Source organism: Oncorhynchus mykiss, chromosome 13, assembly GCF_057628025.1.
Source record: "Oncorhynchus mykiss isolate SJ-2025 chromosome 13, ASM5762802v1, whole genome shotgun sequence".
Lineage (NCBI taxonomy): Eukaryota > Metazoa > Chordata > Actinopteri > Salmoniformes > Salmonidae > Oncorhynchus > Oncorhynchus mykiss.
In genome coordinates this window covers 45748636-45881370 of record NC_143034.1, presented here as the reverse complement: position 1 = coordinate 45881370, position 132735 = coordinate 45748636, and the positions used below count along the sequence as shown (strand labels likewise).

Below are 132735 nucleotides of genomic sequence, written 5' to 3'. Positions count from 1 at the left end.
ACTGGGGGTGAAAGCCGGAAGAGAGACTGACGGAAGCCCCAATCAAACGGCAAAACTCCCTCCAAAATTGAGACGTGAATTGCGGACCTCTGTCCGAAACGACGTCTGACGGAAGGCCATGAATTCTGAAAACATTCTCGATGATGATTTGTGCCGTCTCTTTAGCAGAAGGAAGCTTAGCAAGGGGAATAAAATGAGCCGCCTTAGAGAACCTGTCGACAACCGTAAGAATAACAGTCTTCCCCGCTGACGAAGGCAGTCCGGTGACAAAATCTAAGGCGATGTGAGACCACGGTCGAGAGGGAATGGGAAGCGGCCTGAGACGGCCGGGAGGAGGGGAGTTACCGGACTTAGTCTGCGCGCAGACCGAACAAGCAGCCACGAAACGACGCGTGTCATGCTCCCGGGTGGGCCACCAAAAACGCTGGCGAATGGAAGCAAGCGTACCCCGAACGCCAGGGTGGCCGGCTAACTTGGCAGAGTGAGCCCACTGAAGAACGGCCAGACGAGTAGGAACGGGAACGAAAAGAAGGTTCCTAGGACAAGCGCGCGGCGACGGAGTGTGAGTGAGTGCTTGCTTTACCTGCCTCTCAATTCCCCAGACAGTCAACCCGACAACACGCCCCTCAGGGAGAATCCCCTCGGGGTCAGTGGAGGCTACTGAAGAACTGAAGAGACGAGATAAAGCATCAGGCTTGGTGTTCTTAGAGCCCGGACGATAAGAAATCACGAACTCGAAACGAGCGAAAAACAGCGCCCAGCGCGCCTGACGCGCATTAAGTCGTTTGGCAGAACGGATGTACTCAAGGTTCCTATGGTCGGTCCAAACGACAAAAGGAACGGTCGCCCCCTCCAACCACTGTCGCCATTCGCCTAGGGCTAAGCGGATGGCGAGCAGTTCGCGGTTTCCCACATCATAGTTACGTTCCGACGGCGACAGGCGATGAGAAAAATACGCGCAAGGGTGGACCTTGTCGTCAGAGAGGAAGCGCTGAGAAAGAATGGCTCCCACGCCCACCTCTGACGCGTCAACCTCGACAACGAACTGTCTAGAGACGTCAGGTGTAACAAGGATAGGTGCGGATGTAAAACGATTCTTGAGGAGATCAAAAGCTCCCTGGGCGGAAACGGACCACTTAAAGCACGTCTTGACAGAAGTAAGGGCTGTGAGAGGAGCTGCCACCTGACCGAAATTACGGATGAAACGACGATAGAAGTTCGCGAAGCCGAGAAAGCGCTGCAGCTCGACGCGTGACTTAGGGACGGGCCAATCAATGACAGCTTGGACCTTAGCGGGATCCATCTTAATGCCTTCAGCGGAAATAACAGAACCGAGAAATGTGACGGAGGAGGCATGAAAAGTGCACTTCTCAGCCTTCACAAAAAGACAATTCTCTAAAAGGCGCTGGAGGACACGTCGAACGTGCTGAACATGAATCTGGAGTGACGGTGAAAAAATCAGGATATCGTCAAGGTAAACGAAAACAAAGATGTTCAGCATGTCTCTCAGGACATCATTGACTAATGCCTGAAAGACAGCTGGAGCGTTAGCGAGGCCGAAAGGAAGAACCCGGTATTCAAAGTGCCCTAACGGAGTGTTAAACGCCGTCTTCCACTCGTCCCCCTCCCTGATGCGCACGAGATGGTAAGCGTTACGAAGGTCCAACTTAGTGAAAAACCTGGCTCCCTGCAGGATCTCGAAGGCTGAAGACATAAGAGGAAGCGGATAACGATTCTTCACTGTTATGTCATTCAGCCCTCGATAATCTATGCAGGGGCGCAGGGACCCGTCCTTCTTCTTAACAAAAAAAAACCCCGCTCCGGCGGGAGAGGAGGAGGGGACTATGGTACCGGCGGCAAGAGCTACAGACAAATAATCTTCGAGAGCCTTACGTTCGGGAGCCGACAGAGAGTATAGTCTACCCCGGGGGGGAGTGGTTCCCGGAAGGAGATCAATACTACAATCATACGACCGGTGTGGAGGAAGAGAGGTGGCCCTGGACCGACTGAACACCGTGCGCAGATCGTGATATTCCTCCGGCACCCCTGTCAAATCACCAGGCTCCTCCTGTGAAGAAGAGATAGAGGAAACAGGAGGGATAGCAGACATTAAACATTTCACATGACAAGAGACGTTCCAGGAGAGGATAGAATTACTAGACCAATTAATAGAAGGATTATGACAAACTAGCCAGGGATGGCCCAAAACAACAGGTGTAAAAGGTGAACGAAAAATTAAAAAATAAATGGTTTCGCTATGATTACCAGAAACAGTGAGGGTTAAAGGTAGCGTCTCACGCTGAATCCTGGGGAGAGGACTACCATCCAGGGCGAACAAGGCCGTGGACTCCCTTAACTGTCTGAGAGGAATGTCATGTTCCCGAGCCCAGGTCTCGTCCATAAAACAGCCCTCCGCCCCAGAGTCTATTAAGGCACTGCAGGAAGCTGACGAACCGGTCCAGCGTAGATGGACCGACAAGGTAGTGCAGGATCTTGAAGGAGAGACAGGAGTAGTAGCGCTCACCAGTAGCCCTCCGCTTACTGATGAGCTCTGGCTTTTACTGGACATGAAGTGACAAAATGACCAGCAGAACCGCAATAGAGACAGAGGCGGTTGGTGATTCTCCGTTCCCTCTCCTTAGTCGAGATGCGGATACCTCCCAGCTGCATAGGCTCAGCACCCGAGCCGGCAGAGGAAGATGGTAGTGATGCGGAGAGGGGGGCAACGGAGAACGCGAGCTCCTTTCCACGAGCTCGGTGACGAAGATCAACCCGTCGCTCAATGCGAATAGCGAGTTCAATCAAGGAATCCACGCTGGAAGGAACCTCCCGGGAGAGAATCTCATCCTTTACCTCTGCGCGGAGACCCTCCAGAAAACGAGCGAGCAAAGCCGGCTCGTTCCAGCCACTGGAGGCAGCAAGAGTGCGAAACTCAATAGAGTAGTCTGTTATGGATCGATTACCTTGACATAGGGAAGACAGGACCCTGGAAGCCTCCTCCCCAAAAACAGATCGATCAAAAACCCGTATCATCTCCTCCTTAAAGTCCTGATACTGGTTAGTACACTCAGCCCTTGCCTCCCAGATTGCCGTGCCCCACTCACGAGCCCGTCCAGTAAGGAGAGATATGACGTAGGCGACACGAGCAGTGCTCCTGGAGTAAGTGTTGGGCTGGAGAGAAAACACAATATCACACTGGGTGAGGAACGAGCGGCATTCAGTGGGCTCCCCAGAGTAACACGGCGGGTTATTGATTCTGGGCTCCGGAGATTCGAAAGCCCTGGAAGTGGCCGGTGGATCGAGGCGGAGATGGTGAACCTGTTCTGTGAGGTTGGAGACTTGGGTGGCCAGGGTCTCAACGGCATGTCGAGCAGCAGACAATTCCTGCTCGTGTCTGCCTAGCATCGCTCCCTGGATCTCGACGGCTGAGTGGAGAGGATCCGAAGTCGCTGGGTCCATTCTTGGTCGGATTCTTCTGTTAGGTGCGTGAATGAGGACCCAAAAGCGAATTAACGTAAACAGAGCTTCTTTAATAACAAAACAAACGTAGGCTCAGATGGACCGGCAGATTCCGACAGGACAGGACAAGGTTGCAGCAAACATGACGATAGTCTGGTTCAGGCATGAATAACACAAACAAGAATCCGACAAAGACAGAAACAAAAACAGAGAGAGATATAGAGGACTAATCAGAGGGAAAAAGGGAACAGGTGGGAAAAGGGGTGACGAGGTAGTTAGGAGGAGACAAGGAACAGCTGGGGGAAAGAGGGGGAGAAAAGGTAACCTAATAACGACCAGCAGAGGGAGACAGGGTGAAGGGAAAGGACAGAAACAAGACACAACATGACAATACATGACACATTCAGTCACCAGAGCATTAGTGAGGTCAGGCACTGATGTTAGGTGATTAGGGCAGGCTCGCAGTCGGCGCTCCAATTCATCCCAAAGAGGTTCGGTGGAGTTGAGGTCAGAGCTCTGTGCAGGCCAGTTAAGTTCTTCCACGCTGATCTCAACAAACCATTTCTGTATAGACCTCGCTTTATGCACGGAGACATTGTCATGCTGAAACAGGAAAGGGCCTTCCCCAAACTGTTGCCACAAAGTTGGAAGCACAGAATAGTCTAGAATGTTATTGTATGCTGTAGCGTTAAGATTTCCCTTCACTGGAACTAAGGGGCCTAGCCCGAACCATTGGAAAACATCCCCAGACAATTATTCCTTCTCCACCAAACTTTAAAGTTGGCACTCTGCATTGGGGAAGATAGCATTCTCCTGGCGTCTGCCAAACCCATATTAGTCCGTCGGACTGCCAGTTGGGGAAGCGTGATTCATCTCATCCGGAGTTCGCGTTTCCACTGCTCCAGAGTCCAATGGTGGCGAGCTTTACACCACTCCAGCTGACGCTTGGCGTTGCGCATGGTTATCTTAGGCTTGTGTGCGGCTGATCGGCCATGGAAACCCATTTCATGAAGATCCCGATGAACAGTTATTGTGCTGAAGTTGCTTCCAGAGGCAATTTGGAACTCGGTAGTGAGTGTTGCAACCGAGGGACAGACAATTCAACCCTCAGTGGTCCTGTTCTGTGAGCTTGTGTGGCCTACTACTTCAAAACTGAGCTGTTGTTGCTTCTAGACGTTTCCACTTCACAACAACAGCACTTACAGTTGACAGGGGAAGCTCTAGCAGGGCAGAAATTTGAAGAACTGACTTGTTGGAAAGATGGCATCCTATGACGGTGCCACTTTGAAAGTCACTGAGCTCTTCAGTAAAGGTGTCACGTTCTGACCTTAGTTCTTTTATTATGTCTTTGTTTGATTATGGTCAGGGCGTGAGTTGGGTGGGTTGTCTATGTTAGTTTTACTATGATTTGCTATTTCTGTGTTTGGCCTGGTATGGTTCTCAATCAGAGGCAGCTGTCAATCGTTGTCCCTGATTGAGCACCATATTTAGGGAGCCTGTTTTCTATTGTGTTTCGTGGGTGATTGTTTTCTGTTGTGTGTCTGCACCAGCCAGAACTGTTTTTGGTCGTTTCTCTGTGCTATTTTTGTTATTTCCGTATTCATTCTAATAAATATGGACACATAACACGCTGCACCTTGGTCCACTCCTTCTTCTACCAACAACGGCCATTACATAAGGCCATTCTACTGCCAGTTTTTGTCTATGGAGATTGCATGGCTGTCTGCTCAATTTTTATACAGCTGTCAACAACGGGTGTGGCTGAAATAGCCGAATCCACTCATTTGAAGGGGTGCCCACATACTTTTTTTATATACTGTATAGTGTATCTCTCAGATATAGAACAGACACCAGAACAAACTTCCTTTTGATATTTTTGGGGGACTGTTGTTCAATGTAGTGAATCTGTTATCAAATGTGTTTGTATTGGTTAATAGCAGTAAGGCCATTTAAAAAAACAAATGTAAAACATTTTTTTTTTGGGGGGGGGGGTACTTCAAGGGGTCTTAAAATTCCAAATCAAAGAGCAAAAGGATCCTTGGTATGACCTTCTGTAAAACAATTCCATATAGCTTAGTAGAACCCGCTCCCCCGGCTTAGACAGGGCATTGATTCAGACGGGTTAAAAGGTTTTAGAAATAAATCAAAACACAACAATGTTGAAGTAAAGACCCCTGCCAACTAATACCAACACATATTTCGTTTTGGATACACATTTTCCAATTTTTCTCCCTCATCACAAGTAACGGAAGACCTATCATTTAGTAATAGTGTTTTTACTGATATCAATTTTGCTTATGAATTATTAAGTGATTAAAACTAGAAATTGCATTACCAAATCAGTAACGGAATTTTAAAAAAAATCCGTTATGGAATTTCTGCAGTTGAATTGGCTACAATGGGAAATCATAGTAGTCACAAACCACAATTGGGTTCACAAGTTTGGACAGCACAGTACAGCATAGTAGGGAACAGTAGAGTAGAGAACAGTAGAGTATAGTTCAGTACAGTTCCCAACTATCACAATTCCGTTACTGCGGAATTGCCCAGTTGTATTGAGTTGAATGGCTCTGTGTTGCACACTCAATTCCATTTCACCCCGAGAGAGAGAGAGGGAGAGAGAGAGGGAGGGAGGGAGAGCGATATGGAGACGGAGAGTGGAAGAGAGGAAGATAGAGAGAGAGAGATGGGGCACTGTTTTTTTGTCTCTAATCACTCACTGTAATGAACGAGAGATAAGGAGAGAGGAAATGTACTACACTGTGTAAGCACAAGATAATAACAATAATAACAATGACACAACACTCCTGAAGTCCCAGAGAGATGGACACTTTGAGTGTGTTGTGTGTCCGTGTACACGTGTTTGCAGTTCTGTCTCCGTATGTGTGAGTGTGTATTGGAGAAAGTCGTGTCAGTTAATAACCTTCTCCTCCCTTTTAGCGTTCTACTCTCACTCCTCTCATTCCTTCTCTTGTCCTCTGGCGTTTGATCTGCTCTCCCTCCTCCTCTGTTCCATTTTCACGGCCCCCTTTCTTTGGTGATGAAACGCTTCTTCTCGTGAATGCGGAGCCCTGTGATCAAGTCTGTGTCCTCCAGTCCTCCACAAACGTGCGTGCGTGCGCGCACACACACACACACACACACACACACACACACACACACACACACACTCTCTCTCTCTCTCTCTCTCTCTGATGGAACAATGTGGAGGCTGAGAGAACAGGAGACAAGGGGAATGTACAAAAAGGTGAAAAGAGAGTGTAGAAGACAAACAACATGCCACACTACACCAGATGATGTGCCATCCGTCAATTTGTCCAGGCTCTCCAGCATCTAGGACAGAACAGACACAAGCACACAAACAAGCTATTCGTCTGTCCAGCCATCCGCTGCTTTCAAGTCAGTGCCAAAAGGTTGTCAGACAGTGATGGTAATAACTGCATGAGGCATTTTGAATAGCGATTCCAGACATTTCTTTCAGGGGCTACAAACAATCTGTCTGTGTGGGGGCTGGCCAGCACTGACACCACCGTGCAATGTATCAGACACAACCAGATTCATAAAGCCCGATAATTGCCACTCGCTGTCTGTTGTAGTACCTTTAGAGTCAGGAGATGAGCCATTATTAATGAATCATTTCATATTCAGTGCCCTCTCCTCTCCTTCCCTCACCTCTCACACCCTCCTCTCCTCTTGCTCCCCCTTCCCCTCCCCCTCTTCTCATCACCTAATGTGTCGGGGTGAATATAGATGAAGGCTTAACGGAGAACTCCTTTCAATAACTCCGATCATATGTCCCATCAAGAGAAGGACCATATTAACTATGAACAAGAGAGTGAGTCAGTTGTTCCCAGTCAGCAGGGATGAATCACAGGACGAGAGGGGGAAGGGAAGAGAGAGAGAGAGGAGTGAGGGTTGATATGAGTGAGAGTGTGTGTGAGTGTCTGTTTGTACGAGACCAGGGGCGCAACTTTCACTGGGGAATGCGGGGGACACATTCCAAAATTGCTTTTGCCCCCCCCCCCCCCCCCCCAGTTTTATAATTGGAATGTGATACAAAACAAGTCAATTGTGTGGTTTAGGACCGTGCGGACGCCGCCTCCAAGCGGTCAGATAGGCTGTTTGGAGTGTTTATCCGACTGGACAGAAAACTATATATATGCCCCCCCCACTTCTAAAACCAAAGTTGCGCCCCTGTACGAGACCTTGTGGGAGGGATTGAATGACATCAGTGTCAGAGACAGGCAGACAGAGAGAGACGGAAAACAGAGGAGAGAGGTGGAATTGTTTAACTGCAAGTTTCTGTCCAGTTGTCCCCCACAGCAGAGTAGCAAAGTTCATCAGTTGGAGGAGGACACAGAGGGCCTTGACTCATAACAGATGGGCAGCAGGCGTCACAGTGAAGTGTTTAGAGAAGCTGGTGAGCCAACGATGATGAATTACTACCGTAGTGGTGGCTCTTCTGGGTCAGGGCAGAAACTTACACTGAGTGTATTAAAGGAAAACTATATTTTGGTATTCGTTTCATTAGTCCATTGTTGACATAGTCCCAAAATGTTTTGCTTGTCCGCAGTCAAGTTTTCAAAATATGCAACTTTCAAAATACAGAAATCAACCCCATATGATGCATTTTGGGGATGATTTCTGTATTTATAAAAAATATTGTATTTTAACCCCTTTTTCTCCGCAATTTCGTGATATCCAATTGTGTTCCCATTAGAATCTTGTCTCATCGCTGCAACTCCTCAACAAGCTCGGGAGAGGCGAAGATCAAGTCATGCGTTCTCCAAAACATGACCAAACCAAGCTTCATAACACCCGCTGGCTTAACCCAAAAGCACCAATGTGTCGGGTGGAGACAATGTTCAACTGACGACCAAAGTCAGCCTGCAGTCGCCCAGCCCGCCATAAGGAGTCGCTAGAGCGTGATGAGCCAAGTAAAGCCCTCCCCTAACCCGGACAACTGTGCACCGCCCTATGAGACTCCCGGTCACAGCCAGTTGTGACACAGCCTGGGATCGAACCCAGGTCTGTAGTGACACCTTAGACCACTGTGCCACCCGGGCTGCCGAGTTCTGTATTTTGAAAGTTACATATCTTGAAAACTTCATTGCTGACAAGCCAAACAGTTTGGACTAATGAAACAAATGCCAAAATATCCGTTTTGGGTGGAATTTTCCTTTAAGAACAACTGCTCTTTCCATGACATACACTGACCAGGTGAATCCAGGTGAAAGCTATGGTCTCTCCCTCCCCTCCCGGAGGACTTGTAACCTGGGACCACGCCTCAGGACTACCTGGCCTGATGACTCCTTGCTGTCCCCAGTCCACCTGGTCGTGTTGCTCCAGTTTCAACTATTCTGCCTGCGGCTATGGAACCCTGACCTGTTCACTGGACGTGCTAACTTGTCCCGGAGCCGCGCTCTTTCCGACTCTCTCTCTCTAACGCACCTGCTTTCTCAAACTCTTGAGTGCTCTGCTATGAAAAGCCAACTGACATTTACTCCTCGGGTGCTGACCTGTTGCACCCTCTACAGCCACTGTGATTATTATTATTTGACCCTGCTGGTCATCTATGAACGTTTGAACATCTTGGCCATGTACTGTTATAAATCTCCACCCGGCACAGCCAGAAGAAGACTGGCCACCCCTCAGAGCCTGGTTCTTCTCTAGGTTTCTTCCTAGGTTCCTGCCTTTCTAGGGAGTTTTTCCTAGCCACTGCATTGCTTGCTGTTTGGGGTTTTAGGCTGGGTTACTGTATAGCACTTTGTGACATCTACTGATGTAAAAAAGGGCTTTATAAATACATTTGATTGATTATTAATGTCACTTGTTAAATCCACTTCAATCAGTGTAGATGAATGGGAGGAGACAGGTTAAAGAAGGATTTTTAAGCTTGAGACATGGATTGTGTATGTGTGTCAGAGGGTGAATGGGCAAGACAAAAGATTTAAGTGCCTTTGAAGGGGGTATGGTAGTCAGTTTCTCACGCTCAATAGTTTCCTGTGTGTATCAAGAACGGTCCACCACCCAAAGGACATCCAGCCAACTTGACACAACTGTGGGAAGCATTGGAGTCAACATGGGCCAGTATCCCTCTGGAAGGCTTTCCACACCTTGTAGAGTCCATGCCCCGACAAATTGAGACTGTTCTGAGGCAACAAAAAAAAACTAAATTCTTAATGTTTTGTACATTCAGTGTATGTTTTCACCTTAGGTGTAGTAAACTATCTTGGCCTTAAGATCAGGCTTTGCACAGGGCAGCGAACTTTCTTCAGAAAGCCTTCCAATGTAGCCTTCTATCTACCTCAGTAGGGTTCCCAGGCTAGCTTTGCCCTATCACGCTCACAGAAATCCGAAGATCAATTGGTACAGCGGACAGCCTGTTTATTCCCCTCAGGAGACGTGTCCTGCATACATGTTATTCATTCATTTTGGTTTGTAAGTTATGATCAAACATGAACCCATCAGGACTCCCAAAAACCAGGGGATGTTTGACAGTCAGTGACATAACATAGAGTTTGTGATACATTTATTTTCACTCGTTCACTTTATTTGGATTGTCTGGAATCTCATACTACCAACAAACTATCTGTTGATGAGCAACTGCTTGCTAAGGTTACGGTTAGAATGAAGGTTAGGATAAGGTTGAAGGTTAGGGTTAGTTGAAATGTTACTGATAGTCTGTAGAGCATCTACAGATGGACAATCCAATTAAAGTGTTACCTTTCACTCTGATATGGAGCTTCCTCTGGCACCTTTCTCCCTCAATCTCTTTCCACCCCCCCACTCTCTTCCTCTATCTATCTCTTTACCTCCGCTTCTCTCTCTCTCTGGCTTGTCAGAGCTCTTCCTTTCAGCAGCCTGGTTGTAAACTAGGAAACGACATCACAACCCCTTACGATTTGTGTTCCTTGCATAAGCATCAAAATATTTAGTCCCTATATTTGCGTTTGTGACTGACTGTGTGTGGGTGGGTGCCATCAAGTACTGTTTCACTCAGCATGCCTCCCTCCATGCTCTGCTGCTTATACACCAATTAGACAGATGATGGTTACTACAGGCAGACAAGAGGACACCAAAATACCCCTGCGGCTGAAACACACCTCTGCCAGCAAATGTGCCCACACCACACATTCACACACACACCCTCTCTCTCTAATGTAACAGTGTGGAGGCTGAGAGAATAGGAGAAAACACACACACTCATACTAAGGCACACACACTAGAGAAAGGCCAGATTGCAATGCATGAAATGTTGTACTTGTAATGCATTTGAGGTTCAAAAAGGTTTCTGAAGTTAAGTCCTTTCCACCCCCCAGAAAAAAATGTCAGACTTGATTTTCCCTTGTGAAAAATGTATCAAAACATTTAACAACGTCCATTTATTATAATCCACATAATAAATCACATTTCCTGTTGCTGCGGGATTATTTTCCTGCTGTAGCGAACTGTCTCAAATTAAGGTCCGACGTCTGTAGAGCGGAAGTGAGTGAGAACGACTGAGTGAGAGCGAAGAGAGAGCAAAGAGGACATGGTGCTGGTATCACAGAGTAACGTGGCTAGACGAGGGAGAATGAGAGCAGAGGCAGTTACTCACACAACACCAGAGTTTCATTCAAGGTTAAAGAGTTTTTTATTTTTTATTATTGAGGCATGTGTTCTTCCAGTGATATTAACTAAGGCTATATCCCGCACACACACACACACACACTAAAACATACACTTACTGTGCAGAGCCTTGTTTCCCAGAGCCTTCATCTTGACAGATCAGATACTTAGAACTTTCTAGACGATGTGTCTTTAGTAGCCGAGGTGTTTTCCCAGAGCCTTCGTTAGTAACGTGGCTCTTAAAAACTTTTTGCAGACCACTCGTGCCCAAAGTGCCCTTCTGCGTCACGTCACAATTGTGCAGTGATGGGCCCACTCTGTGATTTAGTGCATTATTATTGGGGAAGCATAATAAACCGCATCAATAGCTTATTTGCAGCCATACTGTAGGTGGTAATATCTCATAGGAAGTGATCCATCGTCAGGATTGTGGGATAATTCTAATTATAATGTTAAGGTAAGATTTGAATGGAGAAAGCTGATTTGAGAGTGATGCTTTTCTTTTGATCCAATCAGTATTGACACATGGTCTAATGACGCGAGCGGTATGCCTCTCTACATGCTTGTTTGGGAAACACTCTTAAAAGGTGACTGCACTTCCTAATTTGGCCTTGTTCTGGATTTGGTTCATTAGCAAATGCTAGCGGCCATGACTGAATTCAAACTTGAGTTGGTTTTGGGGTGTGGTTTAATGTGGGTGTCTTGTGTGTTTGCAGGTGGGAATAGTTAGCCAAATTATTTAGCCAATCAGCTTCAGCTAATCGGGGAAAAGACGGTTTGACTTTGGACAGCCTATCTCTGGGGATAGTTAGGGATATCAATAAATTACACAAATGTAAATGGGACAATATTTTAATGTTGCATATTCTTTTTTTGTCTCAGTATCTCTTTCATGCAGTCAAATTACCTAGTGGCCTCATGAGTGAGTGGAATGTTATTCATATTTTTCATAATTTCACAAATCAACATTATTTTGAAAAAACTTCTGAAAATCTTGTTTCTATGTCAAAAAGTTTTGTTACATTTCAGTATTCTGTGATGTATATAACGTGTAATATTGGGATGCAAACTCAAAATGGAATACATTTAAACTCTATATCTGACAAGGTAAAGGCGTCTTCTTATTTTTAAGCCCATGACCATGTGTGTGAGGTGTATACTTTGTTTCTAAGCAGATTTGTTTAAGACTACCAAGAAACACTCTGTGTGACCCAGATTTAGCCCACTGCAGTAAAAGGTTAAATGCTTCCAATATTTGTATATTAATTGTTACAATTGGTTTGAGTTTTTTAAGTCATTGAATTTTGGAGCTATTAAAGTTTTAAAATGTTGTCCCAAAATTCTGTAATTTACTGACGGTCCCTAACTTGCCCCATAGGGATATTGACTGTCAAACCAAATTGACCATGGGCATTATGATCGGGTCGCGTGCAGCGTCGCTTTGAATAGATGATTACTTGTGTGCTGCTATCTATGGGCCGGATATAAAAATAAAACACGAAAAACTGTTCCTGTACCCTTCATTCCGTGACATACCATTTATGACCAAAATTTCAGAGGCAGTAGCTCTTTAAAAAGTTGCTCAAATCGTCGTAATGCTTAAGTTACATCGCAACTGGGAAACGAGGCCAGGGCCTGTACACAGAAATGCTACACGAAGAGCGAATCAAACAGGGTCCACAAAGGGTGACAGACTCTTAAGTCTACATGAACACACCGATAATGTACATTTTATGTGAAAATTCGGTAGAGAATAAGCTAACAAACAATTAATCCAGTTATACACCCAGTGACTATACTGAGGTCTTGTTAGCTCCTGGTCTGGGACTGTGAGGACCAGAGAAGTCCTTGCTACACATAGGAACACATGGACCCAATGGAAGGAAAATACAATATTCATCACAGTCTGTGAAACTTCATCCATCCACACACACGGAGGATATAGACCCAAAGATGATCATATTATCATGCACAATGTGATGAACAAAACATGAAATAATGGGTGCGTTCGTAAGTTCGCTCTGCCCATCTACACTGATTTCAGAGCACTCTCGTCTGAGTGTGCCAGAGCATAACTGATGAATTTACGAACACGCAACACCCGTTGAATATGGCCGGCGTCAGTAAACGTCGGCAAAGAAAGCGTAATTAAATTGTTGCCGGCAGAACAGTTACAGTCCCCAACACTCTGGATAACATGAAAACAGCCTAACCAGCTCTGCTAGGGCGAGTAAACTGGTCAGAGTGAGGTGTTCTCTCATTCGTGTCTATAAGTAGCTAGCAAGTTAGCCAGTTAGCTTGGGTGCTTGACTGTCGTTGTGGGGTCTGAACGCTTGCATCAAACCTCCTCGGCCGGAGCGTCCAGCGTGAGCTCTGAACGCTCCGAGAGCGTTTACCAACGGACAATCTGACAACAATCTGAATTTACGAACGCCCAGAGCGCACTCTGGCACTCCAGATCGAATTTACGAACGCACCCATTATGTTCATCATCGTACTTATTTTACACTTCCGATGACTTACTGTATATACTGCATTCATATACTACAGGAAGAGGGAGGGGACATGTTATTGGCCGTTAATGCCAACAGTGTGACCGCTACGTGCTGCAACTCAGCAAGTAGATAGATATCTGTCTAAATCAATAAATTATCAGTATATTATGGAAACGTTGAAATCCAACCCATTATCCTATCATTAAACATGCTTACATTACATGTACAATACAACAGTCCAGCCACCCTTCCCACTAGCAGCAAAAATGCCCAATAGTGTCAGAGACAGAGGGAAAGCGAGTGGGGAATGGAGAGAGAGAGAGATGGACTGACATTTGATCAATGTTGAATTGGTCATCCATAGACAAAGAAACCTGCATACAGACACATTGATTCATGATGGTTCAACACCTGGGTCAACCCCTTTTGTCTACATCCCTCCCTGTCCCTCCATATCCCTCGCTCCCTGTCCCTCCATATCCCTCGCTCCCTGTCCCTCAGACCAGCGGGACCATGTCCGGTTGTCACACTTACAAGGTCTGTTCATGTGGTTTTCCAGCCGACTGGCTCTTGGCTGTTGTTTGTTTACCAGCGGTGGACCAAACAGACAAGCCAAAAGACACGAAAACACTTCCCAAGTCTTCCACGGCTCCTCAGTGCCCGTCTGCTAAATTGGCCAGAAAATTGAAACAAATTTAGAGCAGTTAAAAAAAATGTGTTGTTGCTCCATTTGTTTCTTCTTCTTTTTTTAAACAATGTCTCTATTCATAGATGTTTTCTACAGTCTAGGCTATTCAAACACTACTGAGGGAGAGAACAAAAAACACTGAAGTATTTATGTAAGTATTCACCGCCCCAATCTAATGTCGTCTCTTGTATTTTTCATAAATAGGACATAGAAAAACACATTCTCTGAAGTGTGCGACTGATTGACCTGTACAATAGAATGACGTGGCTTACATCCATGACCTTCTGGAACCTGCCAAGTGCGAGGTCAAATGTCAGTGAGTCAGCCAGTGAGTCAGGATCTGAGAGAGTGTGTGTCGAAATAGACCTAGTTTGTCCTGTCCTCTGCTGGCTGTCTGGTCGGTCTGAGCAGGGTGTACTCTGCCCAGTGTCACCCACCCACCTGCCCGTCCATCCGTCCTTGCAGAGCAGTTAAGTTCTGTGCCAGTCTAAATTAAGCTGAAGTCAAATCCCAGCCAAGGGACCAATGTGATAGCTGAGAAAGATGGAAGAGGGAAGGAGAGATAGAGAGAGACCGAGAGCGACAGAGAGAGAGAGAGAGAGATAGAGACCGAGAGCGACAGAGAGAGAGAGAAGGTGGACCAAAGGAACGGGGGAGAGAAAACGCGAGCACCGAAACCTACAACCATCGGCAGTATCTTGAACATCTCACTGACACCGACATTGAAACAAGTGCATCCTTCAGCATGCAATTATCTCCTTCACGGTCACCTCTTAAATGAATTACTGTGATCATAGTGGGCGTCCATCTGTGATGCTGCCATCAGGAGTGTGACACTTGTTCTAGTTCATCAGAGAAAGAACAAATGTTTTCTTCCATGCAGTGACCAGGAACATTACCCCCACACACAACACAAGTACATCCTCCTGATTAAGGCAACGTATACTAATACTAGGTTCTGTTTGCTCGTGGCAGAACTCGGTTAGGTGTGCGCGCACGACTGTGCTCTCATACTCCCTTAAAGGACCTTCATTTGAAAACACTACAGTTGACCAATGACAGACGAAAGGGCGTAGACATTGGCTACTGAACTTCAACTTGCCCCAATAAAAGATGTTGTGTGAGCGAACAGACAAAAAAAAAACCTGCCAAACACCAAAACGAACAAAAACGGCACACATTTGAGTCATTATATATGCGCGAAACGGAGCGCGCCATGTTTCGACTGTATAGTGTGCGACGGCCTTAATCCTGCATTCTTCAGCCTCGTGATATCCAGCCATAGAGGACAGTGAAAAAGAACTGGTCAAATCACACACAGAGAGACCAGACTCATCAGACAGAAGATAGTCTCAAAGTTCCTTCCATCCTGAGGGAAGTTACTGGAGTCCACAGCAGCCAGTCCTTCAGTCCTAAAACTCATACCCCTGTGGTGTGGACTACAGACCAACCCAGTTCACTCATAGACTAAGGTACATTACAGCAGGAAAACATGGGGTACTGGGGTCTTAGATAGTCCTCCACAACACCTAGGCCAACTCTTTCAAGTCTGGGTTGTCAGCTACATTGGGGTGGAGGAGACAAGGTCAGCAAGGATAAAGCTGAGGCATCCTCCACATCACCTGGAATTCACAAGCTGAACTATCACGGCTCCCCACTCAGTTTAGTAGGGTGGTGGGCCTCACGATGGTGGTGTTGGAGGACCCCCGGACTGGCTGGTCCTCCTCAGGGGTGTGTGGGGAGGTTACAGGGTGCTGGTAAGAGAGAGAGAGAGAAGGGGGGCTGGTGTTGAGACAGAGGTTAGATCTCCTCAATGGATTTAGCAGGGACCAGTCCTCTTTTCTTCCCACTGCTCAGCTTCAGAAAACCATCACTGTCCTCACTCTTCCCCACACAGATCTGACAGAGGGGGAGAGAGAGGGAGAGACAGAGATAGAGATAGACAGAGAGAGACAGACAGATAGAGAGAGAGAGGGAGAGAGAGAGAGGGGGGGGGAGAGAGAGAGAGAGAGAGAGAGAGGGAGAGAAAGAGAGAGAGAGAAAGAGAGACAAGGGTGTTTAGGAAGGTTCAAATAGAAAGGCAGTGGGAGCAGACAAGAAATAGATAGTTTTGGCACAACTACAGGGCAACTACAGGGCAAAGGAAGAAAGACGAGACAAAATGAGTGTCTCACCTGATCCTCCTTCACTGGCATGTGGCCCATCCCTCGGCTGGCAGGGACAGGCTGGGTGACCCTCCACACCCTCTCCCCTGGGCGCACCCTCTGAACGAAGTTAGCAGGGAAGAAGCCCACCTTGTCTCCACTCTTACCCTGCCACACAGATGACACGTAGAGTAGATGTGACATATATTCAAATAAATACTCATTACCGAGTCAATAAAAAGCTCTTTCAGGTCGCACCGCTAGTTTAATTCATTATGTTTCTCTCTTAAGGTGATTTTCTGAGGAAATGATGTTTCTATTTCAGACTGCCTGGATGTTTAGGAGAGGCAAACAATATGGCAGGTGATATAGTTCATACTCACACGCCTAACTAACGCACTCACGCACACACACACACACACACACACACACACACACACACATTTACAGTGGTGTAGATTATTCATTGCCCACCTTCCACCACTCTTCATTAGAATCATCAGTGACCAGCACCCGATCACCAGGCCTGAGAGAGAGAAAGAAAGAGAGAGGAGGATAAGGGAAGGGGGGGGGGGGGGGAAGCAGGGAGGGAGAGAGTACATGAAAAGCCAGCATTGAAAAAAAGTGAAGAGAACCATACAGGGAGAGTGTGTCCATGATTTCAAACAAACGTGACCAGAGTATAGGGACTGTAGACTGAGTGAGTACTGTACTCTGTGGTGTATCTTTGCACACAGCATGCTACCCTCCCATGACTCAGAGGTGGCAGCTGGTATCCTAGAGGTTAAGCGCGTCGGCCCATAAACCCGAAAGGTCGTTGGTTCGATTCCCCGCACCGACTAGGTGAAAAATCTGTTGTTGTGCCCTTGATCAAGGCACTTAACCCTAATTGCCGTGGATAAGATGCGTCTGCTAAATGAATAAAATGTAGGTAAGGAACAGGTGACTTTGATTCCTACACAGAATAATGACGTTGAGAAGAGCAACATATCATTGGATGTTTAACTGACGTAATAGCACCAATCAGTGGCAAGCACGGTGTCTGACAAACGGTGACTCTGTCTTTCTCCCGCTCTATGTTTCTCTCACTCACAGACGCACGCACCCACGTATGTATGCACGCAATTTACACATACACAATAACTCACAACTCAGAGACCCCCCCCCCCCCCAAAAAAGGAAACACACGCACACATGCATGTACAGCATAGATCTGGCACAACGACCGTATAAGCGTGTAACAGACAGTTATGGATGAAGGCTGACATGAAAATAAAACAAGCGCTGACAGAAAAAACATTATTACGGTGATTTCTTTTTTTATTATTACGGTGACCGCGGTCATTTGGCTGGCCAATTACCATCACCCAAAATTCCATGACGTCACAGCCCACAAGCACACAGCACTTAAAAACACGAATCAGACTCATGTACACAGACTATCTAGTATCCACTGTCCTATATACAGAGCTAGTGTACTGTACTGTCCTATATACACAGAGCTACTGTACCGTCCCCATTACACAAATTCTCTCTATGGAGTCCCTTGGGTGTCTGCTCTGCTCTCCCTGCTGCCCTATTTGATCGTCCTGGCCTGTCACACACACACACACACACACACACACACACACACACACACACACCCGTGAGACACCAGGTGGCTGTGAACCATCCCCATGGCGATGCACCTCTTTATTACCTGCACCCACAGCTCTCTTCTCTCCCTAACACACATCCTGACCTTTATACTCTTCTATCTTTCCTTCCTCCTCCTCTCACTCCCTTCTACCCTGTCTCTGTTCTGCTGGCATTGTTTGCTTCTCTTTTGTCTCTCCCTTCCCCCCCAGCCCCCTTGTTTTCTCCTCTCCCTCTGTGTCTGTTTCAAGCTGTTCTCTCCATCTAGTCCCTCCATATTTCTCCTCATCCATTCATCTCTAATTCATTTTCAGTCTTTAAGCCCCTCCCTAAAGCTGACTGTGTGCATTTTCTGGGCGGTAATTGTCGTTGTGTTTGATATTTAGCAGGCTGCACCTCCTTTTTTTCTCCCCAATTTCGTGGTATCCAATTGGTAGTTACAGTCTTGTCTCATCACTGCAACTCCCACACGGACTCGGGAGAGGCGAAGGTCGAGAGTCATGCGTCCTCCGAAACGCAACCCAACCTAGCCGCACTGCTTCTTGACACAACGCACATCCAATCTGGAAGCCAGCCACACCAATGTGTCGGAGGAAACACCGCGCACACCTGGCAACCTGGTCAGCACCCACTGCGCCCGGCCCGACACAGCAGTCGCTAGTGCGCGGTGAGACAAGGATATCCCCCTGCCGGCCCTGGGCCAATTGTGCGCCGCCCCATGGGCCTCCCGGTCGCGGCCGGCTGCGACAGAGCCTGGGCTCGAACCCAGAATCTCTCTCTGGTGGCACAGCTAGCACTGCGGTGCAGTGCCTTAGACTACTGCGCCACCCGGGAGGCCCCATGCTGCACCTCCTTAAGGGTTCCGTTTGAATCTCGAAGAAATGACAGCTGGGACGGACACACATAGAGGCACACAACAAACCCACACAAACAGACCCCATTCCACCACTCACTCTAGTCCGAGGTCGTTGTGCTCCTGAGGCAGGAACTTGAAGAGCGCTACATACGTGTGGATGGAGTGAACCTCAATACGCCTGGGAACCTGGATGGACACAGACAGGGAGAAGGAATACAGATGGAAAAACGTTTTAGTTAAATATAGTGTCTCTGAACATAAGGTCAGCTAGCAGCAAGAGGACTGTGTGTGTGTGTGTGTGTGTGTGTACCTTCACGCTGGTTTCCTCTACAGGCTCCTGGAGCTGCTCGCTGCCCCCACCCTCAGGTTCAGCCTTCTCGTTTTCACACGGAGGCAGATCTGACAGACAAGGAGATGGGTCACTCAGCCTGAACGATCAAGTCAGACAGCAAGCAAGGATGTACATACTCAAGATACACACACATAAATACATTAGGGCACACACACGCAAACAGACACACACACTCGTGTTCTTACCCCCTGTCTCCTGTGGCATCTCCTCCTCCATGCTGTACTGCCTCTGCTCCCCCTCCTCTCCTCCTTCACCCTGAGAAACAGAGAAAATAAATGGAAAAAGAGGGATTCAAGACAACAAATCAAATCATAGAGGAAGTGAGAGACAGAGGGAGAGAGGACAAACTCGGGACACATCGAGACACTAAATGTGTTTCTGTAGTTTTCTATGTCAAGACTTTTCCCGCCAACCAGTAATCCCAGAAATTCTCCCTTACTTCAACTAGCATTCTTACCTACAATATATCTCTATGACTCAGAGCCTGATAATCTGCTCTCAGTCAACTTACCTGCTAAAATAAGGGTTCATTTGTATTATTATTTAAAACAGCCTTCCTGTTGTACAGAAACACAACAGGACAAGAGAAATAGGCTCACATGAAGGTGAAGGAACATGTGAAGATTGAATACAGGGTCACATGAAGGTGAAGGAACATGTGAAGATTGAATACAGGGTCACATGAAGGTGAAAGAACATGTGAAGATTGAATACAGGGTCACATGAAGGTGAAGGAACATGTGAAGATTGAATACAGGGTCACACGAAGGTGAAGGAACATGTGAAGATTGAATACAGGGTCACATGAAGGTGAAAGAACATGTGAAGATTGAATACAGGGTCACATGAAGGTGAAAGAACATGTGAAGATTGAATACAGGGTCACATGAAGGTGAAAGAACATGTGAAGATTGAATACAGGCTCACATGAGGTGAAAGAACATGTGAAGATTGAATACAGGGTCACATGAAGGTGAAAGAACATGTGAAGATTGAATACAGGGTCACATGAAGGTGAAAGAACATGTGAAGATTGAATACAGGGTCACACAAAGGTGAAAGAACATGTGAAAATTGAATACAGGGTCACATGAAGGTGAAAGAACATGTGAAGATTGAATACAGGGTCACATGAAGGTGAAGGAACATGTGAAGATTGAATACAGGGTCACACGAAGGGGAAGGAACATGTGAAGATTGAATACAGGGTCACATGAAGGTGAAGGAACATATGAAAATTTAATATAGGGTCACATGAAGGTGAAGGAACATGTGAAGATTGAATACAGGGTCACACGAAGGTGAAGGAACATGTGAAGATTGAATACAGGGTCACACGAAGGGGAAGGAACATGTGAAGATTGAATACAGGGTCACATGAAGGTGAAGGAACATGTGAAGATTGAATACAGGGTCACACGAAGGGGAAGGAACATGTGAAGATTGAATACAGGGTCACACGAAGGTGAAGACACCATCTATAGAGTCACTAATTAACAGACTGCGTGTCCCCATGGTACAGGTGGTGAGGTCATACCTGGCTGTGCGTGGGTGACTCGGACACGCTCCCAAAACTGGAGCGGCTCATCTGTGCCAGGGACGTCCCATAGCGCAGGGCTGCGTAAATAGGGTCCACCCCACGCCCCCGGCCTGCCCCTGAAAACACACAGATATTTAAACCTTTACAGGGACACACGCACAGACACGCACACGTGCAAGAAGACAGAAACACATGCGCGCACACACACACACACACAACCTTGTAGAAGCAGCATCACAGATTGGGATCATGTATAACTGCCATCATAACTGACGTTAAGGGAGGCCCAGCCCAGAGCTCTAAATATAGGTGTAATGACAGTCCCAGACAGACAGTGACCTGCTGAAGATCTGACAGAGGGCACCAGTGAAGTCCAAGGCTCTTTACAAGTTTGCACATTGTATTTTCAGGAAGTACATTGTCGTTTCAGAGTTCTGTGAGATGAAAGTCAAGCATTAGTGGTTGAAGCTGTGTTTTCAGAGTTTCAGTCAGAATGAGAATCAGACTGGTTCTCTATTCCAGGTAGACTGGCAGACTGGTTCTCTATTCCATCAATTTAAACCTAGATTTAACCAAACTTAACTAAACCTAGATTTAACTAAAACTGAACCAGTCATTTCCACGCTCGACAGTCACTGTAATGGCAGCCAGATGGACTGTCCTGTATTACCTGATGTGTGTGATGACAGGTGATAATCCTAGCCTGCCCTGGCTCAGACCCAATGTGAGTCCCAAACAGCACCCCATTCCCTTTATAGTGCACTATTTTCGACAAGACCAAAAAGATAGGGTCCCATTTTGGAACACAAGCCCAGAGGTCAAAGCGACAGACCTGGGGTTATGGTGGTGGGAGGGAGGGGGCAGGTTAACGGAACACTGATGGATGGAAGGAGGAAGGAACCAGGGAAGAAGGAAAGGACAGCAGGTGGAATGAGAGCTGACCCTTATTCACAAGGATCTATTCTATAGGGTGAAGGACATGAATCACGGCCACTTCCTCGCAGGGCTAGGATAGGACACACACAAGCAGATGGACACGTGGAGAATACACACGTCTTCATGCACGACACCCCACACATGGCTACAGATACACACACACACACACACACACACACACACACACACACACACACACACACACACACACACACACACACACACACACACACACTCTTTACTGAGCATGTTCACCTTGGGTGGGCTGCACCTCCTTGACGACAGCCAGTTGTTCGTTGACCAGCATGGGAGAGCTGAAGTTCCGCTTGAACACCCCGACCCCAGACTAACACACACAGAGGAGGGGGAATAATATGGATTTTCTGTTTACATGCATTCATTTTTATAGCCTGTGGTAGTGGGTATTTATTCAGAAAATGTATAGAATTACATTACAGTAATTGAAGTAGAGAGAGAGGACGAGATAGGGCGGACTTGGCAGCAACAGTCTGACCAACAGTTGCCAAAAGTCAATACATGAGTATCTTGCGAGAAGTAAGATTGCTAACCTCACTGTGTTTTCTCTGGCTTAATTGTAAATCAATTAAACCTACTGCCGGGGTCTCGACGCGCGCGCGCACACTCACACACACATAATGAAACACTCACACAAGCACATAGCCTACCTACACTTTCACAACTGCACACGGAACACAACAAACAATTTCACACTGAATTAGGCATGGGACCGTTTCAATGGAGATATTGATTTCCATGTGCGCTGACATTGAGATGAGCTATCAGCACTGTTATAATACAGAGGCAGAGTAACAGGGATGAATGGTTTTCCTTTGTTCCTTCCAGAGATATTCTGGCTCATCGTAGATAATCCTATCCCTCCCTCCCTCCCTCCCTCCCCCCCTCTCTATCTCCCTCCTTCCGTCTATCACTCCCTCCCTTATTCCCTCCCTCTCTCTCTCTCCCCCTCCCTCCCTCTCTCTCTCCCTCCCCCCCCTCCCCCCCCCCCCCCCCCCCCCCCCCTCAACTTCTCAGTACAGTATTTTATCTACATCCAACAGCTCCTGAGTTTCTCAGGGAATCTCAAACAGCGTTGTTCAGGGACCTGACTTCCCCTGCCTACCAATGGCATCTATCTGGCGTCCTTGAAGGGATCCAGAGAGATCATGTGTGGTTTGAAACAGATAGGGAATATTTAGACAGAGTTCAGACAGGGGAGCCTCTGCCTTCTACCACAGGGACCACTCTGACCACTGATTAACGGACCGGTTTCAACAGCATCAGCAGTATCTATGCACGCACAGCTGTACACAAATGTATACACACACCCACAAACACTGCTGCATACTCACTGCCAATTCCATATGTGTGCCCATATGGTTAGCACTTTTTCACTGCATACATGGACAGGATGTTGAGAAGCACTTATTCAGCCTTGGGGCCAGTACTGCGGGGTGTGTGTGTGTGTGTGTGTGTGTGTGTGTGTGTGTGTGTGTGTGTGTGTGTGTCCAGATCTGTAGACCAGGGCAGGGGACATACCTTTCCATTGCAGGGCTGCTGGGACAATTCTGAGGTGCACCACAGGTGAGCACCCATCTTACAGGTTCTACACCGAAGACCCTGTTTAGAGTTACCTACAGACAGACAGAGAGACAGAGAGAGAGAGAGAGAGAGAAGAGGGGTTAAGAGAGAGGAGAGAGGGAGGGGGGTGTGAGAAGAGGGGTTAAGAGAGAGGAGAGATGGGGAGAGAGACAGACAGAGAGAGAGACAGAGAGAGAGGGGAGAGAGGGGGGAGAGAGGGGGAGAGAGGAGGGGTTAAGAGAGAGAGGAGAGAGGGTAGGGGGTGAGAGAGAGAGAGCAAAAAGAGAGACGGGGGGTTAAGGAAGAAAGGGAGAGAGAGACAGAATGTAGTAATAAATAAGGCATGTGATCAGAGCAGGTTCCAGTTTGATGTAAATCTCATCTTGGTCATCCAGAGAGGGTTGATCAAGCTTCTATTCTACTGCACTGCCTGCTGAGCTAAGCATCATCAACGGTCCCTCTCAAAACATGGAGAGACTGAGGCATTTGGGTTCAATTTGGTTTTTAGTCACACAATTCTCATCAAGCAGTGTCTTAGGAACAAGCCTAGTAAGTGGAGAAACGTTCTTTGTCCTTTTTCTTGACATAATTAGTTTTGTTTTTCTTTGATACGTTGGAGAGTGACAAGATAATCCCTATGTCATTCAGCTGCATTGTTTTGACTCATAATTTCCAATTCAAGGTTTACTTACTCACCGTGCCAAAAATATTGTTTAGAAGGATTTAGTCTAGAGCCCTATGATTACCAATCCATGACAAAGACGTGGAAACACAAACAAAAAATACATGAACTGAATCTTCTATTTGCTCAAGCTCAGTTCTGTTACAAACTGAGAGAGGGAGGAGAGACTGGGAGAGAGAAAGGAGAGACTGGGAGAGAGAGGAGAGACTGGGAGAGAGAGGAGGGAGGAGAGACTTGGAGGGAGAGAGGAGAAACTGGGAGAGAGAGAGGAGAGAATGGGAGAGAGAGAGGAGAGACTGGGAGAGAGAGAGGAGAGACTGGGAGAGAGAGAGGAGAGACAGAGAGAGAGAGGAGAGACTGGGAGAGAGAGGAGAGACTGGGAGAGAGAGAGGAGAGACTGGGAGAGAGAGGAGAGACTGAGAGAGAGAGGAGAGACTGGGTGAGAGAGAGGAGAGACTGGGAGAGAGAGGAGAGCCTGGGAGAGAGAGAGGAGAGACTGTGAGAGACTGGGAGAGAGAGGAGAGACTGGGAGAGAGAGAGGAGAGACTGGGAGAGAGAGATGAGAGACTTGGAGAGAGAGAGGAGAGAGGAGAGACTGGGAGAGACTGGGAGAGAGAGGAGAGACTGGGAGAGAGAGGAGAGAGGAGAGAGGAGAGACTGGGTGAGAGAGAGGAGAGACTGGGAGAGAGAGAGGAGAGACTGGGAGAGAGAGAGGAGAGACTGGGAGAGAGAGAGGAGAGACTGGGAGAGAGAGGAGAGACTGGGAGAGAGAGGAGAGAGGAGAGACTTGGAGGGAGAGAGGAGAGACTGGGAGAGAGAGAGGAGAGACTGGGAGAGAGAGAGGATAGACTGGGAGAGAGAGGAGAGAGGAGAGACTTGGAGGGAGAGAGGAGAGACTGGGAGAGAGAGAGGAGAGACTTGGAGAGAGAGGAGAGACTGGGAGAGAGAGAGGATAGACTGGGAGAGAGAGGAGAGACTGGGAGAGAGAGGAGAGAGGAGAGACTTGGAGGGAGAGAGGAGAGACTGGGAGAGAGGGGAGAGAGGAGAGACTGGGAGAGAGAGAGGATAGACTGGGAGAGAGAGAGGAGAGACTGGGAGAGAGAGGAGAGACTGGGAGAGAGAGGAGAGAGGAGAGACTTGGAGGGAGAGAGGAGAGACTGGGAGAGAGAGGAGAGAGGAGAGACTTGGAGGGAGAGAGGAGAGACTGGGAGAGAGAGAGGAGAGACTGGGAGAGAGAGGAGAGACTAGGAGAGAGAGAGGAGAGACTGGGAGAGGGAGGAGAGACTGGGAGAGAGAGGAGAGACTGGAAGAGAGAGGAGAGACTGGGAGAGAGAGGAGAGACTGGGAGAGAGAGGAGAGACGGGAAGAGAGAGGAGAGACGGGAAGAGAGAGGAGAGACGGGAAGAGAGAGGAGAGACGGGAAGAGAGAGGAGAGACGGGAAGAGAGGGGAGAGACGGGAAGAGAGAGGAGAGACGGGAAGAGAGGAGAGACGGGAAGAGAGAGGAGAGACGGGAAGAGAGAGGAGAGACGGGGAGAGAGAGGAGAGACGGGAAGAGAGAGGAGAGATGGGAAGAGAGAGGAGAGACGGTAAGAGAGAGGTGAGACGGGAAGAGAGAGGTGAGACGGGAAGAGAGAGGAGAGACGGGAAGAGAGAGGAGAGACGGGAAGAGAGAGGAGAGACGGGAAGAGAGAGGAGAGACGGGAAGAGAGAGGAGAGATGGGGAGAAAGAGAGGACAGAGAGATTGGGAGAGAGAGAGAAGAGACTGGGAAAGAGAGAGAGAGAGAGAGAGAGAGAGAGAGAGAGAGAAGAGACTGGGAGCGATGAGGCGGGCTACAGGACAGCTGGTGCAGTGAAGGAAAAAAAACGACGATGTAAGCAAAACACAAGCAAAAACAAAGAGTAAGACTTCTTCTGCAATCAATCATGGCGACAGGAAGTAGATTTAGCAAAGAGGAAAAGAGTATGAGAATGTTTAGGGACCTGTACACACGCAGCAGCATATCAAACCAAGGGCACGTGAACATGCTAACTAGACTTGCCCTCAGCTTCTCAATCCAATCAAACCGTATGCTTTATGTCCGAAAACCAAGAATACAACCACGAGAGGAGTCTAATATCCTTTCTGTGGTACCTCTGCTATTCTCCTGCATCAACTCCAATTATAGTCCAACTAATGTTTGCCTCACTGTTATCAATATTAAATTGTTATTGCTACTGAATAGGAATTAAATGATGTGAGCCATTTCAACTAACTATTCCAGTCATTAGCTACCTTGTCAAGTGCTGCCTTTGAAGTCTGTTCACTTAATAGTCAAGTGGATTCTAGTATAATGGATAGTGGCTGTGACCTAATAAAGTAAGGACAATGACCAGCTAGAAATACAAGATCAAGTATCCAGGAGAAATGGCTGAATGAAGCCATTAGTCCTACATAGACACTGAGGCCTGAGCAGGCTGGTAGTGTCGAGAGGCCTGGGAGTAAAGTAGGCACCTTACCCACGATCAGGTGCTTGCAGAGCTGGCAGTGGGTGGGCTTGCGGAACACGTGCTCCTGGAAGCAGTGGGTAACCTGCGTCAGGTGGGGTGGGGGCGGGGCCTTGGAAGACAGCGAGGGGGAGGAGCTTAGAGACGGGGAGTGGGAGCAGAGGGAGGGGTTGGGGCTGAGTGACGGAGAGAGGGAGGGTGAGCGTTCACTGGCGAGGGGAGAGCCAGGGGGCGGGGAGGGGGGTGGCGGGTCGGTGATGAAGTCAGGGGGGAGACGGGCGTCACTGTAGGACCTCTGGAAGAAGTTCTCCACGCTCTTACTGCGCATCAGGGTCTTAAAGGAGAGGGAGCGCTTCAGACGCTGGAGCTGCAGGGAGGGAGAGAGGAGAGCCTCAGGAGAACATTCACAACAGGTATCAACACGTCAGGGACTTAACGGGTACAATAACAGGTTGTTCGTACCAGTTGTTCCCCCGAGACGATGAACAAGCAATTTTCCATTGCCAAGTCGTTTCCGTAGTAGTTCCATAAACACGCGATGCTGACTTACCATTTCATGAAAAAACCGACAGCACAAAAAGACGTTAGCACTCATATGGAAAATAATCATTTGGGAAATCCCATTTAGTTGGGTTTCATTTAAGGTTGCTAGCCGTAACCCACTGGGCATGGACGTCAATTCAAAGTCATTTTGTTGAAATGCCTTGGTAACAACGTTGACTCAACCAGTGTGTGCCCAGTGGGAAATCTTTACAACCAGTGTGTGCCCAGTGGGAAGGCTTTACAACCAGTGTGTTCCCAGTGGGAAGGCTTTACAACCAGTGTGTTCCCAGTGGGAAATATTTACAACCAGTGTGTTCCCAGTGGGAAGGCTTTAAAACCAGTGTGTTCCCAGTGGGAAGGCTTTACAACCAGTGTGTTCCCAGTGGGGAATCTTTACAACCAGTGTGTACCCAGTGGGAAATCTTTACAACCAGTGTGTTCCCAGTGGGAAATCTTTACAACCAGTGTGTTCCCAGTGGGAAGGCTTTACAACCAGTGTGTTCCCAGTGGGGAATCTTTACAACCAGTGTGTACCCAGTGGGAAATCTTTACAACCAGTGTGTTCCCAGTGGGAAATCTTTACAACCAGTGTGTTCCCAGTGGGAAATATTTACAACCAGTGTGTACCCAGTGGGAAATCTTTACAACCAGTGTGTTCCCAGTGGGAAATCTTTACAACCAGTGTGTTCCCAGTGGGAAATCTTTACAACCAGTGTGTTCCCAGTGGGAAATCTTTACAACCAGTGTGTACCCAGTGGGAAATCTTTACAACCAGTGTGTACCCAGTGGGAAATCTTTACAACCAGTGTGTTCCCAGTGGGAAATCTTTACAACCAGTGTGTACCCAGTGGGAAGGCTTTACAACCAGTGTGTTCCCAGTGGGAAGGCTTTACAACCAGTGTGTACCCTGTGGGAAATCTTTACAACCAGTGTGTACCCAGTGGGAAGGCTTTACAACCAGTGTGTACCCTGTGGGAAATCTTTACAACCAGTGTGTTCCCAGTGGGAAGGCTTTACAACGAGTGTGTTCCCAGTGGGAAATCTTTACAACCAGTGAGTACCCAGTGGGAAGGCTTTACAACCAGTGTGTACCCAGTGGGAAGGCTTTACAACCAGTGTGTACCCTGTGGGAAATCTTTACAACCAGTGTGTTCCCAGTGGGAAATCTTTACAACCAGTGTGTACCCAGTGGGAAGGCTTTACAACCAGTGTGTACCCAGTGGGAAATCTTTACAACCAGTGTGTTCCCAGTGGGAAATCTTTACAACCAGTGTGTTCCCAGTGGGAAATCTTTACAACCAGTGTGTTCCCAGTGGGAAATCTTTACAACCAGTGTGTACCCAGTGGGAAATCTTTACAACCAGTGTGTACCCAGTGGGAAATCTTTACAACCAGTGTGTACCCAGTGGGAAATCTTTACAACCAGTGTGTACCCAGTGGGAAATCTTTACAACCAGTGTGTACCCAGTGGGAAATCTTTACAACCAGTGTGTTCCCAGTGGGAAATCTTTACAACCAGTGTGTTCCCAGTGGGAAATATTTACAACCAGTGTGTTCCCAGTGGGAAATCTTTACAACCAGTGTGTTCCCAGTGGGAAATATTTACAACCAGTGTGTTCCCAGTGGGAAATCTTTACAACCAGTGTGTACCCAGTGGGAAATCTTTACAACCAGTGTGTTCCCAGTGGGAAATCTTTACAACCAGTGTGTAGCCAGTGGGGAATCTTTACAACCAGTGTGTACCCAGTGGGAAATCTTTACAACCAGTGTGTACCCAGTGGGAAATCTTTACAACCAGTGTGTTTCCAGTGGGAAATCTTTACAACCAGTGTGTACCCAGTGGGAAATCTTTACAACCAGTGTGTTCCCAGTGGGAAATCTTTACAACCAGTGTGTACCCAGTGGGAAATCTTTACAACCAGTGTGTACCCAGTGGGAAATCTTTACAACCAGTGTGTACCCAGTGGGGAATCTTTACAACCAGTGTGTACCCAGTGGGAAATCTTTACAACCAGTGTGTACCCAGTGGGAAATCTTTACAACCAGTGTGTACCCAGTGGGAAATCTTTACAACCAGTGTGTACCCAGTGGGAAATCTTTACAACCAGTGTGTACCCAGTGGGAAGGCTTTACAACCAGTGTGTTCCCAGTGGGAAATCTTTACAACCAGTGTGTTCCCAGTGGGAAATCTTTACGTGGAGGTTTGGATGTGTGTAAATAACATTTCCCTGGTTCAGAGGGAGAAAGGCTGATGAAAAGGACCGAGACAGATTACCCAGCAGCCTTATCAGCAGCCAATCTCCTGGCTCCTTATCTGATTCAGTACCTTTATCAAATCAAATCAAACTTTATTTGTCACATGCGCCGAATACAACAAGTGTAGACTTTAAGGTGAAATGCTTACTTACAAGCCCTTAACCAACAGTGCAGTTCAAGAAGAGTTAAGAAAATATTTACCAAGTTGACTAAAATAACACAATAAGAAAAACAATAACGAGGCTATATACAGGGGGCCCCGGTGCCGAGTCAGTGTGCGGGGGTACAGGTTAGTTGAGGGCCTATTGACGATGTCATCACACCAGCCTACCTCTGGTCCATTGTCAGTGCGAGTGCTGGGCTTAAATGGTAAATGTACACACATATCACACACACCTACTGTATACATGCAATGCACACACACACACACACACACACACACACACACGATTATACACACAGCATCCTTGTACATGACGTGACTATAATTCACTCCTTATCAGCTCTATTGACCAAGCTGTTCCTGCATGACTGATTAATGAACACATGTCAAAGCCATCACTCCTGTATCCTGTCTCTCTGTCTCTCCAACTTGCATTGATTACCTAAATAAATACATGTCCCTCAACTGACTGATGTTCTCCCCAGGCGCAGGTTGACGTTTATTGTTATGAATCTTTCCCTGGTGGCAGAACTGAATATTTTCTGCTAGATGGGCCAGCTGCAAAGTCAAAATGGTCTATTATCTTAAAAATGTATGAAAACAAAAATGTGTTTTTTAAAACTTTTAATTTAAGGTTAGGGTAAGGCATTAAGATTAGCGGTGTGGTTAAGTTGAGGGTTAGGTTCAAAACCAGATTTTATGACTTTGGCTGTGCTAGCTAGTGACCACCGCAGAGCTGCTTCTGGGGCAAGATTGATGACAATAAAATGCCAACCTGCTCCTCAGGCCAGAGATATTGATGATCATACATCATGTGGAGTTCGGTGTTATGGATGGTGCTGTGGTGAAGTGTCTGTCACAGAGACACCATAGAGGAGAGGAGCTAGCAGAGAGAGGAGGGCGTTGTCCTCTCCTCTGTCGGAAACTAAAAGAACGGACCAGGCTAGGCAGACACACCGTGGATCCACCACAGACACAGCTCCCTGCACATACGCACACACACACACACCGACACCGGCGCACACACACACACGTACACACTCTCTCTCTCTCTCTGTCCGTCTGTCTGCTGCTAGCGGAGGCTTACGCCTCTGTTTCTCAGGGAATAGGAGATGAAGACAGTTTGTCCAAGAGAGCGTGTGAGTCAGAAAGACTGATAGCTGTCCCTGTGTACGTGTTGATGAGCATAGAAGTGTTGTGTGCGTGCATGCGGGTGCCTGTTTGTGTCGAGTGTGCGTTTCTCCCCGTGTCAAATCATTTGATTACAGCTGCTCATCTGAGCCTATGACGATTGGGAATTGAAGCGGAGAGGCGGTTTGGTTTGACACACCTGTCAGCGCGGCGCTCCCTACGCAGCGACCATGAGGTGTGGTGCAGCGCGTCAGAGGCGTTTGTCCAGAGCATGTTAAGTCAGAGGAAAGAAGCCTGGGCGTCATAGTAACCGAATCTAGATTCTATTTCTATGGTCGGTTGTAGCCTGCCGCCTGCGCCGTGCTAGAACACACGTCTCAATTAGAGCGTATCTAATCAAGCCTCTGTGCTGATCTTCCCAAATAGCACTCGATTCCCTTTCTAGTGCATATGGGCCGTGGTCAAAAGCAGCTCACTACAGATAGAATAGGGTGCCATTTGGGACTCGCCCAGAGAAAAACCCTCGTCAAACTCTATTTTAGTTGAGACGTTATCATCTGGAGTAACGCCAACATTAACCCTCAGTACTGCCAGTTGGCTTCATGCATAGTAATCCACAAGGCTCCAGTTTTTAATGACTGTTTGTTGTCATTTACATGTGTATTATGTCCTTTGCATTCAATACCTTAGGTGACCTAGCAACTGTACAATCCAACCCTGGCATACGTATGTGTGAACGTCGCTTAACTGCCATATTCAATGCCTATCCCCTGCAATTTCGTGATAATACTGCCAGAAAGTCTAGGATCGTTTCCCTAACACCAGCCTCTCCACGTCCTGTGTAGTCACATGGGTCCTGCGTCAGAGGAAGGGCTGAGAAGAGAAGGGCTGCCTCAGAGGAAAAGCTTTCTCTATCTCGCTATCTTTTCATTTCTCTCTCTTTCTCTCTCTCTCTGTCTCTCCCATCCCTCCCTCTCCCTTTTTCTAACTGTTTTCCCCCTCTCTCTCCCTGCCATATATCATGGGCATCCAACCCACCACCTCAAGAAGAATCACTCTCCAATGTCTAACTGTTCAACTCCCAGTTCAAAGCTGTGCTGAGCACCAAACACTGTTGCAGCCCTGGGAGAGACAAAGGGTTGTTTATGGACAGCTCTCAAAATGAAAAACAAGGGAACAAACAGAACACACGCACACACACAAAAAAAAACATACCTTGGGTTTTCTCTGTCTGGAGATGCAAGAGAAACGATTGGCAGACGATACAGTATAAATTACCTGCTGGGAAACTTCCCCTAAGTCTAAATGAATAACGTCGGAAGAGACACCGTCCGCACGCCACCCACACACACACGCGCAAGCATTCATGCACACACACACACATTTTCTCTTTCTTCTTGCTGCGGTTGACTTGTTAATGGGATGCAAGCAGCATGGGGGGAGGGGGCATTGGGGAATGTTGTGCTGTCTGTCTTTTAGAACATTATTCCAGTGAAGCAAAGGTCTCTGTGAGAACTTTGATCCAAAGCTGCAGTGACTGATGCTTTGTGGTCTTTGAGTTGTTGTTGAATTTATCCCCCTCCAATATTTCTCCTCTCCTCAGAACCAGCCCTTCCTTACCTCTCTGACTCATGGGTGTGTTACGTAAAGATATGACACTCACTCACTCTTCCCCATTACCCTGGCTGGCGCATAAGGGCAAAGAAGATATGACACAAAAAGGTAAATATATGACACAGCTACTCCATTATTGGTTTTCTGTGTACCCAGTTATCTATTTTAACTTGTTTTACCTGTCTGATATTGGTTGCTAAGGAACTATTGTATCGGAAAGGCAAATTTCAGGGCAAGCAAACAATCAAGTATAATCTTATTTTACCATCACCCAGCAATCCTCTCCCTGACCGGACCAGATTATTGTTCAGACTGCAGGTTGACTGCAGCAGGTTGACTGCAGCAGGTTGACTGCAGCAGGTTGACTGCAGCAGGTTGACTGCAGCAGGTTGCAGCAGGTTGACTGCAGCAGGTTGCAGCAGGTTGACTGCAGCAGGTTGCAGCAGGTTGACTGCAGCAGGTTGACTGCAGCAGGTTGACTGCAGAAGGTTGACTGCAGCAGGTTGACTGCAGCAGGTTGACTGCAGCAGGTTGACTGCAGCAGGTTGACTGAAGCAGGTTGACTGCAGCAGGTTGACTGCAGAAAGTTGACTGCAGCAGGTTGACTGCAGCAGGTTGACTGCAGCAGGTTGACTGCAGCAGGTTGACTGCAGCAGGTTGACTGCAGCAGGTTGACTGCAGAAGGTGGACTGCAGCAGGTTGACTGCAGAAGGTTGACTGCAGCAGGTTGACTGCAGCAGGTTGACTGCAGCAGGTTGACTGCAGAAGGTTGACTGCAGCAGGTTGACTGCAGCAGGTTGACTGCAGCAGGTTGACTGCAGCAGGTTGACTGCAGCAGGTTGACTGCAGCAGGTTGACTAGCTGGCCCTGGGGACACACAGGTGTCTTCATATTCTTCACTCCCCCCACCACTCTCTGTAGACATCGTCTGACCCAATATCTCCACTACTGCCTCCACACTGGGTTACTTCCATAGCTATTGGTTTAGAGTGCACACATTATGTCAATTCAATAGAAACATCAACCAGGTTTAAGTGCTACACTAGGTGATCATTCTGCTGCAGTGATCCTGCTAGAAGCACCACAGCAGAGTGGCTCCATCCCTCACCGCTAGATCAGGTCAGGACACTGGTAGAGTTAGATAGATTAGATAGAGAGTAGGTAGGTAGGTAGGTAGGTAGGTAGGTAGGTAGGTAGGTAGGTAGGTAGGTAGGTAGGTAATTAGGTCAAGAGATAGATAGATAGATAGATAGATAGATAGATAGATAGATAGATAGATAGATAGACAGATAGAGACAAGTCTCTACCAAAATAAAGGAAACACCAACATAAATCGTGTTATTAGGGTGTTGGTCCACCACGAGCCAGAACAGCTTCAATGCACATTGGCATGGATTCTACAAGTGTCTGGAACTCTATTGGAGGGATAACAACACAATTCTTCAAAGAGAAATTCCATCAGTTGATGTTTTGTTGATGGATACTCTGTCTCAGGCGCCGCTCCAGAATCTCCCATAAGTGTTCAATTGGGTTGAGATGTGGTGTCTGAGGCGGCCATGGCATATGGTTTACATCGTTTTCATGCTCATTAAACCATTCAGTGACCACAATAAACCATTCAGTGACGCTAAGCATGATGGGATGTTAATTGCTTAATTAACTCAGGGACCACACCTGTGTGGAATCACCTACTTTTAAGACACCTTGTCTCCTTCATTTACTGAAGTGTTTCCATTATTTTGGCAGTTACTTGTAGATGATAGATAGATAGATAGATAGACAGATGATAGGACTGTTCTTTACGGCTCGGTTCAGTCAGTGTTATATTGAGTACTCTACTCTATCCTGCCCGAGGGAGAGGGAATTGGAGAGAAAATGTGAACAGAGGACTCATTTAAAATGCTGACAAGAGACCTCCCATTATTCTAATGAGGATACAAATATCTGCAGAGTCTGTGTGGATGTAAGAAGTGCTGGGGATGCAGATGCTGTGTTGGTGCTGCTGATGATGTTGCTAGAAACAAGAGGTGGCCAGAGAGGAATAGAGGAATTGTGGGGAAAGACACAAATGATCACACTATGCAACAGTGTTTACTAAGGTCCAATTAAATGCAAGGGAATCCTATTGTGAGAGGATTCAAGTAGCCAATCAGGTACTAAGGGTAATATAAACACTTTTCTTCTTTATTATATAAGCAAGACAAACAGAAGAGACATGAAACTGTTGAATGTCTGTAGATTTCACTGCTAGACTAGAGCTGCTCATTATGCATGGCAACGGCAGAGTCCCACTTTGAATGAGAGATGCACGAGCAGTCTCTCTCTAGCTCTCTCTGCACGCACACACTCGTACACACACGCAGACACACAAGTACACACATGAACCCAACTGATCCAACAATGGGCACACTCACAAACACTCTCTCTCTCTCTCTCTACCCCCCCCCCCCCCCTCTCTCTCTGTATTTATTCCAGACTTACTGTGCTAGGCTGTGTGAAACCAAGCTCTATATAAAAGGATAGCTGCTTGCTCTACCTGGCTGGCACCTACACCCCCGTCCCTCTCCTCTCTTCACCCCCTCAGATCAGCAGTACCCGCTCTCCCCCCCCCCCCCATCACCCGCCCTTTGCACTCTCTTGGTCACTGTCCACATGCTAGACCCCGAGACACGGCCTGTCAATCACAGAGTGGGAGGGAGAGGGAGACAAAGAGAGAGAGAAGGGGGAGAGACAGAGAGAGAGAAAAGGGGGAGAGACAGAGAGAAGGGGGGAGAGAGAGAGAGAGAGAGAGAGAGAAGGGGGGAGAGAGTGAGAAGGGGGGAGAGAGAGAGAAGGGGGGAGAGAGAGAGAGACAGAGAGAGAGAAGGGGGAGAGACAGAGAGAGAGAGAGAGAGAGAGAGAGAGAGAAGGGGGTAGAGAGAGAGAAGGGGGAGAGAGAGAGAAGGGGGGAGAGAGAGAGAAAGAGAGAGAGACCCAATTGCCAAAGCACATGCTACCTGCGGCAAATCTGGAGCTCTTCCAGTGAACACATAATATGTGGATGTTTCCTTATCCTCACATTGCTCCCTCCCTGCAGCGCGCCACAGTCCTACAGCAGTACATCCCTGTCAGTGACAGGCAAGGTGTCAGGCAAGGTGTCGCATCAATAAACAACCAGGCAGTGAAGGTGTTACACCAATTAAAGTCCCCCTCCGCCATCATTCTGTGGTCTCTGTCTCTCTGACCCCAAAGCAAAATCCCCAAACCTAACTGAGGAAGAGCATATTGAATGTGAAAGTTTGGTGTTGTGGCCTGTCTTACTGAAGGAGTCATTGCCGATCACATACAGTCTCCCGGAAGTCTCCTGTATCCTGTAGGCTTGAACCTAGGAAGAAACCTAGAGAAGAACCAGGCTCTGAGGGGTGGCCAGTCCTCTTCTGGCTGTGCCGGGTAGAGATTAGAAACCTAGAGAGGAACCAGGCTCTGAGGGGTGGCCAGTCCTCTTCTGGCTGTGCCGGGTGGATATTAGAAACCTAGAGAGGAACCAGGCTCTGAGGGGTGGCCAGTCCTCTTCTGGCTGTGCCAGGTGGATATTAGAAACCTAGAGAAGAACCAGGCTCTGAGGGGTGGTCAGTCCTCTTCTGGCTGTGCCGGGCAGAGATTAGAAACCTAGAGAGGAACCAGGCTCTGAGGGGTGGCCAGTCCTCTTCTGGCTGTGCCGGGCGGAGATTAGAAACCTAGAGAGGAACCAGGCTCTGAGGGGTGGCCAGTCCTCTTCTGGCTGTGCCGGGTGGAGATTAGAAACCTAGAGAGGAACCAGGCTCTGAGGGGTGGCCAGTCCTCTTCTGGCTGTGCCGGGTGGAGATTAGAAACCTCGAGAGGAACCAGGCTCTGAGGGGTGGCCAGTCCTCTTCTGGCTGAGCTGGGTGGAGATTAGAAGAGTGCATGTCCATTAAGGCCAGATTGTTCTTCAAGATATTGCTAGTGATGACAGTCTGCAGCTACTAGAAGGGTGCTATTTTCCTGGCTGCTGTCCACTCCCCCAGAATCTAATCTGCTCCTCAACACACACAGACAGACACACACACACATGCACACAGACCTCAGCCCGTCTGGACAAGGCACGCCACTGTGAGCCAGCCCAGCGGCGACACTCTAGAGTCCTCCTCTCCTTCTCCCTCTTTGGCCCTCTGCCTTTCTCTCAATTTCTGACATCCTTCATCTAAGTTTGGACTAGTGAGAACACGCTGCAGGCAGCTTCAGGGAGCATCTGTTATCTGGTGGGAGTCATTCTTCTCTATCTCCCTATCATCAGAATGGCCTTGTGCTTGTCTGATATCTGGTCACGTCAAATAACTCAGGAGGCCTTCTTTTTTTGGAGTGGCTCTGATTATGTGTGTGAAAGAGAAATAGACGGATAGAAAGATAAGATAGAAGGATAGACGGGGAGATGAGATGTGTGCAGCGTGTGTGTGTGGGTGTATGTGTGTGTGTGCGTGCATGTGCGAAAGATTGACAGCAAGAACCCCAAATCCTGAGACCATCAGACCCTGTCTATAGGGTCCATACCCCTCCCCCTGATCCAATTATTTGGAGAGAATGGCTTTGACATTTACCACAGTGTTCAACTAATGGATTCTTAATAGACGACAACCGAGAAAGTGTCTTTGGGCACAAACCTATTATATTTCAAGCATTTAAATGGGAACTCCATAGGCAATTAACCTACTATTTTAACACTACAGGAGTCAACCTCAATCAGAACCATGGGGTTTAAGGTGAAAAAGATAAATAATTGTGGCACTGACTCTTGATGCCTTTATACTACAACCTAATCTCCCAGTAACGAAAGCAGAGATTATAGTAGTAGCTTACATTGAGGAATGAAGCGGGATGTTCAAATCCTTGATGAGTCGATGAGTCGGGTGGTTTTTGAATGGTGGTCTGATATTTTGGGTGCTGGTGGGAGAGTGAGTGTGTGTGAATAGCACAACCAATCACTCCCAGACACACACACACACACACACACACACACACACACACACACACACAGACAGACAGACAGACAGACAGACAGACAGACAGACAGACAGACAGACAGACAGACAGACAGACAGACAGACAGACAGACAGACAGACAGACAGACAGACAGACAGACAGACAGACAGACAGACCACTCTGCGTGTCTGATGAGGCACATGCTCACTGAGCACAAAACAAAGACAGGAGACAGGAGAGAAATCATTCTACGTGGGTAAATGTGTTTTTTTCCTAGCAGTGATGATATGATAGGAACATGTTCTGATTGCAATGTCAGAGTGATGTAGTAGGTTGTATGCTATGAAAATCAAGAAAGAGTCGCAGACTGTACACACAAGCTCCAAGTCATTAATTGGATAAACCACCAATGTTTTGGCATCACTGTGCCTTCTTCAGGGTGATGTAGTAAACCATAGACATCTGGAATACAATAGAAATGTGAAGCATGTGTGAGCTGATTCCGTGTCTGTGTGAGACAGTGTGTGGTGTGCGAGAGAGAGAGAGAGAGAGCGTGTGGGCAACCGCAGGGTGCATGTGACGCGTCTACTACAGTAGTGTCTAGGTAGAGGTTAATTGCATGCCCCCTTACCACGTGCTTGCATACTAGCCGGCTAGCCCTTGTGGTGAATTGGGGAGCAGCTTCATGCACAAGTCTCCCCTTGCCGGTACAAAGCCTCTCCATGACCAAGACTCCTGTCCGGCCTCCTCGCGACGGCACACGTTAACTGGTTGACTTGAAATGCCAGGCTCTCCGGCAGGGGATCTCGGAGCAGCAGTGGGCCCCAGAGATGCGACTGTGCAGGCCCACCTCTGTGTGGACACGTCCTGGCAGCCATCAACCACTGATCCAATGCCTTGTGCGTTTGTCTGGTAGGACAAAAGCTAGGGGAGCTCACCCTGAGAGAAAAGCAGCGTGCTGGCGGCGCGCGGTAGGCGGACGCAGACAGACTGGGGTTCCAGCAGCCTCCTGCAGATGTGGAAGATACTGGTCGTCCTGGGTTTCCCTCCTTGCCACTGGAATTTCAACCCTCCTACGGTGAAGTAGTGCTGTTGAGGATTGCGCACCCTCAGCGACACCTTAAATAACTTCCTTTGCGCAGGTAACCACTATCGACCGGAAACCAGACTAAAGTCTGGCGGCCTTGGGGTGTCTGGTGACTAGGCAGGAGTGAATGCACCGGGAGCGCTTAATCAGACACCTGCACGCCAACAGCATAGGGCTATTATGGTCGCCAGCAGCTGGGACTTGAGTGGCAGCTGCTCTCGGCAGACCCCTGTGTGACTGAGCAGCCCTATTTAGGAGCCATACTGCTCACCCCAGCTGGGGAGAGGCCTAGAAAAGGTGGCCTAAAAATTGCCCACTCACTCCATCCTGGATAGGCTACCGCACCTATTTCAGTTCCACTCAGCGGTCAAAAAATGCTTCAGAAAATAATTCCCCTGAAACTGGTGACATGGAACATCAGAACTCTTTTGGACACTGAGGATAATAGCGATAGACCCCATCGGAGAACAGCTTTGATTGCTGCAGAACTAAGGTGCGACAACATTTACATTGCTGCCCTGGGTGAGACCAGGTTCCTGGATGAAGGGTCCCTGAAAGAGGAGGGAGAAGGTTACACCTTCTTCTGGAAAGGTTACCCTCCGGGTGGACAACATCAGCACGGTGTGGGACTGGCAATTAAGAACAGCCTTCTACCCAGCCTCACCGAAACACCTGTTGGCATAAGTGAATAAGTGAAAACTTGAAATCGGCCCTAATTAATGCCGATTAATCGGTCGACCTCTACTCTCAACAGTCCCACATCTGCCACCCTTCACAAGGAATGGCGTGCATCGCGCAAGAAATTGCAAACAACCTTGCATGCTCTGCAGAATGAATGTTTGACTAATAAGGCACAGGAAATCCGAATTTATGCGGACAAAAACGACATGCACAATTTCTCCAACAAAAGCTATCTATGGCCCAAGAAGTCGCACCATCACCCCCATGAAAACAGCTGATGGTCTGACTCTCTTGAAGGACCAAAACCAGATCCTATGAGGTGGGCTGACCACTTTGAAGCACTACTCAATCATCATTCTCCTACAGACCACTCCATCCTGGAAGAACTGCCTGTCCGTCCACCCATTCAAGACCTCAACCGTTCCAAGTGGTGTTATCAGCTATCTGTTCGCTCAAGAACAACAAGACTCCTGGCGCTGACAGCATCCCGGTAAAGCTACATAAGAAGGGAGGTTACTTCTGCACCAGAATGCTCCACCAGCACATCACAGAGGTTTGGGAGCGGGAGAACGTCCCCCAACAGTGGCGGGATGCAAACATTGTCACCATAAGAACAAGGGTGACAAGTCCATCTGCGGCAACAGCCGGGGGAAATCCCTTCTGGCTGTTGCCGGCAAGGTCATGGCCAAGGTGATGCTACACAGGCTGGTAAACAACATCACAGAGGAACTGCTGCCAGAGTCACAATGCGGCTTCAGAAAGAACAGGAGTACGGTGGACATGATATTCACAGCACGGCAACTCCAGGAGAAGTGCTGTGAACAACAACAGGACATTTTCATGGCCTTTGTCAACCTGTCCAAGGCCTTCGACACAGTGAGCAGGGAACTACTATGGGGCATTCTACTCAACATCCTTTGCCAGTTCCATGATGGGATGATGGCTCAGGTGGCCATAGGAGGGCAGGAGTCAGTGCCCTTTGAAGTAAGCATCGGTGTGAGGCAGGGGTGTGTGCTGGCACCAGTCCTCTTTAACATCTTCCTCCTAGGTGTCACCCAGCTTCTCCACAAGGAGCTTGAGGACAACAGCGGTGTTGTGTTGGATTTCAGGCTGGAAGAAAACAGTCCCCAAAGAATTGTGTGTGTGTGTGTGTTTGTGTCTGTTTAAAAATGCACTTCAATAAATGTTTTCAATGTACCTTTCGAAATAGTGTCTCACAGTCAGGTAGCATTCTATGTCATCACAAACCTCATTTGAACAACTGAGGCTGAGCGTAGGCAGGCTACATCAATGGATGTTGTCTGCTTTAATCTAATGCTGCAAAACCTTCATACCAGTCGGCGTAGCAGGACAAGAATGCAAGAAAGAGAAGCAAGAAAGAGAGTGACGGCAGCACGAGTGTATGCGTTGCTATGGTGATTTCAGTAAACAAAGAGTGCAATTCAACATAGAAAACAATGCTATGGCAGAAGGCAAAAGTTGAAATAGTTGAACTCTGGCGGCAAGACCCGTCTACAGTGGCGTCTGACTGCATTCATTGCCAGCCTCAAGGCATTTACCGTCGTTCTCTCATTGAAAACGATGACACCCAGTTTGCCGTCTATCTCGTGCCATCTAAACCCAGCATTAACCTCAGTCAATGACACGTGATAGACAATGATAGAAACATACATGCACAGCAAGGCAGTCAAATGACCAGAAATTCAAGAGACAACATGTAATAGCTTGTTTCTTTCATGTTTGGCCCCAGGGACCTTGAATTCTGGACAGTAAATTAGTTTGCATCAATTGAGAAGTTGCTTGGCACTCTGTAATCTCTTCCATTAAACTAAATAATTGTGAGTGAAGTAATGCTGTGAGTGTCTGCAGTGTTCAAATAATTTACATTCAAAACTAAACAAACTTTCCTAATGGGCCTGATGGCAAGATAACTTGGACAGGACATTTATTCCAAGACATTCTGGAACCTGAGTGTCCCTTTGTAAAGTCTTCTTCATTTTGAGCATGTGTGTAAGCGTAGACACACACACACACGCACAGTAAGTGAGAGAAAGAGAATGTTCCAATCATCTTGCCCCCTTTACGTCACCTGACGTGAGTTATTTTAGTTCCCCCATAGTGACGCAATTTACTGATGATGCGGTTTGAAATGCACCTGGCTGAAATCTACTGTGTTCAAGACAGTTGGGTTTATAACGATTCAAATGATGAAAAAAAAACCCTCTATGTTATATTAAATAATATTTAAAAAACTACAATACTGTAATAAAGCAGTGATTAACTATTATTTTTCCCCTGATATTAAGTCAACAGTAACTCCGTCTCAGCATCGTAAAACAAAAGAAAGGTATCAATGTAATAGTGAAAGCAACAAGTACTTTTAACTTTCTTAAACCAAGTCATACAGGCTATTGGTATGTGGTTGTGTCATGGCTTTCTGGCCAAATATTACACGTGTTAACACAAATCAAACATATTCACTATGTGAAAACACCTGGAACAACCATTCAAACACCTTCATATTTTAAAATCTCCACTATCTAGTCAGAAGAACGGACTGCGTAAAACCTTCACACCACTGTGGACTGAGGTTCAAATTTCTCCCGCTGGTTATCTTGCAAGGATAGTTGTTGTTTCACCGAGGTCGGAAACAGTTGTCAGCCAGTGAGACATGTGATTGTAGTATACTACTTGCCTTTGACACCGGTGTGATGGACAAGTTGCTTGGCGAGCGCTGGAGCTGCGTCTCGGTCTCCATCTCGCTGTTCTCCGTCATCATCAGTCTCTTCACGGGATGAAATGAGACAGTCGGCTGTTACTGCTGAATTCATTCAAATGTGAGTTAGTCAAAAGTACTGCCCAGTGTAGCCGTTGAAATTGGCTAAATAAAGTGTGACATCTCACCACGTTTTAACGATTCACGCGCGCGGGTAATAGGCAGGCTGTTGAGGATTATGCGCCACGAGATGCACAGGGATACATCCAATTAATACACATCACAGGTCTAAAGGCATTTTAGGTCAGGGCTGCAGAAAGGGTGCAGTCTGTGGCGGTATTCGAAAGATTGGACCTTAGTTACGCATCAGCAAATAACGGTCCTATCCTGCCCTGCGAGGCAAGTAACCTACCAACTGCTATTCACTCTGATAGTACTATAGTAGTCAACTAAACTCTGATCCAAATACCTCATGTTGGAACAAGCAGGTGCGACTCTACTAAAGAAGAACAAATATTAATAATGTGTTCGAATCTGAGGGCTTATAGTCCATTAGATTTCCAAAAACAAGTAGACGTTCCAGGAAGGTTCCTCTCACAAGCCAGAACTCCAGTAGTAGTAGTATGGTAAGGGTGCAATAGCATTTTCCTTTCGTCGAACCTTTTACTGGACGTGTGCTGCCTACATAAATTCGACTAAACTTCAAACCCAGTCACGCCTCCATGTGCGTCCGTGGCGCATGATTGGAGCACTCTTTACAACTATGTCAATATTCATTTACTCCAATTTCAGGATTGGTGGTTGTCAGAATTTCCTAAAAGGGGCGGTATCTTGGTGTGACAGTAGGTTATGATAGAAAATACTGGGCTTCAAGTAAAGTTTCCATCAAACGTATTGGGAACAGGGACCATCTCTGTGTAAATGAATGCCATGGTCACAGAACACTTGTCAACATTTCCATTGATGGGCTATCATAAAGTGTTTGCTTACATTTCGCGTAAGGATTACATTAGAGGTTGTTATTTTAAAATAAATGAAATAAAAAAAATAGATGAACAAAAACTTTAGAAAATAATCTCCTTTACTTTTGTTTCCACTGTCACCACCATGTCTTGTTTCTAGGTGTTAGTCATCAATGTAGGTAACCAGACTATATGTGCCCTTCTTTCTGTATGCGTCATCGAGCACAAGACAAACCAGATCAGACTCTCTCTCTCTGTGTGTGTGTGTGTGTGTGTGTGTGTGTGTGTGTGTGTGTGTGTGTGTGTGTGTGTGTGTGTACTGGACAGCTCATGAATCAGCATGATGAATCACTTCCAAATAATAGACTGTACCTTATTACACCTTAGAGCACACACCACAGGGTATATGTAGATGTCATACCTGTCTATTATCAAATGATTGGTTAGGGGGCCAGGTTTTCCACACTGATGTGATGACATCTTGCCTGAAGTGTAATAGATTATTCAAAAACCGTTTCAATCATTGCACGTTGACTAGTGCACTTGTCTTGGAATGAATACAGAGAATGAAGCCGTCTCACCGGGTAGCCTACTGAGAACACGGTCTGTTTATACTTAGGCTAAATATGAAAAACACTGATCTGAATGACCCAGAGGAGGGATGAAAATTCTGGGAATCTAATCCGAGGAGAGCTTCAATTCTTATTAATAGTTTTCAAGTGATTTCCCCCAGAAAGACGACCCTTGTGGGACGGGTTGGCCCATTTTCCACTGTCTGTGTGAAAGTATCTACATGAGCGTATCTAAAAGAGAGGTAAGAAAAAAAAGAGAGGAAGTGGTAGGATAGTTAGAGAAAGGGAATAAAGAGAGTGAGAGCGAGGGAAAGAGAAACACCAGAGCATCTTCAGGTAATGATCTTCTCTGTTCTCTTCCTGGTTTCTGTCCTCTCCTTTATTTAACCACTATGCTCCTCTCCAAGGTTACCTGTGCTTATAAAACGAACCCCTACGTGCTGTCTTTGTTACAGCAGCTTCCATTTAGCGGATTCAGTAAGTGTTGCACAGCCCATCTCTCCTTCATTTTCTCCCTGTCCTATAAAACACAGCGGGCACAGTCACAGACCCTATCTGCCTTATAAAAGGTGAGCTCCTAATCTCCTATACAGATGTGCCTCTGATGCTTAAACAGCAGGCAGTGGCCATTCGTCATGGGCCATGTGATACTGACAGGGTGATGGTTAAAAGGGGGGCTACGGGTGGTGGCTGTGGTTACAAACATTTTCCTTCGTCTTTGAGCCCATCACATTCATCTGTTGTTTTCCATTGATTGGTCATTTGTTCAACTGTGGACTCACTGACAGGGACAATCAGGGACAAACTCTTCTACTTTCACATAGGTGAAAGAGTGAGGGAGAGCCTGTGTGTGTGTGTGTGCGCACGCGCGCAAACACAGAGCTGGTAGCAGTCTGCCACAACATCAGAGAGAGCTACACTTCTGCATATGATTACAGTATTTCTATGTCTGTATGTATGCATTCCATTATTCCACCTAAGCCCTTCATCAAAGTTTGGGCTAAGCTGTCAGAAGCCATTTAATGGAGGAGAGAGGGAGAGAGAGAGAGAAGAGAGAGCGAGGGGGAGAGAGAGCAAGAGAGGATTATTACACATTATTATTGTTACCCCAGCCTCAGTAATCATATTCAAATGCATTATTCCTAGTTTTCTCCAGCACGTCAGCAGCAAGTGCCAGCTGCATGGCGGATTGTGCAGACGCAGAGAGCAATGGAACACGCTTCCTGATATAACACTGGGGCTGCAGTTTGATCTCCTGCATGTGTGTTTAGGGGAGGCATGTGTGTGTGCGCATTGTTTGTCGACTGCCACATGCGTCATATTTAAGCATATGCCACATTAGTCTCTAAAGTGTGTGCAGAATGTCATTATCCTGAATGGCACAAGTGTGACCAATTACCCGAGTGTGAGTCTTGACTACAAACTTAGCCATTCTTATTAGTCAATTGCTTTGTGTGGAGAAAACAATACACCCTCAATGAACATTCATACGATTTATAATCTGCCTGCTCTCCTGTGCACTCGTAGACTAATACCCCAGGTGTCTGTAAGCCAGCTAAAAATAAGGTCCCCCCCAATGACAAGATAGGAGGCAAAAACAAGCCACTCCATGCCAGAGGGAAGGAGAAGGAGGAACACAATATCTCGAGCAGCAGGGGGACAACTGGAGCCAAAATGGCCCCCATGTGGCACTATGAGCCCAACAACATCACAAGCTAAGTCGCTGGTCGTCATGGCACTGTAGGACGGGTAGAAGTGTGGTTACTCCCAATGGGGCAGATTGAATGAACAGGATCATTCTTCTGCGATTTCGTCACTGACATCAGATACCCACACACCATTAGTATGAAGACTTGGGTCACATACATGTTTGAATTAAATTTAGCTACAAAGTGGATCAATTAAGTAAAAGAGCATTTAACTACTCGTAACGTAGTTCCAGTCTGCTTCTTCCAACCCTGCACAATCCTCAGGGTTGGGTATCTCAGACTTTTTTGGGGGAAAGTAGCTTATTGCTGCCCTCTAGTGTTGCGCTAAGGTTTGGACAACATGCATTACATACAGTAACAGGAAAACATGTAGGACTATTACAATATAATGGAGACTACCTGACCAGGAAAAACTCTAGTCCCTATATATAGCCTATAACTGGGGCCAAGAGTTTTTCCTAGTCAGGCCAGGAAAAATTTCAGAGCAAAATGAATGAACACTTCAACATACTGCAATTACAGAAATAAACAAACAGGCAAATCTTAATAATATATAGTTATATATTTATTCATACATACATATTTATTTATAATCAGTTAATTGTAAAAAAAAAAAAAAGAAAAGAAAAAAAAAGGAAAAAAGATTGACATTAATTTATATGAACTACAGTCATTGTGTAAAGTAAATTAAAAAAAAATAAAAAAGTAAAGTAATCCCCGGGTGTCAAACTACCAAGGACACACTTTAGATCCACCATCTTGTTCACGCAGCCATCCCTCCTCCCCTACCCCCTCCAACACACAGCCTAGTCATAGGGACTGAGTGGACCGATCCAGAATTCAGTCATCTGTCATCTTTCATGTAAACTGCTGGGGAAAAAAGTGGAATGAAGCAGTATAATTGTTTTGCATGTGTTTCGTCTTGACATTCTACAGGGTAGTTTGTGTAGTTTATGAGAACCCGGTATGGACATGTTCTCATGTGTTTGTATACTGAATACATTCTAAAAGGTACCGCTCGAGTCTGAATTTGCCTGTTGTCTGTGCTGTCAATAGTGTGTATGTGTAGGCTTGCATGTCTACTCTGCATACCTTCGCTCTCAACTGAGTTATGATTCAGAGAGGACCATGGGAGTGCAAATGGTCAGTGCGTACCGTGTGTGTCTCAGTGTGTCTGTGTATGACTAAGCGAGTAGAAGTGGTGCCTGTGACTCAGCAACTGTGTGAAGAGGGCAAACAGGTGTTCTGGATCCAGGCTTCACCATGACTTTCCTTCCAGTAACTTCAGACCGTACAGAGCAGTGGAAGCACAGTTGCACGTAGCCAGAGGGTGAGTAGTACGAGAGTACATTATGCATCTCTGCCATCTTGGCTCCTGTATGTTCTCTAATCCCCCATAAACCCACATTCAACAAAACAGATCAGACTAGATTCATCTCAGTTTGTATTATCCCCCTCCCACTTCTACCCCTGGCTGACAAATCACAAAATAGAAAATAATCATCATTAAATGTTTTGCCTGTTGGTTTGTTTGAATCTTAGAAGGAAATATGCATTTTTAGGGAACATTAAAACGTTCCTATTGGGCGTACCAACTCAGATTTGTTTCTACAGTGGGCTGGGCTGCATCATGGTGTTAGGGGATCCCCAAAGCAAGGCATAACAAGTAAAGGGAAAGCACACCAGGAGAGGAATCTGTTTCTGCTACATCAGCACACAACCTAGGCCCTAACCCCCCACGTTCCCAGACAACACCTTCATGGAAACACATTCAACACGTTGTATAGCATCCATTATACATACAATGGACACCGGTTCATCCTCATCATTAACTTATTTTACAAATTGCACTGTGTCCAACCCTTCCCCCTGTACAAAGGCTACACTCTGGACAGTAGGTAACAAGAACTCGTAATAGAACACAAACCGCATAAGACCAAAAACCAAGGACTGCAAGAGGGCTCAAACTTAACACTGAACTCATGACTGAATGCAAAACAAAAACAGCCCCACCCCAAAACACACCAAACAGAAAAGAGAGTGGCGAGGGGTGAGAACGAGATGTAGAAGTCACCAACTTGAACAGAAAAAGGCTAAAACAAAGACAACTACAAAAAGAAAAACAGAACAGAGAGAATCGAAGAGGAGAGACAGAAAACAGAGAAGGTTAAAGTGTGGGAGAGGAGGAAGGATCCAGATGAAAGGCTTTGATACTCATGAACAGGGGTCAAAGTCTTTTCATAAGGTGGTAGTTGTGGCGTTTTGGGACACATACCCCTGCACTCCAACATCTGTCAGCAGGCCAGTGTTGTGTGCTCAGCTCACTCCAGGTCAAGATTCTAAACAACTTCCTTGTTCCTATCCAATCCCAGCGGCCCCTCCTCCTCTCATGTCACTGGATCCAGGCAGAAAGAGGGGGCGTTGCGCTGGTGGCAGGGTCAACTTCAATGGCACCCTCTCCCCTGCAAGACCTCATGGGAGTTGAAGGGGCATCACTGTCACTGACCAGATCCCGGTGGCCGCGAGCAACACTGGGCATCTCCTCCTACCCATGTGTGGTTCGCTAGCTCGCATTCATAAAGAATGTTCATCAACAAGGGAAAAAAAAGACTAAAAGCAACAAAATAAAAATACAGATACTTTGTTTTCGGTTTGCTTTTTCTTTCCGTTCTCCTGGTCTGTCTGGCATCACAAACTCGCAGTGACGTCAATCTTTTTTATTTTATGAGTTTGTGTCTGTATTCTATATTTTGCTGTTGTTAAGACTAGCTTGCCAGGGGCCTGGTTTATTATGTCTCCAAAATGGTTCACTGTCCAAACTACTCCCCATAGCCCCGGAACATTCTCTCTCACACACACACACACACACACACACACACACACACAGTACGTGTTTGGCTTAACATAGTTCATAGTGCGAGACCCATTGATGTAAATCTCTCCTTCACACCATGGTCTGTGGTGTGGTTTAGCTGGCTGCGGGGCTGGATTTCCACAGTACTTACATATATTACATTTAAAAAACTAGAATTGTTACATGCAACATTTGGCATCTTCTCAAGTCCCCACGTGTAAGTCTCAATTGGTGTCCTTTTTAGAAAAATATTCACCATTCTCTCTTTTTTTTTGTACAATGAAGCTTCTGATTGTAACAGAGAAAGGGGAAGGGGGAAAGGGTATTGAGCTGTGTGTGTGTGTGCGCGCGCATGTTCAAGTGTGTGTAGTCATGTGGCAGTAAACTATTAGGTGAGTCAGAGACTCTGTCATAATTTTGCTGGATAAACTCAGCATATCCCCTAGCAGGCCTGCATTAAGCTGCAGCTACTTTGCAGCTACTTTGAGTCTAGATAAGAACTACCACCTACTGCATCTACACTATGTTTGTGAGTGTGTGTGTTTGGGGGGGGGGGGGGGGGGGGGGGGCAGTTTAATGGTTGTAGAAGACACCATTTTCCACTAGCACTTAAAATTAGGGCCAAATTAGAACTGTTTCGAATGGAATTCCCAAATTCGAGCCAGAGCAGGCCAGTTTCACAACTGGTCAAACTGGTAACGCAGTTTTAAAAAAAAATGTAAATTAAAAAATCACTGCTGGGTGCTCCCAACGTTTAGCTAGCTCATCTGGGTGTGTGAGCTGACAGCTAGCACATGGACAAGCAGTAATGCAGTAGTTAGACATAACACGAATTACCACCACAGCTGGATCCATATATCTTTGCACTACACAAACCTTTATGACAACAGTCAGCCCTAAAATGATAGCTACCATTATTAGCTAGCATTTCAGAGTTAAAACAAGCTACTGTAGCTAGCTAAAATGAGCTAGCAGGAATTGTAGCTGGCCAGGTCGTAGTTGCATCATATTAAACCGGTTGCCTGGTTTGCGAATGGCAACGCTAACCGTTTGGCTAGTTAGCAAGCTAAATACATGGCTCCGAGTATGGCTAGCACTGACAGGAGTATGGGTTAAAGTTATTTAAATTCACCCTCACAATGCTTTAACTTCGTCAACATCTTGCCAGTTAGCAACATTAGCGAAGCCAGCTGCAGTCACATATTGACTACATAGCAACATGACATCATTTATTCTATTTGGAGGCAGCGGAAACGCAATTTCAGCTTGCCCACCAAGGACAGTCCAACCTGGGTTGACTTCAAAGTGCCAATGGAAACCGGTCTTTTGTAATAAAAAAAAAACTGGCCTAGCTATATGTTTGGAGTGGGCAGTCTGGAACCAGAGGATAACAAAGAGCAGTTATGTCTAGAGGTAGCTTGTCAGTCGTTGAAAGATTCTGAGGGCATTCCTACCAAACCAATATCCTCATAGCTCTAGCCATGTTTCTGGTTATCCTCCCAACACCCAGACACATTGGATGTGAGTTTCTGATCCAAACCTATCTTCCTGATCCTTCAGTAAAAGGTCATACTAGTCCATTGGGAACCTTGTATCCAGTGAGCCCTAGTTTCATGTAGTCCATACAGTGTATCAGGAGCCTAATCTGTAAACAGCAGTGGTTCTATTATGTAATCCTCCCTGTAATGCTGGGTGGTCTTTAGCACATGGGCCTGGGGACAGCAGGGAATGTACTGACGCTCATCTGTGGTGATGTGTGTGTGGGTGTGTGTTTATTTGTGTGTTTGACAAAGGCTGTTGTGAGTGGGTTTGGGAACGTCGTGGGGAAGGTTCTTCCCAGACCCTGTGGTGGTTGGGCTCTCTCCCTCTCTCTGCAGCTCCAATCGGGGGGGGGGGGGCACACCAGCATGTATACCTGGAGGCCGGATCGGACCAGGCCGAGCCAGGTTGGGTGGAAGGGCAGATTTTTTTTTTTTTGGGGGGGGGCGCAGTCTTCACATCATAGCAGGATACAGCAACGACAGAATCTCTGGCGACTCCCCCCGACCGAGGGTGGTGGGGTGACTGGGGCGAAATACGCGTGCACTTTGATGTTAGGTAGATGGGTCTGGAGAGGAGGAGAGAAAGAGATAAAAAACACAAGTGTTGGTGTAAGGGTCTATACAACCGCATCTAAGAAATGTTAATTCCTCTACTGTAATCTATGCGAGTCTGGGTGTCTGTGCACAACGCATAAGCAGCAATGTACGCTGTAGCACCAGTGTCTACCCTTAGTCTCTTAATGCCTGCGCGGGTGATCTGCTGGCAGTCGTAGAGCTCGATGCGGTCCAGGCTGTGGCAGGTCTTCAGGTGCTCCAGCGAGGCGTCCGTGATCAGGGGGCAGTTGTCCAGCTCGATCACCTCCAGCCGGTCGTGGGCACAGGGCCCGCTGCCCAGATGTCTGATGCCATCATCAGTAATCAGCTCACAGTGAGACAGGCTCTGAGTGAGTGAGTGAGTGAGTGAGTGAGTGAGTGAGAGAGAGAGAGAGAACAACAAGGGAACACAGTTTAGAACAGCAATACTACTGCCACCCGACACACTGGGTGTCTTGTTATTAACACCATGAGACTGTGGATTATCTAAGAAACAAGTTCTTCTGAAATGTATTTCGTAGAATTTCAAGAGGTTCCTTAGATTGAACAAAGCATGTTTGAGACAAGCTCCTAGGATAGAAGCCATTAGCTAGTGCTCACCAGAACTTGCAGACGAGGGCAGTGGATGGACAACTGGATGAGTGTGCCGTCCGTGATCTGGGGAGAGACATAAACAAACGTATCCTTCTGGTGGATGTGCTACAGTGTATGTTAGTGTGTGTGGGAACGTACGTGTTGCACAGGCTAGCTCACCTGCACACACTCTTCCAGGTCCATCTTTTCCAGCTCATGACAATTCTGCCACAAAAAAAAAAGAACACTAAGACAGCACATATACACTACCGTTCAAAAGTTTGCTGGCCTTCTAGGTAGCGTTACAAAGAAAAAGCCATATCTCAGACTGGCCTATAAAGAGAAAAGATTAAGATGGGCAAAAGAACACAGACACAAGACCAGCAACCCGGAGTTGCCTCTTCACTGTTGACGTTGAGTCTGGTGATTTGTGGGTACTATTTAATGAAGCTGCCAGTTGAGGACTTGTGAAGCATCCGTTTCTCAAACTAGACACTAATGTACTTGTCCTCTTGCTCAGTTGTGCACTGGGGCCTCCCACTCTTTCTATTCTGCTTAGAGCCAGTTCGCACTGTTCTGTGAAGGGAGAAGTACACATCGTTGTACGAGATCTTCAGTTTCTTGGCAATTTCTCTCATGGAATAACCTTAATTTATCAGAACAAGAATTTACTGACGAGTTTCTGAAGAAAGTTCTTTGTTTCTGGCCATTTTGAGCCTGTATTCAAACCCACAAATGCTGATGCTCCAGATACTCAACTTGTCTAAAGAAGGCCAGTTATATTGCTTCTTCAATCAGAACAGTTTTCAGCTGTGCTAACATGATTGCAAAAGGGTTTTCTAATGATCAATTTACCTTTTAAAATGATAAACTTGGATTAGCTAACACAACCGGTCATTGGAACACAGGAGTGATGGTTGCTGATAATGGGCCGCTGTACACCTATGTAGATATTCCATAAGAAATCAGCAGTTTCCAGCTACAATAGTCATTTACAACATTAACAATGTCTACACTGTATTTCTGATCAATTTGATGTTATTTTAAATGGACAAAAAAATAATGATTTTCTTTTAAAAACAAGGAAATGTCTAGGTGACCCCAAACTTTTGAACGGTAGTGTATGTCAGAGGTGTGTGTGACCTGCTTCAGTTTCCACACTCACCCTTGCCAGTGTAGTGAAGCCCACATCTGTGAGCTGAGAGCAGCGAGCCACCTCTAATATTCTGAAAGGAGACAGGACATACTGTTATGGTCGGGGGAACTGCTATGTATTGACGTGTGAGGAAATACAAGATGGGTTAACTTGGGCACTAACCAGAAAGGAGAGCGGGGTGTATTTGAGTCGTTCATGTATGAAGGGTTGTATGGGGTTTCTGGTGGTATTTGGAGTGAACAGGGGATAGAAGCAGGGATGGGTGGGGGTAGCGTGGATGTGGGTTGGATGAGGCGGGCTTGGTGGGGACACACACACACACACACACCTTAGACCAGTGTGGAGGGGTTTGAGCAAAGTTCGGGGTGAGGAGGTAGAATAGGAGCAAAGGGAGTACCAACCTGAGGCGCGGGCAGTTCAGTCCCAAGGCGTGGAGGATGGCGTCTGTGATGTTGGCACAACCTGAGACACACAGCGACTGCAGATGGTGACAGCCCCGGCATATAGTAATGAGACCTTCATCTGTGATCTGCTGCTCAGAGGGAAACAGGCACAGGTAACTAGCAGAACTTCCACAGCATCAAACAGCTATAACACCATTATTACAAAATTAACATAATATTACCATAACTGATGCCGTAGGCTATGAATATCCACCTCAGAACGGTGAATGAGAATCATATCTTGTTTTGTGATATATTTTCATCTCTTTTCCCTCTATAGTTCTGATCTTACAAGATTGCAGAAAGTTGCGAGGGGGAATCACACAGAGAAAGCATAGGTGTAAAAAGAGAGAGACAGAGAGGACGAAAAAGAGGTGAGTCTGGCAAAAGAAGAGAGGGAGCTGTTGAAAGATGGGAGACATTGAGAAGGAGACAAGGAATGAAAGAGGGAGGGAGGGAGGGAGGGAGGGAGGGAGGGAGGGAGGGAGGGAGGGAGAGAGAGGCATTTGGGGTGTAGACATAACAGGAAGGGAATTTGGAGACACCGATAAAGAGGATGCCAGAGAAACAAATGTGTTGTCTGGGTGGATTTCACACGCTATTCGTTATGTAGGTTAGATGGCAGGGCAGGCCTCAGTCCACACCAGTCCCTCTACTGCAGGGCAGGATGCAGACTGACTGAGCAGCCTTGTACACAAAAGAAGTCCACAAAAAAAACAGCAGAGAGGCAGGACATTACTCATTTACCTTCCATATGGATGGCCACAACAGCTATTAGAGATTCCTCATTTCTCAAATTCCTAATTTCTCAATGACAAACCTATTCAGGAGTTACTAGCCCCCAACCCACCACAACAAAGCATTCAGCCCCAAACATGATGGGTGCTGAAATATCAAGCAAGACACTCACTTTATTTTGGAGCTGTGACCAGCAGGTTTTGCTGTTATGTGACCTAAACACTGAAAGAGGTGCTTGCTTACCGAACACGTCTGTAAGTTGAGAGTGACCAGCTCTGGACAGTGTGCACCAATGTGCTTCAGTGCTTCATCCTCCAACTAGTTAATATGTGGAGACGGAAAGAAGCAGAGAGAAATAGGCAGAGAGAGAGAGGCAGAGAGAGGCAGAGGCAGAGAGACAGAGAGACAGAGACAGAGAGAGACAGAGAGAGAGAGAGACAGAGAGTCATTTGAAATCCCATTAGCAGTGCACCAAGGTAACCCCACCAATGAGGTAGCTAGCTAACCCCCTCCTGCAACTAAATGCCCTACCTGCTGTTTGGATCTACCATCCCCATAACACTGCGTGCAATACAAACATTAGCCCTGGTCTCATATCTAGACTAGCTAAGCCCCTCTCCCCTCAATCAGCCCTTCAGTTTACCTATATCTTAACGCTTCATCCTCCTAGCTACAATACGAACCTTATGCGATCCGTTTGTTCATTTCACCTCCCAAGGGTGTCTGAATACCTCTCACACATCCAGTCTCTTCTTCTGTTAATGCACCTTTCTTAGACCGAGGTAGAGACCTTGTGCTTTTTAATGGTTCCATCTCTAGCGGACCCGTTTGTTGCCCTTTGCCCTGGCCCTACCTGTGTGCAGCCCTTGAGGAAAAGGCCTTTGAGTCCGGGACAGCATCGTACCAAGGCCTGGATGCCATCCTTAGTCACCTGGTCACACCACGAGATGTTGAGCTGCTCTAACAGAGGACAGCCCTCGCTGCAGGGGAAGAAAATGGGTCAGACCCCGGCACAGATATTAGATAAAAAGACGGCAAAACAACAAATGTGCCCCCAAATTTATGCACATCCCCTGAATAACGGAATTACCTGTTCACCCTACGCCTGCACAACAGATGCAACCATCTGCTCCTGCTGAGGAGACTCCCCGGTGTGTGTGTGAGAGAGTGAGTATTGTCGGAGTCTTGGAAAAACCTTGTATCTCAAAAAAGTCCCAGGATATTTTGATTGGCTTATATTCGTCCTAGAGTCAACAAACTGTCACGGAGCATGAAGAGGGATGACTACAATCCAATCACCAAAAGGTGAGTGACAAGGTTTTTCCAGGAATGCTGACAGTATGAGTGTGTGTGCACGAGAGAAGGAGAAAGAGAGACCCCTCACCTAAGTGCTTTGAGTGACAGGTTGGTGATTGAGGTACAGGACGCGAGGTCCAAGTGCTTGAGCTTGGGACAGAACTTACTGAGGCTATTACATGTGCTGCATGGGAGAGAAAGAGACAAGAGGCTTACATGTATAATAATGTAACAATTTAGTACATTAGCGAAACATAATTATACTAGACAAACATAATAAGGCATAAATGTCTGCAAATACCTGTCAGTAATCTTGGTGCAGCCATTTAAACTAAGCAGCTCAATATTCCTGCAGTTCTGGGAGAAGGTTCTGTTGAAAAACAAACAGGAACAGACATATTTGCACTGGAGTGTGTGTACTTGCCCTCCAGCTCCCACAATCAATCTCCTCCCCTCACCCTCCTCAGTGCCAAGAGTGCCCAGTCTAGTCCAGATTCCTAGTCAGTCCTCACCTCAGAGCGCTGTCCCCCACCCCCAGACAGCCCCGCAGACTCAACTTCCTCAGGAATCCCCCACATCGTTTCGAAATGTTCTCCACCACTCGCCCCTGCAACACACGGACACAAACAAACACCTCTCACAAACCAGATTCATCCCGGGATCATCTTCACTTTCACATACATGCAAAAATACATGTGGCAGGAGCATAGGGTAGGAGTCTGCCTGTTTAGGCTAAACTCAACCATCTTTGTAAACACTGACTGCTTGACTTGAACCCATTTCACAGAGCCTGTTGAGTGTCTGTCTTCATATGGCACTCAAGTCTGGCAAACACGATTATACTTGACCTGGCGTTCAGGCCGTTCATCGTTGATTATGGCAATGTACTAAACGTGTCACGTGTGTGAATACATCAGTCATACATTTCAAATGCCTTTAAATGGTCATCTGTTGTCATCCATGCAGTGACAGGGTCAATAGACTGACATACAGTACATGGCATTGACTGTGGTGAACGCACAACATCAATAGTAGTCAATTAAAACTTTCCTTTGGTAGACAACCAGCTGCTAAGGTCCAGAATTCAATCTTAGATAATCACGGTATGTGGGTTTAATGTCAACGTTGTTTGTGTTTATAAGGTCAAAGCCATGAATATCCACTTTGTTTCCATAAAAGATGGCAAGACAGACAGACAAAAAAACAAAACAAAAAAATCAATGGCAGGTGAGGATGAGATGGAGAGGATAGGAGAGAGAAGAGGTGAGGAAAAATATGGTTTATGCGAGACTTCCTGACCTCAATATCTCTCTGAAAGTCGAAAAGGTCAATCCTCTGCCAATTACTGCCGTCCAGGGCGAGCACATTCCACGACTGAGGGAGAGATGGGCACAAGGTCAACTTCACTGGTTTCACTATTCTGTCCAACACACAATTGAACACACTCACACTGAACCAAATACACACTTCAGAAACACAAACTCACCCGTGAGACCTGGGCACAGCGACAGAGTGTCACCACATCCAGAAAGGAGAAGATTCTGGAACACAGACAGGGATGGTTCAGAACCCCTGGTACCCAGAACCAGAGCCCTCTATGTATACAAGGCTCTACCCAGAATCCCTGTTCTACCCTATAATTACATATAGAACTCTGCCACTTTGTTTGATGAGCATGACACTTATGATTGTGTTATTGTGTGGGTGACTTTATGTTAACTTTACTATGGTTATTGTGCTTGAAGGCTAGATAAATGTTTACTTTTGCAGAGCGAGATTGTGTTGTGGGGCATTAACACACACAAAATGTTAAAAACACCTCTTTCCATGACAGACTAACCATGTGAATCCAGGTGAAAGCTATGATCCCTCATTTGTCACTCGTTAAAGCCACTTCAAATCAGTGTAGATGAAGGGGAGGAGACAGGTTAAAGAAGGATTTGAGACAACTGGGAATGTGTGCCATTCAGAGGGTGTATGGGCAAGACAAAAAAGGTAGGTGCCTTTGAACAGAGTACAGCAGTAGGTGCCAGGAGCACCGGTTTGTGTCGAGAACTGTAAACGATGCTGGGTTTTTCATGCTCAACAGTTTCCTGTGTGTATCAACAATGGTCCACAACCCAAAGGACATCCAGCCAACTTGACAACTGTGGACTGGAGTCAACATGGGCTAGCATCGCTGTGGAACGCTTTCGACACCTTGTACAGTCGTGGCCAAAAGTTTTGAGAATGACACAAATATTAATTTTCACAAAGTCTGCTGCCTCAGTTTGTATGATGGCAATTTGCATATACTACAGAATGTTATGAAGAGTGATCAGATGAATTGCAATTAATTGCAAAGTCCCTCTTTTCCATGCAAATTAACTGAATCCCCAAAACATTTCCACTGCATTTCAGCCCTGCCACAAAAGGACCAGCTGACATCATGTCAGTGATTCTCTCGTTAACACAGGTGTGAGTGTTGAGGAGGACAAGGCTGGAGATCCCTCTGTCATGCTGATGGAGTTAAAATAACAGACTGGAAGCTTCAAAAGGAGGGTGGTGCTTGGAATCATTGTTCTTCCTCTGTTGATCATGGTTACCTGCAAGGAAACATGTGCAGTCATCATTGCTTTGCACAAAAAGGGCTTCACAGGCAAGGATATTGCTGCCAGTAAGATTGCACCTAAATCAACAATTTACCACATCATCAAGAACACTGAAGGAGAGCGGTTCAATTGTTGTGAAGAAGGCTTCAGGGCGCCCAAGAAAGTCCAGCAAGCGCCAGGACCGTCTCCTAAAGTTGATTCAGCTGCGGGATCGGGGCACCACCAGTACAGAGCTTGCTCGGGAATGGCAGCAGGCAGGTGTGAGTGCATCTGCACGCACAGTGAGGCAAAGACTTTTGGAGGATGGCCTGGTGTCAAGAGGATGGCCTGGTGTCAAAAAACATCAGGGACAGACTGATATTCTGCAAAAGGTAACAGGGATTGGACTGCTGAGGGTTAAAGTCATTTTCTCGAATGAATCCCTTTTCCGACTGTTTGGGGCATCCGGAAGCAAGCTTGTCTGGAGAAGACAAGGTGAGCGCTAACATCAGTCCTGTGTCATGCCAACAGTAAAGCATCCTGAGACCTTACATGTGTGGGGTTGCTTCTCAGCCAAGGAACTGGGCTCACTCGCAATTTTGCCTAAGAACACAGCCATGAATAAAGAATAGTACCAACACTTCCTCCGAAAGCAACTTCTCTCAACCATCCAGGAACAGTTTGGTGACGAACAATGCCTTTTCCAGCATGATGGAGCACCTTGTCATAAGGCAAAAGTGATAACTAAGTGGCTCGGGGAACAAAACATTGATATTTTGGGTCCATGGCGAGGAAACTCCCCAGACCTTAATCCCATTGAGAACTTGTGGTCAATCCTCAAGAGGCGGGTGGACAAATAAAAAACCCACAAATTCTGACAAACTCCAAGCATTGATTATGCAAGAATGCCATCAGTCAGGATGTGGCACAGAAGTTAATTGACAGTATTCCAGGGCGGATTGCAGAGGTCTTGAAAAAGAAGGGTCAACACTGCAAATTTGGACTCTTTGCATCAACTTCATGTAATTGTCAAAGCTTTTGACACTTATGAAATGCTTGTAGTTATACTTCAGTATTCCATAGTAACATCTGACAAAAAATATCTAAAGACACTGAAGCAGCAGACTTTGTGAAAATTAATATTTGTGTCATTCTCAAAACTTTTGGCCACAACTGTAGAGTCCATGCCCCGACGAATTGAGGCTGTTCTGAGGGCGAAAACGGGGGTGCAACTAAATATTAAGGTGTTCCTAATGTTTGGTATACTCAGTGTGTGTGTACAATACCAGTCAAAAGTTTGGACACACCTACTCATTCAAGGTTTCTTCTTTGTTTGAACTATTTTCTACATTGTAGAACAATAGTAAAGACATCAAAATGATAAGATAACATATGGAATCATGTAGTAACTAACACTTTTATTTTAGATTCTTCAAAGTAGCCACCCTTTGCCTTGACAGTTTTGCACACTCTTGGCATTCTCTCAACCAGCTTCACCTGGAATGCTTTTCCAACAGTCTTGAAGGACTTCCCACATATTCTGAGCACTTGTTGGCTGCTTTTCCTTCATTCTGTGGTCCAACGCATCCCAAACCATCCCAATTGGGATGAGGTCGGGTGATTGTGGAGACCAGGTCATTTGATGCAGCACTACATCACTCTCCTTCTTGGTCAAATAGCCCTTACACAGCCTGGAGATATAGTGGGTCATTGTCCTGTTGAAAAACAAATGATAGTCCCACTAAGCGCAAACCAGATGGGATGGCGTATCGCTGCAGAATGCTGTGGTAGCCATGCTGGTTAAGTGTGCCTTGAATTCTAAATAAATCACTGGCAGTGTCACCAGCAAAGCACCCACACAACTCCTCCTCCATGCATCACGGTGGGAACCATACACGCAGAGATCATCCGTTCACCTACTCGGTGTCTCACAAAGACACAGCGGTTGGTACCAAAAATCTCAAATTTGGACTCAGATTTCCACTGGTCTAATGTCCTTTGCTTGTGTTTCTTGGCCCAAGAAAGGCTCTTAATAATAATAATATTGGTGTCCTTTAGTAGTGATTTCTTTGCAGCAATTCAACCATGAAATCCTGATTCATGCAGTCTCTTCTGAACAGTTGATGATGAGATGTGTGTTACTTGAACACTGTAAAGCATTTATTTGGGCTGCAATTTCTAATGCTGGTAACTCTAATGAACTTATCCTCTGCAGCAGAGTTCACTCCGGGTCTTCCTTTCCTGTGGCGGTCCTAATGAGAGCCAGTTTCATCATAGCGCTTGATGGTTTTTGCGACTGCACATGAAGAAACTTTCAAAGTTCTTGAAATTGACTGACCTTCATGTCTTAAAAGTAATGAGGACTGTCGTTTCTCTTTGTTAATTTGAGCTGTTCTTGCCATAAAGCGAACTTGGTCTTTTACCAAATAGGGCTATCTGCTGTATAGCATCCCTACCTTGTCACAACACAACTGATTGGCTCAAACACATTAAGGAAAGAAATTCCACAAATTAACAAGGCACACCTGATAATTTAAATGCATTCCAGGTGACTACCTCATGAAGCTGGTTGAGAGAATGCCAAGAGTGTGCAAAGCTGTCATCAAGGCAAAGGGTGGCTACTTTAAAGAATCTCAAAAATATGTTGTTTTGTTTTTAAACTTATTTTTTTTCACCTTTATTTAACAAGGTAGGCTAGTTGAGAACAAGTTCCCATTTACAACTGCGACCTGGCCAAGATAAAGCAAAACAGACAACAGTTACACATGGAATAAACAAGCCAATAACACAATAAACAAAAAACATTTTTTTGTTTCTACATGTGTTATTTCATAGTTTTGATCTTCACTATTATTCTACAATGTAGAAAATAGTAAAAATAAAGAAAAACCCAGGAATGAGTAGGTGTGTCAACTTTTGACTGGTACTGCATGTACAGTTGAAGTTGTCAGTTAACATACACCTTTGCCAAATACAGTTTTTTTTCCACAATTCCTTACATTTAATCCTAGTACAAATTCCCTGTTTTAGGTCAGTTAGGATCACCACTTTATTTTAAGAATGTAAAATGTCAGAATAATAGTGAGAATGACTTATTTCAGCTTCTGACCCACATTCCCAGTGGGTCAGAAGTTAACATACACTCAACTAGTATTTGGTAGAATTGCCTTTAAATTGCCATAGATTTTAGTAGATTTAAGTCAAACTGTGTTTTTGGTAAGCAACTCCTGTGTAGATTTGGCATTGCGTTTTAGGTTATTGTCCTGCAGAAAGGTGAATTAATCTAGGATTTTGCCTGTGCTTAGCTCCATTCCATTAATTGTCTTATCCTGAAAAACTCCCCAGACCTTAACGATTGCAAGCATACCCATAACATTATGCAGCAACCACTATGCTTGAAAATATGTAGAGTGGTACTCCGTAACGTATTGGCCTCCTAAAATAACACTGTATTACGGACAAAAAGTTAATTGCTTTGCCACATTTTTTGCATTATTACTTTAGTGCCTTGTTGCAAACAGGATGCATGATTGTTTTCAAATATTTGAATTCTGTACAGGCTTCCTTTTCACTATCAATTAGGTTAGTATTGTGGAGTAACTACAACGCTGTTGATCCATCCTCAGTTCTCCCATCACAGCCATTAAACTATGTAATGGTTTTAAAGTCACCACCGGCCTCATGGTGAAATTCATGAGCAGTTTCCTTCCTCTCTGGCAACTGAGTTAGGAAGGTCACCTGTATCTTTGTAACGACTGGGTGAATTGATACAGCATCCAAAGTGTAAATAATAACTTCACCATGCTCAAATGGATTTTCAAGGTATGCTTTTAAATTCTTCGCCCATCTACCAATAGGTAGCCTTCTTTGCGAGGCATTGGAAAACGTCTCTGGTCTTTATGGTTGAATTTGTGTTTGAAATTCACTGCTCGACTGAGGGACCTTACAATTATCTGTATGTGTGGGGTACAGAGATGAGGTAGTCATTCAAAAACTATTCTTCCATACAACGTACGCCACTCGTTAAGACATTTTTTTTTACTCCTGAACTTATTTAGGCTTGCCATAACAAAGGGGTTGAATACTTATTGAGTAAAGACATTTCAGCTTTTAATTTATATTACATTTGTAAACATTTCCATAAACAATTCCACTTCGACATTATTGGGTATTGTGTGTAGGCCAGTGAACCAAAAAATTGAAATGTTACCCATTTTTTAATTTAGGTTGTAACACAAAATGTGGAAGAAGTCAAGGTGTGATTACTGCCTTGCCATCTATGCCCTTCAAGAATAGGTATGTATGTGTGATGGATTCATATGGAACACATGGCACTCTGCAGCCCAGTGTGATTTAGGGTGAGTATAATGTTGCAATTGGCCTCGGAAAGCCTGCCCCTAACCCAAAAGCCCTAGTAAATCAGAGCTCAGTCTGTGGCCCCCCGCACCTTCAGCACACCCCCAACCGTCAGCACCTCTATCCCAGACCGTTCTGCTGGTGAGACCCAGGCTTGAGTTATGGCCTCCATTTTCTGTTTGCTCAAGGGCTTTTACTTTTTTTGTTTTGCTTAATTGATTTGAATGTTTTATAGCCCAGACCATCTGTGTTTAATTAGTTTTAGCATTGGGGGAGGGGAAATTGGGGCTAGTGGGATGGGGCGCATGAGGGAGAGCGGCAGATGGCAGTTGGTCGGTGATGTTGACCAAACCACTAGAGCCCCGGTATAGTCACCCTTTGTTTCTAAGGTGGATCATGGCTAAGTGTCACGATGTAACCTCCCAAATGGTCAGTGGCTGTGTTGTGTGGAGCAGATGGATGAGTGTACATGGCTGTGTTTTGGGCAGGTTAAGATGTCTGATGGCGTTGAGCATGTGGCATGGTATATTCTGTGTGCGCATACGGCCGAGTCATTGGAAAGCCCTCGCTCACCGTAGCAACAGCTCCTTGGGCAGTTTCTTATTGATGACGGCCTCGTCGCTGTTTGAGAACATCTGTGAGGAAGAGATGAAGAAGAGCGTGTTAACTTCCTCTGGCTCCGTCGCTCACAGCAGGACTGGCCTAGACTTCCTCTATTCTCTCTGGCCCCGCCCCAAGGAAAGCTCCAGCATATAAACGATCACCATCAGTAGATAGGTTCAACGTCAAAGCTTGATGGGAGAAAGGGGGTGATACAGTGAGTGCGGTGGAGATTGAGAGGAAGGGTGACATTTTCTGCCTCCTAATCAAACCCGGTGTGAAATGTCACTTGCTTCCTTCCTGTCTGATCATCTCACTGTTTTCTTGCTTCCCATGTTTACGTTGTAAATGTCTGAACAGTGACGACAGAAGAGGTGTTTTAACACACCCACAGACAGAGAATTAGGACCCATGAGATATTCAGTCCCTCGATACACTGAAAGATGATGTCATGGAAAATAGTATCCTACTCTAGTTTGCAGAGTTCCCATATTTAGGAGCAAACTTACATTTGTCCAAGTATGAAGCACTTAATGGGTAAGTCAATTGCATTCGTCTTTGATTCCTGGGGCCACCCATACAACATTGGTTGTATGACTAAGGCTGCATTTACACAAACAGCCCAATTCTGATAGGCCAATTAAATTCAGATTTTTTTTTGTCTTTCGATCAATCTTATCAGCTCTGAAAAAGATGCGCGAAAAGATCTGATGTGATTGGTCAAAAACACCAATTAGTGGAACAAATATCTTAGTTGGCCTGTCGCTAAGACGCTTTGGATAACTTTGGTCTGCTAAATGGCATATATTATTTTAAAAATGATTCATGGGAGGAGTATTGTAGTCAGAATAGGACCTGTCAAATGCAGTAATGCTGAACCATACTGGTGTTCCATGTAATGACAAAGATATCAAGCATAAACAGGAATATACTTAATCCATTGTAGAGACTTGAGCAAATTTCTGACAAAGTCAACATGAGTCTGCTATTAGCCTAACCTCCAATATATGTATATTGTGAATGTGAATCTATGATTTGTCTGTTAACTTATAATACAAATTCAGGAGACACACTGGGTCAATAGTACATTAAGCCTGTCCTATGATCCCTGTTTACTTCCACACTTAGGGAGCAGGAAAGGACAGGCATTTCGCTTTTGGGGCAAATTCACTCTGACAAGCTTGCCTTTCAGAGAACTACTCAACGGGTCAAATAATCCACGGCCATTTCCAAAATAACCAGATGCTCATGGTCTGGGGCGTATAGGCTACGTTGTTTTTCATTTGTGGTGTAACATTATGTGATCGTTTGCAGGGCCACAGTAGTTATTGGTCATTTCCATGTAAAGAGGACCCATGAGCACCAACATGTGAAATCCACATGAGCATATCAAATCTGGTGTCAAATGAAAGCGAAGACTATATTTTTGAGAAGGCATACATACATACATACATACATTTAAAAAAATCCATCCTAAACATTTCAGAATGAGTAAAGGCTTTGATTTCGGGCCAAACAGATGGAAAAGGGGTCTTAGAAAACATCTACCAGAAAAAGTCTTTAAAAAAAAAAGGTAATAAAAATACATAAAAACACAACAATGCTTAAGGAAATAAAGACCCCTGCCAACTAATAAACATGTTTTCTATAACTTTTTTGCCTTGTGTAAGTTTAAGAAACATTGCCCTGTGCCTTGAAATTCCTTTACCAAAAACCAACACATCTTTAAGTAACAAGTAAAGGTAGACCTATCAATAAAGTTACTGTTTTTACAGATATCCATTTTGTTAATTCATTATTAAGTGATTAAACCCCCCCCCCCCCCCCCCCCCAATTGGTAAGTGATTTTCTGAAATTGGCTACAATGGTAAACTATACTCTACCGAACTCTACTGTTCTGTCCTTCACTGAGCTCTATTGTGCTGTACTGTACTTTGAATGTCCAAGCTTGTGAAACAGAGGTCTATGATTGGTTTTGATTTGGTCCATTCAAATTTGGTCTTGTCTGGGGGCAGAGCTCATTAAAATAATAGCCCGTGTGTAGAATAATACCCAAATATGCAGAGGAGGATATTACATATTTATACCTTTTGTGTACCTATTTAGGATACAACACTATGAAGAGAATGATATGCATATCCATTATTATGCATTTCTGTGTAGTACAGATCAGGGACCCATGACGAAATTCTGTTACCGCAATTCCGTTACTGGGTGTAAATCCACTTCACTTGCTGTAGTTTAATAATCAAAAGAGATTTTTCAAAGTCAATGTCTCAGGTCATAGCTGACATCGCAGTCTGTCTGCAGACATTGTTGAATCTTAATTCGGAGCAGATGTTTAGAGTTTCTGGAAAACGTTGACACAGGGAGATTTTTATGAAATTCTGTTACCAAACTTTGCATCTGCACAGTTCTTCCAGTAAATGTGTTATTGTAAAAGGTTCCGTGTAAATTGCTTTCAAAACTATTCCTTGTGCATAGGCTTGTTAAACTTTGAAATCAATGGTTTTTGTTGGGCATATATTTTAAGCGAAAAATCTACACAATTCCGTTACCGTGGAACTGCCCTTATGGTTTGAGTATGTTATGTCACACATTTTTACAAAGTACCTTTTCTTGAATGGTAAATACTCTTTCATGTGATATATCCTATTGCATTATAGGCATATTATGTGCATTCAGAAAGCATTCAGGCCCCTTGACTTTCTCCACATCTTGTTACATTACAGCCTTATTCTAAAAAAAAATATTCAATTGTTTCCCCCCCTCAATCTCCACACATTACCCCATGACAAAGCAAAACGTTTTCAGATCCTTTACTCAGTACTTTGTTAAAGCACCTTTGGCAGCGATTACAGCCTGGAGTCTCCTTGGGTATGACGCTTGGCACACCTGTATTTGGGGAGTTTCTCCCATTCTTCTCTGCAGATCCTCTCAAGCTCTGTCAAGTTGGATGGGGAGCGTCGACGCACAGCTATTTTCAGGTCTCTCCAGAGATGTTCGATCGGGTTAAAGTGTGGGCTCTGACTGGGCCACTTAAGAACATTCAGATACTTGTCCCGAAGCCACTCCTGCGTTGTGTTGGCTGTGTACATAAGGTTGTTGTCCTGTTGGAAGGTGAACCTTCACCCCAGTCTGAGGTCCTGAGCGCTCTGGAGCAGGTTTTCATCAAGGATCTCTGTACTTTGCGCAGTTCATCTTTCCCTCAATCCTGACTAGTCTCAGTCCCTGCCTCTGAAAAACATCCCCACAGTATGATGCTGGCACCATCTTGCTTCACCATAGGGATGGTGCCAGGTTTGCTCCAGAAGTGACACTTGGCATTCAGTCCAAAGAGTTAAATCTTGGTTTCATCAGACCAGATAATCTTGTTTCTCATGGTCTGAAAGTCCTTTAGATAACTTTTGGTAAACTCCAAGTGGGATGTGCCTTTTAATGAGGAGTGGCTTCCATAAAGGCCTGATTGGTGGAGTGCTGCAGAGATGGTTGTCTTTCTGGAAGGTTCTCCCATCTCCACAGACAAACTCTGGAGCTCTGTCAGAGTGACCATCGGGTTCTTGGTCACCTCCCTGACCAATGCCCTTCTCCCCGGATTGCTCAGTTTGGCCTGGCGGCCAGCTCTAGGGAGAGTCTTGGTGGTTCCAAACTTCTTTCATTTAAGAATGGAGACCACCGTGTTCTTGGAGACCTTCAATGCTCCCGAAAAGTTTTGGTACCCTTCCCCAGATCTGTGCCTCGACACAATCCTGTCTCGGCACTCTACGAACAATTCCTTCTATCTCATGCCTTGGTTTTTGCTCTGACATGCACTGTCAACTATGGGTATCTTATATAGACAGGTGTGTGCCTTTCCAAATCATGTCCATTTACCACAGGTGGACTCCAATCATCCTGGAAACAGGATGCTCCTGAGCTAAATTTCAAGGCACATAGCAAAGGACCTGAATACGTGTGTAAATAAGGTTTCTGTTTTTGCTGATTTTATAAATTAATAAAATAAATTATAAATACATTTCTGAAAACCTGTTTTCACTTTGTCATTATTGGGTATTGTTTGTTGGTTGATATATATTTCATCCATTTTAGAATAAGGCTGTAACGTAACAACATGTGGAAAAAGTCAAGAGGTCTTGAACACTTTCCGAATGCACTGTAAATCAAATGGTTTCGAAATAAGGCTAAATCATACTCATACTATTTAGGAAGTTTTCAAATAATTTGGATCCTTTCCCATCATGATAAGTTATAAGTTAAATGTACAAATTGTTCTCTAACCTTTGAATATGAAATCTAGATATGAATGCCTTTCTATTAGTTCAATAACTGACAGTGTGGTCTAAAAAACGTTGAAATAGAATGTTCAGAATACAAGACACAATTCAAAGCCAATGGGTTAACATTCTCTTATAACATTTTTGTCTCTGGTCTATGAAAAACTGTTGGAAATGCTCAAGACTTAAGGGATATGTGTTGCCTTGCCTTGGTTACAGTACATGTACTGGTATATGAACTGAGCTCACTGACTGATTCACACTAAGAATTTCTGAAGACAACACACCTCATCCCTTTGGAAACTAAATACGCACAACACAAAATTGTTTATCTCTAACTGTAGCGTTTCAATGTACAAACACTAGGCCTCTTGACAATATGCAATATGTCGATCCATAAAAAAAACAGGGGCGTGACTAAGAATAGGCCTGCCTATAAATGCAACACAATTTCAATTATACTCTGCAAACCGTTAAAGTCCTTTGTTATTGGCTAATAAACTACAGATCACGTATCTGCCGCAGATGTCAGCTTGTCAGGCCAGACCGTACGGCCTGAATCTTCTGAGTCGTCAGCTGTTGCACTTTAAAAATAAATAAAACCACAAATCCTACGCCGCCTAGATGAGGATTAAACAACACAGAGTGCTCATGGTAGACAGGCCAATGTCACGGTGTGAACACACACACACGAGTGGCATTTGTTAGACTATTTATCCAAAGCAATATTTCACATTTGGTGCATTCTTTATCGCTGCGTATAAAGGGACAAACTTTGCCACAACGTTGAATAACGATCGCTTGCATAAAAAACAACATGGGACTTCTATCAAAGTACACATCTATAGGGAAATTGTAGCCTGTATGATTTGAAAAACAGATATATTGTTGTATTTGCTGTTGATATTCAGAGTGTGGTGGTGGACTAGCCGAGTCGTGGCCGAGCGAATGGCCCATCTGTATTAGAATCAACCAGCAGCGGCCATGAGTCTACACACAACAGAACCATAGCTGATCAAAGACAACATTCCAATTCGTCAACTCTGTGAAATAACTCAGTCACACAGTAGGATGAAGTAGGCCCAAATATTATATCACATTTTATGTTTATAAAACGATGGGAAATGTAGGGCTTCGTATCAGTGTGAAGCCTAAAAGTCTGTGTTTGTGCCATTGTCTTTGTTTTGACGGCACAAAGAGAAAGCTCGGATAGGCTCCACAATTTTAAAATCAGCCTTAACCTATGAATGCTTTATAAAACAAATTGTTAAACTATAATCCAATTTAATAATTGTACATTCTGGTAGGCTATTGAAGAAATCAAGATGTTGTCGTTACTTGAAAACAACATGTTTGCCCTAATCCAAACATTGACTGCGGAAGCTGCATCGGTGCGCAACCATGGACGCAGTTTAACAAACACCATAACACCAATCAAAAATAATTGTCATCTATCAATCGCATATATTATAAACTCACCTCAAACCGGCTCCGCGAAACACCATTAACCTCCTTCCCCATCTCGGACGGTGGTTTACCCGACTCGATCAGGGGGATAAGTAATTCGGTGTTAAAATTACAGTAACGTGTAGATATCGGCGCTCGTCTTGGAAACCCCAGTCCAAAGCTACCATGCTACCGTTGTTTCGGCAGCTGCGACGGCGGATTTAATCGTTTTTTCGGTTTGTAACACAATTGCAATAGCCTACCTCTCGACAACTGCCCCAGCCAACAACCCGAACTCTTATATCTCCGCTCACTAGTTCGCCCTCCCCTCCACCGTTCCCCCTTTATCTGTGAACACTGCTTTTAGCATTAGCCTTCTTTATTATGGACACAAATAATGACATTTGATAATAACCATGGACGATGTATAGCCTACATGCATTTTTCATCAGGGCAATATTCTGCCATTATTTAGAATTCTATAGAATTAGGCCTAGCCTATTTCTCCCTTTAGCCTAGGCCCTGCCTATATCATTGGGCTATGGGATATCAAAACATTAACCTTAAATAACTGTGATATAAAGGAGAACACTATGCAATGGCAGTTTATTGGTAGTCCTACTGTATATGCTATTGTGCTGTCCAGTTGTCATTGGAGCCATGTGAGGCCTAGTTTCGGACAGGAGCGTAACCTACCTGCGATTTGTTTTGTAGTTTTTTGTGTGTTGTCTTTCATGCAGGATAAAGGGCATAATGATGTTGCATAAATAAAGATTACATACATAATATCATCGCCTTTTGCATATACCTACTTTGTGTGTATACACATAAATGGTCATAATAATGTCAACATATCTTTATTAAAAAATAATGCACTGTGGTGTCCATTATTTCCCATTATAAAACGTGTGTATATATATATATATATATATCAAACTTCAATAGCCCCTGACAAAACAATGGACAACATTCTGAAACTGCCAATCTGATGAACGAATTGATACATTGTAACTTTGTTGTTGCTGTTTGGGGAAAGAGCACTTCCGCTTTGGACTGCTTCCAGCTGCAAGAAACCAATCAAGACACATATATGTGACTTGTCATCCGATGTCATTGTAGCGGGAAAAGGTGCATATAAACAGGGAGTAGAAATCCATGCTGAGCCATTGCACTTTAAATCAAGTTGCAGTTCTTTCTGGATTCATATTGTCGACTCACACAGTATAAAGAAAACATGATTACACATAATGTCTTTATAACGGAGGAAATATACTTTGGCAAACATTTCCAGCGTCGCATGCACATACGTCCAGCTGCTAACGTCATATATCCGGGACATGTGACACGTTCAAACCAACTGGGAACTCGGAAATCTCCGACTTCCGACTAGTGCGTTCAAAACAACTGGGAAATCCGAAAAAAAAACTAGGTCTGACTGGGAAAAATCGATTTGATCAATCATCCAACTCGGGAATTCGGGCTTCTTTCTAGAGCTCTGACTTTCCAACCTGAAGAAAACAAACGTCATGATTTGCCTTCATATGTTTCGAGTTCCAAGTGGTTTTGAACACAGCAATGGACAAGCGTAGTTGGTCGAGAAATGGCAGGCTGGTCTCATAGACTAGGCGTAACATAGTAAACTCAAATCCGTTTGGTATGATTACAGAAGGTTAAAACGAAAGGAGAGTGGTTGGTTGGTCGGTCGGTCATGGCAAGAACATCTAGCAACCCAAAGGTTGTGTTCAAATCTCATCACAGACAACTTTATAACTACTTGCTACTTTGCAACTACTTAGCATGTTAGCCAATGCAACGGTTTCATTTTATTAGCTAATGCAAAGGCATAGAACCCAAAGATTGTGTGTTCAAATCTCATCACAGACAACTTTAGCTACTACTTACTACTTTTTTAGCTACTTAGCATGTTAGCTAATGCAAAGGTCTAAAACCCAAAGGTTGTGTGTTAGAATCTCATTATGCACAACTTTAGCATTTTAGCTAATTAGCAACCTTGCAACTACTTTTGGGATGGCAGGTAGCCTAGTGGTTAGAGCGTTGGGCCAGTAACCGAAAGGTTGCTATATCAAATCCCTGAGTTGACAAGGTAAAAATATGTTATTCTGCTCCTGTTATTCTGCTCACTGTTCCCAGGCTGACATTGTAGATAAGAATTTGTTCTTAACTGTCTTAACTGTCTAGTTAAATAACGGATAAATATTTTTTTACTACTCTGAAACTACTTCCCCTAAACTTTTAACCTAAATCATAACCTTAATGTTAACCCCTAGCCTAGCCAACGTAGCCACCTAGATAACATTAGCCAAGTAGCTAACGTTAGCCACAACAAATTGGAAATAGTAACATATCATACGTATTGCAAATTCGTAACATATCATAGAAATGGATGATGGACATCCGCAAATTAATACATACCATACTAAATGTAACATATAAGTTGAGTGTCCCGGACTTTGATGATTATGTTACGTCTACCCTTGAGTCCAGGTTGGAAATGGAGGTATCGGTTAGATAATTTTCTATATGTTTCAAGATACAATTATGGATACTTTTTCATAACACAAGTCTCTGATGGTGGAGACCGGTCTACGATAACATTAGTGTTGAAATAAATAAGTTAGTATTTATTTAACATTGGCGTTACTACTAGAAACTGTCTAATGTTGAGCACTGCACTGATTTATTATGGAGCAAAATTAAATAATTATTGAACGTGCTGATACCGCATGGAAGCAACAGTTGGTCTCTGGTTACCATTTCTGTGGTTGTTGGGGTGACACCACTGAGTGTTGTGTTTTTTTTTAGGTGACACCACTGAGTGATAAAAAAAATACATTTGTTTTAAATCGGTTAGTGTCAGTTTGCTATGTTTTGCGACAGCGGGGTCTCAGTAATCTGTATTTACACATCATAGCTAGCTGTTGGACGGCTGCACAGGGCCACTTTCTGTTTAATTTCTTAATAAAATGTTGACACATTATTCTACCCGTATCGTTTTTGTGTTCCGTATTTTGTTATAAAACTTCTGAAGTTGTTTAAATTATTTACAAGCTAGCTAATGTAGTTGGAAAACAATAATGTTGACTTTCATGGAAAGAAAGTTATATTTAATAGGCCCTCTACAGGTGAAAAATTACGTCTCGCCAAGGGCGGTTGGCGGTGCAGCTCCCTGGATAACGCTTTGGGATAGGCTGTTGCTGAGCTACCATGAAGAATGACAGCCGTCGAGACTTCCGGTACTAGTCATAGGGCGATAACGATAAGAGCGCAGTTGCAGAATTTATAACAGGAGCCACAATGGCGGTTGTCGTCTCTTGACAGGGCTGTGGATGTTATTAAATCCACTATCATCGCCCTAAAGATAGGCCTGGTTGATTCCCAGAGCCATTAAAAATAAACTGGAACAATTACTGCACATGAAAATACTATAATTTCTGATCAATATCAAATTAACAAGAGATAAAATTATATTAAAAGGAACCATGTAAACAGTACCAACCGGGTCAAGTTTTCATTTTGTTCGAGAAACAACATCGGCTGTTAATGACGGCTAACTGTTTGTTTATTGAACTCCAAAACCGTAAATCTAAGGAACAATAACACCTAAACTAAGCTTGGCACCGGACAAGGGAATCTAAAAGAAAAGGGACTTATTTTTTTCTTTCGTTTTTTACCAAACAGCATGCTAGCTACACAGAGCTAGCTAGCCAAATAGAAACGGAGAAGAGCACACAATGCTCCGATTTATTGTTTGGGCCTTTCAGCCAGTTTCTCTAACTAGCTAAATGCACAGGCCTTCATTTTAGTGGCTTTTTTTGGCACTAGCAACCTTTATTTTTCTGATTTGACAAACCATGCTGCCGAACGACTTGGATAATGCGTGAGGACTAAACCTGGGCAGACTCATTTCTATTTGTCGGCTTGCTTAGAACACTGGATCTAATTTTACCGGATTTCGGAGTACTACTCTCCCGTTAATGTATTATCTCGGCTACAGAGGCCCACGCTCGGGAGAGGTTCCGCCGCTGACGTGAGGAATGCCTGGGTCGGATAGACACCATGGGACCAAGAGGAAGCCGGAATCCAACAGTAGCGTTGCCCTGCCACCCCAAACAACGAGCGGCAACAGTGGGCTACACCAGCCCCTGGTCCTGCCTCATACCTCTGCGGGCAACATGACGAGCAAGGACGGTAACCTCCAGTCAAAGTCGTCAGTGCCATCTTCTTCCAAGCGCAAACGGCATAAATCAGCCAAACATGGACGTGAGTCCGAGGTGGCTCAGGGCCCTGGTTTTTCTGCGCTCGCCTCCACAGCGCCTCCTTCCGTTAGCGCCGTGAAGCCGCTGGTAGAATATGACGACATAAGTTCCGATTCGGATACTTTTTCGGACCCGCCTGCTGAGAGAGGGTCTGGGGATCGGTTAGAACCTGTCCCAGATTATAGTAAAGGAGATGGGGGCGGGGCTGTTGGTAGAGATGGTCGGGAACACAAGCACCGACACTCGCGCAAAAAGTCGAAGGATCCCAACAAAGTTAGAGACTCTGGGGAAGGCGGTCAGAGTACCAAGAAAAAAAGCAGCAAAGACCGTGAGAGAGGGAGCTCTGGGAAAGTCAAGGAGAAGGTGGCCTCCCTGTCCTCTGTAGCATCCCTGTCCTCCGGGTCACGTCGTCAGGGTCAGCTGGAGGCTGACTTGGGGCCAAAGCGTGGAGAGTTGCCCCCTTCTTCCCAGACCCAAACGGCGGCTAGTGTGGGAAGCACCACATCCTCCTCCTCGTCATCTCGCAGCAAGGAGGGTGGCCGCTCCGGGAAGTCTCGTAAGGATAAGCCACAGAAGAGAGAAGGGCTTGAGGGTCGGGGGGATGCAACCGCCAGCCAGAGCACCTCTGCCTCTCAGAAGGTCCGGACAGAGAGGAGCCAACGCAAGTCCTCAAAGAGCCACAAGTCCAGCCCTAGGGGCAAGGGGCAGCCTTCCTCGAGCAGGGGGAGCCCTCGCCGGAAGGTAACAGCCCCTACACAGTCCCCCAGCCCCCCAAGGAGAGGGGGTAATGGAAGCCCCATGGTCGGTAGTTACAGCCAGGAGGTGGACAGCTACCACCACCAGAGACGCAGGCCGGCCCCACAGAGCCCCAGCCCCTACAGGGAGATGTCCAGGCGGAGCAGGCAGAGGTCGGACAGCCCCTACGCCAGCAGGCAGAGGTCTTCCAGCTATGAGCGAGACGACAGCCCCTACTCAAGGAGACGCTCCATCAGTCCCTATGGTAACCGCAGGTCCTCCAGCGCTAGCCCTGTGTCCCGGTGAGTATTCTAGCCTGACCCAGGCACCTTCCATTCAGTTTGCCTCATATACACATTCACATTTATGCTAGTTGTGTAATTCGTACCAAATCGCACTCTATTCCCTTTATACAGCACTACTTTTGACCAGGCCCCACGAGACTCTGGTCAAAAGTAGTGGACTACAAAGGGAATATGGTGTCATTTGAGACACAGCCTAGTACTAACATGTAGCTATGGACTACTACTAGCCACCCAATCTCAGTCGGTTATTCACTCACTGTATGCATGGCATGCACCTCCACACACAGAGACATATTCACCAGTGCTGTCTAACACATTGATTCTCACAAATGCCCAATGTGCCTTTTTACAGAGACCCAGTAAGGCCCCAAACGTGGTAATGAACTGTTGTTGTTATTGTTGATGGTCTCATTGGTCATACTGGAACAGGGCCAGGCCACTCTGACTGTTTCTACTGTTTTTCTACCTCCTTTTGTCTGTGTGCTAAGGAGGTGTTTGTACTGTGTGTTTGATAAAGCAGCAATATGTATTTTTTGGGGGCGACCTGACCAAATTCACATGGAAATGTGAGTTATAGATCTGCCATTCTCATTGAAAGTAAGTTTAGGAAGCAGTAGATACGTTCTATGTGTGCTATTTCTATGCTTCCTGTTAAGTTTCGTTTTTGCGTCTTTTACTTTCGGTTTTGTACACCGGCTTCAAACAGCTGAAAATACAATATTTTGGGTTATAGACAATATTTCACAGCGAGTTTAGTTGGTACAATGATGCATTGCTTGTTTAGTCACAAACTGAAATTAGGAGAACTATTAGAATTTTAGCAAACAGGAAATGGCAGAGAGATTTCTGCATATTGCACCTTTTTAAATCGTAAGTGGTCGAGACAGCGCTTTAGACAGCTGAGGTTGAGCCATGGGTGACAGACAGTACCTGCAGCTTCCTCTCCTGTGCTCCTAGCCTCAGGGTGTTGGAATGGGAATGGCTAGGCCAGGTTGCAGTGTCCTGTATAGGCTATTTAAAACTATGGTCAGGGAAGAGACATTGATTCTATGTTCAGATGTGTCTGTGTGACATGCAGGGCTGTTTCTGCCAGGGAGTTGTTGCCTCTTGCCACGTGGTGTAGAGGGGGAAGGGAAACCTATGGAAGTCAGGTGAGGCATCACATTGGGCTCAGACAGACACAGACAAGGCCTGTGCTCCAGTCTAGGGAAACCCTATGAGGAGCTGTGGTGGTCTTTGGAGCAGGAGAGGGCATAAATTGGGGGATAGACTACACTAGCCAGACAGCGGGGTGATGGTAGCTCTCCAGGGACAGGGTTAGAGAGCCTTGGGTTAGGCTGTTGACATTCAGCCATTTTGATTTTGTGTTGCGTCAGAGAGTGGACCTTGAGCTTCTGTTGGAGGGAGGGGGCATAGCTGTACGATAAAACTAGGCCCTCCATAGTGATTGTTAAAAAGTTCTCTGCTGTCAGTAGACTGTTGAAAGATGCTGCTGGTGAATCATGTTGGTGTATTCTTTTTATTTCATTTTATTTTATTTGAACCTTTATTTAACTAGGCAAGTCAGTTAAGAACAAATTCTTATTTACAATGACGGCCTACCCTGGCCAAACCTTAACCCGGATGACACTGGGCCAATTGTGCACCGCACTACGGGACTCCCAATCACGGCCGGTTGTGATACAGCCTGGAATCGAACCAGGGTCTGTAGTGACGCCTCTAGCACTGAGATGCAGTACTTTAGACCGCTGCATCCCTCGGGTGCCAGTCAAGCCTGTATCTAACTGTAGGCTATTTGTTTAGTCTAGCTAATTCACTTCAATGTCCCAGTTATTAACTTATAATAATCACATTTTAGATTTAGTTTGTAGACTTTTATAAGTCTTCATGCTCAGGGACATGTTCACTTGCTACTAGTTAATTTTGTTTTCCTAACCTTCAAACAAATGATTGAATCTGAATGTTGTCTCCGCAGTTAAAGGGATACTTAATTATTTTCATCAGTGCCATCTTCTTCCAAGTGCCCTTTATGAGGCCGTCATTGTAAATAAGAATTTGTTCTTAACTGATTTGCCTAGTAAAATCTCAAATAAAAATCTACTTCCCAAGAGTCAGATCAACTTGTGGATACCATTTTTATGTCTGCATGCAGTTTGAAGGAAGTTGCCAACTAGCGCTAGATGAATTGCTAACTAGTTAGCATTGTCTCGCAAAACTACCTCGATCTTCCTTCATACTGGACACAAAGATAATGGTATTGATGAGTTTATCTCACTCTGCCAAAATCCCAAAGTATCCCTTTAAGTATGTTCAGAATCTTCGTACTTTTCATACTTACGTCTCCCACATTTGAATAAGGGTTACTTTGATGGTTATCAAAAGTATGTGTGGTGATGAGGTGTCTGAATTTGGCCTAATGCCAGAGGAATGTTGAGGTTAACTCAGAAGACAGTAGACTTCCGGAGGACGTTTGTACACACATTGGCTACTTTAAGTTCAGACTAAAGCAAAGGTTGTTCCCCTGACTGACCTAATTGTATGTTTGTATGCTGACTAAGGGAATGGGAAGTGTAGCTTATATGGAAGGAGACACCGCACACTGACCACATTTACACATAACTCATTTTATCTTAGCAAATAGCACTCCCTCCCTGAACTTGCCTCTAACTGAGCTTGAATCAGGGTCCTGCCTCGCCAACACACGTGACTGCCAGTTGACCACTTACAAACCAGTTGTTATAGAAAAGGATCCAATTCCATAGCACAATTGGTGAAATGCCAAGCTAGCTGTGGAGTGAGCTTGCCGCATGGTCTTATCTCATTATATAAACATAACACACGTTTGGTAGTTATCATCTGCAATGACGTGCCATTTGTTGTTTTTATAAACGCCTTAATACACAAGTGCACAATGCCCCAGTAATGTCAAATGGCCTCCCTTCGAGTTCCTCTTTCTTGGTGCTCACTCCCAACTTAGAGAGAGAGAACTTGCAGCCAACAAGGAATTATTGTTTTCCTAACATCTTCCCTCTCTCTCCAGGCGCTCAGTTCGCTCCCGGAGTCGCTCGCCTCCTTTCTCCTCTTCCCGTCGCTCCTCCTCTCGCTCTCGCAACAAGAAGCATTCGTCCTCTGCCGGGGGAGGCGGGTCTCACAGCAGCCGGCCCACCAGCCGCTCCCCACCCTCCTCCCGCCTGCCACTCAACTCCAGCCTGGGGGCGGAGCTTAGCCGGAGGAAGAAGGAGCGCCAGGCTGCGGTGGCTGCAGCTCGCCCCCCCTCCCCTCCACCTTCCTCACGCAAGACCAAGGGGTCCACCTCACGCCCCCCTAAAGCTGAGCCTGAGAGAGTACCTGAGAGAGAGACTGTCCAAGCCGCGGACCTCCAGCCTCCACCCAGTGCACCCCAGCCTCGGGACACTCTTGTTGGGGAAGAACACGGCTCTGCATCTCCACCCTTCTCATCTCCTGCTCCCCCTCTGCCCCCCGGTCAGACGACCCCACTACCTCCACCTCCTCTGCCCTCCACCCCTGTCACCCAACTTCAGCCACCTACACCCCAGGGCCAGACTGAGACCAGCCTTGCACCCTCCACAGCCCTCTCCTCCTCCTCATTGTCATCTCCCCAGTCCAAATCTCCTGCCCCCATGCCCACTCGCAGCCCTGCTCGCCTGACACCCATCCACAAGACCTCCACTCTGCCCCCCCTGCCTTTACCACCCATGCTAGTGGGAGACTGCCAGGACAGGTAAGCCATGAAACGTGCATACACACACACACAACTATCCTCTCCCCAGTCCTGTTGCTTGGCAAACGTGTAGTCATCAACAGAACAGTCATTAGGCCTTTACTGTAGGCTCAGGTTTCCCCCAACAGTCAGTCTCTCTGAAACACACACCTGCCTGCAGTACAGTACTGGAATTCTGAACAGATTACCTGAATGCTCTGTAGGCGATGGTTTAGCTGCCATCAGACCGTGACTACGTCAAGTAGTCAAAACAGGCCTACGTGGGACTTCAAAATCATTACTAACTCCTTGCAGCCATGTCAAATTCAGTGCTTCCTCTACAGTGGACTGCGCTGGCCAAAATGGCTGCTGAGGTGAAACTGTAGTTCATGGGCCCCACATCCCTTTGTCATGGTAGTTGGGGATACATTTGTGCCACAGACATATAAGGAAAAGAAAATCCAAACTCATGAAATGTTATTTTTCTCTCCTTCCTTCTCTACCTTCAATCTCTCGCGCTCTCTTTTTCTCTCTCTCCCTCCATCAGTCCGAAGAAGTCCACTCCTCCTCAGAGGTCTTCCAGGAAGGAGAAAGAGGTGCGGAATCGGCCGTCTCTGATCGACCTCCCGCTGCCCCCCACGCTGGCCGGAGGAGACCCCTCTCCCCCTCAGTCCCCCGTCTACAGAGCTCCACCTCCGCCCCAGTCCGCTCTCAAGAAGAGACCAAAGTGAGTTCCTATCTGCTCAACCTAACCTACCCTTCTCCTCCTCATCAATCACCTCAAACCACCTCTCTACACTCCTCTTTTCCACAGCCCTCCTCTCCCACTGCAGCCTATTTCCTTTCAATAGAAAGGGAAAAAAAATAAGCATAAGATAGTACAAAGTTATCATCAAGGGCTTATTCCGTGAGGTAAAACGTTTCCTAATAGCAAGTCTCCTCGGCTCTCCTGTCTAGGTTTTGCTGTCCACGCTATGGCGAACGCAAACAGACACAGAGCGACTGGGGCAAACGCTGCGTGGACAAGTTTGACATCATCGGCATTATCGGGGAGGGCACCTACGGCCAGGTGTACAAGGCCAAGGACAAAGACACCGGTGAGAGCCCCGTGTGTCGCCCTTTCACTGGCATACCTGTGTTTTCGTTGTTCTTGAGAGAGGCTCAAAGGATCCCCACGCCTGCGGTATGTGTGTATGCCACGGGGTGTTGTGACTGATCTCGCCTCCCCATGTCCCCTTTGCTCCAGCCTCTCTATGTGTGTCTTTCAGAGGAATTTGAAATTAAGCAGAAGACACATTTCCGTTGGGCGTCCGTGTACATTGGACAAATGTGTTTTTTATTCAGCTTCTGATCAGGACAATCGACAGAGTTGCTACCATAAAACGGACGTTTTCATCCACCCTCCTACATTGGACAGTGACGTAATGTTCATGTTGTTCTACCTGCCCTCCAGGTGAGCTGGTGGCTCTGAAGAAGGTGCGTCTGGACAATGAGAAGGAGGGCTTCCCCATCACGGCCATCCGAGAGATCAAGATCCTCCGCCAGCTCAACCACCGCAGCGTGGTCAACATGAAGGAGATCGTCACAGACAAACAGGACGCACTGGACTTCAAGAAGGACAAAGGTGTGTGTGTGAGGGGGGTTTGTGCTTGGTGTATGTCTGTGCCTGTATGCGTGTGTATGCGGATCCTCCTTACCCCTGCCTGTCCCGTCAGGTGCCTTCTACCTGGTGTTTGAGTACATGGATCATGACCTGATGGGTCTGCTGGAGTCGGGGCTTTGTCAGTTCTCCCAGGAACACGTGAGGAGCTTCATGAGACAGCTGATGGAGGGGCTGGACTACTGCCACAAGAAGAACTTCCTGCACAGAGACATCAAGTGCTCCAACATACTGCTCAACAACAGGTACTAGTGTAGCATGGTAATATCACGGTACCGAAACATCATGGCACTTATGATACCAACATTTTAACATACCGTTGTACCGTTTCCTATGAGACTACGGAATCTTTCAGCCCTACCGATCTAATGAACCCGCTGCCTGTTAGAAAATGTTTATAAAGTCAGTTTGGTTTATAAAGTCGGTTGAATTGAAGCACCAGCCACTAGTCTCTTGTATGCACAGGTCCAATAATGTCCACTTCACTTTCGTGCGCTTATCACGTATGGCGGCTATAATCAGCCAGCCGCATCCCCTACCAGCCCTCACTCACCTGCTTCTCTCAGCATCCCCTACCAGCCCGCCCCTCACTCACCTGCTTCTCTCAGCATCCCCTACCAGCCCTCACTCACCTGCTTCTCTCAGCATCCCCTACCAGCCAGCCCCTCACTCACCTGCTTCTCTCAGCATCCCCTACCAGCCCTCACTCACCTGCTTCTCTCAGCATCCCCTACCAGCCCTCACTCACCTGCTTCTCTCAGCATCCCCTACCAGCCCTCACTCACCTGCTTCTCTCAGCATCCCCTACCAGCCCGCCCCTCACTCACCTGCTTCTCTCAGCATCCCCTACCAGTCCTCACTCACCTGCTTATCTCAGCATCCCCTACCAGTCCTCACTCACCTGCTTCTCTCTCCATCCCCTCTTCATGCTCATCTATTCCTCCATTATTTTTTCAAATATAATTTAGCCGTGATGGCGAGCGTGGATGCAGACCCTGATGGCTTCTGTTAGATTTGTAACAGCGCTCAGCTCAAGCAATGTTGATACATTGTATCATTTCATCGCCTGTTCTAACCAAGAACACAGGCCAGTCAGAGTAGACTTTGCGAGTTCACTGTCATACAGCCTCTGAGTGTCAGAGAGGGGAAATGGAGCACCGCGTCACGACAGGCAAGCTTTGCAGCAAAGAAAACGTCTTGTCTCTAGCCTAAACTGCAACAACAACAAAACATCTGAGCAATATTACCGGAGATAACTTTTTGTCTTTCTAGCGGGATTCGTGCGCATTTGATATAATTTCACAAACCATGTCGCGGTGTGTGTGAGGGACTGTGTCTGTGTTAACTGAAGAGTAAATGTGTCGTGCAGCGCTTTCCCCTTACTGCTACAATGCCATGCGGATCATTATGCATGTCCCCCCCATTCCTCCAGCCAAATCACAGGTAGGGCCTTTGCAAATATGAGCAAATCAGCCATTCTATGCAGTTACATGCAATGCGTTGTATTGAGTATAAGTGTGAATTTCAGTGACAGGTTCTTTGCGTAGCACGTGCGCAGAACATTTAGGAAACGGGAACAAGCGTCCGGGAGACGGGGCAAACAGGATGCTAGGCCACTGATTTCCCCCCTCGTATAGTATCATTAGTTAAATGTTGGTGTCGTGACAACACTAATAGGTTCAGAAGGAGGGAAGGAACAGTGTTTTTTTCCACCCCTGGTCCAGCAACATCTCACCCCTGGTCCAGCAACATCTCACCCCTGGTCCATGGGCCGGTCCGTGAGATGTTGCTGGCTGGTCGCTGAGATGGTTCACTGTCCATTTGAAATGATACACTTCCACAGTGCTAGTTTTAAAGGTAGACTCAACGAGAAGATGGGCAGCACCGTGAGATGAGCGTGACACAAGACTTCCCCATCACACAGAGTATCTCTGCGCCTCACGCTGCTACACCGTGGTATCTACGGGACCAAAACAGCGGCCGAGTTCAGCCTCGCGCTTCAACGCTCTTAGTTGCCGTGGAGCTTGACAACAGCTACGTCACCTCGCTGAGTCTACCTTTTAATGTAAGCAGTTCCCCAAGGAGGGAAAAGCATAGCTTTGCCGGTCCCTGGTATAAACAATGGACCCACTAACCTAGAATGTTATGGTAATGGCAACGGTAGCAGTTTGTGTGGTTTTAGTAGTGAACACAAGGGAGTTGTTTGAAACGATTGTTGTGGCTATAGTAGGGTTGGGTTTTCCCCTTTTTGATTGGTGCTTCTTTCAATGTGCAACGTTCTACCTTGGGAATTCAAATGCTCTTTCCTCTGCCTCGCTGTTTTTGATTGGATTATTCACTTCTGTAGTTAGGGTTGTGTAAGGTAACAGCTGTAGAAATGCAATAAGTTGTGTTGTTATTGAGTTTGATTCTCTGTCTCTAACTTCTTTTATCTCTCTCCTTGCGCAGTGGTCAGATCAAACTGGCTGACTTTGGTTTGGCCCGCCTCTACAACTCGGAGGAAAGGTGAGAGACTTGGATTTGTTCAAGTTGCTTCGGCGCAACGGTGACATCATCATAAAGTCAGAGGTCCTTCCTGTCCCTGGTTCAAACCCTTTTTAAACTGTGACCCTCACACTGGCCTTTTCTCATTTGGGTAAAAAGCCCCGTCCTCCACCCTCTCACCTCTGTCCGACGACCTCTGTGACACGGGAAATTTCAATTTGTTAGTAGGCGACCGGAACAGTGTCCTTCCCTCCTTGATAGCCACCTTTTCATGAGGATAGTCATATGTGTATCCTACCAGAGTCCTTCACGGAGGTTTTGATACCTGCCACACCCCCTTTGAATCCGCTTTTGTTTTGTTGGAGGAGAAAAGCATGCACACAAACAACATGCTACTTCATTTAGTTGATCACTTTACACATTTATTTTGGGATCCACCAATGTAAACCTAATTTGCCTCATGATCTGTGAGTGGAGGAGTCTCATTTCATACAAGCACATTTTCATCCACGCTCCCTCACCTCTCCTCGATTACCTTTGACCTTCAAAAGAAAGCGAGAGAAGACGGAGGAGAGAGGACGCTGGAGTTGAGCAAATCCAATTGAGAAAAGGCAGTCTGAATGAAAACACCTATCTATTCCAATGATTCCCCACTTGGTGGTGCTGTGTCCTGTATAAAGAGGTTCTCCCTCCGTCAGCCCATTGTTGAGCGATGCATTGTGGGTGTTTGGGCACTGGAGTAGAGGTACTGGTACTGTATCTGCGTGTTCTATCTGAATGTTCCCTTCCCTGCTCTCTCCAGTCGACCCTACACTAATAAAGTAATCACGCTATGGTACCGTCCCCCTGAGCTCCTCCTGGGAGAGGAGAGGTACTCTCCGGCCATCGACGTCTGGAGCTGCGGGTTAGTACACACACACACACAGCTCAGCGCGACTCACCCACACACTGCCATCTACCTGGACACATTTCATTCACACACATTCTCCAATCAAACATGCTCTATGTAGGAAAACAGATTACACTTACCTTGTTTTTCTACATGGTGTCACTATAAAACTGATATATCATTTTGACTGAAGTAGTCGGAGCTCTAAACCTAAGGACTGGCAATGAATTATCACTCTTAACAAATCCTAACTCAAGATTGGTAAATCCTTTATTTACATTTTTATGTGAGTTATCAACATTGTCCATTGGATGTTTGTGCACAGGTGTATTCTGGGAGAACTGTTCACCAAGAAGCCCATCTTCCAGGCCAATCAGGAGCTGCTGCAGTTAGAGTTGATCAGGTATGCTGCTGTTGCCCCCTGCTGCCTGGAAGACTGCATTGCCACGTTAAAATCCTGTCTGACATGGCAACCTATTTCTTATATAGCAGCCATACTCAACAGGCAGACCGCAGTCCAGACCCAGAATGGGGTCAATACGGACCGCGGGTCCTGACTTTCTTTTGTTTTTTGGAACCTACTGCTGTTGAGTGTGACTTCTAAATTTGGAAGGGCATGGTTTCCTCTTTATGTCATTCACTGACCGATCTTAAAGAGCTGTTTTTAACTTGTCATAAATGTCCAGTTGATGTCAACTAGAGAGGTAAGTTGACCCAGCTACCTAAATCTTGTAGTTATCATGGCCAAATGATGTGCCCGGGGGCCTCGACCCACATTGGTCCCCCATTTTAGATTTTATTGAGCCACGCGAGTATCATATGAACACACATAAGAAATGGAAAAATGTGTAAAATTGCAGGAAATTAGCTTATTAAAAGTATGTTCTCTTCGCCAACAAGAGGCGTGTGAACCATTTCAGGTCGTATGGGCTTTGAGGTTGGGGTTTGTTACTACGCTGAAAAATGGCTGCCCATCTGGGCCTTTGCCGCCTAGGAAATTTGTGGGACTGGACCCCCTCAAATAGTAGTTGAATACCCCTGCTATATAGTGGACTACTTTTGACCAGAGCTCTAAGGGCCTCGGTCAACAGCATTGCACTATATAGGGAATAGGCTGCCATCTGGGATACAGTCCATGTTTACCACAGCTCTAACTCTCTCCCTCTCTGTCTCAGTCGTCTGTGTGGGAGCCCGTGTCCCGCTGCCTGGCCTGACGTCATCAAGCTGCCCTACTTCAACACCATGAAGCCCAAGAAACAGTACCGCCGACGGCTGCGCGAGGAGTTTGCCTTGTACGTAACATGACATGACATGCACACCATGGGATTTTCTAGTCCTTTCATCAATCTGATAGTTGTGTCAGTACATCAGTTGATGCTATTTGTTTGACTCGCACGCTCTCATTTCTCTCTCTGTCAGTCTGCCTGCTCAGGCCCTGGACCTGCTGGACCGCATGCTGACCCTTGACCCTGCGCGGCGCTGCACGGCCGAACAGGCCCTCAATAGTGACTTCCTGTGTAACGTGGAGCCCAGCAAGATGTCCCCGCCCAAGTGAGGACCTCGTCTTTGCCCTGTCCTTTCCTGGGCCCATTACATCTAGGGAACAACTTCAAACTATCCACCACCATACTCCCAAACCCTTATTGCTTTCTTTCTGTCACACCCAACACCCCTCTTCGCTTTATATCCCATACACTTACATTTAGCCTTTCTTTCTGTTTTTCTCCCTCATACTTTCATCACCCTGTTTTTGCCTCTTTATCATACTCTCTCCCTCTCTCTCTCCAGTCTCCCTCACTGGCAGGACTGCCACGAGCTGTGGAGTAAGAAACGGAGGCGCCAGCGTCAGAGCGGGCTGCCCGAGGATGTGCCTGTGCCCAAAGTGCCCCGTAAGGACCCCTCCGGGGCTTCCAGTGGAGAGAACAGCCGGCCCCAAGCCAGCCCAGCTGGAGCCCCGCCCCCTCCGCCGGGAAGACCACCACCCTCAGCCATCTCTGCCAATGAGCTAGCAGGTCAGGCAGAAACAGTAGTCACAGTTTGCTACTATAGAGGAACATGCCCCTATCCAAATGTCTCCTTGGTTAGATAGTGGCTGCACAGGTATACAAAGGTTGTTGTAAGTCTATAATGTGAACGCATGTTCTCTCCATACGCTCTCAGCAGGCTGCTGTCTACAGTATGTGTGAACATTGTCTCTCTCCCATCAGGCCTGGGTGCTGCGGCGGAGCAGCTGAACCAGACAGAGCTGGCTGTACTGTTGAACCTGCTGCAGAGACAGACAGACCTCAGCCTGCCTCAGATGGCCCAGCTCCTCAACGTCTCCTCCAACCCAGAGAGCCAGCAGCAGCTAGAGACCCTTAGCCAGTCCCTGTCTGCCCTGACCGAGGCCTCCCACCACCGGGGGGCCTCAGAAGACCAGGGTCCGGCTAGGCCCCAGCCCCCTGAACCTCCCCCAGAGCCTCAGGAGCCCTCCCCGCACCACAGCGAGCCGCCCCTCAGCCAGGATGACCAGACCAACCTCCTGGCCCTCCTATTGGGCCAGCTCATCAAGCCGCAGGCCGAGGGGGCGGAGCAAGGCGACGAGAGCAATGGCGTCCAATCAGAGGAGGCGGTGACTCGCGGTTCGTCAGCCTCCACTGCTGACCGCAAGGGCAAGTCTGGGTTCAGTCTCTAGGGGGAGGGGCAGAGAGCACTGGGTCAGGGGGATCTCACAGGAGACTGGTGGACGATCTTGTCATGATGCGGATCTTGTCGTCCAATTATTTTCCCGCTTACCATAAAGCCGTTGTAAATTACTTTATAAACGAGCTGATGAGATGAAAGATCTTAACTAAATGGCAAATCGAAAGAAAGATTCCACGGTTACTTTGAATATTTTTTGAGGAAGTTTTATGTTGTCTAGACCCCCACCACCTCTCCCCCCTCCTCTCACCAACAGTTTCACCCCCATCCACCTTTTGTCTGTCTCACCCGTCTCCTACTTCCAAAGGCTACTTTCACCCACTCAGTCACACATAGGTGGAAACATACCATACATGAAGTTGGCAAGTCCTCAAGATGTCTGACCAGAGTGGCTTCGGACGGCCCAGGTCACATGGACTGGGCTTTGGGCACAAGGACTTTTCTCATTGGTGTGAATGTAAACTAAGAGAAGGTTTGTAGTTTTACAGCGTTAGAAAGACAATGGTTCCCACTGCACTCTCCCCTTCACTCTTTCACTCCTGCCCCTCTTTATCACCCTGTTTTCTTTTCCCATTCCCTCTTTCTCTCTCATTTCTCCATTTGTTAAAGCAGGTTGTTCTTCTTTCCATCAAAATATATTGATTCAAAACCAGTCTGTAATGTCCACATTTTTATGAAGAAAGTCTAATAAATTATCAAGCAAAAATAAATGTTTTGAACCTTAGACTTCACCTGCATGTCCTTCATTTAACTTTTATTTAAAATCACACATTTTAAATGTTATGTTTGTATGTTGTCTTTTACATTAGTCCTCGCAATCATCCAACGCTAGTAAAGCGTTCTCCTCTGTAGTCTGTATCCGTAGTCACCCTACTGTTGTCACTTAACGCAACAACCCTGTTGCCTAGGAAACAACTGTAGCAGCAGTGTTTCCCGGTAGCCATGGCAGCAGACTGAGAAGGCATCTCTCTCTGTCTCAGCTTTATGCACCTCTCCCCCTCCCCAAACTTCAGGTTTTACCCCTCCCTATCCATAATAACCCATGCTCGTATTGTTGTTGAAATATAACTGAGTGTCTGTCAGGGTTGAACAAACCCTAAGGTAAGCATTCCCCTCTACTATGTAAAGTGCTTTGGGTGTCTCGAAAAGCGCTATATTGGTCCAATCAATTATTATTGTTGTAAACCCCACCCCCCCCCCATGTCCTGCGTCTTTCTTTTGTTGTTCACATACGTGTGTGTGAATAAATGTTATGTTGATTATTTAGGTCACCGTGAGGTCTTTTGATATTCCATCATTTCTCAACATTCTGACGTGTCTGTCAACATAAAAAAAAATCTGGTACACTTTAAACACCTACGTAAGAATTTTATGACATACCATGAACCGAGAGGGGAGGAATTACGTAGGTGGCACAATTCCAGCCTAGTTTTGAGAATGAACATTTATCATATTCACAATTGTGGTATTTAGTAGCATTATCAACCCGTGACAGCTACACATTTTACTCATCCAATTCTACAGTAGCCTATTGAAAACATTTATCCTGAAACGACATTGTTGACTGGATGGTGAGGATCCAGCGGTAGGAATGGTACATGATCTCCCTCTGCTGGCCACGGTGGGAGATACAGCTCTACGTTGTCTAGACCCCACTCACAAACACTTACCTGGGACATTTCACTAAAGGGAATTGAATAAAAATGTGTCTGTAGTGTAGATGGCACAAATGTCCAGGTGAAATCTCACTGTAACTGCGTGTGCTTTTGTGTTTCTTGTAAATATCCGATTGACTGTCTTGTTTTCTCTGACTCCCCCCTCAGACTGTGCAGTCACCAAGCGGAAGCAGCAGATTGGAACAAATCAGGTCCCTCCATCCTCCGAGCGACGTCCCCCCTCTCCGCCTGGCCCTCCACCCTCAGCCCTCCTCTCTCCTGGCCAGCAGCAGCCCAGCTCTGAAGCCCTGCCCGGGCCCGGCCAGGACATCAGCCCGGCGGTGGCAGCCGCCCTGCTGCAGCTCATCTCCCAACAGGACCCAGAGGCTGGGGCCCCCCAGCGCAGCAGGGACCACTCCCCCGCCGTGGGCACCCCTGTCCGGGGACAGCCACCCCCTGCCTGGATGACTGACTCCCCTAAACCATCCCCTGCCAGAGAGCCTCCTACTGGCATGGAACCCACTGCCTCTGCTATCCCAGCACAGTTCCCCAAGGACCAGGACCTCCGCTTTGCCCACAGGACCGCTCGCTGATCCTGGGTGGGCCTGTTTAGAGACCTGGGGTAGAGTGGACCGACCTACAGGGACAGGAGCCAGGGACTCCTACTCTACTGATAATGATGATACTATACAGCAATCTCTCTAGGTGGGAACAGAAGAGCAGCTCACCTGAGCAGGTTGTGTATATTGGAAGATGTGAGGTAGATGGCTGTGAGATTGTTAGTCTGGAGAAAAGAGCAGGTCTTTGGGTCTGGATATTTGGAGGATGTTATTGTGAAGATGCCAGTGTTGGTTTGGCTAAAGGACAAACTAAGCCCCACTCTAGACAGACAGACAAACAGACTGGGGTTGGGCCTTGGTGAGGGTTCTAGACCTGGGGGTGGGACAAAGTTCCACACCCTTCAATCACTAACACTGCCCCTCCTCCTGGACCTCCTGACTTGCTGAAGAAGTTGGTTCCACACATGGAATGTGATTTTCTTTTGTTTCATTTGCAACTCAAATGATTGTTATGTCTACTGCAGTGCCCTCTAACGACGAGGCTATCAGTGGGTTTTGGAGTCTGGTGTCCTCACTCCTTTTCATCTGCGGTTGAATGGGTGGGGGTTGGTGTCTGCTACGTATGACACCGGTGGAACAAAGAACAAGTCTGAAATGTAGAGGTGGTTAACTAGGGGTACAGATGTGAAACACTGGGACTGCGAGCGAGTTAACTACTCAGTCAGTCTCATCATGCTAGCGGGCTCCTGACTTTCAACCTCGTGCCTCCTTTGTGTCCTTAGCAACCCCTGAATGATCTTTGCCCACACGGAAGAGTTGAGTTGTTTCTTCTGTTCTGGAAGGCACATTAACAAGCGAAGGCATGGCTCAAAATAAATTATCATACCTTGTGTGTCCTTGGTCAAAGGTACTGTAAAATAAGGTATTGGGTCTCAGTCCTATCTCCTCTTGTTGTTTCTCTCGCTCAATCTATGTATGTCAGCCTCAGTTAGCGTTCCCATGTAGAAATGAACATGTTCATTCTCGATCGCTCGCGCTCTCTAATAACAGATTCGTGTGCCTCTCTTAACCCTCATACTTCCTCTGCTACACACTGGCAGAAAACACACTCTGACACTGTGTCATTAACTGCTCTACTATACTCACTAGTCTTTCATTGACCCTCTGTTCACAGCTAGCAAGCCGGTCACCCAACCCCATAGTGACTGGACACCTATAGACCTACACACACACACACACACACACACACACACACACACACACACACACACACACACACACCTCTCTCCAAAGCTTTCCCTGATGATCTCTGATAGCCTTGTGTTATCTCTTGCCTCCCTGCCTAACTCTGTGCAGCAAATATGTTTTGTGTGATTATTTTCTACTTTAAAGACAAAGTTACATGTTAAAACGATGGTCCATGGTTGTTTCCTTTGTTTTGTTTTGGGAAGGGAGAAATTGGGAAGAGATCTGGCTTTGGGTTTCATGTGACCATGTGACTGTAAAAGATGATATTTTGTAATATGTGTTTTCTCGGTTCAATTTATTAAAGGAAATCATGTGACCAGAAAGTTTTAAAGTGATGTGATTTATTCTCTTATCATGTACAGAGTATACCAAACACTAGGAACACTTTCCTAATATTGAATTGTAGCCATTTTGCCCTCAGAACCGCCACAATTTTTCGGGGCATGGACTCCACCTGGTGTCGAAAGCATTTGACAGGGATGCTGGCCCATGTAGACTCCAATGCTTCTCACAGTTGTCAAGTTGGGTGGATGTGCTTTGGGTGGTATACCATTCTTGATACATATGGGAGACTTGAGTGTGTGAAACCCAGCAGCATTGCAGTTCTTGTCTCACACCAGTGTGCCTGGCCCTTACTACCATACCATATTAAAGGCACTTAAATATTTTGTCTTGCCCATTCAGCCTCTGGCACACATACACAATCCATGTCTGAATTGTCTCAAAGCTTAAACATTCTTTAACCAGTTTCCCCTTCATCTACACTGATTTAAGTGGATTTAACAACTGATGTCAGTAAGGGATCATAGCTTTTACCTGGATTCATCTGGTCAGTCTATAAAATGGAAAGAGCAGGTGTTCTTAATATTTTGTTTACTCATTGTATTTTGCTTGATAGAATTCAGAATGGCCACTAGGTGGCACATTGAATCATCTTTCTCTCAAACGCTTTCTCACACAGACACAGGGTCACTGGAAGACGTGTGGCAAGGCAGAATTTGCCACAGGACTTTTCAATCAGGTGTGGCACTATTGATTAAGTTTTAATAAAATCAAATGACGCAAATGTTTTAAAAGGAGGGCAAAAGTGTTTTTGTGTATTCTTTTTTTTTAACGATTTGACAACTCCTGCACTATTTCAGTACTAAACGTTGAGTGCTGCTGCAGCCTCTGCTTACCTTGGCCAATCAGACAGAAATTGCAGTTCGCGCGGGCCGGCCACAAATCTCTCTACTTTCCTCCGGGTTTTTATTTAGAAAGGCGATGAGCAAAAAAATCATCCATAAATGTAGCAGCATTAGTGACCTGACATGTTTTATTGGATGGAAACGAGACCATTTTTTTCAGTCTGATCAACTTTAGGCTACTAACACGAGCTGTCCCTCTGGCCAGGGTAAACGAAGCAGTAACGTTGTGCTTTTATAGCCCTTTTTTGGGGGGGAGAATGTGAATGGGATCAAATTTGGTTTATACTGAACAAAAATATAAACGCAATAATTTCAAAGATTTTACTGAGTTACAGTTCATATAAGGACATTAGTGAATCAAGATAAATTCACATGAATGGGCAGGGGTGCAGCCATGGGTGGGTCTTGGAAGGCATAAACCCAACCACTTGGCAGCCAGGCCCAGCCAATCAGAATGAGTTTTATGTTGGAAGCAGTTCACTGTAGAGAAATTAACATTACATTCCCTGTCAATAGCTCAGGTGGACGTTCCTGCAGTCAGTATGCCAATTGCACGCTCCCTCAACTTGAGACATCTGTGGCACTTCGTTGTGTGTGAGAACTGCACATTCTAAATTGGCCTTTTATTGTCTCCAGCACAAGGTGCACCTGTGTAATGATCATGCTGTTTAATCAGCTTCTTGATATGCCACACATGTTAGGTGGATGGATTATCTTGGCAAAGGTGAAATGCTCACTAACAGGGATGTAAACAAATTTGTGCACAACATTTTTGAGAAATAAGCTTTTTGCGATTATGAAAAATGTCTGGGATTTTTTTTTATTGTAGCTCATGAAACATGGGACCAACACTTTACATGTTGCGTTTATATTTTTGTTCAGTGTATATTCCATCTTGGGCCGACTAGGCTAGACTTTTTCAATACCAAATTATTAACTGGAATGAATCAATAAATGCAATAGCTGACAAGACTGTGAGTCATTGTTTTATTAGACCTACAGTTACATAAGACAGGACTAAATGATGCAAACCTGCATGATGCAAGCTCAGCCCTGTGAGTTTTATTGTCCAACCAGGTTGCTTTCTCTGTGTGTCACAGGAGGTTGGTGGCACCTTAATTGGGGAGAATGGGTTCGTGGTAATGGCTGGAGCAGAATGTTATGGGTTCCATGTGTTTGATGATTCCGTTCGCTCGGTTTCAGACATTATTATGAGCCGTCCTCCCCTCAGCAGCCTCCAGTGGCTGTGTTTAGGAACCCCCCCTAGTCCTTTAAAATATGCAGTACCAGTCAAAAGTTTGGACACACCTACTCATTCAAGGGGTTTTCTTAATTTTTTACTATTTTCTATATTGTAGTATAACAATAAAGACATCAAAACTATGAAATAACACATGGAATAATGTAGTAACCAAAAACGTGTTAAACAAATCCAAATATATTTTATATTTGAGATTCTTCAAAGTAGCCACCCTTGCCTTGATGACAGCTTTGCACACTCTTGGCAGTCTCTCAACCAGCTTCACCTGGAATGCTTTTCCAACAGTCTTGAAGGAGTTCCCACATATGCTGAGCTCTTGTTGGCTCCTTTTCCTTCACTCTGCGGTCCATCTGGTTTGCTGTTAGTGGGACTATCATTTGTTTTTCCACAGGACAATGACCCAACACACCTCTAGGCTGTGTAAGGGCTATTTGACCAAGGAGAGTGATGAAGTGCTGCATTAGATGACCTGGCCTCCACAATCACCCAACCTCAACCCAATTGAGATGGTTTGGGATGAGTTGGACCGCAGAGTGAAAGGAAAAACAGCCAACAAGAGCTCAGCATATGTGGGAACTCATTCAAGACTGTTGGAAAAGCATTCCAGATTAGGCTGTTTGAGAGAATGCCAAGAGTATGCAAAGCTGTCATCAAGGCTGCTTGAAGAATCTCAAATCTAAAATATATTTTGATTTGTTTAACACTTTTTTGGTTACTACATGATTCCATATGGGTTATTTCACAGTTTTGATGTCTTCATTATTATTCTACAATGTAGAAAATAGTAAAATAAAGGGGAAAAAACGGAATGAGTAGGTCTGTCAACTTTTGACTGGTATTGTAATTCATATGAATGGGTTTTTATCTTCCCCAAGGCCAGGGGTTTTTCCAGGATAAAAACAAACAAACATGTAAACTGATTAGAAAAACAGCTCCCGTAAACTTATATTAAACTTTTTTTTATTTTTTTACAACAGATTAATCATGTCATACCAAATTAGGTCCGGAGTTTTACCTGGTTTCATACCAGATCAGGAAAAATTACAGTCCCCAGAAAATGTTTTTCACTCCACCCCACACACACACGACCCATTGCACTAATACACAAAATCGGATTTTATGGAATACTTGATATGATTAATCATGTAGTGTAGAGTAAAGTATTGCTAACAAGCAAACATTTCAATTGCTTTAAATGGAGATATCTCCACCATTTCAGTCCTGATTACTGGGAGTTCGCTCAAGGTGTTGTTCTGTTGTCCACTGACAGAATAAGGTGTTGGATATGCCAGGCTAGCTGCAGCTCAGTGTTGGCCTGGAGCTGGGTCGTTACTCAAAGTAGGTTAATGTCCATTCGTGTCCACTGACTGTGACTGTGGAGCCTCAGGAGCGGCAGGTGAGCTGGACTGTCTCTGTCCTTGCCTTGAATGTGCTGTAGGTCTACCCTGTGGAAGAGATAGCAAGGGGTTAGACACATCCACGAGACATTCAACAAAATTATCGCTATCTGAATATTAGGCTCATATAGTTCAAATATTGAAGTAGCCAACTTAAATATGTTAGCCTACTGAGAAAAGAGAAGATACATGCTACAGTTTTGCTTACATATGAGAGCGGAGAAGGACTCACCCTGGTCCTGTTCCGTCTCCTTCGCTTATACCGGGATGTCTTCTCAGTAGGTCTGGTCTCGTTTACCAACACCAGTCCAGCGGAGGGTGCTGCGCGTCTTCGTCCTGAGGGAATGAGAGACTGACCCTGAATTCAGGTTGACAACCCGTTGGGACCTCCGTAGTCAAGGGAGGGCCAGGTTTGGACCCTGAGGGACAGGGATGGGGTTTTAGTCTTCTGGGTGGCACTGGCACATTAGGTTGCAAGGACTGTGTTGAAAAAGCCGGCTCCGCATATTCCTCCTGTCGGGGCACTGAGGGCATCCACATGAAAAGAGTCGTCGGACTATTCTGAGAGACCAAACTCATTCAGGTAGCAAAAAAACAACAACCGGTGCGCAAAGACCTTAAACATAGTCCAGCCTAGACCTACCTGTATTTTATCCAGACGGTAACACGATTTATTCGGTTGGAACCACAGGCTATTTGTCTTCTAAAAATATCGTTGTCCTGTCCAGCATTTTATGGGTTACCACCTTTTGATGAGGCGGGAAGCGCGAGAAACCTCATTGTTTACCGTGACAAAGACAACACTTGAATCTTCGAGAGCACATTACATAAGCAATTGACTGGCGCGTCATTTGGGTAGGCCAAAACGGTATCCCATAGACTCCCAAAGTAAATGCAGATGGGAAATCATGCACGCAATTAACACTTACAGCATGCTACGGATTCTCAGTCATGAGAGGAGGACCTAAGGCCGAAACTGTAATGGGGGATTGCCTGTACATTTCTTAACTCCATGGCTTAAACATTTGGTTTGCAATTCAACAGTAGCTGGACATCATGTGAAATTCATGATACCTTGGTCTAACTCGGGGAGGAACATAAGGGAAGCCAGGGGGAAGGTCACTCAATACAAGATACTAGAAAGGTTCTTTTGGACTCCAACAAGGCTTCATAAAATGGGTTTTATGGACAATAATCTGTGCTGGAAATGTCAATTTGACACAGGGACATTCTTACAAGCTATATAGGAATGCATAGCTACCTTCTTGGAAGGATATTCTGAAACATTTGGGAGAATGGTCAGAATCAACAATCCCAGTTTCATCTAGAATATGTCTCTTCGGTGACAACATAATTACCTAATGTATCAAATGAGGAATTTTCACTGATCACTGTTGGTATCCTTACAGCTTCTAGATTGATCCTTCTGCTTTGGAAAGGCCATGCCACTTCTACTCTGAAACAGTGGATAGAATCAAGTCTGGACGTGGTATCTTATGAACAAACGCTTGCTAGAATCACTGGTAGAAAAGGTTAAGAGAATCCGAACACACTTTCTTCGTCAAGTCGTTTCTGGGACTGGGAGGTGATAGTCCAGGTTGAATGTTAACACTGTGCTTGTGAACCCATGTTCACCTTATGTGAAGCTGAAGTAGTATTAGATTGTGAATGCATGTTGTCCTGGAGGGTATGTCTGGATGTCATGCTCAATGTTTTTATGGCTTTACAATGTGTTTGTTTGATTTTTTTTTTAAATGACTAAACTAATAACATCTAGCTCATGTAGCCTAATGAACAGGAGGAAGTAAAGAATGGGGCAAATGTAGAGGTGGGGCTGAACAGTCTAATGGCAGGCTGTGTGTGTTGGTGTTGAGTTCTCCCCGCGCCCTATTTTGCCCACAGACTAGTTCTACATTTGGCACACGTACAGACACGCTTACCCCCTGCCCCACCAGCCAGACACAGGCCCAGCTGAGCCCTCTGGGTGAGTGATCCTTTATGAGTGGTGATGGTGGGGGGCTCACCTGCCCCAAACGCAGAGTGTGTGACTGAGAGGGTTGGTTTGTGTGTGTGTGTGTGTGTGTGTGTGTGTGTGTGTGTGTGTGTGTGTGTGTGTGTGTGTGTGTGTGTGTGTGTGTGTGTGTGTGTGTGTGTGTGTGTGTGTGTGTGTGCATATATATGTCTGTTTGTGTGTTCACGTGCTTGTGTGTGTGTGTGTGTGTGATGTGTGTCTGTCCTATAGGGGCTTTATATGATAGTGAATGTGCCCACGGGGAGCTGCCACAGGAGAAGTAGTGGACATGCCAGTGCCAAGTCTTAGAGACAAGAGGAATACATTGAGGAGCGGGGGTAGACAAGGTTTTACCATCAATCAGGGAATGCCCATAAAAGTGCCACCCTGCCATTTTGATTATCATACTCACTATGGCCCATCCAGACAACCCATGGACTATGTCTGTGCTAAGACACTCCATTTTGACTGTTGTCATCGGTTTCATCCCACAGCTTGTTCTACACGCTTCTTTTTTATATGGTTCTGGAGGAATAAGACATATTATAAACTGGTTGGTTCAAGCCCTGAATGCTGATTGGCTGACAGCCGTGGTATATCAGCCCGTATATCATGGGTATGACGAAACATTAATTTTTTTACTGCTCTAATTATGTTGGTAACCAGTTTAAAATAGCAATAAGGAACCTCTGAAGTTTGTGGTATATGGCCAATATACCACGGCTAAAGGCTGTATCCAGGCACTCCGCGTTGCGTCGTGCATAAGAACAGCCCTTAGCCGTGGTATATTGGCCATATACCACACCCCCTTGGCCTTATTGCTTAATTATAACACAAGTCATTCTTTGTACCCATAGAGCAGTAGACCAAGATACTTTTAAATGTTCTTCTGGAATATGGTGTTTGTGTGTGTGTGTGCAGCTGTGCATGTATGTGTGTGTGTATGTTTTGCTTATGCTTGTTGTACTTCCTGAGTGTTTGCTTGTGTCTGAGCCACAGTTGCCTCCCTGTGCCCTGCTAGAGTTTGATGTTCAGTTTGATGACTGAGGCTCTTTGATCCAAGGCTGTGTAGATTCAGGGAGCGGAGACAGAGACTCCCGCGGCCCCAGAGCTAAGACATAGTTATATATACACACACGCACAGACACACACACACACACACACGCACAGACACACGCACAGACACACACACAGGGAAGGGAACAGGCATCGCTGCTGAGCACGTGTCACCTTCAAAGTCCATATAGAGTTGCATGAACAGCAGAATTGCAACATTTAGTTTAATGGCTGAACACTTACAACGAACCTCATGGCTTAACCTAACGTTGCGGAGTCCTTGCTTCCTTTTTTTTTTCGGGGGAAACGGAAGTTAGGTTGAAAATACTGTATCCCTGAAAACCAGAAACATCTGCTTCCTGCCAACGCCGCTAAGGGCGCTCACGGCTAAGACACAATTATAAACGTTGAAAAATATTTACATTTCGAATTCAACTCAGGCCGTGTGGTGAAAGTTAAGCACAATGTTTAATTAGCCGTCTCTCCTCACCATTTTTGCAACCAAATTGTGTGTCAGTCGTTCCAGATATGGCTACATGTTTATTGATGGGCTCGTTGACTTTATTCCTCCAGTGATATATGTTTTACTGCTGCAGCAGAGTGCTTTATTGCTGTTTTAAACACCAAATACTAATCCTCCTCAGTTTATAGTTCACAGACAAAATGGTGCCACAGTTTGTTGTTCGCCGTTTTATCACTAATGAGTAACAGCCACAGAAAGACGGTAACAGAATCGCTAGTCGAACCACTAGACAGAGATGGTTGGGGGGGGTGGCCCTGCAGGACCATTTGTGCTGAAGCTCATTTGCACAGCGACACTTAATTGGCTACAACAATTAATTAATGTGTTGGAAAGTTGGCACAAAAAGTTCATTTAAGAGGGTTTTAATAAGCAATTAGAGGAAAACCAGGAGAGAAAGGGAATTACCAGACTGGAAAAGAGGAGAGATGGACAGGAGAGATGGAGGGAGGAGGAAAAATAGAGATGGGGGGGAAAACCTGATCACAAAAGGCAGGTGTATGTTTTGATAGACTATATTGGTCAAGTTCAACTCTCTCTCCTGACTGAATGTGAATACATAGTTTTGAATACATAAATGATCTGAGGTCATTATTCTCCTCTCTGAGACTGTGATTACTGTTATTAAGTAGACTTAAGCCTCATGCTGTATGTAGTGTGTGCTGCACCCTGACCCCTGACCCCCGACCCAACTTGTCCCGGCACCAGCCAGGCCCAGTGTAAAATATCACATGACTAATGAGAGGTGGTTGGAATCCTGGGAAAGATGTCCTTGGAAGACGAATGCATTTTCAGCAGAATAATTAACTTAATTAACAAATTCACATGCATATTCATCAGCCTATTAATGTCTGCTCCGCGCTGCTTGATGAGCAATGCGGTAATAACCATTTCATTTGCATACTGCGATCACACTACTCGCTCCCTTACCAAAAAAAGAGAGAGGGAAGGAAATTCAAAAAACGGGCGAAATAGGACGCACTCATGAACACCGTCGCCAAAACTTACACACATTCATATACTATACACACAGGTACATGTAGTCAGTACCTACAGTACTCACAACCCCACATTCAAACGTACAGTTTAACTAGAGCTTCTGCTAGTTGTGTATGCAGTGAATAATGTAGTTCCTGCTGTCTATTAAGTTTCAACAGCTGTGAGTATTGGTATTAGGCTCAATAGGAAAGTGAGATGGGGGTCTACCCTCCCCAGCTGTCTCTGTCTTCACTCTCACTATCTCTCCCCCTCACTCCCTCTCTCCCCCCATTCCCTCTCTCTCCCCCCCACTCCCTCTCTCCCCCCACTCCCTCTCTCCCCCCCATTCCCTCTCTCTCCCCCCCACTCCCTCTCTCCCCCCACTCCCTCTCTCCCCCCCATTCCCTCTTTCTCCCCCCCACTCCCGCTCTCTCCCCCCCATTCCCTCTCTCCCCCCCCACTACCGCTCTCTCCCCCCACTCCCTCTCTCTCCCCCCCACTCCCTCTCTTTCCCCCCCACTCACGCTCTCTCCCGCTCTCTCCCCACACTCCCTCTCTCTCCCCCCCACTCCCTCTCTCCCCCCAATCCCGCTCTCTCCCCCCCACTCCATCTCCCCCCACTCCCTCTCTCTCCCCCCCCACTCCCTCTCTCTCCCCCCCACTCCATCTCCCCCCCACTCACTCTCTCTCCCCCCCACTCCCTCTCTCTCCCCCCCACTCCCTCTCTCCCCCCCACTCCCGCTCTCTCCCCCCCACTCCCTCTCTCCCCCCACTCCATCTCTCCCCCACACTCCCTCTCTCTCCCCCACTCCCCCCCCCCCACTCCCTCTCTCTCCCCCCCACGCCCTCTCTCTCCCCCCCACTCCATATCCCCCCCACTCACTCTCTCTCCCCCCCACTCCCTCTCTCTCCCCCCCACTCCCTCTCTCCCCCCCACTCCCGCTCTCTCCCCCCCACTCCCTCTCTCCCCCCACTCCCTCTCTCTCCCCCCCACTCCCTCTCTCCCCCCACTCCCGCTCTCCCCCCCCACTCCATCTCTCCCCCCCACTCCCTCTCTCTCCCCCACTCCCTCTCTCTCCCCCCCAGTCCCTCTCTCTCCCCCCCACTCCCTCTCTCTTGCTCTTGTTTCCTGTTTGCATCTCTCTCTCCTTGTTAATAATTCATCTCTAACATACTTGTCTTTTATTTATTTATTTGTTGCTTTTTGAAGTTTCTCTCGTCTGCCTGTCAGTCTGCGTTTGTGGGAGAGTGTTTGTGTGGATGACTGTGTGAGCACTTGTGACAGTTCTTTTTTTGTGCTTCTGAACGTGTGGAACCTTCTCCTTTTACAGGATATGTGTGTGTGTGTGTGTGTGTGTGTGTGTGTGTTTACGCTCTATCTCTCTCCATTGGTATTCTGAGTGGCCCTGACTCTGTATGTGCTGTTGTCAGTGATGAACTGTTTGTGTGTATTACCTCAGTCTGTACACGCATCATGGGCTTGCATAGATGTCTATGTATTTCTGTTAATGTCTTTGATGGAACTTGTATTTGATGGTGTTTGTATTGGGAGCGTGCATGTCAAAATACAGCTTGTTCTTTATCTGTGATGTGAGCTTGAAAGAATGAGTGTGTGTGGTTTAAAATTGAAAGTGTGTGTTGTGTGTGTGTGGGTAGATCTGTACGTGTATGGATGGGATCTTAAGGGAGTGTCTGTGTTTTAGTGTGTGCCAGGGAGTGTGTGTGTGTGTGTGTGCGTGTGTGTGTGTGTGTGTGTGTGTGTGTGGCTGTGTGTGTGTGTGTGTGTGTGTGTGTGTGTGTGTGTGTGTGTGTGTGTGTGTGTGTGTGTGTGTGTGTGTGTGTGTGTGTGTGTGTGTGTGTGTGTGTATGTGCGTGTGGACATGTGTGTGTGGTATGCCAGCTTGTGCTCAGACAGCAGCAGTTTGCGGAGCGAGAATAAAAAGTGAGGAGTGATGCCAAGTGAGTCCCAGGAGACACATTCAGGGGATAGAGAGAGAAGAAAGAGGAAATAAAATAGGATTTCACACACACACACACACACACACACACTCACACACACACACACACACACACACACACACACACAAAGAGACGACCCAGAGATGTGCTGTGTCGAACATACAAACAATCTAACGCACACATACAATGCACACAGTCACTCCAACACATATAATTGTACTCATTTACAAACAGGCATGTTTGAAAACTCATACACCAACACATCAGCACCAAGAAGGCCAAGTACACACAAATACACTTGCAGTCCATCCTTTCTTTTACCATCCCTCTCTCCCCCTCTTTGTCAGAGGGTGGTGACACATTGTGTGCAGTGTGACACAGTGAGGTCTGGTTTGACTTCCAACTACTCCCAGCCTTCACACCTCTGCCCCCTACTGGGCTAGCCACGTCACAGCACCTGACCTTCCTCCCTCCCCCCACTGCCTGCCAACTGTGTCCAAGTAAATAATGTATTGTTTCATTTTGGAGTCTCTTTCATTCTAAATAAGAATAGAATATGTTTCTTTACGTTTCTATATGAATGTGAATGCTACCATTATTACTGCTAATCCTGAATGAATCGTGAATAAGGATGAGTGAGAAAGTCACAGACGCACAAATAGCAAAACGCTAACCTCTCCTGTTATTTTAATGGTGAGAGGTTAGCATGTCTTGAGGCTATGATATTTGTGCGTCTGTAACTTTCTCACTCATCCTTATTCACGATTCATTCAGGATTATCTGTAATCATGGTAGCATCCACATTAATGTAGAAGTGTTTAGAAACTATTCTATTCTCATTTACAATAAAAGTGACTCCAAAATGACATACCATCCACAAAATAATCTGAAACTCAACCAAAACAAAGAGCAAATGCATCCAACACATTTGTAGAGTCACAAGTTTAATGTAGTCTTTGCGTGCTATGAATATGGGACTAAATACACTTTTTATTACTTTAATATTTTTTTTCCCAAAACCTTTGGTCCCTTAAAATGGGGGTACAGTATACAAAAAGTGTTGTAATATCTAAACGCTTCACCCGATATGGGTGAAAATACCCTCAAATTAAAGCTGCACTTTAACCTCATAGTCATTGTTTGATTTCCAATCCAAACTTTTACGGAGGGCACTGTATGTCATACATTGCCATATCTGTTACTGCATACTGCTGTGTAAGCTCACCTCAGTCTCCAGAGCAAATACACTTTGTCTTGAATACAAGCCAAGCCTGCTTATTGTGTCCTTTGTTTTACCAGTAAGACTGAAGCTACAGTGCCTTGCGAAAGTATTCGGCCCCTTTGAACTTTGCGACCTTTTGCCACATTTCAGGCTTCAAACATAAAGATATAAAACTGTATTTTTTTGTGAAGAATCAACAACAAGTGGGACACAATCATGAAGTGGAACGACATTTATTGGATATTTCAAACTTTTTTAACATATCAAAAACTGAAAAATTGGGCGTGCAAAATTATTCAGCCCCTTTACTTTCAGTGGAGCAAACTCTCTCCAGAAGTTCAGTGAGGATCTCTGAATGATCCAATGTTGACCTAAATGACTAATGATGATAAATACAATCCACCTGTGTGTAATCAAGACTCCGTATAAACGCACCTGCACTGTGATAGTCTCAGAGGTCCGTTAAAAGCGCAGAGAGCATCATGAAAAACAAGGAACACACCAGGCAGGTCCGAGATACTGTTGTGAAGAAGTTTAAAGCCGGATTTGGATACAAAAATATTTCCCAAGCTTTAAACATCCCAAGGAGCACTGTGCAAGCGATAATATTGAAATGGGAGGAGTATCAGACCACTGCAAATCTACCAAGACCTGGCCGTCCCTCTAAACTTTCAGCTCATACAAGGAGAAGACTGATCAGAGATGCAGCCAAGAGGCCCATGATCACTCTGGATGAACTGCAGAGATCTACAGCTGAGGTGGGAGACTCTGTCCATAGGACAACAATCAGTTGTATATTGCACAAATCTGGCCTTTATGGAAGAGTGGCAAGAAGAAAGCCATTTCTTAAAGATATCCATAAAAAGTGTTGTTTAAAGTTTGCCACAAGCCACCTGGGAGACACACCAAACATGTGGAAGAAGGTGCTCTGGTCAGATGAAACCAAAATTGAACTTTTTGGCAACAATGCAAAACGTTATGTTTGGCGTAAAAGCAACACAGCTGAACACACCATCCCCACTGTCAAACATGGTGGTGGCAGCATCATGGTTTGGGCCTGCTTTTCTTCAGCAGGGACAGGGAAGATGGTTAAAATTGATGGGAAGATGGATGGAGCCAAATACAGGACCATTCTGGAAGAGAACCTGATGGAGTCTGCAAAAGACCTGAGACTGGGACGGAGATTTGTCTTCCAACAAGACAATGATCCAAAACATAAAGCAAAATCTACAATGGAATGGTTCAAAAATAAACATATCCAGGTGTTAGAATGGCCAAGTCAAAGTCCAGACCTGAATCCAATCGAGAATCTGTGGAAAGAACTGAAAACTGCTGTTCACAAATGCTCTCCATCCAACCTCACTGAGCTCGAGCTGTTTTGCAAGGAGGAATGGGAAAAAATGTCAGTCTCTCGATGTGCAAAACTGATAGAGACATACCCCAAGCGACTTACAGCTGTAATCGCAGCAAAAGGTGGCGCTACAAAGTATTAACTTAAGGGGGCTGAATAATTTTGCACGCCCAATTTTTCAGTTTTTGATTTGTTAAAAAAGTTTGAAATATCCAATAAATGTCGTTCCACTTCATGATTGTGTCCCACTTGTTGTTGATTCTTCACAAAAAAATACAGTTTTATATCTTTTTTGAAGCCTGAAATGTGGCAAAAGGTCGCAAAGTTCAAGGGGGCCGAATACTTTCGCAAGGCACTGTAGTTGATCCAAATACACTCTTAGGAAAAAAAGGTGCTATCTAGAACCTGAAAGGGTTCTTCGCCTGTCCCCATAGGAGAACCCTTTGAAGAACTATTTTTGGTTCCAGGTATAACCCTTTTCGATTCCATGTAGAACCCTTTCCACACCTGTAACCAAAAATGATTCTACCTGGAACCAAAAAAAAGGTTCTCCTATGGGGACAGCTGAAGAACCCGTTTGGAACCCTTTTTTCTAAGAGTGTACATTACATGAATATCACAATTAATTGATCCAGATGTTGAAGTCAACACTATTGGTTTCTGATGCAGCTGGAATCACTTAGTCACTTGTCAGTACACTTGTAAAAAATATTATATAAAACACAATTATATACATATGTACACTATCTAGCAATATCTATACCACAATGCAGTGTTGAGCATAATATACATTCATACCTATACTACAACATCAGTCTAATTGAATATGGTTGAATGTTCCAGGCAGGTTCCAGAATGTTCTTCAGCTGGTGAACCTCTTCTTGTGTTGGGTAATGGCAGCTGGTTTTAGCAGGCTTTGGCACTGTGGCGATGTTGGCAGGGATATTGAGTATGGGGAGCTGTGATTCAGGATCCTCGTAGACAAGCGTCCTTTCTGCACTCCATAGCCAGGCGGACAAGCCTCTGGTACACTTTCTTCCCCACCCACTGCTTGGACCTCTTGCAGAATATTTGTTTGTACTCTCTTGGAAAGACATGGAGACTGATCGCGAGGATGCGTAAAACATGAAGACTGATCACGAGGATGCGTAAAACAGGAAGACTGATCACGAGGATGCGTAAAACATGAAGACTGATCACGAGGATGCGTAAAACAGGAAGACTGATCACGAGGATGCGTAAAACAGGAAGACTGATCACGAGGATGCGTAAAACAGGGAGACTGATCACGAGGATGTGTAAAACATGAAGACTGATCACGAGGATGTGTAAAACAGGAAGACTGATCACGAGGATGCGTAAAACATGAAGACTGATCACGAGGATGCGTAAAACACGAAGACTGAGCACGAGGATGCGTAAAACATGAAGACTGATCACTAGGATGCGTAAAACAGGAAGACTGATCACGAGGATGTGTAAAACATGAAGACTGATCACGAGGATGCGTAAAACAGGAAGACTGATCACGAGGATGTGTAAAACATGAAGACTGATCACGAGGATGCGTAAAACATGAAGACTGATCACGAGGATGTGTAAAACATGAAGACTGATCCCGAGGATGCGTAAAACAGGAAGACTGATCACGAGGATGTGTAAAACATGAAGACTGATCACGAGGATGTGTAAAACATGAAGACTGATCACGAGGATGTGTAAAACAGGAAGACTGATCACGAGGATGTGTAAAACATGAAGACTGATCACGAGGATGTGTAAAACATGAAGACTGATCACAAGGATGCGTAAAACATGAAGACTGATCACGAGGATGTGTAAAACATGAAGACTGATCACGAGGATGTGTAAAACATGAAGACTGATCACGAGGATGTGTAAAACATGAAGACTGATCACGAGGATGCGTAAAACAGGAAGACTGATCACGAGGATGTGTAAAACATGAAGACTGATCACGAGGATGTGTAAAACATGAAGACTGATCACGAGGATGTGTAAAACATGAAGACTGATCACGAGGATGTGTAAAACATGAAGACTGATCACGAGGATGTGTAAAACATGAAGACTGATCACGAGGATGCGTAAAACAGGAAGACTGATCACGAGGATGTGTAAAACAGGAAGACTGATCACGAGGATGTGTAAAACAGGAAGACTGATCACGAGGATGCGTAAAACAGGAAGACTGATCACGAGGATGTGTAAAACATGAAGACTGATCACGAGGATGTGTAAAACATGAAGACTGATCACGAGGATGTGTAAAACATGAAGACTGATCACGAGGATGCGTAAAATAGGAAGACTGATCACGAGGATGTGTAAAACATGAAGACTGATCACGAGGATGTGTAAAACATGAAGACTGATCACAAGGATGCGTAAAACACGAAGACTGATCACGAGGATGTGTAAAACATGAAGACTGATAACGAGGATGTGTAAAACATGAAGACTGATCACAAGGATGTGTAAAACATGAAGACTGATCACGAGGATGTGTAAAACATGAAGACTGATCATGAGGATGCGTAAAACAGGAAGACTGATCACGAGGATGTGTAAAACAGGAAGACTGATCACGAGGATGCGTAAAACATGAAGACTGATCACGAGGATGCGTAAAACATGAAGACTGATCACGAGGATGCGTAAAACAGGAAGACTGATCACAAGGATGTGTAAAACATGAAGACTGATCACGAGGATGTGTAAAACATGAAGACTGACCACGAGGATGCGTAAAACAGGAAGACTGATCACGAGGATGTGTAAAACATGAAGACTGATCACGAGGATGCGTAAAACAGGAAGACTGATCACGAGGATGCGTAAAACAGGAAGACTGATCACGAGGATGTGTAAAATATGAAGAATGATCACGAGGATGTGTAAAACAGGAAGACTGATCACGAGGATGCATAAAACATGAAGACTGACCACGAGGATGTGTAAAACATGAAGACTGATCACGAGGATGTGTAAAACAGGAAGACTGATCACGAGGATGTGTAAAACATGAAGACTGATCACAAGGATGCGTAAAACATGAAGACTGATCACGAGGATGTGTAAAACATGAAGACTGATCACAAGGATGCGTAAAACATGAGGACTGATCGCAAGGATGCGTAAAACAGGAAGACTGATCACGAGGATGTGTAAAACATGAAGACTGATCACGAGGATGTGTAAAACATGAAGACTGATCACGAGGATGTGTAAAACATGAAGACTGATCACAAGGATGCGTAAAACATGAGGACTGATCGCAAGGATGCGTAACCATACAATCAACCATGTTCTTTAAACAAAAGAAGGTACAGTAGACTGGTATTTGTTTTGCTACACAATGGAGCATTGAGATGGGCTGTTAGCAAAGATGTGAAAAGTTTGAGGTGGGGTTGAGTTGTAGACAGTATAGTCGTCCATTGCTGTGTAAGAGCACCTTCAGTTGTGCTGTTGAGTAGACAAGCACTGCCAACTATACAGTGAAAGGCTAGAATAGTGTACTAACAGCCTCTCTCCCCTATGCCAAAGAACTGACTGCAAAGGTGGGAAAAGTTTGAGGAGCTCTTGCCTTGTTGACAGTTTAGTGTGTTGGTGATTTTGTTTTCTCAAGAGGGTATTGCGCTTTCATAAATACTGTTGGCTGTACAGGTAGCCTAGTGGTAATAGCATTGGGCCAGTAACCAAAAGGTTGCTGGATCTAATCCCTGAGCTGACAATGTAAAAATCTGCTGTTCTGCCCCTGAGCAAGGAAGTTAACCCACTGTTTCCCAGGCGCCGAAGACGTGGATGTCGATTAAGGCAGCCCCCCCGCACCTCACTGATTCAGAGGGGTTGGGTTAAATGCAGAAGACACATTTCAGTTGAAGGCGGTCAGTTGTACAACTAACTAGGTATCCTCGTTTCCCTGTCCTGGCTTGTTTAAAAGTCAGATAGGGTTGTTCTTGAGCTTATTCCAGGCTGAAAGCTTTCATCCAATGGGTCTACAAGCTCTGTACTACTAACGCTGATGTCAAGATCATCATCAACAGCAGCAGGATTAGTAGTCGGTGATTAGCCAACATTTGATTACTTTGTCCCCATCAATACACACTCAAACAAGGTACTATATCCACCCACACCCCTCACCTTCACACGCAATACCCATCCCCAACAGACACCAGTCAGTCACCAACACCATCCCCTCCTCACTAATACCTCCCTTTCTCCAATTTAGACTTCAAGCCTGGCAAGAACAGAGAAAACTACAAGTAGAAGTTGTAGCCTACTTGTAAACACACCAACCATGACAGCATGACATGGACCATGTTTATGCCTAGCTCCAGTATAATGATTTGCTCATCATGGAAATATTTAGTAGATTTTAGTAAGATTTTAGAAAGTGTCTTACACTAGTCACTGGCGTTGAGCTTGATGTTGATGGGATAGGGCACTAAATAGAACACATAGTCACGTTGACCTCTGCGGTAGGTAGTTAGCTAGTTTGGTTTGCGAACGTAACCTAACAAAGCTAACGCTAGCTTGCAAAGTTACAATTCACATCGCCAGATAGCAGCTGACGAGTTACATTGATATGCTTTTGAATGTCTAGCCAGCATATTATGAAAGCTAGCTAGCCAGATTTTGGTTCAGCTAGACAAATGTAGTTTGCTAGCTAGTTATCTATGTAAAGTTACCTTCGCTTGACTTATTTTCTGCTGTTCTGATGCCTTCCTCTTTGAAGTGAAGGGGAAAATCTATGGAATAGCATCACTTTTCAACATTTGACGACATGGCAACCCCATCAGTTGAGACAGCCCCATCTGTTTTGAAATCCTCTGGCTGACAGTGCTGGCTACACACACAGACATTTTGATATTTCTCGCATCAACTGGATACACAGCCATGGGGCGGTACTATGTCCTGAAATCGCTATGAATTCTGGATATTGTGGTATGCTTATAACCTGGAAATGTAGCTGTCCCGTTTCTACTGGTGAAATGCAGGAACGCTCGTATTTGCATGTTGTGAGGAAATTCTACATTTATGTGACACATATGATATGTTAATCACATATTAATGGGTAAATATAGTGGAATAGAGCAGCGGTGAAATTTCCCTTTAAGCCAATCACAGTCTCACCAATTGCAGTCCGACCGTGGATCACCAGTGGGGTCATCTGTACATATGCTAGCCTGCCCTGTTGCCTTATGGGTAAATGAATGTGCTCAACTCCAGGAGGTGTGGCTCAGCCAACACGCCGAGTCATCACTCTAACATGGCTGGTCTCTATGGAGGTGTGTGTGTGCACGTGTGCGCGTGCAGGCATGTGCGTGTTCTTTGTGTCTGTCAAAATCTGTGTCAGTCTGTCGATATCTGAGGATGATGCCTTTCCTTCACATGATGTGTATGATTTTGTCATTTGGGTTTGTGCTGTGTGCTGATACTATAAACATGTAACTGTGGTTGTGTCCTGGTAGGGCAGTGGCTAGCAGGGCCGGAGTGATTGAGATATAGAGCATTAGCTGGTGTCAGGAGTAAATGAGGGGCCAGATCTGTTTTATAATCAGAGCACAAGCAGCGTGTTAGAGGAATTAGGGCGACAGCTGCTGGGAGCTTTTTATTCCTCTCTCTCTCTCTCTCTCTCTCTCTCTCTCTCTCTCTCTCTCTCGCTCTCCCTCATCTCTCTCTCTCTCTCTCTCTCTCTCTCTCTCTCTCTCTCTTGCTCTCTCTCGCTTGCTCTCTCTTCGCTCTCTCTCTCTCTCTTGCTCTCTCTCTCTTGCTCTCTCTCTATCTCTCTCTCTCTCTCTCTCTCTCTCTCTCTCTCTCTCTCTCTCTCTCTCTCTCTCTCTCAGCCAGAGACAGGCAGAGCCCAGCTCAGGGACCACCTTCTTACTGGAGCCACCTGTCAACACAATGGAGTGTGTATGTGTGTGTGTGTGTGAGTGTGTTCCACTCCCATTTGCATACACACACTCTACACATGCACGTATGGTTACACACACACACACACACACACACACACACACACACACACACACACACACACACACACATATTAGTAGTTAGAAGCTAGCGCATGTGCATGGATGTACACACACCATGCCGATAAGCACAAACGTGCGAAAACACCCACATACACCGTCTGCTGGTACACTGACCTCCCTCCAGCTCTTACATTAATGACAGTGCAGGTTTGGTGTGTGTGAACCCATTGGTTAGTTTATGTTTTATGTACAGTATGTGTGAAAGGACCTGGTTCAATTTAAACATGGCAGTGCAGTGCGTGACCTTGCACATGTCGGTTTACTATGCAGGTCAGGACATAATGCAATGTGAAATTTGCTATGGTTTTGTTCTGCTCTATGGGGCATTTGATATTGGCATCATCCCTCTGCCTGCCTTGCTGCCCACTCACTCTTGTGGAAGCCCTTACTGTCCGTGTCCAATCAGGGGAAGCATGCAAGAATGCCTGCTCTGATTCCCTCCAATGACAGAACGAAGAGATGCAGTGACTGAGAGAGGCGCCTCAAAGTGACCAGGTGGAACTGTAAGGAGGTAAACTCCTGGCCCCATGCACACATGCACACACATAACCTAACATACCCTAATCTGTCTTCTTTCTTTCTTTCCTTCTCTCTCTGCCTCTCTCCCTCCCCACCCCATGTCTCTCTTTTGCACATCCCACACACATGCCCGGCCACACACTCATACATACACACATCTACAATCAGAGGCCTGGAGAGGAGCCAGGTCTGCAGCAGCTCAGGAGTTAAATTATTAACACCAACAGGGAGAGAGACAAAGAGAGGAGAGAAGCAGGGAGGAGATGAGAGCAGAGGAGGAGAGGCAGGGAGGGAGAAGAAGAGAGGAGGAGGAGAAGAGGGGACATATAGGCAGAAGATGAGTGAGAAAAAAAGAGAAAAGAGGATTGATTCATAAAAGGGGGTGATTAAAAGAAGAGAGAGAAGAGAAGAGAGAGAGAGGGGTGTAAAGATGAAGAGAATGTGGGGATGTTGGTTCTGATCCAGAGAGTTAATGTTGCGATCACTGATGGATAGAGTGCCAGCCGCGAGGCTCCTTACCCATACAAGATGGATGGAAGACAAGCCTCCCTCTCTCTCTCTCTGTCTCTCTCTCTCTCTCTCTGTCTCTCTCTCTCTCTCTCTCTCTCTCTCTCTCTCTGTCTCTCTCTCTCTGTCTGTCTCTCTCTGTCTCTCTCTCTCTCTCTCTCTCTCTCTGTCTCTCTCTGTCTCTCTCTCTCTCTCTGTCTCTCTCTCTCTCTTTCTCTCTCTCTCCACCTCGGCCCTACCGAATCTAAATAACAGAAAGAAGATCCATATCAAAATCAAAACCTCAATCACAAATCACACTCAAATCCTTCTCGTGGACAACCCAAGTGCAGCATTTGTGTGCATGCTTCGTGCAGCTTTGCAAAATGGAGTCATGTATGCTGTCTGTTTCACTGTTAGTGTGTTCTGTGTGCGTGCGTGTGTGTGTTTGCGTGAGAGACTGTGTGTAAGAAAGAGAGAGTGAAAGCTTGAGAATTTTGTATGTGTGTGCCCCTTCCCAGCACCCCTCATTTCTGGCGGGGGCATCAGGGGTGAAGTGATCTGTGCGAAAGCCTCCTGTTCTGCTGCAGCGTGGGGCTAAGGCAGAGGGGGATTGTGGGTAGCTGTCTGCGGGGGATGGGGGGGGGGAGGTTGCAGCAGATGGCATGCCACACTGTGAGGGCCGTCGGCTGGCATCCAGAGGAGGGGGAGGGGGGCACAGGGATTGGAGGGGCACTGCTTCCAAAGTGCCAGCAGGCATCAGGAGAGAGAGAGGCAGAGAGAGAGAGAGAGAGGCGAGAGGATTGGTGGGAGATAGAGTGACAAAGAGACAGACAGACAGACAGAGATTGAGCGGGAAGCGGGTGACAGCAGCAGGAAGCTGAACCCTGAAATGAGGGATTTACTAGAGCTTCAGTGGAGGATTTCAGGGCTAATTGCCTCCACTGAAGGAGAACAGAACGACAGATCTGATCTGCCTGGAATCCAAACTCACCAGTGACTTTTGACCTTCTCAGCTCCGTACAGATAGTCAGGTGTCTTAAACCCCCATAGAACAAGTGATTTACATACACACATACCAGATTGGGAGAGAGGAGGGGTGGTGGTGGGTGCTCTGGCATAGGATTGATATAGGACTGCCATTAAGGGGGCACGAGGTTGGCGTGTGTGTGGCATAGGGATGGCATGTGGATGGGTATGGATTTGACACTGGGTTTGTTTGGCAGAGGTCTGGTGTTGAGGTGGCATAAGATTTGCCCAGAGTTGGCACAGGGTTAGTGTGTGTGTGTGTGTGTGTGTGTGTGTGTGTGTGTGTGTGAACTCTCCCTGTCACTTGTCACTCAGGAGACAGCACACACAACAGCTGAATATTTCATGGTTAAAACTTTGCCTGTAATTTCACATACAGATGTGAACTCACGTACACACACATCTATCGTTGTGTCTCTCACCCACTCTAGCTCACACACACACACACACACACAAATAGACTTACACACTACCACACTTATGGGTTGAACAGTTGATTTAGGCTCAGAAATGAGATAATCAGTCAAGACATCGAAAATAACTACAGGTTCTGGTCTGATGTCTGTCAATGGGGTTGTGGACTCTGTTACAGAGGTGATCCCAGTGTCGTGGTGTTGAATGGTACTGTTTGTATTCTCTTGGTGTGTCTGAGAAGCACTACAGATTACCTGGTGTTATTGTTGAAAATGAGTCTCTGTCTACCTCTCATTAAAGATCCGGTATCAGAACGCAGAACACACACACACAAACGCACACACATACACACACACACACACACAAATGACCAGCTCCTACTACCGAGCTCGGCAGAACAGATGTTGAGGAATTTAATATGCAAACGGCAACTGGGACTCTCCCTCCCTCTCCACCATCTCTCCCCACCCCACGCCTCACACATACATACATGCACAACATTATCATACATACATAACACAGAAAGCACACAGATGCACACGGTCCGTCTCTCATAAACACAAGCACGCACGCACGCACGCACGCACACACACACACACACACGCCCCTCACCCCTCTCCAGACTGGCCCTGCTCATGGGGGCACCATGTGGCACTCCATTCCCCCCTGGCACCATGCTCCCACTCTTCCAGCTTTTCATTGTCCTCTGCCGACTGGAGAGCAGGCACCCAAATCAGGCCTTCTCTATTCCACTGTTATTTTCCTCCCTCTCTCTCTCTTTCGCCTTCTCTCTCGATCTCTCTCTCGTTTCCCTTTCCCTTACTGAGATGGATGGCTGTGGCTTGCTTTTGGTCTCCGAAGTGCAAAAAGTTCAGATATATATGCGTGCGTTACTATGTGCTGTTGGGGAATCTTGTTCCCATGACGATGATGCCAGTAGCTCATTGTTTCTTTTGTTTTTTACTTTCCCAAACGGCCAAAATGAATCTCTGCACTTCCTCACATAATTGATACGTATGTCTCCATTAGGACAATTCAATACTATACCAACATTACACCAATATTTACTTTATTGTGAGCTGACATACTCAACTGATTCATTAGGACAGACAAAAATAGGACATTTTCAAAGTTATTTATGCTGGTTTGTTCATTGAGGTAACAAGAGCAAAAATAGAAACGTTTTGGTTGTTCGGTCATCATCGGTGTGTATGCCTACTCAATTGACATAGGGCCAAATCACATTGAATCACAACTTGAAATGCACTCACTCACATAACCTGAATTTATGTGCAAATATCCCACCGACATTAATGTTCTGTAGGACAATACAATTCTTCAGCCCATGGTGCTGGCTTGGGTCAAAGAAACCAGGACCAGTCTGAAAGAGCAAGAGAACGCAATGGAGCGAAACTGACAATAAGGCACCAAAGTTCCCATGATAGTAATGCATTGAGGATGAAGGCTGTTGGTTCCCTGCTACCCTGGAGAGTAAAGGGGACATGCTCTATCCCATCACAGATGTCGCTGTGCAGAGAGGGTCCATGGGGCTCGGGGTAGTTTAGCTAGTTTAGCTCTCTGTGTCTGGGTGAGAATTAGCCAGCTTTACCACTTCGCCTTGCTCTCTAATCTCTTAATCTGGCTTTCTGAAGAAGAGAAGGGCTGCAGGGAGATGGGGTGTCAATCCTCATCTCCACATCATTCTCTCAACCCATTTCTCTTCCCTGTTCTGGCTGGCAGTAGAGACACAATGGAGGGAGGAAAGTTTACAGAGAGAGTGGGGAGGGAAGTTCCAGGTTGTGCCCTGTTTTTATTTACAGAGAGAGAGTGGGAGGTGTGTGAGTGTGTGGGTGGGGTGAGAAGAGAGCAAGAGGGAGCAAGTATTCATTGGTGCCTTGCTTGTCTTCTTTAATATTACCCCAACACACATTAGGTGTATTAACATGTTACGATGGTCCTTGGATTCTTGAAGTTTGCCACTTTGAAGTCTTAACCCTTTTAATCTAATCCATTTAATCCTTTAATCTAGAAATGTGATCAGGTAAGGACTATATACGTCTATTATATTTAGGGCTGTGAAGATACTAGTATTGCAAGATTTTTTTCCATGGCAAAAATAAAAAACACCAAGCAGACCAAACCCTTTGGTCCTTTAAAAACCTGCTGGAGGCTAGAGCTACCGCTTTCAAGGAGCAGGACACTAATCCAGACGCTTAGAAGTTATCCCACTACGAATGACCTCCGACACTGTGGCAGCGCTTGCCTACTATCACGGATTACGAAGGGAAACTCAGCCGCGAGCTGCCCAGTGATGCGAGCCTACCAGACAAGCTAAATGCCTTCTATAATCGCTTCAAGGTAAGCAACACTGAACCATGCATGAGAGCACCAGCTGTTCCGGATGACTGTGTGACCTCACTTTTTATAGCCGATGTGAGTAAGACCTTTAAACAGGTTAACATTCACAAGGCCACAGGGCTAGACAGATTACCAGGATGTGTACTCAGAGCATGCACTGACCAGGTGGCAAGTGTCTTCACTGGCATTTTCAACCTCCATGGCCCATTCTGTAATACCAACATGTTTCCAGCAAACCACCACAGTCTCTGTGCCCAACAATGTCAAGGTAACCTGTCTAAATGACTATCGCCCCGTAGCACTCACATCTGTAGCCATGAAATGCCTACACCCACTCCAATTCGCATACCACCCCAAAAGATCCACAGATGATGCAATCTCTATTGCACGCCACAATGCCCTCTCCCAACTGGACATGGGGAACATTTACACTGCATTTGAGGTGGCAGGTAGCCTAGTGGTTAGAGTGTTGGACAAGTAACTGAACGGTTGCAAGATCGAATCCCCAAGCTGACAAGGTAGAAATCTGTTGGTCTGCCCCTGAACAAGGAAGTTAACCCACTGTTCCCAGGCTGTCATTGAAAATAAGAATTTGTTCTTAACTGACTTGCCTAGTTAAAAAAATGTTTAAATAAAACATTTGGAAAGTATTCAGACCCCTTCCCCTTTTCCACATTTTGTTACGTTACAGCCTTATTCTAAAATTCCTCATCATTCTACACACAATACCCCATAATGACATAGTAAAAACAGATTTTATATTTTTTTGCAAATGTATTAAAAATTTAAAATATAAATTAAATATATATATATATAAATATAAAACCTTATTCAGACCCTTTACTATGATACTCGAAATTGAGCTGCATCATGTTTCCATTCATCATCCTTGAGATGCTTCTTCAACTTGATTGGAGTCCACCTGTAGTAAATTCAACTGATTCAACATGATTTGGAAAAGGATACACCTGTCTATATAAGGCCCCACAGTTGACAGTGCATGTCAGAGCAAAAACAAAGCCAAGAGGTCGAAGGAATGGTCCGTAGGGCTCCAAGACAGGATTGTGTCGAGTCACAGATCTGGGGAAGGGTACCCAAACATTTCTGGCCAGATGGAAGCCACTCCTCAGTAAAAGGCACATGACAGCCCCTTTGGAGTTTTTCAAATGGCACCTACAGGACTCTCAGACCATGAGAAACAAGATTCTCTGGGCTGATGAAACCAAGATTTAACTCTTTGGCCTGAATGCCGAGCGTCTGGAGGAACCCTTGCACTATTCCTACAGTGAAGTATGGTGTTTGGCGGCATCATGCTGTGGGGACATTTTTCAGTGGAAGGGACAGGTAGACTAGTCAGGATCGAGGGAAAGATGAACCGAGCAAAGTACAGAGAGATCCTTGATGAAAACTGGCTCCAGAGCGCTCAGACTGGGGCTAAGGTTCACCTTCCAACAGGACAACGTCCCTAAGCACACAACCAAGACAACACAGGAGTGGCTTCGGGACAAGTATCTGATTGCCCTTGAGTGGCACAGCCAGAGCCTGGACTTGAACCCGATCTAACATCTCTGAAGAGACCTGAAAATAGCTGTGCAGAAACGTTCCCCATCATACCTCACAGAGCTTGTGAGGCTCTGCAGAGAAGAATGGGAGAAACTACGCAAATACAGGTGTGCCAAGCTTGTAGCGTCATATCCAAGAAGCCTCAGCTGTAATTGCTGCCAAAGGTGCTTCAACAAAGTACTGAGTATAGGGTCTGAATACTTACAGTTGAAGTCGGAAGTTTACATACACTTAGGTTGGAGTCAATAAAACTCGTTTTTCAACCACTCCACAAATTTTTTGTTAACAAACTATAGTTTTGGCAAGTCGGTTAGGACATCTACTTTGTGCATGACACAAGTAATTTCCCAACAATTGTTTACAGAGAGATTATTTCAATTATAATTCACTGTATCACAATTCCAATGGTTTAGAAGTTTACATACACTAAGTTGACTGTGCCATTAAACAGCATGGACAATTCCAGAAAATGATGTGATGGCTTTAGAAGCTTCTGCTAGGCTAATTTACATAATTTGAGTCAATTGGAGGTGTATCTGTGGATGTATTTCAAGGCCTACCTTCAAACTCAGTGCCTCTTTACTTGACATCATGGGGAAACAAAAGAAATCACCCAAGACCTTGTAGACCTCCACAAGTCTGGTTCATCCGTGGGAGCAATTTCCAAACGCCTGGAGGTACCACGTTCATCTGTACAAACAATAGTACGCAAGTATAAACACCATGGGACCACGCAGCCATCATACCGCTCAGGAAGGAGATGCGTTCTGTCTCATAGAGATGCACCTACTTCGGTGTGAAAAGTGCAAATCAATCCCAGGACAACAGCAAAGGACCTTGTGAAGATGATGGAGGAAACTAGTACAAAAGTATCTATTTCAACAGTAAAACGAGTCCTATATCGACATAACCTGAAAGGCCGCTCAGCAAGGAAGAAGCCACTGCTCCAAAACCGCCATAAAAAAGCCAGACTACGGTTTGCAACTGCACATGGGGACAAAGATGGTACATTTTGGAGAAATGTCCTCTGGTTTAATGGAAAGAAAATAGAACCGTTTGGCAAAATGGCCATCGCTATGTTTGGAGGAAAAAGGGGGAGGCTTGCATGCCGAAGAACACCATCCCAACCGTGAATCACGGAGGTGGCAGCATCATGTTGTGGGGGTGCTTTGCTGCAGGAGGGACTGGTGCACTTCACAAAATAGCTGGCATCATGAGGGAGGAAAATTATGTGGCTATATTGAAGTAACATCTCAAGACATCAGTCAGGAAGTTAAAGCTTGGTCTCAAATGGGTCTTCCAAATGGACAATAACCCCAAGCAAACTTATACAGTTGTGGCAAAATGGTTTAAGGACATCCAAGTCAAGGTATTGGAGTGGCCATCACAAGCCCTGACCTCAATCCTATAGAAAATGTGTGGGCAGAATTGAAAAAGCGTGAGCGAGAAAGGAGGCCTACAAACCTGACTCAGTTACACCAGCTCTGTCATGAAGAATGGGCCAAAATCCACCTAACTTATTGTGTGTGGGAAGCTTGTGGAAGGCTACCTGAAATGTTTGACCCAAGTTCAACAATTTAAAGGCAATGCTACCAAATATTTATTGAGTGTATGTAAACTTCTGACCCACTGGGAATGTGATGAAAGAAATAAAAGATTAAATAAATCATTCTCTCTACAATTATTCTGACATTTCACATTCTTAAAATAAAGTGGTGATCCTAACTGACCTAAGACAGGGAATTTTTACTAGGATTAAATGTCAGGAATTGTGAAAAACTAAGTTTAAATGTATTTGGCTAAGGTGTATGTAAACTTCCGACTTCAACTGTACATAGTATTTTTTTTGTTGTTGAATAAATTTGCTAAAATATCTCAAAAACTGTTTTTGCTTTGTCATTATGGGCTATTGTGGTAGATTGATAAGGAATAAAAACAATGTAATCTATTTTAGAATAAGGCTGTAACATAACAAAATGTAGAAAATGTCAAGGGGTCTGAATACTTTCCAAATACACTGTATGTGTGAACGCTGTTCAGCTCAGCATTCAACACCATAATGGCCTCCAAGCTCATCACTAAGCTCTGGGGTTGAACACCTCTGCCTGCAACTGGATCCTGGACTTCTTGACGGGCCACCCCCGGGTGGTGAGGGTAGGTAACAACACATCCGCCATGCTGACCGTCAACACAGGGGCCCCTCAGGGGTACGTGCTTAGTACACTCCTGTACTCCCTGTTAACCCACTTGTGGCCACACACGACTCCAACACCATTGTTAAGTTTGCTGACAACACCACGTGGTTGGCCTGATCACCGGCGACGATGAGACAGCCTATAGGGAGGAGGTCAGTGGCCTGGCAGTGTGGTGCCAGGACAACAACATCTCCCTCAATGTCAGCAAGACAAATGAGCTGATCGTGGAATACAGGAAACCGAGGGCCGAACATGCCCCCATTCACATCGGCGGGTTGTAGTGAAACCGGTCGAGAGCTTCAAGTTCCTCGAAGTCAACATCACTAAGGAATTTTCATGGTCCACACACACCAACATAGTTGTGAAGAAGGCACGACAATGCCTCTTCCCCCCCAGGAGGAAGAAAATATTTGGCATGGGCCCTCTGATCCTCAGAAAGTTCTACAGCTGCACCATTGACAGTATCTTGAGTGGTTGCATCACCACTTCATATGGCAACTATTTGGCATCCGACTGCAAGGCTCTACAGAGCTCCCTGCCATCCAGGACCTCTATACCAGGTGGTGTCAGAGGAGGACCTTAAAATTGGTCAAATACAGGGCCTACCGGGTGGTACAGTGTGCCACCAGAGACTCTGGGTTTGAGCCCAGGCTCTGTCGCAGCCGGCCGCGACCGGGAGGTCCATGGGGCAATGCACAATTGGCCTAGCATCGTCCGTGTTAGGGAGGGTTTGGCCGATAGGGATATCCTTGTCTCATCACGCACTAGCAATTCCTGTGGCGGGCCGGGCGCAGTGCACGCTAACCAGGTCGCCAGGAGCACGGTGTTTACTCCGACACACTGGTGCGCCTGGCTTCCAGGTTGGATGCACGCTGTGTTAAGAAGCAGTGCGGCTGGGGCGGAGCTAGCATGTTGGAGTGAACGGCTGTGTGTGAGAGGCTCCTGCAACTTTCTTTGTGAAATAATCTAATTTAACCTACTTTATGGCACTTTTTACAACAAACGTTTCTTTCTAATACAAGATTGTACCTTTTTATATGAAAATGCAGAGTAATAAGCGACCAAAGGCCAATAAATCCACAGTGGCCTACTCCCCACTAAACAACGAGACAGACATGGCGGGAGGCACATGCAACAACGTGACACTTACAGAACTTACCCGGGCTTTGGGGGAGCTACAGTACGTGTTGCTATAGCTGAGGATCTTAAGGCCACTATTGCTGAACTGGACACCAAAAAGAGCATCATTCGAACGGTCGCTTCGCATGGCCAGAGTATTGTGGACCTTGAGAAAGCTTCTGAATTTAACGCTGGTAGGATCGACGAGTTAGAGAAGCTATGCACGTCATTGCAGGATAGTGTGCAGAGGCAATCCGTGAAAGTGGTGGACCTGGAGGGCCGATCCATACGTAATAACCTTTGCGTTGTTGGTCTGGCAGAGGGGGTGGAGGCGGGCTCTCGCCCCACCGACTTCTTCGCCAAGCTATTGAAGGATGCAATGGGATCGGATGTTTTGGATTCGGATCCCCAGCTGGACCGTGCACATCGCTCCCTTGTCCCAGTGCCTGGACCGGGCCAACATCCTCGCCCAGTAATCATCTGTTGTCACAGTTTCAAGACCAAGGATCTTCTCCTGCGTGAAGCTCGAATGAGGGGCAACCTGTCACATAAAGGGCACCCATTCCGTGTATATGAGGATTATGCGCCCGATGTGGCAAAGCATCGCGCCGGCTACAGAGATGTCATGACCAAACTCCATCTTCGCCCAGCCTTGCTCTTCCCTGCACGACTAAGAATTACCCCGCCTTCCGGTGAGAAGATTTGTCTCTCCTCGGTTTTGGACGCAGAGAAGTTTATCCGGGAATATACGCCAATCCCCCGTACAGGTTAGAGTGCCTTGTCATTGTGTGTTAGGGTCTGCTCATGGACTCGAATCCATACTATACCATAATGGGTGAAACCGTATTAAACGGGCTCAACGAGGGCTACCGACCATGTAAGACGCTGAGCTGACCAATGGATGGTGGTCAGAGCTCTCATTTAACGTTACATTCACTTTCAGCCCGGCTGTGCTCAGAGCGATGCATATTTTTTACTTCCAGGTTTGATCACTGACACCTTCGGACGGATATACTTATATTCCCCCACTTTTGTTTTGTTTCGTTATTTATTTTACAATCCTTACATTATTCTTACTACCATACCATTTATTTATTGCTTGCAGGGGACTGGGGGTGATGGTTGGGAAGGGGCAGACGCAGACACCTGGTTAGCAAGTTGATGTTTTGTGCCGTTCTGCCTTTGTCTAGCCGTGGGCCGCTCTCCCGACTAGATTCCCACTAGCCCCCTGTAGTGCTTGTGTCTGTGTAGGTGTGCGTACATATAATTACTATTTGTACTTTATTACTATTTTCTCTTAGCATTTTAGTATTATGTATGTGTATATTTTAAATCAGTGTAGATTGTTATTCTGGGGTATGAATGTTTGTATGTGTGTATATGTATATGTGCATATGGATGTATATACATATTTTATAAATATATATTGTTATATATGCATTTTTTGTGTGGGTGTGTATGTATGTGGGTGTGTGTGGATGTGGATGTATGTGTGTATATGTATGTATATAATGTGTATATATATATATACACACTGCTCAAAAAAATAAAGGGAACACTAAAATAACACATCGTAGATCTGAATGAATGAAATATTCTTATTAAATACTTTTTTCTTTACATAGTTGAATGTGCTGACAACAAAATCACCCAAAAATGATCAATGGAAATCAAATGTATCAACCCATGGAGGTCTGGATTTGGAGTCACACTCCAAATTAAAGTGGAAAACCACACTACAGGCTGATCCAACTTTGATGTAATGTCCTTAAAACAAGTCAAAATGAGGCTCAGTAGTGTGTGTGGCCTCCACGTGCCTGTATGACCTCCCTACAACGCCTGGGCATGCTCCTGATGAGGTGGCGGATGGTCTCCTGAGGGATCTCCTCCCAGACCTGGACTAAAGCATCCTCCAACTCCTGGACAGTCTGTGGTGCAACGTGGCGTTGGTGGATGGAGCGAGACATGATGTCCCAGATGTGCTCAATTAGATTCAGGTCTGGGGAACGGGCGGGCCAGTCCATAGCATCAATGCCTTCCTCTTGCAGGAACTGCTGACACACTCCAGCCACATGAGGTCTAGCATTGTCTTGCGTTAGGAGGAATGCAGGGCCAACCGCACCAGCATATGGTCTCACAAGGGGTCTGAGGATCTCATCTCGGTACCTAATGGCAGTCAGGCTACCTCTGGCGAGCACATGGCTGTGCGGCCCCCCAAAGAAATGCCACCCCACACCATGACTGACCCACCGCCAAACCGGTCATGCTGGAGGATGTTGCAGGCAGCAGAACGCTCTCCACGGTGTCTCCAGACTGTCACGTCTGTCACATGTGCTCAGTGTGAACCTGCTTTCATCTGTGAAGAGCACAGGGCGCCAGTGGCGAATTTGCCAATCTTGGTGTTCTCTGGCAAATGCCAAACGTCCTGCACGGTGTTGGGCTGTATGCACAAACCCCACCTGTGGATGTCGGGCCCTCATACCACCCTCATGGAGTCGGTTTCTGACCATTTGAGCAGACACATGCACACTTGTGGCCTGCTGGAGGTGATTTTGCAAGGCTCTGGCAGTGCTCCTCCTGCTCCTCCTTGCACAAAGGCGGAGGTAGCGGTCCTGCTGCTAGGTTGTTGCCCTCCTACGGCCTCCTCCACGTCTCCTGATGTACTGACCTGTCTCCTGGTAGCGCCTCCATGCTCTGAACATTACGCTGACAGACACAGAAAACCTTCTTGCCACAGCTCGAATTGATGTTCCATCCTGGATGAGCTGCACTACCTGAGCCACTTGTGTGGGTTGTAGACTCCGTCTCTTGCTACCACTAGAGTGAAAGCACCGCCAGCATTCAAAAGTGACCAAAACATCAGCCAGGAAGCATAGGAACTGAGAAGTGGTCTGTGGTCACCACCTGCAGAACCACTCCTTTATTCGGGGTGTCTTGATAATTGCCTATAATTTCCACCTGCACAACAGCATGTGAAATTTATTGTCAATCAGTGTTGCTTCCTAAGCGGACAGTTTGATTTCACAGAAGTGTGATTGACTTGGAGTTACATTGTGTTGTTTAAGTGTTCCCTTTATTTGTTTAAGCAGTGTATATATGTATGTGTATGTATGTATGTATATATATATATATATATTTTTTTTTTTTATAATTTTTTTTTTTTTTAATGAGGGGAACGTTTAATTTAGCAAAATCCTTGTTCCGATCTCCTGACCCAGATGGTTTATGTTTTGACCAGCATTTCTTAGCAATATATCTTGCTTATCTCTGGGATTGACCCAGGATGACGCTTAAGTGCGCAATATGTTTACGTTGCAACTTATTCTGTTAAGGTTTATTAGATGCTATCTGAACACTTTATTCGCGGGAGCCTCCTCAGTTCATATGTTAGTAGAAGTTCTAGGATAGTGAGAGGTGAACGTAGAGTTGGGATTTTATTTTTGTTTTACCTCTTGTTCGAGGTCGCGCCGTGCTTCTTTGGCATCGGCCACACAATGTGTTTATTATTTTTATTTTTTATTTTTCCTCTCTCCTGTTTGTGCATGCCTGTTAAATGTGGGTTGGTGGGGGGGGGGGGGGGGGGGGGGGGGGGTAAGTGTTGGGGAAATTAGGGGAATAGGGTGGGAAGTAAAGGTGCTTGCAGGGGGGGAGAGGTGGGTTGGATACTGCTCGGGTGTAGGTGCTACATATGCTGATCGTGATGGCTTGGTGCGCTTTCTTACCTGTTTATCAAGTTACATGTTATGCAGGCCACCATAGGAACTACAAAACGAGAGGAGGGTGGTTCTTACATTCCCTTCCTGGAATGTCAAGGGTTTAAACTAACCAATTAAGAGAGGCAAGGTCCTAGCCCAATTGAAAGCACTCTCGTCTGATATTATATTTTTGCAAGAAACCCATCTGAAAAATAACTCTCATAGCAGACATAATTGTAGGTGTGTGGGGCAAGTGTATCACTCTAACTTCTCTGCCAAAACGAGAGGCACAGCGATTCTGGTACGGAAAGGAATTCCCTTTCTGCATAAAACCACTATTGTGGATAAAGAGGGTCGGTATGTGATCGTAATAGGAGAAATCCACTCTATTTCAGTAACTCAGTAATATCTATTGATAACCCCTCTTTTTTCAAAAGAGTCCTTGCCCTGATTCCAGATATCTCCCATACTAACCTGGTCATTGGAGGGGACCTTAACTGTATGCTAGACCAATATTTGGATAGATCCTCTACCCGGCGAAACCCTACCTCCTATTCAAGCGAATTCTTGAATACCTACATAAAACAATTCTAACTTATTTGATATATGGAGGATCGCTAACCCTACGGGTAGGGAATACTCCTTTTACTCTCATGTTCACAATGTTTACACTCAAATTGACTACTTTTTGGTGGATGCTAGACTACTCCCCTATACCTGTAATGTATCATGATATTATAATCTCGGACCACAGTCCACTCACCTTCTCCCTGAGATTGGGTGACATTGTACCAATGTTGGAAAAGGAGGGAAGTGCCCTCTACCAAATTATGGCTCAGTGAATTGGCAAACACTGTACACTTAGAAAGAATTAGATACATTCTGAACAATAAATTATCAACATAGGGGGGAATAAGGGGGGGGGGGTAAAGGGGGGGAATAAGTGGGGGGGTGACATGTCCTTGTTTTGTATGTCGTGATTTGTATTATTTGTTTTGTACCCAGAACTCTGGGTCTTGTTGTTCCTGTATGCTCTTTTATGTTTAGATAAGAATTGTATACCTGTCTTGTATACCTACCTATACACCATTCTTGTGTGAGTTCAATAAAAATATTTGAAACAGAAAAAAAAGAGAGAAAAAACAGAAGCAGGCTTGGTTGGGTTGTGTTTCAGAGGACGCATGGCTTTCGACCTTCGTCTCTCCTGAGCCCATACGGGAGTTGTAGCGATGAGACAAGATAGTAACTACTAACAATTGGATACCACAAAATTGGGGAGAAAAAGGGGGTAAAAAAAGAAAGAAACATTGGTCAAGTCAGATTGTTCTCTCTTCTGCCGCACGGCAAGCGGTACGGATGCACCAAGTCTGAAACCAACAGGACCCTGAACAGCTTCTGTCTCCAAGCCATAAGAATACTAAATAGTTACCTGGACTATCTGCATCGATCCTTTTTGCATTAACCCCTTTGACTCATCACATATGCGGCTGCTGCAGTTTACTACCATGTAGGATGACAACATAATGATGTTTATTTCCAACATTATGGCTGTTTTCCTAAAGAAGTTAAATCTGCTTCCTGTTTTGTTTCCTTGCCACAGTACTAACGAGTATCGCGATACTGGTATCGTCCCGGCCCTAATTATTGTCCTTTAAGGGTACTGTATCATAACCCCTCTTCTTCTTCTTCATCATCTTCTTCATCATCTTCTTCTTCTTCTTCATCTCTCTCTCTCATGTTGTCTCTCTTTCTCTCACTCTCTCCATTCCTCCTTCTCTGAGACACATGTGACATATTGAGTGCCTGCAGCGAGATTCTTCCCCTTGAGCGGCATTCCAGAGCAGGCCATCCCATGGGAGGAGGAGAGTGGGACTGGACAGGGGGGGGGGGGGGGGGGGGGCAGAGGCTCCTTAGAGTAGATGGGGCCTGAGTGGAGGGAGAGAACCCCAATGATGTACCCCATCATTACAGACACACACACACACATGAGTACGTGCACGTACACATACATAGGCACGCGCACACATACACACACACCGTCAGTGAGTGTGTTCTGGACCAAGCTAGGGAGAGATGTCCCAACTCCCACAGTGTTTGTCTGGTGTGGTTGGTGCTTGCACCAGCCTCAGTCATGCCAAGCAGGCCTCTCTCCAGTCCCCCAGTCTGCAGAGGGAACATCAATTCAAACAGCTCCTATCCACCTATAGGAAAGGTCTGTAGCTGGAAGAAGCAGGTAGGAGAGGCCCAGTTCATTGTAGTGTCTCTCTGTTGAGCATCAGTCACATGTAAATTAGTGTGAATATGAATGATCATGTGAAAGCAAATCAAGAACACAGACTGTATTTTAGTATTTTCCGTCCTTTGTTCTGTTTCAGTTCACGCTGGCCTGTTTTCACCACAAACCGTAGTGTATGTCCTGACTCATCACATCATACTGCTCATATGGGAGTGTGTTAGGGTGACTTCTGGATTTGTCAGAATCTGTTCCTTGCTTAATTCAGTTAGAACAGGGACTTTGAGTGTGCGTGGCAATGCTTATCTGCATTTGTGTGTGTGCATTTTTGTCACATATTATCTTATCATGTCTCTCGTTCTTTACCTTCGTCCTCGCCTCTTTCTTCATTCTTTCTGTCTGCCTCTAAATATTTAATTTGCTGTGCAGTAGAGGCAGGCTGCTACATTAACCAGAGGTGCCAATTGAGCTCTCTGCTTGTGGCTCGCTGTATAAAAATAAACACACTCTACTTGTAATGAACAGATGTCACAGAATTTAAACGTGCACTCACCCCATCCTCTCCCTCTTCCTCCCCACTTCCTGCACATGCACATGTACACACAGCATACATACAGATACACTGGTGCAATCACACACACACACACACACTCACTCTTACACACATAGCGCAACTCGATAGCCATATTCACATGAACACTCTCTGAAACACACACACACACACATGTACGCACACACGTACATTGACAGGCAAATGTAGAGCACACACACACACCTACTCCCATGTGCACTTTGCTTGGCACAAGACTTGGTATGATTCTGCCAGCTATGTCTCCCCTCTTCTCTCTCTCTCTCTCTCTCTCTCTCTCTCTCTCTCCTCTCTCTCTCTCTCTCTCTCTCTCTCTCTCCTCTCTCTCCCCTCTCTCTCTCTCTCTCTCTCTCTCTCTCTCTCTCTCTCTCTCTCTCAGAAGGTAACACAGCATGTGGGCCTGTTGTTAAGTTATTGCATCCGCACTGTTTTCCTGTGGTCCTCCCATCTCTCTCCCAGAGCCAGCTAGCCAACCCAGAATCCCTAGCGACAGCATCGGCTCCCATGTCTGTGCTGAGGGGAAGGGTTGCGTGTGTGTTTCCCGACCCCCTGTTGTTCCCACCCTTTTCCCAGGGAGTGTGTGCCAACTCTTCATGTTTCCTGGCTGATAAGAGTGAAGGAGAGACGATGGAGAGACTTGCTACGTACCTGTAGACTCCCGGCTGCCAAGCCTGGGCATGGCTTCCTCTAGCTGGGGATGAGCCTTGAGACTGCTCATAGCAAACCTTCACGACCTGTCTGTATTCAGAGAGCTGAGACGTCGGTATTGGTCCAGTAATACATGGAACATTAATTACACGTTGTTTAAATTATTGTTAGTGACCTACATGTAACTGAACACTAAGGAGTGGAGAGGTGGTAGAGGACAGGTGGTAGAGGACTAGGAGGAGAGTTGAGAAGGTAGAGCCGAGGAAAGGAGTGGAACGGACAGGTGGTGAAGGCTAGGAGAGGATAGGAAAGGGAGGAGACGAGAGGAAGAGAAGACAGGAGATGAAAGGAGAGGTGCTGGAGGACAGGAGGGATGAAGACGAGAGAAGAGGAAGATAGTGGAGAGGTCGTCAGGGGGGTGATCAGTGAGGTGGATGGGATGCTGTCTGACAGGTCCAGCTGGGAGACTGCCCGCCCCCCAGCACTGCAAACTGGTCAATATGGAGGCCAATTACTGCTGCCCATGTGACCGAGGCATCATCCAACCCTATCACACACACACACAAACACACACACACACACAAACACACACGCAAGCAAGAGCACACTCCTATAACACATGCCATCTGTGCAGACCAGCAACAACCCACAGCTACCCCTCTGATCCAGCAGTGTCCCCATGCACACTCCTACTTAACCTCCTAAACATGGTTCAAACACGCCTATCCCAGGGAGGGTCTCACTGGTGACCAGCCAGAACATAGCTACACTGCCCTCGACAGAGATGACTGACAGTTGTCAGATGGAAGCATCCATCTGCAGAGAGTAAACAATAAACTATAGTTACCAAGCCATTGTCCCCTATAGGCCTCACCCTCCCTGGTGTCTTCCCAATCTCCACCCCTGCCTGCATTGTCCCCAAAAGCGCAAAACCCCAATACATGGCAACCCCAAAACCTCTAAACCTATGTGGCAAGTGGCAACCCCCCCAAGGTTCCAAACCTACCTGGCACCCCTCCTAATCTCCACCCCTGTCTGTCACCCTTCCTGTGTCCCCCTCATTCCTCCCCTGGCATTCAATCCAACAGTAGCAGATTCTCCGTTTAGCTTCTGCCTCGCCTGCCCCCGTTGCCCGTGCCCCACCACCGTGCCCCATTGTGCGATAACTAACAGATGTTGTGGAATTTCCATGGAATCGCCTGCCAGTGACAGCCTTGCCTCCTTGTCTGGCGTACAGTCTGGCACTGGGGCTGAGCAGTGCATGCATGGGGCTGGCTGTGTCGGATTGTGAGCTTGCTTGTATTCACTATGTGAGAGGCAAGATATTCAAAGTAAGCTTACTCTCTCTCCCTCTGTGTGTGTGTGTGTGTGTGTGTGTGTGTGTGTGTGTGTGTGTGTGTGTGTGTGTGTGTGTGTGTGTGTGTGTGTGTGTGTGTGTGTGTGTGTGTGTGTGTGTGTGTGTGTGTGTGTGTGTGTGTGTGTGTGTGTGTGTGTGTGTGTGTGTGTGTGTGCGTTCAATGGCACTAGATATGACCTGATGTTGATTTACTTTACTTACCTTCAGCATCATGGTCTCTTCTAAAAAAAAAAGCCCTTTCCTGTAGCTTTTATGATAATGCCATAAAACAATTATTTATATGTACATTTGTATTTTATTGATACACACTGTATTATAAGTAGGCCTACAGGTTCTTAAATGTTTCCTGTTTAATTAGCATTTCTAATATTTAGACATGTTAATTGGAATTCACACCAGTTAAAGATACTTGTGACATTTTGATAATCGCACTACATTGACTGTTATGTCGGACAAACACTTTTCTTTGATATCTTCCACCAAGTTTAGCGAGAAAAGAGTGGGCACACACGATAATTTAAACAGCGAGATGTATTCTCTCACTTTGCAGAGGGCACGGGAGTACTGTGCGTTTGGTATGTGAAGTTCGTAGCCTTCAATACGATCTCTATTTCATTTCTGTTGCAGTGACTCCCTCCATCTCTCAGAGCTGAGGATTGTGCTGCTGGTGGTCAACAATAAACACCATCCTGGGCAGAGAGGAGTTACTGTAAATCCTCAGTTTACGTTGGCCTTAATATTTTCGTACATCATTTAAAAAATATTGTAATGCAAAGTTTTAGCCAGATACCACATTCGTTAACAATCCCAACATATAAATTCCTGCTATGTCAATTGATAACAACACAGCATGAATACGTTTTCACCAGTGGAGCAAATCCCAGAGGAGTTGTTCAGCACTTACTCAGTGTGTGTTTGTGTGTGTGTGTGTATGTTTTGAAGTCAGACTAAGAACTTTCGTTTTAAACGTGCTGGATAATGAACAGATGCCGTGAAATTAGGAAAGAAATACAGACTCCTCCCAGCAGCGCCACTTTGGCCGGGCAAACTGGCACGAGGCAGCGGCGAGGCGTGCGGGTGTCCTCTCCAGAGCTCGTGCTGGTGCCGGGGAACATTAAGGAACTTGGCACGCACAGCTCTGCACGGCTGCCAACTTCCGCCTCTGGAAAGCGCGCACCTCTCGCCGGACGAGGGAATATTTTGATAGATGCCCTCTCCCACTGGCTCGAGCCTGCTCCTCCGCTTGCACTCTCTAGAAACACACCAGAAAACTTGGGTTTTTGCTGATTTGCCTAAAAATGCATTTTAAAGAATAGACTACGCCTATAGCATTATCATACGCTATTTAACCTTGTTTTATGCAATACATCATGCAGAACTAAACTTTCTGCACATAACTTTTTATTCAATGTGTCAAGATAGCCTAAATCGTTCCGGTAGTTGTATTATCCCAAAGTGAGTGAAGGCACAATTTAGTCACATCACAATCACGTGTAAGGGAATGCATCAATGACCACGTAGCCTAGACTTGAGTTTATTTCACATCCTCTCGCATAATGAAACGCTCGAGTGAATGGTGCTCAGTGTTCAGTTTGAAACGAGAGAAAGGAATAGACTAGCCTAAAAAAATAGCCTAGATGTTTTTAGTCACATATACTGTATAAGCAAACTCAAGTATTACTGAGATAAATGCATGGATTGAGCCTAGACTAATTCCTATTTCATCCACCTGAAAATCTCTTGCGTGCAAAATAGCCTGCTTTTGGGATTAAGTAAAATTGTGTTTATTTTTATAGGCTGATGTCCGATAAGTAGTTATGTTCGTGTTTATATTTGTATTTAGTCTATCGATGTAAAATGTAGCTAAATGTTCAATGTTTTTTGTCAAACTTTCAATTTAGATTGCTGTCCAAATGTCACACCAGTTTTAGTTTAGTATCTAATGCAAATGGCCAACAATAAACTGGGGCTACAAAATGAATTTTGTCCATATATATGTTGTTTTATTTATTATATTTTTAACAAGGCTGTTCTCAATTTATACTTTCGGCTTTGCTGGCCTACATTGCTGCCGGTCATCATCACTCCACGGTCCAAGCCCAGCTCCCTTTCTTCTGTGAGCCGGAGTGTCCTCAGCTAATCGCACCCTGGACATTTTGAGGAACATATGGGACCCGGGGCAGCGCTCCAAACCAAGCCGGGGTGGCATCGTCTCATGTACAATGGAGGGCAACTGCTGCCCCTTGCATTGTGCTCCTAGAAGGCTTGCCTCAAAATCATACGTGTGTGTTCAAGAATAATACAAATTAATGTCATTCTTTTTTTCTTCTTCACGTTTATCATGGCATTGAATAAGCTTCATGAAGAGTTCAAGAGTTGCGACGACAATATTAGACCGCCCGAGCTGACTGACACGATCATATTGAGACTAAGGCCTGTTGTCTCTTAAATTACATTTTATTTTCTCATTCCGATATTTACATTGCAGCACATGTCAGTGTGTTTTTAATTATAGTTGATAGTCAGGAAGTAATCCCCTCGGTGAATTTAGTCGATGTCTTTCTTATATGCTCCATGAAATCTTGAGAGATATTATCCATGAAATTCCTAGAGAAATTCCTATATTATCTAGTGATGGAGACATGTGAATTTAAAAATATATCTATTTATTTTTTATCTATATCTATCTATTTATCTATCTGTTGTTAATGTGCTTATGCTATAAACTAAAATGTATAAATATTTGAGTGCAGTCATCAATATCAAAAGCATTAGACAGTGCGGGAGGCCATTCAACTAGTTGATAGTACATTTTGAAAAGCATGTTTACACATTCATAGACACGTTCATTCAGTGCATTTTTACTCAAAATCCCCCAATTTTGCTCATAAGAATGCACCATATACAAGTGTAAAATCAAATAAGGTTAGTGTAGAGATTCGTTAAAAACCAATAATTTCAGTTGAAACAATAATCCTACTGTATTTTCAGACAAACAAAAATCCGACGAAAAAAGTTTTGCATCAAGGGAATTACAATCACACAATCAATTTTGATTAAAGTAAAAACCTGTAACTGTGACCTAGAGAATTAGCTACGCCTGGCAAAATAAATGATACAATTCAAGCACAATGGAAATCTCTCTCTCTCTCAATTCAATTTAAGGGATTTATTGGCATGGCAAACATGTGTTAACATTGATAAAGCAAGTGAACTAGAGAATAACAACAGTGTAATAAACAATACAAATGAACAGTAAACATTACACTCACAAAAGTTCAAAAAGAATAAAGACATTTCAAATGTCACATTATCTGCAAATAGTTAAAGTACAAAAGGGAAATATATAAACATAAATATGGGTTGCATTTACAAAGGTGTTTGCTCTTCACTGGTTGCCCTTTTCTTGTGGCAACAGGTCACAAATCTTGCTGCGGTGACCCAATAGATATGTGAGTTTATCATTATTGGGTTTGTTTTCGAATTCTTTGTGTATCTCTGTATTGAGGGAAATAAGTGTCTCTAATATGGTCATACATTTGGCAGGAGGTTAGGAAGTGCCGCTCAGTTTCCACCTTATTTTGTGGGCAGTGTGCGCATAGCCTGTCTTCTCTTGAGAGCCAGGTCTGCCTACAGCGGCCTTTTTCAATAGCAAGGCTATACGCACTGAGTCTGTACATAGTCAACGCTTTCCTTAAGTTTGGGTCAGTCACAGTGGTCAGATATTCTGCCACTGTGTACTCTCTGTTTAGGCCCAAATGTCATTCTAGTTTGCTCATTTTTTTTGTTAATTCTTTCCAATGTGTCATATAATTATATTTTTGTTTTCTCATGATTGGGTCTAATTGTGTTGCTGTCCTAGGGCTCTGTGGGTTCTGTTTGTGTTTGTGAACAGAGCCCCAGGACCAGCTTGCTTAGGGGACTCTTCTCCAGGTTCATCGCTCTGCATGTGATGGCTTTGTTATGGAAGGTTTGGGAATCTCATAAATCTTTATCCTAATAGCTGACGAGAAAACACATTGAATTGCATATGCAAGGCAAGCAAATTGTAGAATTGAATATCTATTTTCTGGATTTTGATAATTAGCGGGTATCGGCCTAATTCTGCTCTGCATGCATTATTTGGTGTTTTACGAGGATATTTTTGCTGAATTCTCTCTCTCGCTCTGAATTAAATTCAATTCAACGGGCTTTAGTGGCATGTGAAACATATGTTAACATTGTCAAAGCAAGTGAAATAGATAATAAACAAAAGTGAAATAAACAATATAAAATGAACAGTAAACATCGCACTCACAAAAGTGTATTTCTCTCTCTCTCTCTCTCTCTCTCTCTCTCTCTCGGTGTGTGTATGTGTGCGTGTGTGTGTGTGAGAGTTATGGATGTTATGACGAGTTATGATAAGTTATGACGTCCTGCTTAGTTCATCAGGGTAGGCTACCTGTGGAGAAATACAGGTGGGGTTGAAGAAATGCGCTGTGGAAAATACATGACCGTCACTGTCAATGTCCATTGAGCCAATGAGCCTGAAGTCAAGGTTGTCATTCCAATATGGACTACATGGGCTGGATTAAGGTCCTCTGCTGCCCGCAATATTTTAGCCTATTTCCAATGCCGTGTTTTGATTACAAATGATATCTGTGCTAGTTAGGGATCCCTTATGTTCCGTGCTTTTTTTGGGCTACAATTTTCGATGATTTAATGTCAGCGAATAGGGCTATAGTCTCTGTATTTCTTCCGCGTTTCAAAAATCATCTCATTACACCGCCCGTTTGTCTCATTCTCGTGCATTGTGATCCTTGTGTCCGTTCGAGTCAAGTTTACCTTTGATGCCAATAATATTCTGGCATGCGCTCAAAGGGAGCAGGAGCGCGGTTGCTTGTATGTACAACCGAAAAAGTAGCCCGAAAAAAACACAAACTCATGATCTAGATCCGGGACGGGCAACCATTGATCATCAGACCGCAAAACTGCAAACATTTGTCATCACCCCATGGAAGAATATGTAGAATTGCAGCTAACTTGCTTTAAAACAGCAACATTTTTTCTACCCGCCTGGCAAAATGTGTAAAATTGCAGGAAATGAACTCTAAAACGTAGTTAAAATGTATTGCTCGTAAGGTGGGAGGGCCCCCAAAAGAATTGGACCGGCTCTGACTGCATCTGGGTATGGATGTGGGTACGCAGACCCGCGAGCCACTGCGGACCCTCATGATGAGTTCCGATGTTTTGTGGCCCCACCCACATCAAAGTTGCACACCCCTGATCTAGAAGTTAGTTGTCATAGCAGGCCCTCTCTTCAAAGGAATTCGTTAGGCTTATAACGGCTCCCATATCATTTGACCATCATAGAAATCCCCGAAAGCTTCAGACAGGCCCTTTGGTAACTGTTAGGGATTTTGGCTCGCCTGCAGAACCGGAGGCCGTTTCCCAATCTGTCCAGATCCTGCTGTTCAACTCATTAGAGTCCATTGCAGGGCTTCTTTGTTGACACGTTTGTCTTTGTAATATGTTAGTTGTGTTCCGGAAAGATGGTGTTGGCCTGTTGATTAGATCCTAGAATTCCCGTTTGTGCCTCTATGCCTAATCATTAGAAATGTTATCATCTCCCACAAGTGGAAGTCTTTCGAATATGGCTTTCGAACTCATTCTACAACACTTTTTTTGTGGGCTTAATTGAAGAATGTGATTTACTGCAACATATTGACATAGCTTATAAATCTCCTATATTAAACCTGTTAGAGTCACATGTCAAGTAATGCTACTTCTTCCAATGGCCTAACGCACTTCCCGAAAGCAGAGCGATATGGGGATGTTTGATGTTAAACCCATCCCTTTCCAGGCCACACTGAATCATCATGTCATAGAGCATTTCCAATGATAAGAATAATTATAGGAAGAATATAATATAGCCCTTACATAGTTGATGATTATACTGATAACTTAACCATCGAGCCAGCCGATACTTTTTTTATTCTTCTGGATTTCAACGAGAAAGGACAACGTTTACCGAGTAACAACTTGGATATAGGTTTAAAATGAAATGATGTAGCACAATTTCATGTATTATCCTTTTATTTTACCACACACACACACACACACACACATTGTTTAAATACAAAGTTTTCACTTTCGCTTTCAATGAAAGATGCAACACATGTTGACGACTCGGGGGACCCTTCGTGGAAATATTTGCATTGATTTAGTTAGTATAGACAAAATTATGCATGGAATAATACTGTTTGTAAATAATAATAACAATAATCATCCTGTCATTTCAGTGCAATATATCGACCTTCTGATATAACTTCGACTATTTCGAAATTGAGTGCTAAATCCTGGCCCTTGCACTTTTAGAAATAGGCCTATTCAACAAGTCAATGTGTTCGATTGATTAGAAAGTTACTTGACTTGCCGTATTTATTCCTGTGGCATGACATGAAATATTGTGTTTATTTTAATGTCGGCCTATCCGATTCTTCGTTCCGTCACTGACAGGATTGTAGATGTACAAAAGCCAAGTGCTATCGGCTTACATTAAACCCCTTTCAATTGCATTTTAATGACATCTAAAACATAGTGCAAACTTGCAAATCTATGAAAGGTAGCCTAATCTAATGAACGTAAACACTATCGAATCGTTTACATTAGAACGACTTGACCAGCCGGAGCTGGTAGCCCATATCTGCTTCTTTAGAATCACTCATTTCAAATGTTGGCTTTAGCCATATAGGCCTAATCTGCCAAATATTCTTGCTTTTCCTTTGCTTTTCCTTATCCATTGGTGATATTCTAGGGATCGAAAATGGTATTCTCTGTGTCATTATGGTGAGGACAAAACGTTTCCACTTGAATCTATGTCCCTCAATAAATAAATAAATAGACGTCAAGCAATTCCTCCCGTGTGTGTTATGGTAAGTCAGAATAGGGGCCGAGAAGCAATGAAATGATATTGTTGAGAAGTGTTAAATTAATTGAATGTAATTTAATGTACACTATTTTAGATATAGCCTGTAATTGGTCCTTGTATACTTGTTTGGCGTAGGCTCTTTCTTGCATAGAGGTGAAATATGTTTAATTTTCTGACATAGCTGTTGCCATTTGTCGACATTTGAACACATATATCTTCCTATCTCTTCGAAATGCTTGCTTTTAAGTGCACTGCTTGCTTCTTAATTGAATACTCTATTTCCAAATGAGTTACAGCATCATCGGTTGTTACAATGTTATAAACGTGACTATGCGGTTGCATTTTATCTCTGTTTAACTAGCTATTTCAATAATAATCCATACGTCAATCACCGTCAAATCTGTACACATTCCATTTCAAATGCAACATTTTCACAGCATCCCATCGTCACAGAATAGATACAAAATAAATACAATTATATAAAAGGACATAGAAAAACAATAAATAAAACGCTGTTTCCACAATGATCCGTGTCTGGTGTCATAGTCCTTTGGGACTAAGGTTTAGGGGAGGGGGTGTGACCGTGCACGCGCCTTGCCAAAGGTGGGCAACTAATTGATTGTTGATTGCAAGAAGACTCCCACGCATGGCAATATTACTGCTGTTTCAGTTGTGGAAAAACGCATTGAGTTCATCGTACACGGGGACGGGGGCCCTTTCGTGGTGCAGGTGCATGTCGTGGTAAGGCGATACGTTTTCGGTGTGGATGCTGCTCCGCACCCCTGAAGAACCGTATATGTGGCCAGCAGTGGGGCGAGAGCCGGACAGGCCGGAGTAATGCATAGAGTAATGATAGCCTTTCTCGGCTACCTCGGGGGACGTAGTGCCCTGGTGCTTCAGAGAAAAGTTGCCATTGATGCACACGGGAGGGGAGATGGGCCCCTCATACTCTGGGCTGTTGTATTCTGGAGATCCACTGCCACCGTACAGCGAATCGTAGGCTGAGCAGTACCCGTGTGTCCGTAAGGGATGCGAGTTGGAACCAGACTGGTACTGAGGGCTG

General features: G+C 45.5%; 3 protein-coding genes, 1 non-coding gene and 2 pseudogenes across 6 annotated transcripts in view; 2 read left to right on the top strand and 4 right to left on the bottom strand.

Annotated features, from left to right (window-relative positions):
• Positions 1-11078: 11078 nt before the first annotated feature.
• LOC110486241 (SH3 and cysteine-rich domain-containing protein 2) lies at positions 11079-41749 on the bottom strand. Its single transcript, XM_090196318.1, has 11 exons — positions 41633-41749; positions 26497-26851; positions 23274-23368; positions 21972-22062; positions 20778-20896; positions 19426-19495; positions 19199-19287; positions 18986-19074; positions 16872-16923; positions 16428-16565; positions 11079-16152 (listed from the first exon to the last, which is right to left on the bottom strand). Exons 1-11 carry the CDS (start codon positions 41714-41716, stop codon positions 16054-16056), a joined length of 1281 nt encoding a protein of 426 aa, XP_090052444.1. The 5' UTR covers positions 41717-41749; the 3' UTR covers positions 11079-16053.
• LOC149978900 (uncharacterized) lies at positions 31630-33116 on the bottom strand (annotated as a pseudogene).
• Positions 41750-45439: 3690 nt separating the features above from the next.
• LOC110486240 (F-box/LRR-repeat protein 20) lies at positions 45440-68041 on the bottom strand. Of its 2 annotated transcripts, none has more exons than XM_036940937.2 (15): positions 67371-68041; positions 61591-61652; positions 55578-55632; positions 55391-55465; positions 54604-54698; positions 54393-54461; positions 54180-54275; positions 53649-53775; positions 53039-53113; positions 52016-52146; positions 51624-51684; positions 50639-50683; positions 50486-50542; positions 50019-50231; positions 45440-49857 (listed from the first exon to the last, which is right to left on the bottom strand). In XM_036940937.2, exons 1-15 carry the CDS (start codon positions 67410-67412, stop codon positions 49750-49752), a joined length of 1311 nt encoding a protein of 436 aa, XP_036796832.1. In that variant the 5' UTR covers positions 67413-68041; the 3' UTR covers positions 45440-49749. The 2 variants fall into 2 exon arrangements, 1 of the variants encoding a protein (XP_036796832.1); XR_016485925.1 differs by having other exon boundaries at positions 49636-49857; positions 50639-51400; positions 67371-67680.
• Positions 68042-69397: 1356 nt separating this feature from the next.
• Positions 69398-87876, top strand: LOC110486239 (uncharacterized). Its single transcript, XM_021557686.3, has 14 exons — positions 69398-72651; positions 75695-76396; positions 76923-77102; positions 77333-77472; positions 77829-77999; positions 78091-78280; positions 80484-80540; positions 81322-81423; positions 81734-81811; positions 82584-82700; positions 82828-82959; positions 83197-83420; positions 83616-84059; positions 85914-87876. The coding sequence occupies exons 1-14, from the start codon at positions 71393-71395 to the stop codon at positions 86336-86338; spliced, it is 4221 nt and encodes a 1406-aa protein (XP_021413361.3). The 5' UTR covers positions 69398-71392; the 3' UTR covers positions 86339-87876.
• LOC118938608 (small nucleolar RNA SNORA5) lies at positions 76686-76822 on the top strand. Its single transcript, XR_005035816.2, has one exon. It is a non-coding gene; the product is annotated as a small nucleolar RNA SNORA5 (small nucleolar RNA).
• A 42943-nt stretch (positions 87877-130819) lies between the features above and the next one.
• LOC118938276 (neurogenic differentiation factor 2 pseudogene) overlaps positions 130820-132735 on the bottom strand; it is a 5060-nt pseudogene continuing 3144 nt past the window's right edge. The window contains exon 2 of the transcript XR_016485480.1: positions 130820-132735. This exon is cut by the window's right edge and continues 687 nt beyond it. The product of XR_016485480.1 is annotated as a neurogenic differentiation factor 2 pseudogene (transcript).

Bases quoted from the DNA above. Each gene is read 5' to 3' on its own strand.
- LOC110486241 (XM_090196318.1), bottom strand. From the start codon at position 41,716: ATGATGACGGAGAACAGCGAGATGGAGACCGAGACGCAGCTCCAGCGC. The intron at 19,496-20,777 runs GTATGACCTCAC...TCTGTTTCTCAG, and splicing joins AGTCACCCACGCACAGCCAG to GGTGAAGGAGGAGAGGAGGG. The intron at 16,924-18,985 runs GTGAGTGGTGGA...TCTCTCTCTCAG, and splicing joins CACAACGACCTCGGACTAGA to GCCTGGTGATCGGGTGCTGG.
- LOC110486240 (XM_036940937.2), bottom strand. From the start codon at position 67,412: ATGGGGAAGGAGGTTAATGGTGTTTCGCGGAGCCGGTTTGAG. The intron at 54,699-55,390 runs GTCAGGAAGTCT...CGTGTGTTGCAG, and splicing joins ACTTTCAGAGAGATATTGAG to GGGCGAGTGGTGGAGAACAT. The intron at 50,684-51,623 runs GTGAGTGTGGAA...TTTTTGTGGCAG, and splicing joins GCTTCACTACACTGGCAAGG to AATTGTCATGAGCTGGAAAA.
- LOC110486239 (XM_021557686.3), top strand. From the start codon at position 71,393: ATGCCTGGGTCGGATAGACACCATGGGACCAAGAGGAAGCCGGAATCC. The intron at 78,281-80,483 runs GTACTAGTGTAG...CTCCTTGCGCAG, and splicing joins AACATACTGCTCAACAACAG to TGGTCAGATCAAACTGGCTG. The intron at 84,060-85,913 runs GCAAGTCTGGGT...CTCCCCCCTCAG, and splicing joins CTCCACTGCTGACCGCAAGG to ACTGTGCAGTCACCAAGCGG.